This window comes from Xyrauchen texanus, chromosome 25 (genome assembly GCF_025860055.1).
Source record: "Xyrauchen texanus isolate HMW12.3.18 chromosome 25, RBS_HiC_50CHRs, whole genome shotgun sequence".
Classification (NCBI taxonomy): Eukaryota; Metazoa; Chordata; class Actinopteri; order Cypriniformes; family Catostomidae; genus Xyrauchen; species Xyrauchen texanus.
Window position 1 is genome coordinate 31903460 of NC_068300.1, and position 120951 is coordinate 32024410.

At 37.9% G+C, this 120951-nt stretch overlaps 1 protein-coding gene across 2 annotated transcripts; it reads left to right on the forward strand.

The window, feature by feature from the left end:
• Positions 1-229: 229 nt before the first annotated feature.
• On the forward strand, positions 230-111330 carry LOC127618575 (sterile alpha motif domain-containing protein 10-like). 2 transcript variants are annotated; one of them, XM_052091119.1, is made up of 5 exons: positions 230-422; positions 57940-58118; positions 79143-79311; positions 95026-95166; positions 108539-111330. In XM_052091119.1, the coding sequence occupies exons 1-5, from the start codon at positions 410-412 to the stop codon at positions 108559-108561; spliced, it is 525 nt and encodes a 174-aa protein (XP_051947079.1). In that variant the 5' UTR covers positions 230-409; the 3' UTR covers positions 108562-111330. The 2 variants fall into 2 exon arrangements, with proteins under 2 accessions (XP_051947079.1, XP_051947078.1); XM_052091118.1 differs by lacking the exon at positions 230-422 and adding an exon at positions 41339-41445.
• Positions 111331-120951: the final 9621 nt, after the last annotated feature.

Consider the following 120951-nt stretch of genomic DNA (forward strand, 5'->3'; position numbering starts at 1 on the left):
TACGTGAATTGATCTAGATGTAGTTTCAATTTCACGCGCGTTTTACTGCACTGCGTTTAATATCATTTACCGCCAAATCAATGCTACATGTGTAAATCAGAGGCAGCGCGCGCGCTCGCTCGGGAGTAGCTACATTCAGCACTGAGGTGAGAAACCGAAGGGAGGAGTTTCAACTTGCCAACGGTGTTCAGAGCGCTCTCTATGATGAATGACATTTCTGTCTCGGGTTTGTATGTGAATGCATCTATCACTCAGTTTCGCACTGATTTGGCTCTTGCTCCAAATCTAATCGATCCGCTCGTGCAGGAGAACCGGCTCTCTCTTCAACTGGACAGGACAGGACAGACACCCGTAAGCATGGAAGACACTTACTGAGGCAATCACGGAGAGATACGCGTTTATACCGACTATGGCTGTAGACGGTAAGGTCACTGTGCCGTCCTGTTATTTACTGTGTTAAACAAACGAATCCAAATATGAATGGATTTATATAAGAGCCAAATGTTTATTTACAAACATGGGCTGCGCGTGACAGTAGGGAAGATGTCACATGGGGAAGTTGTCACAAGAGCTGTACCTGAGTAACTACAAGATTTTAAATAAAATTTCCAGTTCAAAACTGCCTTAAATTAGAATAGGTTTTGTAAATTCTACCCTCTGAATCGAAATAGTTGGGTAAACAATTGAAAACAATAAAACTACATTGGCACAAGTGTCAACTATATAGGTAAGAATACAGATTTTGTTGCTATTTTCCGTTAATGTCTGGTTGGGGCAAGTTGTCACATGCCTTTTAGCCTATATACATTTTTTTTTTTTTTTTACCATTTAATAATTATAACATTTGTTACATATTGTATCTATGTATGTTACCTTTCCTTGTTTTCATAACTGTTTTAGTGTTTACATTTAGCTGAAAAGCTATTAAATATCCCGTAATACATTTTAAATACAGATATGTTGTGGAAGACAACCTTTTTTAATTTGTATTTATATTTTTAGCAAATCAGTGTCAATAATGTGTAGGTTCCCAATGTGTCAACTTACCCCGTATGGTGAGGCAGTACGTTTGGTAAATGATCAGGGATAAAATGTTCAATAGCTTTTCATAGTCTGAACTTTTATGTGTCCATAAAGACATTGACTTTCAAAAATGAACCTAGTCTAAAAATATTCACTGTATTAAAATGTGTGACAACAAGCTTTGGTCTCCTAGGCAAACAACAGATGTCCTCTATCACAATATTACTGTACTATAACATACCACACCAAACCATACTATACTATACTATACTATACTATACTATACTATACTATACTATACCATACTATACTATACCATACTTTACTTAAAGACATTTTATCTGTATGTTGTGATGCTGTTTTTCTTTGCTGAATGTCATGTGCCGAGTTTCCTTTACAAAGTTGGTGATTGGTGTGGTGTGACTCATACATTGAGGGTTTTTAAAGATGTATTTGTTCCATTATTTTGACATTGTGCTCAACCCGCTCGGGGGAATGTCACTTCATCGGTCCACAGCTGGACATAAACATAAACACTACCTGACATACTACATGACCATGATGAATGAAAACATTCACACACACATGCTCAGGTTGTTCTCAAGGGCTTTCATGTAATCATGAGAAATATATATTTTAACTCTTAGCCTCAAGGCAATCATACGCAATCATAGTAACATGTACTGTGTGTGGTGCTCAGTGTGGTGTTAAAATGGACAGCAAGACCTAATCTGACTTTAAACCAGATCCCTTTTTTATTCAGGTGTTTTTCTTAAAGGGATATTGCACCCAAAAAGATGTTGTCATCATTTACTCACCAAACTCATGTTGGTCCAAACCAATTTGACTTTCTTCCATCAAATAAAAAAAGTAGATGTTAGCCTTAGTCAGGCTAAAATCTTAGCCTTATTTTGTGTGAACTATCCCTTTAAAACATTCCCAGTTCATAGGTGTGAGTGTGTCAATTCAGTGATTTATAAAAGTATGCACTACCCAGAATAAGATTGCTTTGTATAAATATAGTTTTGCCACTAGCAAAGTTGGCAAACAAATTACATAATCATAACATTTCCCCCAAGGAATGTTAGATAATTATGATTGTGCAAACATCTTGTTGTTTTTTAGCCAATTAGCAGGGCTTTTAATTAGTGCTGTATTCAAGGAGCAGCATATTATCAATATTTAAGCACATTTTGCTAAGCATCCTTAGAGAAAGTGAAGGTGTGAGTACACAATAATTCAGTCTTGCTTTGTAATCAGTTTGTGCATAGCAGTTTATTTAGAGAGAGCTCATATTTGAATGTAAGGCATTTAATTAGACAATTAAATTGCACTTACATAAAGAGAACTGCTTTGAGATCATTTCTTGCACATATATTGCCAATTGTTCTCCTGTTATAAAAGTAATTCCTTTGCAAGGTTTCATTTTGTACAGATTCACTTTTTAAAATAGCAGTAGTTTCCAAATGACATCTGATGCATATAAAGCATGGTTGTTTTAAAGCATGTTTGTGTTAGTGCTCATATAAAGCTTCGTCAGAAAGGAGAGGCACAGATGTTGAGTTAGCCCCCCTCTTGCCCTGTTTCACACTCCCAACAGCACTGAGCCAATCCCAGGAAGAGAGAGTGCGGGCAGTCTTCTTTCTACCTAAGGGACCACCAATGCATTAAGCGGATGGACACAAGCGTGTCATTCATTCATTCATGCATACAGACGGATTGCAGAGATGTAAAAATGCTAGACCCACAAGCAGAGATGTGCACTCACTGATTCTAAACACACACACTCTGCAGTCTGACAAAAATATAGAGGAAGTACAGAGTGGGAGAGAGAAAAAGAGAGTCATTTTTGATCTGTGTTGCTCAGATTGACATGCAGTGGGGTGGGGGTGTATATTTTGGCTCAATGTGTATTTGTATGTTATCAGCAGAAGTGATTCCATGGTTGAGCAGTTTTTTTTTTTTTTTTATCAGACTGGTAGACATTTGCCATTACTCAGTCTGTCATTTGAGAACACAAATAATTAAATGTATTAATTTAAACCGATTCATCAGCAGACATTTTACGCTATGTTTCAATGGAAATAAATGTCATCTGTCATATTTGTCTTTTCACTAAGCAACAAACAAAACTAATTTACACCAAGCTTAAAGAAATTGTTTACAAAAATGAAAATTCTCTCATTATTTACTCATCCCCATGCCATCCCAGATGTGTATGACTTTCTTTCTTCTGCAGAACACACACAAAAGATTTGTATGTAGGTCCATACAATGCAAGCGAATGGTGACCAAAACTTTGAAGCTCCAAAAGGTTTATAAAGGCAGCATAAAAGTAATCCATACAACTCCAGTGGTTTAATTATTGTCTACTGAAGCAATATAATCAGTTTTGGGTGTTCTCACCTAAAAATGATTGGATCACTTTAGAAAACATGGATACAACCACTGGATTAAAATGGATAAATTTTATGCTGCCCTTATGTGCTTTTTGGAGCTTCAAAGTTTTGGTCAACATTCACTTGCATTGTATGGACCTTACAAATCTTAATTTGTGTTCATCCGACGAAAGAAATTCATTCACATCTGGGATGGCATGAGGGTGAGTAAATAATGAGAGAACTTTCATTTTTGGGTGAACTATCCCTTTCATTTTTTACATTCCTTGCAATAATCAACTGAAGTACTGATCCTTAAGGAATGTTCAATGCAAGTTAAGCTCTATCAACAGCATCTGTGACATGCTATTGATTACCACAGAAAATAATTTTGACTTGTCCAAAAATATTGTGTATTATACTTACAATAGAAGTCTATGGTGCAAGTCATTCCAGATTGTTTAAAAGCAGAAATATGAAGCTTGTATTTTGATAAAGCACTTTTAAGAATATTGTATGATTTTTATGATTCTTCCATTCAAAAATGTTATTTCATGTTATTTGAGCTGTAAAGTTGTCTAAATCATCCATTTAGGTGGATGAACTTCGTGCATAATTCCTTTGTTTGGATTTTTCTCTGTGTAAAAAAGAAACTTTGCAAGGTTAGTGAGTTATTTTATCACACTATTTATAACTTAACAAGTATAATGTTTAAGTCTTGTGGCTGTACTCTCAAAACAGTTTGTATTTTAACGTTTATCTCGGTGTAGGGACTTGCCCCATAGAATTCTATTATAAATGAATTAGTGTAAACACAATATTTTGTATGTTTTTTCCAAATTGAGGAACATTTTCAAATGTATTTCTGTGGTAATTGACAGCATGCCACAGATGCTGTCCATAGAGCTTAAGTTGTTTTGGATGCAGAACATTCCTTTAACTATAAGAATACAGCAACAATGGCCCCAGATCTGTTCCACACTCTAAAACATGATCCACTAATTTAAGAGGTTTTGTCCTAAAGCCTCTTTATCATGTTTGTGCTCAGTGTATTGTAGGTCAGATTAAATTTATCTCACCACAACCGCACGAGCAAAGTTATTTAAATGACTGATTGTCACATTAATGAGCGAGTAAAAGAATAAAGGAAGGTGAAAAGAAAGCGAATAAAAGATTAAAGGAAGGTGAAAAGAAAGGAAGCTACTGTTTTTGTTAGACATGCAAACATGGGCTTTATTGGCCTTCTCACATGTTTGTTAAGCAAGGGCTCTTAGAACTATTTGGTGTCCTGCCCAAAAGTTGGCTTTGGATGGCTTTTGAAATGTGATCCTTGCTCAAATGGTGTTGAATTTGTGTGTGTGTGTGTGTGTGTGTGTGTGTGTGTGTGTGTGTGTGTGTGTGTGTGTGTGTGTGTGTGTGTGTGTGTGTGTGTGTGTGCGCGTAGGCCAGCATCCTTGTGTTCTCAAGGGCTTTGCCTTAAACCATTCACCCATCCCTTTATCCATCTATCATTTTGTATCATACATTTTAGGCAGACAAAGGATTTTTCTGGTGATCTAAAATGGATTTTGTGTGTTTTTGTATTTTTGTGGAATGTGGCCCATTTGATCCATTTGCTGTGTGTCTATGTATACGTATGAGTGGCATTGTTTTTTTTGTGTTGATGTATGTGTGTTTGGGTTATTGTCCCCTTTAATTCTCGCTCTGTTAGCCTATTGTTGGTCTCTCAATATCCTCTTATGGTGTCACCAGAGTTCACAAAGCAGAGAGAGAGAGAGCGAGAGAGAGAGATGGAGTGATAGAGAGAAAGTATAAAAGGGATGTCTTCTTTGTTTTTCCTGCAGTGATCCATTTACTGTATGTGATCAAAGATCTTTTGATGTAAATATGTTTCGCCTTTAATGTATGTGCGTATTCCTAAAATTTCTTTCAAATCATCATCAGCAAAGGTTAAAATATTGTTTTATGTCCATATCACATATTTGCACAGCTTGAATGGGTGAATAATATTGTCTGTACTGCTTTGAACTGGTCACACAATTCACAATATGGGTGATTCATACCCACCCTAGTCAAAAACTCCCAAAGGAATATGCACAAGATGGCTAATAGAATTTCAATTTTATATGAATTTCAGTAGAATCAATCCTTACAAATTCTAATGGGATAAAATATGAATCCTCTTTGGCTGCATTTACACTGCAAATTACATAGAACTACATAGATATTTTGACATATATATTAAGGATGTGCAGGGGTGAAAAGAGTACTGAAAAATAATAGTCAATTAAAAGTGCTGTTACTTAAAAAATGTTGTTTGAGTACAGTAAATGTACCTGTCCTAAAAACTACTCAAGTAAGAGTAAAAGAGTAGTTAATTTAAAAGTACTCATGAGTAGTGAGTATTGAGTACAGAGTTGCGAAATATATGCCCCTTTATAATAAAAACTTTATTTAAAATGCAATTTAAAAATGTAGCACACATACTGTAATTTACATTCCATTTTATGGCTGTTTGCCAGAAAGAATAAAAAATATAGGTATTTTATGTGTGTTTGTGACTGACAATTTAGAAAAGAAATCACTTATCTATGATAATGTAAACACTACATGAATCTGATTTAAAAAAATAAATAAAAGGATGACATGATTACAGAAATAAAAAGATGAAAAAGTTACTTTCTATACAATGATCCCCATAATATAATAATTATTTTTTAATTTGAATAAATTTTAACAAACATTATATCAGTTTATGTGTAGGGTCTAAATTTGACTTAATGCCAACAGAGAGTTATTGTTGCGCATAAAACATGTTCAAAACAATGCAAGGAATGTAAAAAAACATTAAAAAAGCAGGGTCACTTGGTGCATCATCATGTCTAGCACAATAGACGGCATTTGTTTGGAACAGGGGCCACATCGGGCTTTAAAGGAATAACTCACACAAAAATGTAAATTCTCTTATCATTTAGTCACCCTTATGCCATCTCAGATGTGTATGACTTTCTTTCTTCAGCAGAACACAAGTTAAGATTTTTTGAATATTTCAGCTCATTTTGTGACATTTTTGACAAATTTCATTAAGGCTTTCGGTCACTGCATAGTACTGAGACTGCACTGTTAAAAGTGACCAATGATATTTTAGTTTCCCTGGATTCTGGCAATGGGGCCATTTGAATCCTTTTAGACCTCTGTGCAGCAGTTGACATGATCGATCACTGCATTCTTTTAAATCATCTTGAGAGGGTGGTTGGCATCCAGGGAGTTGCATTAAGCTGGTTTTCCTCATATTTAATGGAAAGAACATTTTCTATCAGTATTGATAATCACTCCTCATCTTCAACACTGCTCACATTTGGCATCCCACAAGGCTCCATGTTGTGTCCTCTGCTTTTTTTCTCTGTATATGCTTCCTTTAGGCTCTATCTTTCAGAAGTACAGTGTCGCTTATCATTGAAATGCTGATGAAACACAATTTTACCTTCCTGTCAGGTCTTACGATTGTTGTTCCATCAGTAATCTCATCTCCTGTCTTGAGGAAGTTAAACTATGGATATCTGAAAACGTCTTCATGGTTAATGAGGATGAAACCGAGGTCATTGCTTTTGGCTCTTCATTATGTATCGCTGACCCTCTAAATCAGAAAGGTACTCTGTCTTTAAACTGGCACAATAGAGTTAAGAACTTGGGTGTCATCTTTGATTCTGACTTATTATTGAGAAGCAGATAAATGCCATTGTTAAAGGAAGCTTTTGTCAGGTCCATTGCTAAATTAAAACAGTTTCTCTCACAGAAGGACCTGGAAATAGTGATTCATGCTCTTACTACATCCCAGCTGGATTACTGCAATGCCTTATTTGTGGGTTTGATTCAGTCATCTTTTTCACGTCTGCAAGCAGTCCAAAATGCCACAGCTGTACTTCTAACGGGTACTAAGAAAAGAGAGCATATCACTCTGGTTCTTGCTTCCCTGCATTGGTTACCAGTTAGTTATCGAGTTAAATTTAAGGTTCTGCTGTATGTTTATAAGACCTTGCATGGTCTAGCCCCTCAGTATATTGCTGATCTAATTTAACTTTATTCTGCACCTAGGTCTCTTCGATCATCAAATCAGTTACTCCTCACTGTTCCTTGTTCATGTTTGAAAACCAAAGGTGATCGGGCATTTGTAGTTGTGGCCCCCAGGTTGTGGAATGCATTGTGCGTATGTGGATAAGTGTCATCGAGGAGTTAGATGAGAGAAGAAGAAGAAGAAGAAGATATAATGGTATCTGCTTCTTAATCAAAGCCAAGTTATATTACAAGACAATACTTGAAATATTTTGATTCTGAATTAATATTATTGGTTTGATTCTAATCATTCACTTGCCAATGGCTGCATGTGTGTATTCATGTCTAGGGATGTGCAGAATGACTAATTTAATTGCCGTTTAAACAATTCTTTTTTTGACTATAGTCTAAAAAGAAAGAAACCCTCAGCCAACAACATTGTGTATGTATGCAACCCATTTAAAATACTTCCAACAGCAAAATCCAATGCTAAATTCAGCTGAAAATGGGCATTTATCTGCGACATGCTTGACCTGCATAATAATCAATGTAGGCTACATTAAATAAAGAACATGACATGCATTTTAAGAATCTACGTTAGTGAATACAAGCATTATTATTGAAAACAATTGAATAAATTGTGCAGGATCAATAAAGCAACCATAATAGCATGTTCTAAATGGAAATCACCAAATAAAAGTAACTTAACATATTAAAACAGTCAGGACATTTTTTAAAATAATTGACATGTAATCCAAATCTACAATAGTGAAAAAATGTGCTGAAGATTTGCGTGTATTTCATGACTTGCATTAGCCTATGATCAAATATGACAGCTGTTCGGTAAAGAATGTTAACTATGGGCTGAAATATGTGCCACCAGAAACTGAATTTGAACCATTTATATTTGAATTTGAATGGCTAAATTTGAATAATTGCATTGAAAAACTGAATTTGAATCACATAATTTGAAATTGTATTGTTTAATTAAAATTGAATTTATTCAAAAACTGAATCTGAATTGTATCATTTGAAATTGAATTTATTCGTTTGGAACTGAAGTCCAATAAAATTTGATCCTCACTGAAAATTAAACTCTCTATATATCTTCACATTCACTTCTCACAATTCAGATTCAGTTCTCAAATTCAATTTCAAGTTACTGAGACAGAGTTGGAGGATGAAGGAAGAGCAATCGAGCGCAGATCGATAGATAGCGTTCATTGGCGCACAGGACTCCTCTTGGGCCAATCAGCACCAATGTTTTGGAGCACAGTACGTTACCCGCCATGAAACTATGGAATTACGATTGTGTCAATAATAATGAATGTAACTTTATAAAACTGAACGTAACTTTTTCAGAAATTATCAAAAATATTCCATTACAAAAGAAGAAAAACACAATTAAAATGAAAAAAATGAACTCAGTCGCATGAATTTAACAGGCTCTTCAAATATGCTTCATTTTTTGTTAATGTTTTTCAAAGATTCGTTTTCGCAAATCGTGGATTCTGAATACATTGCCACAGATTTCGCTTACGCTTGGCAGTTTTTCGTTTGCTGTTTTGAGACAAACCTCTCGTGGGGGTGGGCTTAACAGTGATCTACTCTGATTGGATAGTGAGCTTTTGATGGACAGGTGCTCTCTGACCCGGATGTACAGACGTCACTCAGTGGCGCGCATATTGGAAAGCTCTCGCGGTGATTTGTAGTTATGCAATACGTCGTGCTTTGTTGTATTACTTACTAACAATATGTAAATAATATTTGACCTATAATTATATAATTTAATATTATATGAGACCTTCGATCGTCTAATAATCGTCTTCGATCAGTCTGTAAAGATGAGCTCTCAGGAGAGACACGGAGCGGCATCATCTTCCTCCTCCTCTTGTCCTTCAAGGCAGCTTGAAGTAAGTTCGTGTTACTGAAGTAACCAATAACATCGATAAAAGTTTTATTCATGTAACGCTACAGTGTGCAACAGTTCTGGCTTTATTTTGCAAATTTATTGTTGTATTGTAAATGCATGCTAAATAAAATGTTGCTGTTTTGTCATTGTCATGACTGCAAAACTGAAACCTGGCCATATCTTGGTCCACTGTTTGACTCTGCCCCGACTGCTGAACGGACTGCTGCTGACCCTGCCTTGTGCTGGTATTCCCGAGCGACTGGTTAAGAATTTCAAGGTTGTTATGTACAGATGCAGATGCAGCATCTGCACCAAGATTTCTGCCTTGCTGTAGAATAAAGACCAGTTTGATATCTGCACTGTCTACATTGACACGTCCTTGAATATAATAACTGTGCAAAAGAGCAAACAATCAAACTACATAACATCATGACATGACATCAGTGCATTGCAAACTTGTGAATGACAATAAAAAATTATTAAAAAATATATAAAAATATGATATTTTATATGTGTTTATCAAAACATTGTGAATAAATATAATAAAATATATGCAATATTCCACCACTGTGTTGAAATTTAGAGTGTTTTCTGTAAAATTAGACAATTTCTATCCATTTACTCCAATGTATGTGGGCAGGACGCTCTTTTAAATTCAGATATGCCTAATTCTCTAAAAAATTCAAAATATCCTGCAGAGCTGAAGTGGTTAAACAATAAATTTGCAAAATAAAGCCAGAACTGTTGCACACTGTAACGTTACATGAATAAAACTTTTATCGATGTTATTGGTTACTTCAGTAACACTAACTTACTTCAAGCTGCCTTGAAGGACAAGAGGAGGAGGAGTGGAGCATTTGTTTAATAAGCAAGGTCTTTTATTCAGATATTCAGAATTTCTTTCTGAATACCAAATACCAGTAACCCCAAAAGAATTTGCTACAGTAATGGGTGCTATTCCTCTGGTTTATGTATGCTTTTAAAACCGTAATTACTTCACCCCAGTATCTACTGCATCCTTTCCTAAACCTTGTGATACTTCTGTTGGTCAAATCTGTTTTTCAGAGTCGAAAGCTAAAAACTATAAGATCTTTATTTCTTAAGGATTTGATTTCTGTTCCACCTGTTATTTCCTTTTGGAATAATTTGTTTGGTAACCTTAATTGGAAAAAATCTGGTCTTTACAGCAGAAATTCATTCTCACAAATAAAGTGAAAGAAATGTCCTTTAAGTTGATACACAGGTTCTATCCTGTTAAGAAATTTATACAAAGATTTAAATCTGACATTGAGCTAACATGCTCTTTTTGTGTGAATTCTGATGAAACAGTGGTTCATTTATTTTGGTCGTGTCATTACACTCAGAAGCTCTGGAATGATATTGATGTTTTTATCAAGTGTAAGATTTTGCCAGGCTTCTCAATACATATGAGAAACATTATATTTGGGTATTTTGATTCAGACCCCACAAACGAAAATGTCTGTTTTGTTATTAATTTAATTATTTTCTTAAGCAAATTCTATATTCACAAATGCAAACCTATCTTCTCTGTCTTCTTAAAAGAAATAGAAAATTATCTCAATTTGATTTCAGTATCTACTAATAAGAAAGCCATAAGGACTGTTAGAATCTGCATTGCATTTGATCTCTTCATGTGAACATTTTTGTGTGATGTAATGGCCCTACCTCTTCTTTTATTGTTATATACATTATTATTATTATTATTATCTTTTTTATTATTATTATTATTTTTTTTCTATTTATTTTTGTCTTCTTTATTGTTTTGGTTGATATTATGTGATGTACGTATGCTTTCTCTTTTGTATGTTCCTGTTCTTTGCATTAAAAAAAAAAAATAAAAAACAAGAGGAGGAGGAAGATGATGCCGCTCCGTGTCTCTCCTGAGAGCTCATCTTTACAGACTGATCGAAGACGATTATTAGACGATCGAAGGTCTCATATAATATTAAATTATATAATTATAGGTCAAATATTATTTACATATTGTTAGTAAGTAATACAACAAAGCACGACGTATTGCATAACTACAAATCACCGCAGAGCTTTCCAATATGCGCGCCACTGAGTGACGCCTGTACATCCGGGTCAGAGAGCACCTGTCCATCAAAAGCTCACTATCCAATCAGAGTAGATCACTGTTAAGCCCACCCCCACGAGAGGTTTGTCTCAAAACAGCAAACGAAAAACTGCGAAGCGTAAGCGAAATCTGTGGCAATGTATTCAGAATCCACGATTTGCGAAAACGAATCTTTGAAAAACATTAACAACAAATGAAGCATATTTGAACAGCCTGTTAAATTCATGCGACTGAGTTCATTTTTTTCATTTTAATTGTGTTTTTCTTCTTTTGTAATGGAATATTTTTGATAGTTTATAAAACTGAACGTAACTTTTTCAGAAAATTACGTTCAGTTTTATAAAGTTACATTCATTATTATTGACACAATCGTAATTCCATAGTTTCATGGCGGGTAACGTACTGTGCTCCAAAACATTGGTGCTGATTGGCCCAAGAGGAGTCCTGTGCGCCAATGAACGCTATCTATCGATCTGCGCTCGATTGCTCTTCCTTCATCCTCCAACTCTGTCTCAGTAACTTGAAATTGAATTTGAGAACTGAATCTGAATTGTGAGAAGTGAATGTGAAGATATATAGAGAGTTTAATTTTCAGTGAGGATCAAATTTTATTGGACTTCAGTTCCAAACGAATAAATTCAATTTCAAATGATACAATTCAGATTCAGATTTGAATAAATTCAATTTTAATTAAACAATACAATTTCAAATTATGTGATTCAAATTCAGTTTTTCAATGCAATTATTCAAATTTAGCCATTCAAATTCAAATATAAATGGTTCAAATTCAGTTTCTGGTGGCACATATTTCAGCCCATAGTTAACCAGTAACAGTTACGATGGCTAGGATTGAAAAACATAGTTCTGTAAGAAGTGTACAGTAAACCAACTGTATTGTTCTAAACATGACCTGTACACAGAATAAAAGGGTTTAAGCAGTTATGCAGTCGACACACCATTGAAAATAGCCTTCTTGATGAGCAGATTAAAATTTTTTGCATACCTAGCTGTAAATAGTCATTATCTAGGCTACTTACGCAAAAGCATATGTTTTGATGAACAAAATTAACATGTCAATAAGGTCTGGTAAGTATCCAGCTCTTGAAAAAGTCAGCTTAGCCGGAAAATGACTTGCAATCATGCACAGTTTCAAAGACTCAAATGTGAACTCAGCCTGATGTGAAATTAAACTTTGTATACATCTGCTCCAGATATCTTCTTTTTTATGTTTGTATTATTAATTATATTTTAAATGTGTAACAATTAACATGACAGTAGGGATGGGCGATTAATCAAATTTTATTTTCAGTTACATTTTTGGCTTCCAATGAATATGAAAACAAAATAATCAAGATAAAACGATGATTTTGCCGCATTCCGTTTTGCAATGATGCTCTTGTTTTGTCTTTTGTTATAAATCCAGCGCACCTCATTCCTTTACAGGAAAGAGAGCCTTTGGACATTTTTATATATTGAAGAAATGTTTAGTCATTTTCAGTTGGTTGTGGAAGTGCACTAGGGCTGGGCGATAGGATTGTTACAAAGAACCCGATTGGGGAACTCAATTGATCAACAATCATTGACAGTATCAGGAAATGGCAAAACCATGGATCTGGGAAGTCGGTAAATATATTAAACAGTAGCCCAGGGTGTGAAACTAGAACCCGCCACCTGTGACGAGGCTGAATCCAGTCTGCAAGCTCCTCGTCCAAATGTATTTCATGTGAGGGTAATTTTGCTCATCTACCCGAAACGGTCGGGTGACCTGTAAGATGTCACGGAATGACACTTGACAAGAAATGCTGTTAGTCACAAAAGACACACGCTTGAAGAAACACACTTTATTGTATTTTTAAGAACAGACAAAAGAAAAGCCTATAAGAATAATGTTGTCTGTGAGAATGCTGCAAATGATCTCTGATCATCTCCGGAGGTACTGTGTGTTTAGTTTACATTTACATTGTTGTGGGGGGCTGTGGGGTTTGAACAAGCGTCCTTCTGATTACCAGATTACATTTATGTGATTTAGACCACAACACCACCACCACTCCATATACACCACCACCACTCCATGTATTTATATACAGTATTTGTGTTAAAGAAACAAAGACGAAAGTGATTAAATCATAAAATTATAAAAGACACGTTCACCTTGAACATAAAATGTAGTTGTATTTAATTTAGGCAGCATTATTAACAAAACAAAGTGCAATTTGAATTTGGAAATTTCTTACGTTTATGTTTTTCGTGTTTCAATAAAATAATTACATTTTTCAAGCTAAATCAATAAAAGAAAGAAAAAACATTCACCGACCCTCGGCAGGGGGGTTTCCGATATAATGGATACAATATGTTTTGCTCTAAAGTGCACAACATAGTTTATCTTTATATTTTATTTATTATTTTTATATTATTTAAATGTATATAAATGTATTTTATTTATTTTCTTTCATTTGTTTTTCAGTTGAATTATATATTAAGTTAAAGGAAATCAACTGTTAAAAAACTAGTTTTTTTAAGTTCAATAAATACATAATGTTTCCAGTCAAAGAGTAATCATGTTAAATAGTCGTGATCTCAATATTGACCAAAATATTGGGATTATGTTTTTTTGCCATAATCAAGCAGCCCTACATGACAATGTTGAATTTGTTGACTTTGTAATAATAGAAAGCCAAACGTATGTGTAAAAATGCTGAACAATGTAATAATGGGGGGAAATACTGACTGACTAGTATTTCCAATGTTGACTAGCAGCATCAGAACAGTTTAGTCGACTAGTCCCGCACATCCCTATTCCAGTCATCGTTTAAATTGTTAAAGCTGAAGTGTAACATTTCTACACAACCAAATGAAGAGCATTTCAGAGTTTTCAGACTTCTTTCCTGAATACATCCCCGATCTGTCAGGTTTGGTTGAGGAAATGGCAGGACTCATATGCAGAGTACCGATTAGGGCTTTTATTTACAAAAAAAAAAAACATAAATTACCTCAAAGGGAAAAACAAACATGACACAATGATGGTCTGGGCTGGACCGGGGAACCAACAGAAATCTGACTGGACAGGAACATGACCGTCAGAGACCTAACGGGACATAAACACAAGCGAACTGGCACCAGTCAGAGCACAAAGGGAGTGAAATCAGGAGGAAAATGAGGAAGGCAGGTGAAACTAATAAACTAATAATCAAACAGGTAACAAGGCAAACAAGAGGGCGGGGTTATCACTGAAGACAAGACAGACACGAATGCACAAGGAAATGAGAAAATACAAAACCAAGTGTATTAACATAACACGAGACAAAACAAAAAAAAAAAGTGTTTGGACTCAGACTGTGTCTACCACAGAGTTAATAAACCAAAACAACTGAAGTGGCTGAATCCAGATACAGGACATAAAACAGACATGGAACACATACATGTCAGGGCTCTGCCACAAAGGGGAAAAAAACATCCGTCTGTCATTGATCGAACAAAAATATAGTCCTTCCCTAAACGCTATTGGTTGAGGCAGTATTGCTGGGAGGCAAAGAGTATTTTTTATAGTGCCACAGAGACACAGTGTATACAGTTTTTGAGGTAATCAACTTACGAATGATTACTTATAGTTGTCTTTGCATATTAAGCTGGTATAGGATAAAATAATCATTCCCAAAAATCTGATCACATAAGTGTTTGTTGTATATACAGGGGGAAATCTGAAGGTACAGTTTACACATTGCTGATCTCCAATTAGCTTTGCTTTGCATATTCATCAATAAGATTAATTAATAAATAAAAATGTATAGACCATAGAATATCACATGCTTCAAATATATGTCATTTTATTATGGGTTAGTGCGGCTCATCTGAGACTCACTATGAATAATTGTGGGATTGAGGGTGGTGGGAAGGAAAATCTTGGGGGAGGTGTCCAATAAACATTCAGTCTTCAGTGCTATGGACTTTAAACAGATTGATCAAGCGTTGAAAGCCAGGAGGAATCAATTGAGCTTAAATCAACAAGCAGCATTGTGAAAATGGATAGGTTGTGCAGTGAAAGGGCCGAAGAATGGAAAAGAAGGGTCAATTTCTTTTGTTGGATGCACTGATGGCTAGGTGCAAAGCTTTATACTTTGAGCATCTCAACCATTGTCATCTTCATCCTCCCCACCCCCGATCTCACCTAATTTTTCCAGCACTGTGGTCATTCTCAATATTTTTTAAAGGGGGGGTTCCTGTCATCTCATCTAATTCTGGTGAATTTGCAAGTGCATCCACTATCTCTTCCGTTAATGAGTGCTCCATGAGAGAGAGAGAGAGAGACAATCGAAAGATCAGGAAAGATAAAAGAGAAGGATGATGGTTAAAGAAAGAGACAGAGAGAGAAAAAAGGTGAAGAATCAATTGAAACCACAGAGAGCGTGGTGCTAATTAGATATCATTTAACACAGTTGTTTTGAATTCGATGGAAATTGATGGCCTCAGATAGTTCATTCAAAAATACAAATGTTCACATCATTTGCTCATCCTTATGTTGTTTCAAACATGTACTGTACTGTATGTATATTGATTTTGGTGCAGAGTAGATGTATGTTTTCCATTGTGTTTATGGTGATGTCCGAAGGCAGAAGACGATACAATTTTCTCCTGAAAGCTCTGCTTTGCTTCACTTTCAACTTTATAAACTCAGTGTAAAACGTAATAATAATGTTTAGACTGAGGAAAGATGTCGTGAATAAATAGATGATATGGTTTGTATATATTTTCCTAGCGTTCTCTGGTATTTGTTGTCTTAATTGAACTATTATGCATCAGTACCTGTCATTTGCTTCAGGCTTCATATTCAACAAAAATCATGCTTTCCACCTCATTCTATGAATGGAATCCACATGAGATCAGTAAAAGAAGCTGTTACAACCAATTAATGATAATTGCAAGTAAGATTGCCAATCAAAGCCACTTAGATTTGTCCTCCGTCCTATCAGTAAAGACAACTGATCCTAATGTGCAAGCTATAACCCATCTTGATGCCCAGATACTTGCTTTATGTTCTAACACTGTTCATGTGGCACACGAAAAATTCATAGTGAAAAAACCTCACCTGACACTTGAAAAGAATCTGTAGAACAAGAGCGAAAATAACTTTGGATCCATTGCATATTGCACCGCTCGCTTTGAACATAGATGTTAAATACACTGAAAATGAGCAACAAGACAAAACTAAAATGATCCCGTTCTAGTCAAGGCAAAGACGCGGTGTAAATAATTGATTTATTATGCTGATTAGACAGCTTTGCTTTTAATGAGAGCATTCGCGAGAGTGCAGAACATTGTGCGGAGCGTCATTGAGCTCGCGTTGAAATGCAGATCTCAAACAGTGTAATCCTGCAGTGAGTGACAGCTGTCATTGTAATAGGAGAGTTTGTCACATTGCTCGATTTATGTGTACAATTTATTAAAAATATAATAACACTTTTGTTTTGTCATGTTAATAAGTAGGCCAATGTGAATTTGATTTGTACAAAATAGTAATAAAGTAATTCAGCTTAACTGTTCTAAGTGTGTTTTGGAGGTGTAGCCAACATAAAGAATATGGCATGAATAGCATAATTCAGGAATCACAATCATTTTTATTGCGTCTGCTCTTGTAAGACCCATTTGCCACGCAGATTGGTAGATTTCACATTTTCACGAATCGCACAAACTCCGATAGCAAATTACGTTTTTTAATTTCCAAAGGGCAACCACCGGGCCAAAAATGATCTAACGATCTTACATGAACAAGATCACCACTGAAGATCTAAGGGGATTAATGGTCCCCTGTCTCTCCATGAAAGGTCTTACTGAACGCAGTAACTCGGTCGATTTAAATCAGCTATAAATAAGTTTGAATATTGAATATGCCTTATTATTTACTGTACATGGACTAATAATTTAAGCGGTAATTTAGCAGTAATTCAATTTATTCTATATCATAGATATCATTGAAAATTTGTATTATTTGCCTTACCTTAACAAACATTATTACAATATAAAATACAATACAATATAATATAATATAATATAATGCTTAAAAGATGCTTAAAAGAAACTGGAGCACAGCTCATATCCACCATTGAAATCTGCTAAGATACTGCAAAATAGAAGGGAGAACAATCATGAAAGTCATGCTGTAAGATTGCTTCAAACAGAATTTCCAATAAAATCACTTGAAAGATAAGTTCCAAATAAACTTTATTTTTGAGCCCCACACCTTTCAACCCTCCAAAGCTCTCACAGCGGATGGTAAAGTCAGCAAAGTGAATAGAATAGGGCATAGGAATAATCACTTCTGAATGAAATGCACACATTTGCTGTTGCTGTTGCTCTTCCACATGCCTTGGACGTTGTATGTACATTACTGTACACACGACTGTTGCTTGTTTATTTAAATAAAGATACATTTTTGTCCTGTTGATATAGCTTCAAATGTATTACTGCCACAACATTCCTACATATACATAACTCATTCAAGGTCAAGGATATCTTTATAGTCCCCGAGGGGCAATTTGTTTTTCAGTGAGCAGTAAACACACAACCATCTGACAAATATTAATAAATGGACAATAGATACAACATAAACAAAAACAAAAAAACACATTGAATTATTTAAAAAGCCAAAGGCAGCTGGAACAAATTAGTTCTTAAGTCTATTTGTCCTACATGTTGGCAGATTATATCTGTGGCCAGACTGAATCAACTTAAACTCCTTGGACAGGGGGTGGCTAGAATCAGACAAAATTGACAGGGCCATCTTTAAAACCCTGACATTGTACAGATGAGCTAAGTCATTCAAGGTATAAAAAAAAAAAATTGTATTTGGTACACAGCCCTGGCTCTATAAATGGGACAAAAACGAAGTGGATCAGACCTATCCACACAACACTACACCAGCCAATCAGCAACAAGGGGTGGTTCTTATGCGTGCACAGGGTGGGGGGTTGTGGTAGAACAAGAGGGAAATTCATTAGAAGAGCGACGGAAAATCTGGCTGATGCGAACTTTCTAAACTCCAAAGAGGACAGATGGCTGAGAAACAGACCAAGAGAAAAAGGTCAGACGAATATAAACAAAAAAGAAGGAATATGATAAGTCGAGGGCTAGGAGCCGTGTTAATATCGGCGAGGCTTGTCTGTGGTGGAGAGACATCCGAGAGTTAAAAAGCTTGAAGATAGATGCAGAAGTTGCTCTTTTTTTTCTCGATAGGTGGGTAACATAAATTTTGCTATGTTTCACAGAAGCCATATATGCTGTTGTTGTGATATTCGATTTAGCAGCAGGAGAGTTGTGAGTGTCTGGAGCTGGTGTGCGTAAACCGTCTTGCATGCTTGAATTGGGGGGGCGGACCTTTCAATGGAGCACTGAAGGGAGGGGTGTGTTTGTTTTGGCAGTTGAGTTTGAATATCAACAGCATTTTTCAGGAATCGCTGAGTGCACCTTGAAGTGACCCGTACCAGATGACAAAAGAAACGTAAGGACAGATTCAATAAAACCAGAATGAAACATTTTCATAAAAGTATTATCAACATTAAAACTTCAAAGCTTACGATAAAAGTACATACATTGATGGCCGTGGATTGCATAATTGTACAAAATAATTCCTAGACATTACTTTTCCAATCCCCTAAATCTAAACTGTTTACCACTTTCTAATGTGTGATGGAGGTTTCTGATTAGTCAATGGCCTCTCACCACGCAGAGCAGATGTATTACCTGATGGCAAAAAGCAATTATGCTGTGATTTTCACATCTGTATTATCAACTTCACCCAGCTGGACTCAAGCTAATGGATGCATTACGAACACGAGATCATGAGAGAGGCGCTCATCAGTCCGTTTCATCCTTATTCTCATAATTGTTTCTGAAAATGATGAACAGTTCTCCACACTCTCACCCTGTCTCTCAAAATATCACCCGTGGGCCAAATCTCTGTCTGTATCTTTGTTTCTGTCCCTTTCTTTCACATCCACTCCCTTTTGTCTCTAGCTCTGTCTGGTCATCCACACAAACATAGATTAGACTTCAACTGGAAGGGCCATAGATGTGGATATTGTTTAGCGTAAATTAGAGTAATCAGGGATATTTTTTGCACCTTTGAAATTTACTGTGACTTCTCCCAACACTTTATCATCAACAAATGAGGCCTCAGTCACATGAAAAAACAGCTAGAATATTGTAGTTAAAGGGAATTTACAATGCAACCGGAAAGTATTCACAGCGCTTCAAATGTTACAGCCTTATTCCAAAATGGATTAAATTCATTATTTTCCTCAAAATTCTACAAACAATAACCCATAATGACAACATGAAAGAAGTTTGTTTGAAATCGTTGCAAATTGATTAAAAACAAAAACAAAACAAAAATCACATGTACATAGGTATTCACAGCCTTTGCTCAATACTTTGTTGAAGCACCTTTGGCTCCAATTACAGCCTCAAGTGTTTTTGTGTATGATGCTACAAGCTTGGCACTCCTATTTTTAGGCAGTTTCTCCCATTCCACTTTGCAGGACCTCTAAGCTCCATGAGGTTGGATGGGGAGCGTCGGTGCACAGCCATTTTCAGATCTCTCCAGAGATGTTCAATCGGGTTCAAGTCTGGGCTCTGGCTGGGCCACTCAAGGACATTCACATAGTTGTCCCGTAGCCACTGCTTTGTTATCTTGGCTGTGTGCTTGGTGTCGTTGTCCTGTTGGAAGATGAACCTGCACCCCAGTCTGAGGTCCAGAGTGCTCTGGAGCAGGTTTTCATCAAGGATGTCTCTATACAATGCTGCATTCATCTTTCCCTCTATCCTGACTAGTCTCCCAGTTCCTGCTGCTGAAGGACATCCCCACAGCATGATGCTTCCACCTCCATGCTTCACTGTAGGGATGGTATTGGCCAGGTGATGAGTGGTGTCTGGTTTTCTCCAGACATGACCCTTGCCATTCAGGCCAAAGAGTTCAATATTTGTTTCATCAGACCAGAGAATTTTGGTTCTCATGGTCTGAGAGTCCTTCAGGTGCCTTTTGGCAAACTGCAGGTGGGCTGTCATGTGCCTTTTACTGAGGAGTGGCTTCTGTCTGGCCACTCTACCATACAGGCCTGATTGGTGGAGTGCTGCAGAGATGGTTGTTCTTCTGGAAGGTTCTCCTCTCTCCACAGAGAAACGCTGGAGCTCTGTCAGAGTGACTATCGGTGTCTTGGTCACCTCCCTGACTAAGGCCCTTCTCCCCCGATCGCTCAGTTTGGTTGGGCGGCCAGCCCTAGGAAGAGTCCTGGTGGTTCCAAACTTCTTCCATTTACAGATGATGGAGGCCACTGTGCTCATTGGGACCTTCAATGGTGCAGAACTTTTTTTGTACTCTTTCCCCAGATCTGTGCCTCGATACAATCCTGTCCCGGAGGTCTACAGACAATTCCTTGAACTTCATGGCTTGTTTTGTGCTCTGACATGCACTGTTAACTGTGGGACTAGTGTTGTCACGGTACCAAAATTTCAGTAGTTGGTACCAATACCATTGAAATTTCACAGTACTCGATACCATTTTTGGTACCGAAGCAAAACACAAAAACAGGTTACTAAACAACACTCTTTTATTAACAAAGTCTACAAAACATTAGCAGCAGAACTAAGAACAGAAATATGCAATTGAGCAACACTTTAATATAAATATATTATTTTTGAATTATAACAAAACTGTACAATGTATGCTTAAAGTATTTTTGAACACTTGTATAAGATTTGCTTCAACTTTTGCAACTTTTACTTTAAGTTTGACCAAGTACTAAAAAAACTAAATAAACAAGCTTACAATAGAATGAATAAAAAACAATTTCCAAACTAATGTGCAAAGTGCTCTCGTATTAATAAAGCTGCATTTTTACATTTTTCTTCATGATAAGAAATGCAAAGTGACAAATATTATGATTAAATAAGTTGCGAGCCATCGCATTCTAATCTAGCTGCATTAAGCGTCTGCGCTCGAGGGATGAGCGTCCCCGAGGCAGAGTCTCTCCCAGCCGGGTGCAGTTTCAATCTCTCCCCCTGAGATCGGGACATTCGCACAACTCATAGAAGAGGCAACGACCACACAGAGAAATGCCAGTTTCTGAGTTTATAGTTATTAACATGATCTGGTTCTGTATTATTTGAACTTTAATAAAGCTATAACACATTAAATATAACTGCATTTGTAACGCCGGGATGTTTCCTTTAAGAGCTCCAGCTCCGCTTATTCCACAACGAGAATGCTTCTGAATTTACTTTTTTTTTATTTCTTTTTTTTATAATTCCCTAATACTTTGGGATCTTACGGAGCCCCGAGTGACCTGTGCAAAAAAAAATCTAAGAGACTTTCGCGTCGCGACGAGAAACTTTCGGCGTGCGCTAGCAGCTGCGCAGCGATGCGTCGCGAGATACTTTCAGCGTCGCGCGCGATAGTATCTCGCGCGACGCGATAGTATCTCGTGCGACGCGATAGTTTCTCGCGCGACGCGAAGCGTTCTCGACTGAACGCTTTATGCGTGCGCACGAGAACGTTTCGAGCGCGCATAAAACGTTTCTCGTGCGACGCGATAGTATCTCGTGCGCACGCGAAAGTATCTCGTGCGCGACGCGAAAGTTTCTCGTGCGCGCGCGATAGTTTCTCGTGCGCACGCGAAGTATCTCGTACGCGCGCGAAAGTTTCTCGTGCGCACGCGAAAGTCTCTTAGATTTTTTTTTGCACAGGTCACTCGGGGCTCCGTAAGATCTACATGAGATGAAGCTGTGAAAGTTTAAGAGTGCATCTGGACTGTGATCTGTGTAATTCTTTCTCTCCTCGGTCAGGCGTAAACTGCAGCGCTGCTCTCGCGCGTCATTACAGTTTAATATGATTTTATTTTACGTTAAATGAGATCAAATGACAATTCGACAACGAAGATTTTTTATTTTCGACGTGCTTTTAAACTAACCTGCTTTATTTGCTTGAATAAATCTGGGTGTCTGTCTTTCAGGTGATTTATTAAGTTTGATGTGTTTCCTCCTTTCGTCAGAAAATTGCGAAAGCAGCGTTTACAAATAGGTTTCTGCTGATCTATGATGTTTCCCTTTTCATCAGCCTCAAATCCAAAGAATTTCCAAACCTGGCTTTTTCCACTTTTCTTTTCGACAAGATTCAGTTGAGACTCTGCAGCAGCTTTGCTCGTCGTCATCTTTTGCTTGTTGTGAGCGTTCGAAAGTTCCCGACTCTGCATGGGTACCGGGTAGACCCGGTACTCGGTACTCCGGTACCTTCAGAAATTCTGGTATCGTAAAAAAATGTTTTGTTTGTGTACCGACTTGGTACCGGAGTACCGGTATTTTTGACAACACTAGTATAGACAGGTGTGTGCCTTTCCAAATCATGTCCAATCAACTGAATTTACCACAGGTGGACTCCAATCAAGTTGTAGAAACATCTCAAGGATGATCAGTGCAAACAGGATGTACCTAAACTCAATTTTGAGTGTCATGGCAAAGGCTGTGAATACTTATGTACATGTGATTACTTTCACATTTTATTTTTAATACATTAGCAAATATTTCAAACAAACTTCTTTCACCTTGTCATTATGGGGTATTGTTTGTAGAATTTTGAGGAAAATAATGAATTTAATACATTTTGGAATAAGGCTGTAACAAAGAAATGTGGAAAAAGTGAAGCGCTGTGAATACTTTCCGGATGCACTGTAAGTCATGTTAGCCACTTAATTAGACATACCCCTCTTTCCAAAATCCTGCCTTACAAAGGTACTGTTGACCATTCAGACCGGTGTAAATACACAGTAAAAAGTGGTTACCTGCTATTGTTACCTTAACCTTTTCAGTGAAAAATGTCATTAATTTTACAAATTTTACGTAACACTGTAAACCCCAAAACAGCCATAAATGATGAATTTAAACAACTTAAACGCTCAAATAATACCCACATTTTAACAGAAGAATATTTTTTTTTTTTTTTTAAAGAGGGACGAGTCAAAATAATTTTTTGTGTTAATCAACATTATGCCATAAATGATATTGATTAGTGTTGTCTTGATACCAAAATTTCAGTAGTCGGTACTGATACCAATAAAAGTTTATGATTCTCGATACCAATTTCGTTACCACAGAAACAAATTGGTTATTGAACACACTCCTTTGGCCTTTTAAAATGTACAATTTTAATGTAAATTGAAACAATTTCCTTCGAGTGTTTCTCAATCAAGTAAACATTGCTTCAAGTTTAATTTTTTCTAAATTGTCTTAATTTTTTTTCCAAATTCCACCTTTTCTATTTTCCCATTGAATTCCATGTTTTAAAATTTAATTAAATTTCATCATAAAATTTTGTCTAATGAAATGAATCCAAACTTAAATCAAATGAAAATGTAACAGTTACTTTTCAAAAAAACAATTAATAATAATAAAAATATAATAATAATAATAATACAATAAATTATATTAAACCCAAGTAATATATTTCTGTCGCAATTTCATAAATTTTATTTTGAATCAAACTTTTATTTTGACGTGAAGTTGGTAGATTCACACTTCAGGATAAGATGTTGGTTGTATGATCCAGTGTGATTTAAAAAAGCGCAAAATGGTGTGATTTAATTTAATGATATAAATATGTAGTCTGCAGGTGCTGCACGCTTCACAATGAATGTGTGCTCTCTTCTGTCATCTATAATAAGCACAATGCGTGATGCTTATAATATGTGTTTTGACCAGTGTGCTTTCAGCATATGAGCAGTTTTACACATTCACTTTGCAGTGTGCATCACATGCAGACTATATTTATTTAATTAAGTCACATCCATTTGTGGTTTAATAATCACACTAGGACATGTAAAAGGTTTTTATGTGATTAATTGTCCATTTCTGTGTAACAGGAGTATCAAAACACACGCTCAAATGAGTGTAAAAGCAGCTGGATAGCAGTCATACTGCGCACGGGGACCGAATCGAGTGCTTTTGAAGTGCCGGTACTGTTTTGACATAAGTCATAATCCGTCCCTGAAGATACTTGTGTGCCAAATAATGGTATTGCCATGTTACATGTCCAACAAATAAACATGGCACTTTTCTTGTGTGTGTGTGTGTGTGTATACATAGTGGGACACTACACAGCAGTAAAGTGCAGTAAAACCTGTTCATATTGCGTCCAGAGTAAAATAGGGCTCTCCTGAAGGACGGGAACTAATGTACTACACAGAGATCTAGCATTAGTATACTGAAGTATGCATGGATGTGTTGTGTGAGCATAGAGAGATTTTGAGAGTTTTGAGTGCTCTGAAATGGCAGTGATCAAACAGAAGATTTCCATTTCTACATATACTGTAGAGGTGGCATATGCCAAAAGCACATTGCTAGAGTTGAATGTGAATATACTTTTGCATGTAATCAGTTAAATACTCTCCTGTCTGACTTTTGTTTTCTCTCTGTTTCTCTCTGATTCTGTTTTGTGTGTTTAAAACAGATGGACTGCCTCTCATTTCATCTTCACCTTACTTACACTCCCATAATAGCCAGCCATCAGTTATATTCACTGGAGGTCATGCATTATCTGCCTGAGTCTAATCTGTATGTATACAGTGACACAAGAGGTCTATCTCTGTGTGAGGTACTAGTGTATCACTGACCTTTTAACATGTCTTTTCTCATAATCCACTCTGAAAGAGTCCAAACCACCTTATCTTAGATTAGAATAGATTTGATGTGTACCGGAAAGTGTGTGTTTTTGTGTGTTTGCATGTGAGAAAGAGAGAGACAGACAGTGGGCAGAAAAGAGAAAAAATACAGTCTGGCAAGCTAGCACAGTGTAAACAGTTCGGTTTCTGAACACTCGATGATGCTTTAAAGTCACCCTCAGGATTTGCCCTTGCTGTCTAAACTCTGCATTGAATTACATAATTCCCCTTCCCCAAAATAAAGACTGTTAAATATGAAACATATTCAAGACAGACCAGCTAATGTCCTTTCTAAATTAGCAGACATTTATTGATTGAACTCTTATGAACCGTTACATCTTGAATTTCAAGTCTGGGTGTCAGTCAGAATCAATCTGTCACACATCATACACATCTTTTATGTGTGTCTCTGCGTTCTATTGAAATGTGAACTATAGAGAACATCTAAGAACTTCTGTGGCATCCTTTGGAAATGTAAAAACAATGTCATGAAAAACGTGTTGTTAATATAAAACTTTGATAAATGTTTGATATTGTGAGATGCATCTCTTTATATAATATAATTTGATGGCCCCATGACATTTATCTTCAGAATTAGATGGTGTATGACTAAGTGTTGGTCTATAGAGCTTTAAAGGTATGAATATAAACTTTAGCATATAAATGAGTTACAGTTTAAAACTTCCACGATTATCACTTTAAAAAGTGAATGAAATATTTTTGTTATAAAAAGTAACTCATTACAAATTACTAATTACTTTTCAAAAGTTGTAATATGATTATCTTATCATGATTATCTAATTACATTATTTTTAAAACAATTTTCACAGAAAAGGTTTTGTTTTTCCACTCAACAAATTCAAATTCATGTCTATTAATGTCCTCCTATATTTAGTTTTACATAAATAATTTTGGAGGGCGACCAGCGCTGAATCAGCTGATCAGTGGGAGAGCGAGATAAGGGGCAGCTGGAGACGCCAGTTCAAGAGAGAGAGAGAAGCACATGGCAACAGTAAAAGGTCAGGTAAGGACCAGGCGGGAACCAGCTGAACAATCAACAAACTTTTAATGCATAAATAAACTTAAAACAACATAAAATATAACAACACAGACACACATGCAATGCAGCCATGTGCATCTCTCTCTATCTCATACCGGCGTCTCCAGCTGCCCCTTATCTCGCTCTCCTGCTGATCAGCTGATTCAGTGCTGGCCGTGCTCCATCAAAGCCCGGCCAGGCCCTCCTCCTGATCACAAATTTCATTTTGGAAATATGTGTAACCCAGTAAAGTACTAACTGTTGTACTAACGTAAGTAATTAACTTTAATTAAAAGTTAGTAACTGTAATCTGATTACAAGAATTCAAAAGTAATGTGTTACAAAACATTTTTTTTTACTAAAAGTAAATAATCACTTTTCACATTTGTTGTATGAAAAAAATTGCAATGAAAGTAATAATGATTTAGGCTAACATTGTGTCTCCATCTGCAAGAATCTACAAGAAATCCTGTAAACTTGCATAAATTTACAACTGGAAATACCTGTCATTCAAAACGTTCTACATTATACATGCACCTTGTCTTGTTTGTTGAATATTTGGACTTATTTTATTGTGCTTTCAGCTACCAATAAAAATGTAGTCATTGCTGGGTAGATTACTTCTGAATTGTAATCGAGTACTGATTTCAAATTACATGACAAAAATTGCAATCATTCATATAACCTTACAGATTAAATTTTTGGGGTAATGTAATCCGATTACTTTTGGATTAATTCTAACCAAACTCTTTTATTTGTTGTCACTTGCATTTGAGTAGGATAATCTTTTACCATTTTAACATAAAAATGCAAAGAGGAAGGAAAATATATTCCATTCTTTATTGGTAAAAGTGCATTAAATATTATACTGGGACATAAAGTTAATTTTAAGTCCATGATATCAGCATGAAATGAACAAAAATTAATGACCATAAAATCAATAACTTGCATAGTTAACGGTCATGAGAATGCATGGTTGTGGCAGGGCGGAGGGCGGGGCCGGGTCGTGATCCTGCACACCCGGTCCCGTATTAGGCTAATAATGCCTCCATGAGGTTTAAAGGCTGACCGTTTAAGTTTACCATTAATCTATTATTTATATCGTCAAGCCGGTTCTCGCCTCCTCCTCCCCGGGTTTCGGCACCAGTGTAACACAGTTCAGAATGGGCAAGGAGGAGGCGAGAACCGGCTTGACGATATAAATAATAGTTTAATGGTAAACTTAAAAGACAACATAAACACACATGACGGACATGTCCGCTAACGATCTCTCTCCCTCGCACGGCCCTATGCAGTCAGCCTTTAAACCTCATGGAGGCATAATTAGCCTAATACGGGACCGGGTGTGCAGGATCACGACCCGGCCCCGCCCTCTGCCCTCCACCCTGCCACATTGGTCTAATCATTTTAGTGGTACCAAACGTATATCGTAGGTAGGCTGATTTAGAGTGAAAAATGCATTTTGAAGAAGAGAAAAATTACAGTGATCAATAAATTATGAACAATTTACTGCTGTTGCCTAATTTAACATGTAATCATGTAATCAATACAAAGTAACTGTAGTCCGATTACAAGTATTTACAATGTAATTTAATCCAATTACAAGTACTTGATTTTCGTAATCTGATTATGTATTCCATTTTTCATGTAATCCGTTACTACCCAGCACTGAATGTAGTAGGTCTGCTCTCAGCTCAGTGCATCACATTTTAGTCTACATCCATTCCTCAAAATTCCAGATATTTTTTTTTTCCAAAATCAGTGCAGAATATGTTAAAAAAATCTATAGATTCTATCTGTGCCGGATCATGAGGTCCTAAATAGGAAATTGTGTTGTTTTTCTGAGATTAAAGCCACATTTCAAGAACCAGATACATAAAATGAAGTATAGTCTCTCTAATCTTCAGAGAAGCTTAAGTAATCAGTTTGTTTTATCATAGCATCATGATGATTATTAACGTCACTGGAGTCTATGCAATGTCTCCTGCATGGTGGTTTGGTTCCATCTGCCATTCCCTCTGCAATGCCTGTCATAGGAGACCTCTTCATCCTATCAGATTGCCAAACTCTCTCGGCTGATCTGGCCTGAGAGTAGTAGAGAGGCAGAGTAGCTCATGAAATAAGGGAGCTAAGCAGGAGAAATCCAGGACGATCAGATGAGAAGTAGGCATTTTATTTTTGAGTGTATTTCCATCTAAAGTCGGACATAATGGGCTGAATTTCAGACAAGTGCCCCCATGTGGTCAATGCTCATGCCTTGAAAATTGCCCACGGTGTGCCTTTGACTTCACATCCCTATTGATCTCCGTAAGCAATATACTATATTTGCAAAGAAGTAGGTGAAAGAAAGTAGTTTTTCTCTCAGTAGGGTTAGGTTTAAGAGCATATTAATGTAATTCCTACTTAAATCTTCCGAAACATAACTCAGATTCGCTGTGCATTTCATGTCACATCCATTCAAAGAAGCGGAAGAACGTAGTTACTAAGGTGAGTATGCACCAGCTTTGGCCACTGTGGCGGTTCAAACAATCGAAAAAGTATAGATTGATTTTAGCAGACAGGACAATCGACCTCCATGTCACTCTAGGCTTGGGTTTCTTCGGTACAAATTAGAGTGAAAAGGCACAACACTATATTACAATGAAAAATGAAAACAAATGACTTTTTATTAATTATAAGACTGTTCCTGTATTCCTTTCTGGATATTGAATTTGATACACACACACACACACACACACACACACACACACACACACACACACACACACACACACACACACACACACACACACACAAGGCAAGCAAACAAATCAAGCCTTTTGGCATGGCCTGTCACATTCACACTCCCAGAGAGGTTTCTAAAACAACAACAACAACAACAGCAGGGCTTTCTAGTCATGCCCTGCAGGCATCACACACGCATACAGTACATCCAAAGACACTTGCTGGAGGACACTAATTGGATTGTGATGATGTGTAATTTTTCTGTGTGTGCTTGAGTCCATTCTGAGTAGAAAAGAAAAGGTCTGAACAAGCAGGAAACATTAATATGGAGCTCAGTTGTGTCTCCATGAGTGAAAATCATGGAAAAGGGTAAGTGGCCTCCTGACATTATAATGACTTAATCATAAAATTAAGACATTGATAACACAGGGGTGATTTAACTAAGAATGTTGCGCCCAGAAATAGCCCTGCTTTTTGTTTTTGATTTGATAAAGCAGTTAAGCAGATCAGGCAACAGCACAGATGTGGCCACAAAATCTACGCTGAACGGAATTTGCATGGCACAATTCCGATCTTGCGGTTCGATTCTGAGCACTATATAGTGGTGAATGCTCTAGAACTTCAGTACTGTGATCCAGACACCTGTATCGTGCCGAAAATGCACTTGACCACACAGCACATCTGGATATATGCCAGGTTATACACACTTTCCCACCATTTGACCATTATTTAATGAACTACTGCTGCCATGATTGATAGAAAATGTACACAAACATCTCTTTTAAATACATTTCAGTTTACCGACTGCTTTTCTCAGGCACAATGTTTTTTGCCCAGGGCAAATAGCTAGAGATCTGCGAATAAAGCGCAATCTAAAATGTGCCTAATTTACATAGAAAGCAGGCGTGCTCGCACTTAATTTTAAATATTCAAGATGCAGCACTATTTCAATGCTGATTAGGCCTGCTTATGCTAGTTTGCTGGTGGTTAGAGAATGTACAGAGTGGTTATCTGAGTTACCATATCTTTTCTCTCAGCTTGAATCAATCTGGCCATTTTCTGTTGACCTCTTTCATCCACAAGGCATTTCCATCCAAAGAACTGCCGCTCACTGGATGTTTTTTGTTTATGGCACCATTCGGAGCCATAAAAAAACTCTGAAGCTCCTGACCCGTATCTGCATTATTTTATGCATTACACTGCTGCCACTCAAAACTGCTGCCTAATAAAGTGCTCATTGAGTGTACTTTTGAGAGAGCACTCAGACTGGATTGTTTTATTAGACCTGTGGTGTATATTTTATTAATTTATACAGGTAACGTCAGGCTTTTTTGATGAAAGATTATGAGGACAAATATTTGTTTATTGTTTTGTAGCATAACATGCACTGATGAATTGTGTTGTGTAAGACCAGGAACGTGTTGTTCCTGGTCTTACAGAGCTGCTGTTGAACCAAAGCCCAAATTTAGGTATCGGTAGTGTGGAATTAATGTGTTAAAATGTAATGGACTGCACTGCATATTCCACGAAACCGTCAAGGCTTTGTATATAGCATTATTGCCAGAAGCAACATTAATTTCTCTCTTGAAAGAGTATAATGTCAGACAGATGGAGAGTAAGAGAGAAGTAACGTGAAGGGAAACTGGTTCATTGAGAGCTGCTGTGATGGAATAACGATAGACAGCTTTCATTATGTTCTGTTTCTAAACGGCCAGTCTGGTGCTGTTGGCTACCTAGAGCCTCACTTCCCAGACAGCCAACAATACAGAGGAGTAATTGGCATAGCTGTCAGACACACAGAGAGAGAAGGGGCTGGGGAGAGTCTGATAACATGGCAATTAAAGAAAGAGTATTGAGCAGTTGGAGAGCATAAAGCAACAATCAGACAGAGAGAGAGAGAGAGAGAGAGAGAGAGAGAGAGAGAGAGAGAGAGAGAGAGAGAGAGAGAGAGAGAGAGAGAGCGCAAGAATTCATGTGGGTCCTGTGAGGAAAATAGTGAGTTCATACCTGATGAACACTAGGGCTGCAACTAACGATTATTTTGATAGTCAATTAATCTAACGATTATTAGACTATTATTATAATGATTGTATCAAACATGCTTACTAACAATAACATTTTAAAAATACCTCTAAATGACATTTAGTTAATAATTAATTCAGTTTAATTCAGTAAAGAAATTCAGTGCAGAAAATCCTATTGTTATCAAGTGTTTGTCTTATTTTCCATTTAAAATTGTCTAAAAATCCTTAAAACAAGATACATTTACTTGAGAAGCAACTGGGTTGCTTGGTTATATTCTGCGAGTGCAGTAAAGACAAAATATACTTATATTCAAGATCTATTCTCTAAAAGCAAGTCTAAATATCTTATATGCTGCTTCTCAGGTGAATGCATCTTTTATAAAAGGATTTTTAGATATTTAAAAATATTTGTATTTTTAACATTATATTCAACATTCTCAGATAACAATTTTTTCTACTGCTGTATAGCTGCCAAAGTAAATGTATGTTGTTTTAAAGGAGTTTTAGATATTTATATTGGATAACAAGCCAAAACAATAACAACACTGTAAAAAATATCTACTTGGTTCTACTTAAAATCATAAGTTAAGCAGCTGCCTCAAGTAAAAACAAAATGGATTAATGAATTGTTTTAACTCATTATTTTGATTCTTGTTAAGCTATGAATTGCCTTCTGCAAGTCAACATGACTACACAATTATTGTTGTTTCAACTTTGCTATGCAAGTTCAAAATAAAGTGAACTCATTAATGAGCATTCTGTTCACTTATCCCCATTAGTGGGTTCAACTTAGTAATTTCAATTAAGTAATGTCTTTGAATTAGGGTATCAAGTTAAGATGATCTAAAAGAATGCCTTGTTTTAACTTATTTAATTATAAAAACACACAAATTTGAGTACAAAACATTTTTTTTTATTAAAACCAATGTTAAGCCAATACAAGTTATACATAAACACTTCGATCATGCAATCATCTCAAACTTGTAATCAATACTTTTTTAGGTACGAAACTTCAGTTGGGTGTGGGTCACATGAGGCTAAGATAAATAGAAGGGTTGTGTGTGAGCTTACACTATGAGGGGGTATCCCAAGCAGACTCCACAAGTATTTCTCAGTGCGTGTATAGAATGTGGATGATGGGAAGTGTTTCCTGCAGTTGTCTGCTCTGCCTGTTGTCAACCAAGAAGTTGGTCATGCTGAATGTAGGATAGATAAACCAATAGACACATACAGCAGTATAGATATCTATATTCAGCACCTCCAAAAAAAAAAAAAAAAAAAACAGCCTGTCATCTAAGTTGTTTATCATTGTTATTGGTGTGTGACCTAATGAGGTTAAGTTGACTGATGATCACTGCAGGAAACATCTCACCATCTATATGCGCGTGCACACCCCTCTGCTTGTCATATCCCCATTAGGTCACCCAAAGCTGTACTGAACACTATTCATATTCACCCAATAGAAAATACATTCCTTTAAAAGCATTAGCTTTTTTCCTTACACAACACTGAAATATTGAACAGGTTTTAAATGTAAACATTTAAAAAACCTTTTAAAGTATTAGTTCACTTTAAAAAAAACTTTTGCTGATAATTTACTCACCCCCATGTCATCCAAGATGTCCATGTCTTTCTTTTTTCAGCCGAAAAGAAATTAAGGTTTTTGATGAAAACATTCCAGGATTTTTCTCCATATAATGGACTTCAATGGGACCCAAACGGTTCAAGGTCCAAATGACAGTTTCAGTGCAGCTTCAAAGGGCTTTAAACGATACCAGACGATGAATAAGGGTCTTATCTAGCTAAACGATCGGTCATTTCAAAAATAAATAAAGGCGAGCATTTGTTCTTATAAAACTTAAACTTTTTTTATTTATTTTTGAAATGACCGATCGTTTTACAATTCTCAGCTCGTCTACTCACGTCTTTCTTCGGACAGTCCAAAATGGCTTTCAGTGCAGGCTTCTTTGCCGACTTGGTCGCAGCTTCGTACACTTCCAGCAGTCTTGGTGCCAGGTCATCAAGTCCGTCGAGGAACGACTCGAGAAGGTCTGTGCTTACGACTCTTTTGAACTCTGCCCGAACCTGAGGAGACAAAAAAGACAAAAAGGTTAAGAAATTAGAGAAAAGATTTTCAAAGCATGGAGTCACAATTTAGTAAGCCAAGGTTGTCTGTTGTCAAAGGCTTTCATCCACTCAGTAATACTAAACACAATCCTCTCACTTATCTGTATGCACATTCACGCCACCATTCGGACTAAAAAAAAAAAACATTTCTGAACGGACCACAGTACAGTATCAGACATCTCTCTAGTACTTCCTGGAGGGAAGCTCATACATTGATATCCAGTCATTGGATTAAGTGATTAATCTTAAGGTGCGTACACACTGCCAGCGACATCGCGCGCGACAGCGACTCAATAACATTCATTTTCAATGCGAGCACAGCGATTTCCGGCGACACGAGCTGTCGCGACCGTTGGCGCTAGATGTGGGCGTGTCCAGTGACGCGACAAAGTTGAGAAAAGTTCAACTTTGGAGCGACTAACGGAAGCGACAGCCAATAGGAGAGACGACGGGAGAGCTCACGTGATCCTTCTCTCTCTCTCTCAGTTCCTGCAGTAACGGAAAGATGGATGAAAGGCTAATTCTTGCTGTTAGAAATTTTCCAGTGCTCTATGATATGTCTCTTCCCACGTACAAGGACATTTTTAAGAAAAATACTGCGTGGAAAGGTGTATCTGAGATCACGGGGATTTTATGGACCCAGACAGACCGGCATTTGCATTTTCGCCGCAGATAAACAGCCGCTCTGGCAAACAACACGCCTTGTTTCTCATTCATCTTTGATATAAAGCATTTTATGTACTGATTCCATTTATATTTAGTCTTTTCCCTCCAAAATGTTTGTTTTTAGTGGCAAGAAAAGAGATTCGCTGTCAACAGCAATGGAATGACATCCGTGAATGTCATTTATAAACGTTACTAGGCAACCAGTAGTGGGAACACCCACTAGCGACTTCACCACCAGCCACTGGCGACCTGCAGCGATAAAGTCGCTGGCAGTGTGTACGCACCTTTAGGCTGAGTGTTGTCTATTGTTATACCTGTCTCTCACAGAACATGGCCGGCCATCTAGCTATGACATCCCCAATGAAAGGTTGATCCCCTACGATCTCCTTTCTGCACTTGGAGAACGTGGCAGACATCAGCTCATCTATCTGTTGGCAGTCTGGGTCTTTTTTCAGCACTTCCACCTGAATTGGATTGCACAAGCACAAAGGACACATACTAAGACAAAATATTAGGCTTCACAGACACAAAAGCAAAGTGTAGGTAGTTAGTATTATATAGGCAGGTATGTATGCAGTAATAGACAGGTATGATGTGTATGTGTGATGTGCATGTGTGTGTATGATGTACCTCCATCATCCTCCGCTTTTCTTCCATGTCTTCATCACTCAGTCCTTCAGGGGGATCTGGACAGTAGTGGACCGGAGTAATGATGCTGAAAATTCAGCTTTGATCACAGGAATAAATTACAGTTTAAAATATATTAAAATAGAAAACAGCTGTTTTAAATAGGAATAATATTTCACAATATTACTGTTTTTGTTTGTATTTTTAATCAAATAAATGCAGCCTTGGTGAGCAGGAGATACTTTTAAAAACATAAAAAATCTGACTGACCCCAAACTTTTGAACGGTAACGTTAGTGTATTTGGCCTTGACATAGCCTACGGTCAATCAGAAATGGTGTTTTCTACAACGTTTTACAAAGTTTACAATGAAAACTGGTAGCGTCTCAGATAAAGATTTATCAACCGTCTCTGACTGAACTAAAAGACTAAACTGCTAGCAAACGTGTTCTAACTAACGTTAACGGTCGCTGAAATGTGCCTCGCTTAAATGACATCACAGTTGTTGCACATATCAAAAGGTAACGATAGCTAACGTTAATCACGTTATTGGCTTCATCAACTCACATTCTTAATATCTACAAAACACGAACACTTACCAATAGCGAACTTGTTCACGCCAACCCGATTCGTCTTGTCTGACAGAAAAATGAGGCACCCGGGCGATTGAAGTTTGATTGCTTGACTGTTGCTTGATGGTGCGTAAACTAGTTCATCTTGTGGCTTCGTCGGTAGTCCCCCGCACATGCGCAAAGAGCTGTCCTCCACTCAATCTGCAAAACGCCAAAGACTTGTACCCCACTCAATTTAAAATGGCAAGTTCATTCAGGCACCTGGAATTTGTGATTCATTGAAGTAACTTATGAACCTAAATTGGAAGATTGAAAACTCAAACAATTGAGTTGAAATTTCATAACACATTATTTTATGTCTGAGTTAATGACATATATAAGTTATCATAACTTTTTCATCAGATCATTTTTTACAGTGAAATCAAAAACATGTTTTGTTGCAGTGAGGTGAAGATTACCCTCTCTCACCTTTCTGTTCACTTCAATCCATCTTTAACTCGCAAAATTCGATATATTTTTTAATAAAGCTGCGTATTGCCAATTTTCTTCAAGATGCATATATTATTATTTAATAAGTCGTGAGCCATCACGTTATAATCTAGCTGCAGCAAGCGCATGTGAGGGGGGCGTGCGTCCCCACGACAAAGTGTGCATCAGCCAGGTGCAGTTTCAATCTCTCCCCCTTAGATCGGGACATTCGCGCAACTCATAGAAGAGGTGCTGACCGCACAGAAAAATTCCTGTTTCAGAGTTTGTAGTTATTTACATGATCTGCTTCCATATTATTTGAACTTTAATAAAGCTACAATTTTAATATTTTCGACATTGTCGAAAACGTTGACTAATCTTGTCAGCCCTAATGAACTCATACAATTTCCACTCTCTGTGAGACTGTGTGTGTGAATGAGACAGGAGAGATACAGTACATTGTGTCACACTCTCAATACCATGGTAAAGACTTGCAGCATATTATTAGTTTCTTTCTTTCTTTCTTATGTTTCTAAAACCATATGCTTCATTTGTCTTTAGGATAAATGCCTAGTGCTTTGCACCTGTGCTTTGACACATTGTATGGAGGTGTTTATGTCCGGGTACTTAAGTCATTTCCAGTCCCCTCTAATGTTCCTGTTACCTCTCCACTGTCCTATCCCATTAAAGGCAAAAGGCCCACAAAAGTGTAGGAGAGAATGTTGAGTTAAGATGGAAATGAGAGATAAAGTTGAATGAGAGCTGAATGTAATCTCTCCAGTGCACGTTGTCTGTAATGGATTTGGGGGAGATAAACTATGTTAATTTGGGCCGTGGGAACTAATGGAAGCTTAACATTGAGTAGACACTACACCAGCACCTGAGACTGACCCGATGTTACAGCACTAATTAAACACAGACTGACTAAGAACTGAAAATATGGTGGAACAAGTTTCTCTCTCTGTTCTTTCTTTTTGTTTTATAGAGCACAGTAATGTGTTTGTGTTGGCCCTTGGAGTTAAATTGATAATATGCACATCAGGGGTGTAAATCAGAAGTTTCATCGTGATATGATCTTATATTGATTCTCTTAGCCAGCGATCAGATGTTTGCCGATGCCTGCCGCTGATGCCATTTTGATTTTATTAGATTCAGGGCCCTGCGATCGATATTACGATATTATGTGCTGTAATTTACACAGTTACATTTATTATCTCACAAATGCAACCAAAATATCAATATTAAATCAAAAATGTTATTGAACTTTCTGAAAAGTGCAAATCCAGTCTCTAGATTGGGACATCCACAACAAAATAAGGTACTTCAGTTGTTGAAAAAAATTATATAAAAAATGTAATAATGCAAAAAATAAAGTGCATACATGTGATCATAAATCTTTTGATAACAGCTTATTGTCTTGTGGAATGAGGTAAACACTACTATGACAATTTATCATCTTTACAATAATCTAGATCCAAATACTTGCCCACGACAGGAGAGTATGTGCTATCCATGTATTTTGCACAGTTGTATTGAAAACTTCTGTTACGGTTTACTGTTAAATGTTAGTAAGTGTGTTTATGTGTAGATGTGTAGAAAGTCTTGTAACTGATGTTGGTGCAGGGCAGGTGTTTTCTCTTTGCCTCATTAGCGCTGTTCAGAATATTGCAGCTTTTTTGCAATTTGAATTGGTTGAATTGCTCAATAGTGCTTTAAAATAGAAAATTCTCATGTAGAATTCAAATGTGTTGCATGCGCCACAATATCGAGGGAAGTCCTATTTAACTGCGCATATGATCATCTCTGCGCTATCCTGTAACAGGAGCTCACAGCCCTGTTGACAGGCGAGCACAGATAGAGCACAGTGCAACTTCAGGCTTCAGTAACTCCATGCACATCCGTGTGGCAAGATGAGAAGCATATTTAGTGCTTATAAAGCAAGATGACTATCATAAAGTTGCTGCATTGCCTGACAGAAATGCATACGGATTTGGCTGGCAAGAGAATTTCAAAATAAAGATGCATCTTATAAAAGTATACATCGATGTTTATGCATTGAAATTATGACATTGTATCGTTGGCGAATTGATCGATGCATCGATCTATAATCTATGGATCGCTACGCCCCTAATACACATACAATTTATTTTGTATATATATATATGTTCGAAAGTGTGTCATGGCCCTGTTGGCAGCTGGATTTTTTCCATGCTGCACGATTAATTTGGGCATTGCAGTTTTGTAGTTTTTTTTTTTAAAGTAAATTTCTCTCTTTTACACCTCACAAACATGGCCAGTAAAGGCTAGAGTAGGGACATTATACAACAGCTAGTTCCTGTCCTCGAATCTGATTGGACGAGAGGTGATAAAAGTGCTCATACCTCAAAACATCAGCACTGACACACTTCACTGTTTGTATCACTCTGCTTGTGTTTATGGCATTCGAAACTAACGTGTAAGAGCAGTGCAGATGTATAACGGCAGCTAGATATGTGAATTTTTATTTGTCCCTGTGACATAATAGCTTTGAGCGAGCAAAATCTTTCGAACTACCAACAGCAGATCCTGTGACGTAACAAAGTAGTTCCAAACTAAAGAGCACTTTTTGGGGAAGTCCATCGTTTTTCCTGAATTATTTATTTACTTGTTCATTGAACTGTTGTATAAAAGCAATATCACATTCACAATCATGCTGTATTGTCTATCTATCAGCACGGCGGTGATTATCTTGTGCCTACGGCCAAATCATAGCCGTGCTGATAGCTGGACAAACAGCACTCTTGCTCATGTGATATTGCTTTAATAACATTGGGAATAGTTGGATCATTGGTTGTGTACTTTATATTTTATTTTGAATATTTTTGATTTATTTGTTATTTATTTTTGTATTTTATGGGACGATAATACATTAAATAAGTAATTTGTATTGTGGACCTAATGGAGCGCAACAGTGCCATTCACATTTTCAGCCATCTTGGTTTCGCAAGTATGTTTTCCATTTATTTTTTCCATAAAGATTTAATAAAATCCTCTATAAAAGAGTTCCATGAACAAACCAGCTCCTAAGTGAATCACAACATTACGAACTTTGATTTGAAGCAAAAAAGTATTTGAAAATCAGACAAAAAGGCAAAGGTATGAAGCTTTGTAATCTAATTAAAACCAATGGAAACATTTAAAACTATTGATTTAAAGTTGATTATGATTGCAGAATCAACATATTTAAATTATATTGCAAGTAGTTTGAGAGTGTAGGGAGACCCACTCGGGTGGTCGCTGCAGAGCTCTTTTGGCGCACTTGGTTGGTGGTGATTGGTAGATCTTTTCCTGGAGGAACATGGTATTGTAATTCTTTACAAGAAATTCTTCATTAAAAAATTCTGATAATATAATGTGGACAAATGGCTTCAAAAGAAGCATATATTGTACCATCGCTTAACAACCTCTAGGTCTGTTTTTATAGGTATATACGTTATATTAAAAATAGATTTGTACTTCCAGAACCTGGCTGTTATGCAGCTGTATAGAAAGCTTTATAAAATGAGAAAATATTGTCTCATGAAGCATAAGGAAATGGACACTATTCCTGCTAAAAGTTCCCTATTTCACCAAGGTTATTTCACTTGGAGATTGCTGGCCTAGTTTCCATCCACTTTTCGTGCTATTTTGTTGAAAATGCATAAAAAAAAAGTTTGGGAAATTTGCCATCTTCTGCCTGTTTCCGTTCAAATGGCCTTTTATTGATAAAAATGGTGTGCGAGATGATGTCATGTTTAAAAAAACACTTTGTTGCATACGTTTTGGTGTATCGCAAAATAAATCTGCCCTTATGCCATTTCCATTCAGAAATGTGTGTTTATTGCTAATTTTGTTCTTTTCACCTCCCAGATGTCCCAAATTTTTTTTCCTGCGAAATTTCGGTAAAATGGGGAGAGTATTGAGACAATTAATTGAAATTAGCCAGCTGACTGTCATTTTAACTTCACTAATAAAAGCAATCAGAAGAGGAGGAATTGCAATCAAAAGGGAGCAGTTGCCCTTCTGATAGGACTGTAATATTGGTCCTGATGTTGTGTCTATCGCAGGTTGCCACCGGTTCCGATCTGAAAGCAAATCGTCATGACCCTGTTCAAGCTGGCAACCTGCACCAAGTAGTGGGGAAAACTTTTGGTCTTAGAATAAGGAACATCCATCAATGTGTATATGTGGTCTGCACAGCTATTAAAGATAAATTGATGTGGTGTAATATCAGGGTTTACAGATATGATACATTCCTATAGATATTCAGTAAGCTATTTTGAACAATCATCTAATCGAAAGCATTGCCATCACATTGCATTATGTCCCGCATATTTCACCAGGAACTTTTAAGGACCAACTGAACTTGATTGTCATCTAAAATTAATTTTAGTGTCATAATGCAATTGACATTTTCTGAAGAAGCAGTAAATGCGATCCGAGGTTAAGCGGGTTAGATTTAAAATATTTAAACATTTCAAAATGTTCAAAAGCTCGTTTTCTGAAAGTGAATTTGGCATTGGACAAATAGTTTTATCTAGTCTTGAAAAAAGTGCAGAACATTCTGAGAATGTCATTCAGCCGACTTTTTTCATCTACAGAACAGGGTATGGCTAATTTACGTTTGTGTAAAGAAAAGGCATATATAGGTCTAAAAATATTTTTTGTTTCATTTGGTAATTCATTGTTTTATTTAATGCTTTTTTCATGTGGTAATTTATTTAATTTAATACATGGAATTTTTATGGCATTTTTTCAAAAGTAAGTTAAACAATAATTTCATAGAATTGAGCTATATGTTAGTGTTCCAAAAAATCACACTGAAGCTTTTCTCCTAGTATTGTGTATTTATTTTTAATTTAAAACATCTTTGTGCAAAGATATTATATGTTTGTTTGTTTTTTGTATTGTGGTCTAATTCCGTGACTGCCGTCTGTTATTTTGAATGGGTGGATAAGCAACTTTAATAAATAAATGGATGGCTACCGTGATTAAATTAATCGCAAACAGTGGCCATTCATTTGTTCTCCGTGCACTTTTCGACGTGCATGATACGAGATATTTTTGTTGGCACTACTGGAAATGTCATGTTTGCAGCATCAAATCTATATGCCGTTAAAATCATTCCATAATCATGTACAATAAATTGGCTTTCAAGGATGTAGACCTTGTCATCATGATTAACACAGGCTAACGATTGGAGCATGTGACACTTCAAATTTTCTCGACAAAAAGTGTTTCCAAACCAGTTTTTCCACGACATTTAATGTATCGACATATGAGTTTATGCGCTAGAGTTAAATGGAAAAATAGTATGTTGACATATGTGAAATTTTAGCGATAATTTGCATTTCCATCAGCTTTATTTTGATGCACTAAAACTTTTTTCGCAAAAAATCCTTGGATGGAAATTTAGTTACTTACAAAGCATATACTGTACAGTACATATAAATGGATGAGTTGCCCTATTCTTGATATCCCTCCCCTTTATTGTGTAAAAGCTGTTTTACTGTTCTGCCCCGGTTCAATCACTTGTTTATTTAAAAGATTCAAAACTAAGTTTAAGGTTTGTGCTGTCACATTACATTCGGTATTTATGGAGTTTTTTTAGGACACGGACTCATCCACTCACAGACACAATTTCCCTAAATACAGTCGATACAATATCGAATAGGGGAAGTTGACACCAGAGGTTGGCTCTATTGATATGCTAGCAGCGTGTGATGGGCTTACATGTTTGTGTTTATATACAGGTCAATGTTAGTTCAATGAAAACTCCTGTTCTTATTTCATCATTCTCGATATGCAGAGTAACAAGCTCTGTGCTCTGGATGTTGGATCTCTGTGTCTCTTCTGGTCTCACTGATGCCAGGGCAGGACTGGTTGATACCCGTGGCTGAGCAGGGGTGAGGCAGGCAGCAGCTGGTGGCAAAGGCTTATGAGGAGACAGAGGGTAAAAGTAGTTCAGTCCGGCACCGCTCCGACATGGAGGGCTGCTATACAGAGTTTAATTGAAGGTATCTTTTTTTGTTTCGTTTTTTGCTTCAAAAATATGGGTGGAAGTTTTTTTTTGCAAAGTTTTGAGGACAGTTTTGAGTGCTAATCTGAATATTTTTACCTTAGTCCCAGACTTTTGCTGTTGTTTATGCATTGACATAATAGTCCATTTTCCTATTCAGCCTTATATGTCATGATAATAAGTTTGCATCTTGTTGGACCTGTGCAGTTCATGGTAATATGAATACATTGTTTGATTTTAAATACATTTGCATGTTAAACACTTTTGACACTTTATTGGGTTGCCACATGATGTCCAGTGTAAAATCTGGGTCCTAAAGCAAAACCAAAGAGAACCACTGTCCTAGAGAAGACACATGAGATTACAAGGGTCTTTATCTCAGGAGAGAAATCTGAGAAGCAAGCAAAAGTCTCCATTTGATCTCTAATTCATCTTATTGCTGCCAGAAACAATTGAGATACTAAGATATTGAGGTCTCATATATGATATTTCTTTCTTTCCTACTGTATGGGGTGTTATGGTTTATGATGTATTCAGTACACTACACTCCTGGCACATTCGCAATGAAAGTAGAGGTCAGGAGATTATATATTATGTAAGTATAATGTGTAAATGAAAGGAGAGCTGGATCTTATAAGTGAATATACTGTATAATCGGCTAGTATTTGAAAATGATGAATGTGCTAATAGAAGTCTGTATAAAAATACCATTACAGAAGTTTTGCTGAAAGGTCATTCTAACTTAGTAGATGTTCAATTGTTTCTGAATTGATTTTTTTTTTTACTTTTGTAACTTAATGTATCAAAATAGTATGCTTAATAGCCTAATTAGACATAAAACTTGATTCAGTTATGTTTTATCAATCATTATTTCCAAATTATGCTAAAGACAAAAATATAAATGTTGGGATAAGTTGCACTATACAGGACAAAAGAAAACCTTAGGTGACATTCACCAGTTCAAAAATGTATTTGTGGATAAGAAATGCATTGTGTTGAACAGAAAAATGCAGATTCAAAATCTTTTCCAAACATTCGTTTTATTAATGGACTAGAGGGAGATTTGGTCTAAAATTAAAACAATATATATAATACTGTTGTTACAAATTATTGAGCCAGTATGAATAAAGGATTATAATGCCTGACTTTACGCAAACAAACACAAAAAGACAGTAAGTAGACTGCTGATTATGCCTCATAATTGATTATTATACTCTGTAATCAATACATCAAAGTTCCAGTATAATGTGGATGCATTTTTACACCCCTACATACTTTTATAAAGCTTTTCATTTGGGTGTGCAAGCTTTCATTTCGGCTGCCATTTGCACACCCTGGAACACTGCTCTGTTGGAGGGGCACCTCAACAAAAGGGCAGGGGCTCAAGCCCCTAGAGCCACCCCCTCTGCGCGTGCCTGGATGTGGTGCTGTTGTGCAAAATGTGTTGAATAATTATGCATTTATTTAAAGAAATAATGTATTTTCCGCATCTTAAACTTGATTTCTGTCTATTATTCAAGACTACTGTGGATATTATTTAAAAAACATTATGTAATTATTAAGGTTTGTTGTGTTCAAGCCACTTAATTGTTCTCATTTGCTATGTGTGGGGCTAGCCTGTTGGCCTCTATTTTAATCAACTGAGATCTGGACAATGTCATGCGCATGTGCAACGTTTGCCTTTGCTCCTTAGCCAAACAAAAGCTTTGATCATATGTATGTCAAGCTGACATGGTCCTCTGAAGTTTCCAGTCTGGAGTGCAGACCTGCGTATTAAACTTCATTGGGAAGTTTTAATAGCTAATTTGATTATAATGTGCTGCTGGTTGAACTATTTACAATGCTAATCATTTCAGTGCATTGGATGCCATTGTGTTGATGCATTGGTTTGTGTTAGATTACAATGAATGCAAATTTGAGTCGTTTGTTTTGATAAGTTTTGTTAGGCTGTTCATGCGAGTTAGCTAGATAATATGCACAACCTTTGATGATTTGCCTATATCTGGTTTGCTTTCACAGTTACTTGAACTCTTTGATGTGGATGTGTAAAAAACGATTATATGCGGTTTTTTTCACGCTTTCTTTTTATTATACAATTTTGCTCTTTATTTTATGCATTAACACACTGACGTAAGGATTGAAGTATGCAGTCATATAATCAGAGACCCTCTCCTCGAAATTTGAACATGATTGGTCAATTAAAGTTGTGGTCAATTAAAGGTGAACGTAACCCCTAACATGTTACATTAATTGATTATTTGTGCCCCACCAAAAAACTGAGCCTTTAACGCCACTGTTGTTATCTCCAAAATGGGCTTTGACAGATATTTCTTCTGTCATGTGTGGATGAAGGAGTAAGGACTTAAATGTAGAGTAAAACAAAGGCTTTTTTGTTGAGGAAAAACAAACTTAAAGATCCCCGAAGGGCAAAAACACAGTCTCAGAGTGGGTGGAGAACTAACTGGCTGGAGACAGGTGAAGGGTGAAAGGAGGACTTGGCTGGGCAGCTGAACCAGGGAACACAATGATGAGGCAGGTTGGCCAGGCCGGTGACATGTGGCAGACCAGCAGGCAAAGGGGGAGTCCAAGGAACCAACAGCCAGAGTAGGGATGGGAAGCCAGGAGACAGATCCACTCAGGCTGGCTTGAGCAGAAGCCATACCTGCCAACATCGGATTGTGAAATATAGGGAGATAAACGTGGTTCATATGTGCGAGGAACGGCAGCCAGTGGAGTTTCATAATAAATGCTTTTTGAGTTAATATTAATACAGTTTTTATATCTTTTCTTATATGCTGAGAACTGGCCCATGACTTATAACAAAAAATATATATATATATTTTTCGATTATTTATCTTATGTATGTATACGTCTGTGTTGGTTTATTTAAAAAAAAAATACTTTTGGTAATTTTTTCCCTCATCTGTACTTTTTGTCTTTATGTTTCAGTAATTGTATTCATACATTGTTGTTGTATATGTTTAATTCTGTACATCTTATTGAACATTTAATCTTCAGTTAAAACCTTCAGTATCCACTGTTTTAGCACAATGTGTGGACATTTCAGATGACCCTGTACTCACCGTATGAAAAAGTTCCAAATAATATCAATGTTAAATTAAAGATCTGGAACGATTTCACTGTGACGCCATATGACTAGCTTTACGATACAAATTGCACCGTATTGATTCGATATATGATGCATCATTTCAGATTTAAATACAGGTCGATCCCATATTTTAAGTAACGGGTGGTTCTAATACATTCTTATGAGCAAAGTTTGGATGCGGCAAATCGTGAGTTTAAAGGGAGAAATTGTAAATCAGGAGGGGTGGAAAAATGGGAGAAACCTGGCAAAATCTGGAGTGTTGGCAGGTATGGCAGAAGCCTAACAGAGAAAATGTGGTCTTGGCCGAGGAGGACAGGAAAAGGACAAGACCATTAGAAACCCAACAAACAAACCAAATAAGTGCAAAAAGAGAGCACTTTCCACATGTAGATAGAGGGAAAACCACAACTAAAAGATAAATTCCTTTAAAAAGATGATGAAGAGATGACCACTTAAGGAATGTTGACATCATTTGAACTTTACTAAAATAAAAAATAAAATAAATGTAAAGCAATAAATATCCACATTTTAAGATACCATACAACCCATGACATCTTTTGATGTATGTAATTTTTTTCTCTGTGTTGTTGTATTTCCTATTTGAACAGGAAGTTAGGTAGGGACCTACTTAGCCAGTAGCCTTTTGGTTTAAGAAACACTGTTAAACCATGATTAGCTACTTGCCATTCCTAGTTAAAATCTTCGGTGCGTCTCAATCAGCTCCCAATGTTATAAATCAGTATATCGTGAACATGAATTTGGGCACTGGCAGGGGTGTTCATCCACTGAACATTGGGACACTTATGACTCAATAACCTACGACACGATAATGAGCTTGCACACTCAAGCACAGCTGTTATTTATTTTTTAGATTTTCCCCTTTTTCTCCTCAATTTGAAATGCCTAATTCCCAATGTGCTCTAAGTCCTCGTGGTGGCATAATGACTTGCCTCAATCCGGGTGGCGGAGGACGAATCTCAGTTGCCATCAGACCGTGCATCTTATCATGTGGCTTGTTGAGCACGTTACCACGGAGACAGAGCATGTGGAGGCTCATCTTATTATCTGCGGCAACCTCGCACAACTCACCACACGCCCCACCGAGAGCGAGAACCACATTATAGTGACCACAAGGAGGTTACCCAATGTGACTCTACCCTCCCTAGCAACCAGGCCAATTTGGTTGCTTAGGAGACCTGGCTGGAGTCACTCAGCACACCCTGGATTAAAACTCATTACTCCAGGGGTGGTAGTCAGCATCTTTACTCACTGAGCTACCCAGGCCCCCGCACAGCTGTTATTAATCAACACCATTGCTGTATAAATAATACTATTTTTCATTTTCGTTGAAGATATTAAAACGTACAGTGTTAATATGACAGATAAATTACATTTAAATAAAGAAATAAATAAAAAAGAGTTTATTTTAAACCTTCTTTTAACAACTAATATTTAAAACATTATTTAATTATGATTGAAATACATTACAAACAAAACTAAACCCTGAAATGTAGTTTTATAATGTTGTGCAGCTGATTCACTTCATTCTCTTCCAGTTGAGTTTCAAATATGGCTGCATTTGAGACGTGGGGGATTAATGATCATACAGTGCTAAATTATGACTGTTTTTGTGCAAAATACTTTACTAACATTATCAGTGGACAACAGGGAAAATAACAAAATTATAAAAAAATAGCATTTCATGACTGATTTAAAAATCAGTGCAGCTACAGGGTTTGGGTACATTAGATGTCTCTACAGGCTTTGGTATATGTGTGACATGAAAATGTAGCTTTTAGATGATGCGTCAAACATTCAGTCAGTGTGCGTAAATAATTTAAACAGTATGTATCACATTAGAGCAGAAAGATCTGTCATGCCACTCGGTACACTTATGCAAGTCTAAGTTTATATAGCATTTGGCCGTTCACGTTGACCTCAACACGTGGCAAGAAATGACAGCCCTTGAATAAAAGCCTTGGATTTTACATTGACATTACACTGAATTTACTTTGCAAATGCTTTTATCTAAAGTACCTTCCAAACAAGAACATATTAGCTGTGCTGCAATTAAACTCTTTAAAAGTTGACCAGAAGAGTAAATCTAGAACTGCCCACTGTGAGTTCATAATGACTGCTTGAAAAGATTTTTGTCTCGGCATGTAAGATTTATTTCCATTACCTAATGTCATAGGACACATCGGTTTTGGTCAGTAAATCAATACTGTTTTGAATAGTTGTTTGTTTTCTGTTTAATGGTGTTTGTCTGTTGATAGAGACTCAGTCTCGGTCTTCAGTAGGAGACCTCCTGTTATTGCTCATTCTCCTCTGTCAGTCTGCCTTTGGCAGCTGTCAGAGGGATTTGATCTCCCGCAGTCTGCCTGTGTGCATTGTGAAGAGATTCACAGATCTAAATAGGCATCTGTGGCCTTTTTAGCAACACAGAGTAGCTACTGAATATGACATAACAAACTTAACACTTCTTAAGTGTTTGTGTGGTCATGTGTATGTAAGTTAATATCATGGAACCCAAAAAAATGTAATGGTTTGGGCTGCAAGATCATTTCAAATTCTTCCAGCATTTCACTAAACAGGAAGTGTTTGCATTACCCCAATGCTGAAATACTATTAGTTTTGCTTCTTTGCCACTTTTAAGAGATTCATTAAAAATCCCAAACTTTCTCCACAATAATTAGGATGTTTGCAGGAGAATCCCCATTTACAGTTTACATTAGTGCAGAAACTGAATTTGGAAAACCATCATACAAAGATAGATAAGCTGAACTCATGTTGGACCTGAATATGTCCCTGCTTGCTTTTGTGGGGTAGCAACAGTTTCTTTAGGAGGACATGAAGTGAGAAAAAAGAGAGAGATTGGACTATTCACCCTTCCATGCTAGTACCAAAGCTAGTTTTTGTGGATGGAGGCCGACAACACATTCTCTGAGAAAAACGTTATATTTCTACGGTATTTTTCTTGACATGATTGAACCGCACTAGAGCTGGGTCAAGCTGGAATAATTTCATGCTTCATTTCTGGGGTTTAAGATAGTGCCCAGAGGACTTACAATCTGTAAATACTCAATAGACACGGATTGGACACCCACTAGCTGGGAGACATGTTTTAAGAATCAAATTTTTTACATGATTTGCTTATCATTATGAATATTAATAATTCAGACAAAATGCAATATATTGTTTATTTTCAGATTATTGAACATAAGCATATCATTGTCCTGCAGTCCAGAACAATCCACTGTGCAACTGAATTTGTCAGTCTGCCAATCAAGACATATTAGAGCTTTTCTAAAGACGCATCTATGTATACAGCTGGAGTTTCGCTTCTACGCTGGAGAATCTACAATTACAGCTGTATTTATGGTATTTGTCATAGTATTTATGTCATACTTCAAGGTACTTAAAAGAATAACATGGCACTATCATGGTACGTATTCATATAGCATGCTATTACCATGGTAACATGAAATAAAAAACAGGGTAATAGTGTAGGACTTGTTTTTCTAGTGTACACATTCCATATATTTCATACTTAAAATATGTTTTTGTATATGACATGCACAAAACACTGTCTATATTTTTGAATTGTCATGTTTTAGTTTGCATTTTAGGTCTGTATTTGAAGTGGCAATTGAAAAGGCATGTGCCAATATTGTTTAGGGTAAATTCCTGTGAGAATGCAGACTGTTAAGGATGTTTTGCAGGTACTTGGATGCTGGTTGACAGGTGAAGGACACTTGGCCTCTCTGGGAAGGTGTTTTCAGAGTGTGGTGCCTTTTTTTTTTTTTTTTTTTTTTTTTAAGGAAGGAATGAGTTTTGTCCACAAGTGCTGTGGAAATCTGCTGAGGGCTTTGACTCAGAATGACCTTCCCACAAACCACACCAAACCGCACAACCTTCACAGAGTTTGAAGTTAGGCCATAAAATACATATAAAATAAATAAATTGTCCAAGCTGCTTAAAGGCACAGTTAACTTCTGACCCACTGGAATTATGATATAGTCAATTAAAAGAGAAACAATCTGTCTGTAAACAATTGTTGGACAAATTACTTGTGTAATATCCTATAAATAAGTAGATCTTAGTGGTGAGTGGTGAGAGTGAGTTTTAATGACTTTAACCTAAGTGTATGTAAACTTCTGACTTCAACTGTATATTTCAAACAAAATGTGGAAACGTTCATTATTTAATCTTTCTGGAAAGTTGATCTAAGCTGTTCAGTCAATCACACCGAGCAGGTTTTTTCAGTGTTGAAAGCATTTGCCATTGAATCCTAGTTTCCTCTTTCTCTGTCTGACTTCTGTTACATGTATCTAAGCAGTTTAGCTCCTTGCATCAGCACTCAAAGAGTTTTATAAATCTCCCTGCTAGAATATTTAATGAAATTATTCAGGAAAAATACATCTTTGATTTGACCTCTCCTGTCGGTCTCCTCCCCCTCTCTCCCCTACCCTCATTATGACATTGCTCGACTGTGCGCTTTCTTCACACTGAATGACTTAAGCACTTAATAGAAGATCAATTCTGGCCAAGGTCACACCCTGAAGACCAATGAGAAGTCTTAGAGCGGGTTAGAAATCATCTTGCTTCACAATATTACACCCATCATCTACACTATACTTATTTACTGCAATTATCGTGGTTTATGTTTATTCTTTATATTTCTCCCCTTTTCTCCCCAATTTTGAATGCCCAATTCCCAAGTCCTCATGGTGGTGTAGAACGAATGCCAGTTGCCTCCGCTTCTGAGACCGTCAACCCGCACATCTTATTACGTGGCTTGTTGAGCGCATTACCACGGAGGCATAGCACGTGTGGAGGCTTCACGCTATTCTCCGCGGCATCCACGCTCAACTCAACACGTGGCCCACTGAGAGCGAGAACCACATTATAGCTACCACGAGGAGGTTACCCCCTGTGACTCTACCCTTCCTAGCAACCAGGCCAATTTGGTTGCTTAGGAGACCTGGCTGGAGTCACTCATCACTACCTGGATTCGAACTCTTGACTCCAGGGATGAAAGTGAGCGTCTTTACTCGCTGAGCTACCCAGGCCCCCGGTTTATGTTTACTCTTAAAAACAAAGTGTCACAGTCAACAATTGTTCAGAGATTCCTTAATCTGATATTTCTTTTAAGATAACGATTTGCCAGAATCAACAAAGTGATCTTTATATGACATACACTGTATGTGCAAATCTGTAGTACATAGTACATCTACAGATATGCTCTAAATTTAGTAAAGTCTTTGTCTTCATAGCAGGTAAATAGGTATCGGTGCTGGTCCTAGTCATTTGGGGGTTCTAAGCAAAACTTTATGTGGTTCAAGTGAATTTTGTTCTATACTGTATACTATGCATATTGCTTACTAAAAAGTTGACTACATATTCAACAGCTTGCATGATACCACAGTGTTTTTTAAACAGTACGTTAATATTATGGTAGTAATATTCCCAGATAGTAGTGGTATTTGGCTGAAAATGGTTGTGAATCAGCATTTGTGTCTCATGTTCTGCATCACCGCGGTAACGGCATCTGTCTGAGGCCAGTCCTGCAGTAGGAGCTGTTCAAACATGACGTTAGATACAGCGCAACATACATTTATATTGCAATGTTCTTGACATTTTTGTACAGAAACAATACATACCGTGATATACACTTTTTACGGACAGTGATTGATAAATTCACAGTTTATTCACGGTGATTGACAGTGTTAGCAACAGTCACTAATAGTGAACGGGGCAGGTGAAGTGCTGCTCACACTGATATTTACATGGTATAAACTCTACCGGATGACACTTTATACCGTTGCCATGATATATTATATAGCCATACTGCCAAGCCCAACAGCCTGTTATTCAAACAACATGCATGGTAGCGTGATAGCCTACTAATCTTTGGGTATTGTGATTCTTTAGCTAGTATCGTTCAGTAAGACATTATTATGGTATCGCTACAGCCAAACTCCTGATGGTTCGAAGCAATATCTATCTACTGTGCAAAAGTATATTAATGTTTCATTATTACAGGGACATGTTAAAGGTTGTATTAGTCAACTGGTCAAGCTAAATTACAAAAAAATTCAGATATACATCCAGTTAAATGGGCAGCGTCAGGGTGGACAAAAGGTCATAGTATCATGACATAACAGGGTACACAATAAATCAAGGGACACACAAAAAACCTCCACTTAACATATCAGTGTTAAAATTACTCATTTACCACAAACTAATACATTTAATTCATGAATTAATTAATTCCTTACATTTATATAGTGCATTTCTAGGCACTCAAAGTGTTTTACATAGTATAGGGGGAATCTCCTCATGCACCACCAGTGTGCAGCATCCACCTGGATAATGCAACGGCAGCCTTAGTGCGCCAGTATGCTCACCACACACTAGCTGTTGGTGGAGAGGAGAGTAGAGTAGAGTGATGTAGCCAATTCAGAGATGGGGATTATTAGAAGGCCATGATAGATAAGGGGGGAATTTGGCCAGGACACAAAACAACGCGTTGAAAAAAGTAAGCATAAAGCATTTACATGCGAATGGCCCCGACTACACCACTGCTACAATGTATTTTATTACTAGACACTTATAAACCCCCACCCCGTTTCAGGGGCCCTACACACCTTAGACAACCTAGTTTGTGTATCGGGAGGAACAGCACTGATTTGTATTGTCAGGGCTGTAACGACTGTAGATATTTGAGAGCCCAATATGAAGGCTGTTCCAGAAGATATTTTAGAGAGCCCTAACAGATTTTATTGACAGTAAAACACCTGTGAATCTTCTTTTACTTTCTGTTCGACTGGAGCAAAATGCTCCTCTCTCACATGCTCCTCGATGCCTCTTTTCCATCTCCCCATCATTACACTATGAACTTGACCTTCCCTTTTGGATGGATTTTAAAAAGTGGAAACCTTTTTGTTTTAGCTGTCAGTGTCTCCTAGCCAGAGATTCCATTTCCCCACAGTCACTTTAATAGTAGTGGTGACAGAAGAACTCTTTTAAACTCTGGCTCTTCATGCAATGGGAGACTGAGGGATTCTATGCACAGAGCTTAGATGACAAACAAAACTTTTTCAAAGACATTGTAGGGCTACCTCGGCCCTTTGTGGGTTTAGTGAATAGTGATTAATGTATTATTTACAGTCTTTCTTCACTTTTGATCTCTCTCTTTCTCTCTTACTCTCTTACTCTCTCGCTTTCATTTTCGAATCTCTTATGTGCTGATATGTGCTGGTATCATCTTTTACCCTTCGTTAAATATTTTGTACTTGCCAAGTGCTCTCTGTAGTACTAATCACATTAGCTATGCTGGAAAAAGAGCTTACATAAGAAAGCTAACTGGGAGTGGGAGATACACTGAGATCCGAGAAAGGAAAAGAAAGTCTTTATAAGCACATCTGTAGTTTTTTTTAGTTTTTTTTACAGTTGGGTGTTTGTGTAAAGCTGCTTTGAACTGTGAACGGTGAAAAGGGTATCCATGTGAGTGTACTGTTGAAGAGAGAGGGAGTGTACTTATTATATTGCTTCTCTGTAGGCTGAATGCAAATATTTTTGTATGGGCGAATCACGCGAAAATATGCCTAGATCATATTTCACCCCTTGTGAAATTATAACAAATAAACACATTTCCCATAACATTTTCATTACCCTAATGCACCCAAACATTTTAGTTTTCTTTTTTTGGAATTCTCAATTATTCTCATACTTAATGGTGATTCTTATTAAATTCACATTAATATAATACATTCATTAAAAAAAAAAAAAGTAACATTTTAATATTTATGTAATTTACAAAAGCTAGCATGATATATAAACACTAACACTGTAATATATATTGCAATGCTGAGAATTATAGGGTACAACAAATATGTTTGGTCTTTTACTACTATATACTAACATTAAAATACATACATTGCATTGTGTACTTATTGTGTAACTATGTATTGTTCTGCAAAAATGTCATGGGTACGGGCAGGTTTAGGGTTTAGATTAGGGTTAGGGTTATTGGTAAGGTTAAACTACAGATGTAATTAAATGCAGGTACTTTAAATATAAGTACAATACCACAGCATGTATGTACATATTAAGTACATTGTATCAAATGCATGAGTGCTTAAATGCTTAAATATTAATATTATAAGTCACGTTTCCCCCAGGATATTCCCGTATTTAAATACTTTTTCTAGTGTCACAACTTATTCTGGTAAAATCGTGTTTTGTCCAGTATTTTCCCTCTCCTAAAATGTCTCTATCGCCTATGCAGCTTTCTCAGTCACGTGAGTATTCTAATCAGAAGGTAGCCAAGGATACGGCTTGTAAAACCAATAAAGTCACACCGTGTTATTTGAAGTGCATGATTGAATCAAACTATCCAATCACAATCCCCTATCAATAGATGTCCAGTTAGTAAACTGATTGAAGAATCAGTTTGAAAGAGCACACAGATGAAATTGCGGCTGGAAAAATGTCAAGGAAGCATGCACGTACTGTACATTAAATGAGAGTTTACATGTCTAAGATAGGAGTCACAGACAAAGCCTTGTAAAGTGAGGTGTGAGATTTGTGGAGCTCGCTTTTCCATCGCCCATGGAGGCCACACCGACATCACGCAGCATGTTCATACAGAAAAGCATGTGGATGCTTCTAAAAGTAAGTGTGCCACACCCAGTGTTAGAATCTGACAAGGTGCACGCAAGTGAATGACTTTTTGCTTATTCTGTTAAAAGTCTTGCAGGCCAGGCTGGAGGAATCATTCATACCCTTTGACATTAAAAAGCAGTTGGATGCCCTGGTTGAACTGGTGACAAGCGACTGATTATTTATTTTGTGTAGTCAGAAACTTTTGTTCAGCATCGTGGATTACCACCAAAATTGGAGCCACTCATTGGAGAATACAGAAAAACTTGAGTGGGCCCTAATGAGATTCATCCCCTCTCTCAGTTTGATTGACGAAACATGCTCTTTGACGAGTGGGCTTGCACAAAAAACATTGTCACTTGTCGCATCACTGAGTGGAACATGAACAAGACAGCCATGTCTTAGAGATGGACAGACGCCATGGAATTTGCTTTATGCCTGCCTTGGACATCTGCATCTGTGGAGCGTGTGTTCTCATTAATGAATGCAGCATGGACACCAGATAAATCTTGACTCAGTGTAACAGTCATGAAGGCAATGCTTTTCGTACATCTTAATTTTGAACTGGACTGCTCTGCATTTTATGATAAACTCTTGAAAGACAAGCGCACACTGAGAAAAATTGCTGTCAGCGAAAAGTTTAAGGTGACATCAGTTACAGATGCGCATGCACCCTCTACTTCGCATTAATCTACACATAGGTAAAGATTTTATTTTTGCTGGGAGGGTGCTGTCCCTTTTCCAGAAGCAGGAATCTGGTCTCCCTATATATATATATATATATATATATATATATATATATATATATATATATATATATATATATATATAAATTGTATAAATATATATAAATTGTATAAATATATATAAATTGGATAGATCTGGTGTAACAGAGTCAGGTTTGTAGGCCTCCTTGCTCTCACACGCTTTTTCAGTTCTGCCCACAAATGTTCTATCGGATTGAGGGATAGGCTGTGATGGCCACTCCAATACCTTGACTTTGTTATCCTGAAGCCATTTTGCCAAAACCTTGGAGGTATGCTTGGGGTCATTGTCCATTTGGAAGACCCATTTGCGACTGAGCTTTAACTTCGTGGCTGATGTCTTGAGATGTTGCTTCAATATATCCACATAATTTTCCTTCCTCATGATGCCATCTATTTTGTGAAGTGCATCAGTCCCTCCTGCATCAAAGCACCCCCAGAACATGATGCTGTCACCCCCATGCTTCACAGTTGGGATGGTGTTCTTCGGCTTGCAAGCCTCACCATTTATCCTCCAAACATAACAATGGTCTGGAGAGAGGGAAGCTCATCTCCGATGATGTGTCTGGCAGTTCACACCACCATTTTTAGGGCTTTGCGGTTGAGGGCAGTGCTGTTGCCGTACCAGGCAGTGGTGCAACCAGTCAGGATGCTCTCTACAGTGCTGGTGTAGAACCGTGTGAGGATGTGGTGGTTCATTCCAAACTTCTTCAGCCATCTCAGGAAGAAGCGCTGGTGAGTCTTCTTCACAATGGCCTCTGTGTAGAGGGACCATGTGAGTTCCTCAGTGATCTGGACACAAAGAAACTTGAAGCTGCTGACTCTCTCCACCTGCGCTCTATTGATGGTGATGGGGCTGTGTTCTCTGTCTTTTTTCCTGAAGTCCACCACAAGCTCCTTGGTCTTACTGACATTGAGGGGCAGGTCAGGAAGCCTCATAGTAGCATATACCATTCATTAAATCGGGTGTCTCATCCAATCATAATCCAGTATATTCTATAATCTATAAATCTGCAGCTGTCTATTGTTGCATCATGTGCATTGTTTTCACCCCCACCCCCCCCCTTCCACCCCTTTACCACCAGATTAGGTCCCATCCTGTGGAGGGGTAAGTTCCTCTCTCCTGCTGTTCGTCTTCCGGCAGGATCTGATGGTTCGAGCGAGAATCTGAGCACTGAACTGTAGAACAGGGCTTGTGTCAAAGGAAACTATTCTATACCAAAATTACGATTATTCTCATTATTCCGATTCTTTCTGGTAGAAGTCCTTTGTGAGAAATTCACAATCGCGTAGATTCCCATTGACTCTGCGTTTCCATTAGTGCAAGACAAATCCACTCAACGCCACTCCCCACACCGGAGATCTGCCGCTTTGTGTCGTGTAACAGTAAAAATGACTCTGTTCGCAATGACACATTTCCCATACTACTTTAACTGCTTCAGCCACATCATTCTATGGCAGAAATGGTAAGAGGAATATGTAATGTGCCATTTCAATATTCAATATAATCATCACAAATATGCACGATTACAGTCAGAATGAAACCAACTTTATTTACGAAAGGGCAAAGTATCTGTGTTGGTTAATGGTATTTTTTTTTATTCAGCCACAGTATTTTCACAATAAATGCATGCAGTCTTCATTTGTTAAGTCTGTTTGGAGTGTCTCTTTTGCTTACACAGCTATTGCCAAATTAACACATGCATTCATCATTTGAAGTCTGCCTGTGATTAAAGAACTGAATCCAGCAGAAATTGTAGCATTATCTTCGTATGTTAAAGTGTTTATGAGAGGCATCGCTGCTTTCAGCTCACAGTGATTGGCTCCCGGCCTGTGTTTTTCATTCCTCATTTGCATAAAGCCAAGGAATTTCAACTTTTTGGCATGGCGCTGTACTTTCATAGGAATGAAACTTATCGTGAAAAAATAGTCTTGGGAGATAAATGAAAACTTTGGAAGAGTGACAGAAATGTAAGAAGCACATTCATAATTCCTGATCAGTGAACGCAAGCAGAGCATTTCGTAAACAAAGTATGTCTTTTATTTGAAGACTAAGTGTAAATTTAGCCTTTGAATTAATTTTTTTCCAGTTTCAGTTTGCTTTTATTCATTCTCAGTTTATATTTTTATTAGTTTCTTGAAAAGATATGTTCAGAACAATTGCCACATATGTAATCCCATACATAATGAGGTCATGTAACATCAGTGTAGCAATCTGTTAAGATGTTTATTGTCATGTAATGTAAACTGTTTCACATTTTATTTTGAATAATTGTTAGCATTATACAGTGTATTTAAGATAGTATTCAACTCCGAACAATGCCTCGGTTAGTGCGTGAAACAAACTTAATGAAATTTCTTTGGGTTAGAAGTAATTTGACATCAGTGGACACTTGGCATGCATAGACGGTCCTGTGTATGATAATTATGTTGTTAGATCACATACAGACTCTAACACACACACACACACACACACACACACACACACACACATACACACTTTTAAATTTTCAAGCAAACACACACTCAAAAAAATATCTGCCTCACCAACCATCTCTGTGACCTGATACACCTTACCTGTCGTCTGTACTGCTGGTGGAGTTAAACATTGCCCTTGGCTCTCAGAGCCAAGTAGACAAGGAGATTGTATATTTCCCTAACATGTGACAGTTCTGGGTTTTAAATTACAGTTAGAAAGCAAATATCTCATTGAATATGACATTTTCAATTTCCACTTTCATATTTGATCAAATATTATCAGATTTTTCTATCAGTCTAACTTGGGACTCATGATAATTGCATGCTTGTTTTAGCCTTGGTATGAATAATACACTCATTTTTTTAAAGGAATATGAAGGTGCATTAACTTATTTATTATTTTTTGTGAATAAACCTATATATTGATGTATATTAGGTCTCAAGTGTTGTGACACTTGCTTTGAACAGTGACAATAGATGTTCAAATAATAAAGCATACTGTAATTTGAAGATTGGAAGTACAAAGTTCTTCTAATGCAATATATTAAAAACATATGAAATCATATTAAATGACATTATATGATATTTGTGAAATTTGTTGACAATGTTTTGATGAAGGGTGTTTACACATGAGGATCGGTTTAGAAACATTGTCTGTTTTGAGCAGATTTCATAAGAAGTCGAATAGCTCTCCTTTAAAACCAATATTCAGTAGGACATTTTGTAGACAGTAGATCTGTCATATACATGCACGCACAACACCGTGTTGTGCCATCAGTTCATTTTAGAATTACATTTCTGGACAAAATGTGACTGAGTTTGCTGATTTACTAGTAAAATGTTGCATGTGCATTTGTTTGTACTAATTACTGTAAGGTTGTGTGTGTGTGTGTGTGTGTGTGTGTTATAAATCAGAATTTCATTATGGATTATTAGTCCTACTGATAAAAAAAAAAATAATAAAGCTTAAATGTAACCTAAGATGTTTGCTGGTCTTAGCTGGCCTCCTATTTTGTTCAGGTCTGGTTTGTGGGTTTTGGGTACTTGTCAGCTCTTCAGGCTGGGAGAACAGCTTTCCAACCAGCTAAAGCAGGCAAAGACAACCTTGTCCAGCCTGGGAAACCAGCTAGTCCATCTTACCAACAGCTAAGATCATCAAACCATTGTTGTTTAATGGTTTAATGGTTTAAGCTGTTTTGTTGTTGATGTTGTTGTTGTTTAGCATGAATGAGCACTGATAATCTTTTCGACTATTAATGATAAAATAAATTGATAAAAAATGAATTCCCATGGTTGGGGATTGTTTGGCAACATGACAGGTTGACCCTCTGATTATACCAATGTAATGACACGTTTTAGAGTTCATGAATATTTTTGATGATTTTGATGTAATAATAACAGTGATACTTTGTAATTAATGATGTGATCTGTTACAGTCTTCAACATGTCCCTCTATTATCTGTATCGTCCACAGCTGCGTCCAGCTTCAGCTTCTGTCGAGCTGCACTGGATCACACTGTCTCAGCAGAAGAGTTAAACTACCAGCTGCCACGGAATGCTGGAGGCAACCTCAACTGGCATGAGGGTCGAGGACAGAGGGTGACAAGGAAGACGGTCAAACTGCTACAGCAGCCCGGCACAGAGGGAATACAAGTACATGACCAGAGCAACACTCATGAAACTCATGTTTTTAAATAAAAAAAACTAAAAGAGTTGATTCAGTCCAAAGCATCATAGTGCAATAATCTTTAAATTGTATTTGTTTGGTTTTTAATTGTTTGCATGCTAAAAAAAAAACCTTCTAAGATTATCGAAAGTGTGAATAATGTAAGCGGGTAAAAAAAAAATGGTTGGACACATTTTCTTAGTAAACGTTCCTGGTCTTTTTGTCAGTATGATCACACTGTAAATTAAGCAACAGGAGACCGAAAGTTCTACTGCTGAAATCGGACTGCTCTTATCGAAATTCAGTTTTTATGTAGAAGGTTGTTTAATTGTATTGCAAAAGTTAAGGAGTTCTTGTGGCAGCCAGACCAGCTGTCTGACTGGCTGTCCCACAAGCCCAGTATGAAATTAAATTATGACATAATAATGGAAATATTTGTTGGTCATCAATCCATCATGAGCAGAACATATTCTGACATTAAACTTCCGTTTCACATGCTTGTACTCGGATGTGGATATGGATAGAGTCCAGTTAGACTGACAAAATGATGTCCTTTGGAATATGTTATGGTATGTTGTTCCCAATCTAACATGGCTTATCTCACGGGGCCAGTCCTGGCATGAAAATGAGTTTTGCCAATGGGATTTGTGTGATAGAAAATATACATTTATTGCATTTGGATGGAGACTGGTGAGGGAATGAATAGGGATACATCTTTGCTAGCTAGATGAGCATGAGTGTCATTTGCTGTTGGCAAAATGTTCAAGGATAGAAATAATTAGGTAAACCATGAGCATGACTAATGAACTATGTACGAAAATGATCTCGCAAGCAGCTTATATAATTACCTACAAGATGTTCTCTTTAGTCATTTTGCATCTCATTAAGGTGTAAAACAAATTTTTTCAGAAGTTACTCAGGAATTTGAGGACTTTTAGAGCGGCTCTTGTTTTTTTCATCACAGCTGGTTAAAGTAATGTTGTTTGGATAAGAAGACTGAGGGGAAAATTAATTGAACAGTTTCGCAATTTTGGTATGTTGTATTTCAGCAGAAAACCCTCGCTTTTACACCCTGTCTACACTGGGAAAATTTGTTGGCGAAACGACACTGGGCTGTCTACACTGGACAAATTTGTTGGCGAAACGACACTGGGCTGTCTACACTGGGCAAATTCTTTGGCGAAACGACACTGGGCTGTGTACACTAGGCAAATTCGTTGGCGAAACGACACTCGGCTGTCTACACTAGGCAAATTCTTTGCCGAAACGACACTGGGCTGTCTACACTGGGCAAATTCGTTGGCGAAACGACACTGGGCTGTCTACGCTGGGCAAATTCGTTGGAGAAACGACACTGGGCTGTCTACGCTGGGCAAATTCGTTGGAGAAACGACACTGGGCTGTCTACTCTGGGCAAATTCGTTGGCGAAACGACACTGGGCTGTCTACGCTGGGCAAATTCGTTGGTGAAACGACACTGGGCTGTCTACACTGGGCAAATTCGTTGGCGTGTCACAAGGTGCCACAACAGGTTGATGCTTTCTACACTGGACGCGTTGCAGTAAACATTCAAATTGTCATGCAGAACGCACGGACCAATCAGCTGTAAGCTCGAATATACTTGAACAATTCTTGTTGTTATAATGTTATTGTTGCTAAAACTGTGTATATTGTATATGCGGTTAAAAAAAAAAAATCATTAGTAGACCGGAGACAAGAAACATTGTTAACTGGCTTTAAAGTAACAGTCCAGAGTTATTTAAATTTATAACTAATAAAGTTCATGGCGCAAGATTCACACGTATGATATTAGGAAAGTAAAATAATTTACATTTAAAAAAGACTTGTTTATAAAGTGGCATAGAGTTACTCTGTAGCATGTCAGAAATACGACGGGTCATCTGTCTACTGTTACCATGATGCATTGTAATGCATTCAGTGTAGACAGCATCAATGAATTTAATGGGATTATTTGTCTTTGACGCAATGCGCTGTTTGCGTCCGGTGTAGACAGGGTGTCATTCACATAAAAGTTGCTGTCCAACTATATAGAATTATATAACTCACATTATTCAACAATTAGTTATTCTCCTTGAATCTGATTGGACAATCTGTGTTCCAAGAGTGCTGATATACAGCCCAACGGCACTGGGATGCTTCACTACACTGTAAATGTTGTGAAGTAAACTCAAAAATACACTTCATACCTAGTTTTTATTCAAACAAATCAATTTCAATTTAATCTAATGAATGTACCTTCAAAATGTGTTTTACACCATCAAAAGTTATTTTTATGGATTAGAAATGGATCCTTGATGTAACAATTGCAGGGTGCCATTTTTTCAGTGTATTTGAAGGAAAAGAAATTCTTCTGGAGATTGCATCTTTACTCCAATAGGTGGCGATAGATTTTTCTGTTATGAGTGAGTCATTCAATCTTTGATTCAACAGATTTGTTAAAAAGCACAACCCAAAGTCATTTATGTCTGAAACTATTGAAGCGAATGAGAACGATTCATTCACGTCAAAGATATGTTCAAAAACACTGTTTTGTTTATGAGGCTTTGGCTTCTTTTGGAAATATATTCCAACAAAACATGTACTAACTGGCCAATTTTTTTGACTGAAATGTAAGTTACAGTATTTAATATTATTAACTCAACTCAACTCAACTCAATTTTATTTATAAAGCACTTTCAAAAACCACACTGGGTACCAAAGTGCTGTACATGGAGTAATAAAAAATAAATAAAATCACATTAATACAGCTTAAGAATGCAAAAAAACATTTAAAACCTATAAAACAAGAATAAGATAAAATCAACCTAGTACAAATTCTAATGCAATTAATTAAAAGCTAGGGAAAATAAATACGTTTTTAAGGCACCCTGGAAAGAGAATAGAGACGGAGATGATTTTATGACCAATGGAAGCTCATTCCAAAGTCTAGGGGCTGCCACCGCAAAAGCTCTATCACCTTTAGTTTTTAGGCGAGATCGAGGAACTGACAGACACAGCTGATCACTAGAGCGGAGAGACCTTGAAGGTTGATTCAAACTTATTAAGGCAGAGATGTACTCAGGTGCAAGACCATGAAGAGCATTAAACACATACATCAACACTTTGTACTTGATTCTGTATTGGATCGGTAACCAATGTAGTGAAATCAAAACTGGGGTGATATGGTTTCTTTTCCTGGTTCCAGTTAAAAGCCTAGCAGCTGAATTTTGGACCAGCTGCAGGTGAGAGAGAGAGGCCTGACTCACACCCAGATACAAAGCATTACAATAGTCCAATCGAGAGGACACAATGGCATGTACAACCTTCTCCAAATCATCAAAAGAAAGGATGGGCTTCAACCTTGCCATAGTTCTAAGATGGAAAAAACTATTTTTAACCACAGCATTTATTTGTCGATCAAACCTGAGCTCAGAGTCGAATATAACACCCAGGTTTTTTACATAGGGAAGTTTTTTCCTGGAAGCAGTGACAAATTTCTTTCTAAATTTAAGTCACATCCCTTTGACCAAAAACAATAAACTCTGACTTATCCTCATTTAATTGAAGAAAGTTGTTTGCCAGCCAACACTTCACATCGGCCATGCATTTATGCAGAGACTCAAAAGAGTGGTGATTCCCATGTTTAATAGGAAAGTAAATTTGAGAGTCATCAGCATACAGATGATAGTGTATGCCATGCCTCTCAAAGATCTTTCCTAACGGAAGCATGTAGAGGGAGAATGATTATTAATTATTAATTATTAACTTGCCTGCAATTGACTCTTGTTTGTGTGATATTGCTTATTTATAGAATGTGCCAGATTCACAAATGTCAGCTCCTGGCACATTTAACATTGTGCTTTTTCCACCCACAGAAAGATGGCTGTAAGCACATTTTATGGAATTATGTTTGGTACATTTTCTTGTTATCATGGCAGCAGTCATTCATCATATGTGTTGGAGAATCACATTATAACCAGCCACATATCCAGACACACAGTTTCACTGAATTGCATAATTCCTTTAGTGAATTGGGTGATAAAACAATGCAGACAGTGCATGCAAATACACCAATCAGCCACAACATTAAAACCACCTGCCTAATATTGTTTAGGTCTCCCTCATGTCACCAAAATAGTGCCAACCCACATCTCAGAATAACATTCTGATATTATATTCTTCTCACCACAATTGTACAGAGCAGTTATCTGAGTTAATGTAGACTTTGTCAGTTTGTCAGTCTGGCCATTCTCTGTTGACCTCTCTCATCAACAAGGCATTTCCATCCACAGAACTGACCCTCACTGGATGTTCTTTGTTTTTGGCACCATTCAGAGTAAATTGTAGAGACTGTTGTGTGTGAAAATCCCAGGAGATCAACAGTTACAGAAATACTCAAACCAGCCCGTCTGGCACCAATAATCATCCATGTGATTATCTAATAAGCCAATTGTGTGGCAACAGTGCAGGGCATAAAATCATGCAGATATGGGTCAGGAGCTTCAGTTAATGTTCACAATCACATCAGAATGGGGAAACATTTTAATCTCAGTGATTTGGACCATGGCTTGATTGTTGGCATGAGTCTGTGGTAACTCAGATAACCGCACTTTACAATTTTGGTGAGAAGAATATCATCTCAGAATTATATTCTGAGATACTTTTTGGCTCCGTTTTGGTGACTCGAGGTGGACCTACACAGTATTAGGCAGGTGGTTTTAATGTTGTGGCTGATCGGTGTATGCTATTGATGCTATATTCATATATGCAAACAATGCTATCAGTGGGCACAGATGAATTCCAAATTGAATTTCCCCGGCAGTCTTGACCTTGCAGTAAAGTTTATTTCTGAATGAATGGTGTCAGTGCAAAGTCTGATACTGATGATAGCATAGAGAGAAAAGAGATGTTAGAGAATTAGAAAAAGAGACTCAATACAGGAGAGTCTGTTGTATCCACAGGAACATTGACAGATGGTGCAAAGACAGATATTGTTTAGCATGCAGCGGGTTTAGTTCATTAAAGCAGAGCTGTGAAGGGAGTACCTGAGGTTGACAGCCAGAGGAGATTGGCCTCCAGATTTGTTTAGTTTCCTCATTACCGTGAAGGTTACCGACCCCATCAACAGCACAAAACAATTTACCAAAGCACACAGATTACTAAAAGTTGGCAAACTTGGCCAGCCCGTAATTAGGCAAAATGGCTTCATCGTTTTCAGATCAACATGCAAGTCTCAGTCAATATTACAGTAATGAACAAATTCCATATGTCCACAAAGATGATTTGGTGAGTTGGTTTTTGGCCGTGGATAACTGAACAGATGTTGTGGTCAGAGTTTGGAACCCCATAACGAATGCAGTCCAGCATTTGGAGTCTCATATCACTTAGTTCTCAGCAGGCTGAGCGGGATCATACAGTTCTAAGTCTTGTAAGCTTTCCTGGAGTTGAGCAGAGGATTGTGGCAGTGGAGCCAGTTAGAGAGATGGAGAGACAGCATCTCTCTGCTCTCTCTGACCAAAAAGTGGTGTACCTTTTTGGTGTATGAAAGATTATGTTTGAAGGGTGACATAACTAGATAGAGGAGGTAGAAGGACAATTAAAGAAAGAACAACACAGATTAAGAGGATGCGATAATGACTACAGATTATATTAAACAAATGTACTTGCGGTAATCTCACAGCATTTACCATTTGAACCGAACTAAATGTATCTAAACTAAACTGAATGTATTTCAACGGAACTGAAGTGGACTAAACTTAATTTTATTTAACTAGAGTTAACTGCACTGAACATGAAGGCAGACCGGTAAACATCAGGCTCAAATGAATGCAGTTATTGAACTGAACTCAATTGAATCAAACTGAATTGAACTAACTTGATCTGAACTAAATTGAATTAACTTTAACTAAACTCATCTGAACTAATATGAATTGAACTGAACTGAACTGATCTGAAATTAACTGAACTGGCCTGAATTAAATTCGAACTAAAATGAATTGAGACAGGTAAACATCAGATTGAAATGAGTGCACTTATTGAACTGAACTCAATTAATCTAACTACACTGAACTGAACTGATTGAAATTACATTTATTTGACTTAAACTGAACTGAACAAATGTGAACTGAACTGAACTAAATTGAACTGGACTGAATTTACAGTCAGGTCCATAAATATTGGGACATCGACACAGTTCTAATCATTTTGGCTCTATACACCACCACAATGGATTTGAAATGAAACAAACAAGATGTGCTTTAACTGCAGACTTTCAGCTTTAATTTGAGGGTATTTACATCCAAATCAGGTGAACGGTGTAGGAATTACAACAGTTTGTATATATCCCTCCCACTTTTTAAGGAACCAAAAGTAATGGGACAGATTAACAATCATAAATCAAATTTCACATTTTAATACTCAATTACAGCCTGAAGTCTGGAACGCATAGACATCACCAGACGCTGGGTTTCATCAGCAGATAATATTGCCCGAAACACTTCAGAATTCATCCTGCTGCTTTTGTCAGCAGTCACATCATCAATAAATACAAGAGAACCAGTTCCATTGGCAGCCATACATGCCCACGCCATGACACTACCACCACCATGCTTCACTGATGAGGTGGTATGCTTTGGATCATGAGCAGTTCCTTTCCTTCTCCATACTCTTCTCTTCCCATCACTCTGGTACAAGTTGATCTTTGTCTCATCTGTCCATAGGATGTTGTTCCAGAACTGTGAAGGCTTTTTTAGATGTTGTTTGGCAAACTCTAATCTGGCCTTCCTGTTTTTGAGGCTCACCAATGGTTTACATCTTGTGGTGAACCCTCTGTATTCACTCTGGTGAAGTCTTCTCTTGATTGTTGACTTTGACACACATACACCTACCTCCTGGAGAGTGTTCTTGATCTGGCCAACTGTTGTGAAGGGTGTTTTCTTCACCAGGGAAAGAATTCTTCGGTCATCCACCACAGTTGTTTTCCATGATCTTCCGGGTCTTTTGGTGTTGCTGAGCTCACCGGTGCGTTCTTTCTTTTTAAGAATGTTCCAAACAGTTGATTTGGCCACACCTAATGTTTTTGCTATCTCTCTGATGGGTTTGTTTTGATTTTTCAGCCTAATGATGGCTTGCTTCACTGATAGTGACAGCTCTTTGGATCTCATATTGAGAGTTGACAGCAACAGATTCCAAATGCAAATAGCACACTTGAAATGAACTCTGGACCTTTTATCTGCTCCTTGTAAATGGGATAATGAGGGAATAACACACACCTGGCCATGGAACAGCTGAGCAGCCAATTGTCCCATTACTTTTGGTCCCTTAAAAAGTGGGAGGCACGTATACAAACTGTTGTAATTCCTACACCGTTCACCTGATTTGGATGTAAATACCCTCAAATTAAAGCTGAAAGGCTGCAGTTAAAGGACATCTTGTTTGTTTAATTTCAAATCCATTGTTGTGGTGTATAGAGCCAAAAAGATTAGAATTGTGTCGATTTCCCAATATTTATGGACCTGACTATAACTCTACCGAGGCTAAACTGAATTAAACTGAACTTAACTGAGACATACATGTAAACATCAGGCTGAAATGCAGCTGTTAAACTGAACTCAGTTGAATAAAAATAAATTGAACTGAACTGATCTGAACTAAACTAAATAGATTTTTATTAAAATGAAATAAACTAAATTGAACTGAACTGAATCGAAACAGGCAGGTAAACATCAGGCTAAATGGAATTGAATTCTACAGAACTAAACTGAAGTGAACTCAACTGAATTGAGACAGGCAGATTCACACCAGGCAGAAATGAATGCATTTCTTGCAACGCAGAATACCGTGTTTGAAACAAGCAGCGAAACATGTTTATTTTGACATCACCCATATAGATGGAAACAGACTCGCTCTGCTTCAGACTCATTCTGATCTCTAATTGGTATCTGAGGTTGTAAGAGCAGAGCAGTATCTAAAACAAAGGCAGCAGACAGGAGACTGGCTGGAATTTAAAGAGATGTCACCCGTCTGTGGTGACCTTAAAGTTTAATTCCTGTTTCAGCTCAGATTGCTGAAACCAGACATGTAAAACTAGAACATGAGGAAGAGATGCCAGCTGAAGAATGAAGGGATGAAGAGGAGAAACCACTAGAAAGAAACAGACAGACATAAATGAGTGAACAGGGAGGTAGATTTGGAAATGAAAGATGGTGAAGAGAGTAAAAGAGTTGGTATCAGGGGAGAGAGGGATTTAGATGAATGATTGAAGGAGAGTTAGAAGACAAGGGCGGGGTGGCAGGATGGATATTCATAGACAAAGAGTAAAAATGTAAGAGTAGAATGAAGATACATAAAGATGAAACTAGGAACCAATTGTGAAATTGTGACGAAAAACTAAGATGTTATTGAGATGATGATACATAAATAATCTATAAATCTCACTGATTAAGAATTGATGGCAGAGGTTCAGAAGATGATTAAGAGCACTAGATAAAATATGGGCTGAAGACGTGTAATAATCCATCCAGTAGAACTTTATATAGACTCAGTAGAGCTCAGCTGTGTCTCATATGGACAAATTACACTTCATAAACTCCCTGACTTCCACCATAATGGTGCTGTTGCTGGTCAGTACCAATGCTCGACCAGTACTCAATCGGATGATCTGTGACCCTTTCTTAGAATCTGCTTGGGTTTCCACTGACTGGAATGCCAAATATTGACAGAACTAACTAATTTACTACGTAATCTGCCCACAAACAAACATGGTGCATCACAAACTTTAGCTGTGTCCCAAATGACGCACAATACACTATGCACTTACATTTACATTTACATTTATTCATTTGGCAGACGCTTTTATCCAAAGCGACTTACAAAAGAGGAAGAACATCAGCGAATCATCTTAGGGAGACAGTGGTACAAAAAGTGCCATATTACAAAGTTTCACTATCATCAGAATAGTATACAAAACAGATTTAAGTGCAACAAGAAATGTAAATTATTATTATTTTTTTTTTTTTTAGTGACCGGTTAAGTGCTTTTGGAAAAGATGTGTTTTTAGCCGTTTTTGAAGATAGAGAGTGAGTTAGCTTCCCGGATTGAGTTGGGAAGGTCATTCCACCACCGTGGTATGATGAAACTGAAAGTCCGGGAAAGTGTTTTGGTGCCTCTTTGTTTTGGTACGACAAGGCGACATTCCTTAGCCGACCGCAGGCTTCTGGTGGGAACGTAGCTCTGCATAAATGTTTTTAGGTATGCTGGAGCAGACCCAGTGACTGTTTTATATGCCAGCATCAGGGCCTTGAATTTAATACGTGCATGAACCGGCAGCCAGTGGAGAGAGACAAAGAGTGGTGTAACATGTGCTCTTTTAGGTTCATTAAAGACCAGACGTGCTGCTGCATTCTGGATCATTTGGAGAGGTCTAATAGCACATGCAGGAAGGCCTGCAATGAGAGCTTTACAGTAGTCCAGTCTAGTTATGACAAGGGACTGAACGAGCAGTTGTGTGGCATGTACAGAGAGGAAGGGTCTTATCTTCCTGATATTGTAGAGTGTAAATCTACATGATCTTGCAGTTTTTGAAATGTGGTCTGTGAAATTTAGCTCATCATCAATGGTTACCCCTAGATTTCTGACCGTTTTGAAAGGCGAAACTGTAGTTGGACCCAGCTGCACGGTGATGTTGTGTTCAACAGCCGGGTTGGCTGGAAAGACAAGGAGTTCGGTCTTGGCAGGGTTGAGTTGAAGGTGGTGTTCCTTCATCCAGGCTGAGATGTCTGCCAGACAGGCAGCGATTCGAGCGGTCACTGTGGTGTCGTTGGGCTGGAAAGACAAGTAGAGTTGCGTGTCATCAGCGTAGCAGTGGTAAGAGAAACCATGTGACTGGATGATGGGTCCCAGTGATGTTGTGTATATGGAGAAGAGAAGTGGCCCAAGCACTGATCCCTGAGGTACCCCAGTAACTGGTGTGGCTTGGATACTTCCCCTCTCCATGCTACCTCAAAGGACCTTTCTGTGATACCCAGTTTAGAGAGGGTGGAGAGAAGGATCTGATGGTTGACTTTGTCAAAGGCAGCAGAAAGGTCCAGCAGAATCAGAACGGATGATCTGGATTCAGCTTTCGCCTGTCTCAGCGACTCGATGACAGACAGCAGGGCAGTCTCAGTGGAGTGTCCACTTTTGAAGCCTGACTGATTGTCATCCAGATAGGCGAAGATCTGATTGAAAACTGCCCTTTCAAGTGTTTTTGCCATGACTGGGATGAGAGAGACTGGTCTGTAGTGTTCTATCTGTGTGGGTTAAGTGCAGGTTTTTTCAGCAGTGGGGTTACTCGAGCCTGCTTAAATGTAGTGGAAAAAGTGCCTGCAAGAAGGGATGTGTTAATTATGTGTGTAAGTGCCGGTAGGATGGACGGAGAGATGGCCTGGAGAAGGGCAGAGAAGTGTGTTAAATGTTATAAACAAGCTACAAGTGTCTGTGGTGCTGTTGATCTTGGTCTGGTAATATGAAGTTTTTGCAGTTTTAACGTTATTTGAAAAAGTTGCAAGCAGAAGCTGATATTTACCTAGATCAGCTGGATCTTTAGATTTCCGCCATCTCCTCTCAGCTGCCCTGAGATCAGTCAGATGTTCACGAAGGACGTCAGACAGCCAGGGGCTGGGTGGTGTAGTCCGTGCTGGTCTAGAGGAGAGAGGACAGATGTTGTCTAGACAGGTTGTTAAAGTAGAGCTAAGTGTGTCTGTGGCAGTGTTTACATCAAGCATGGAAAATACATTTATTGTGGGAAGAGAGGCAGAGACATCAGTGGAAAGGCGAGAGGGTGAGAGGGAACGGAGGTTACGGCAAAAGGAAACCAAAGGTGGGGTCGGTTTTACAATGGATGGGAGAATCATGTTGAATTGAACAAAGTAGTGATCAGAGACATGTAAAGGTGCAACAAGAATATTAGAGGTGGTAAAGTTACGTGTAAAAATGAGGTCCAGCTGGTTGCCCGACCTGTGAGTTGCTGTGGTGTGTAGTCTTTCCAAGTCAAATGAGGCCAGAAGAGTATTCAGTTCAATGGCCTGGGGTTTGTCTTGGTGTATGTTGAAATCACCAAGAACCACAAGTGGACTGCCATCCTCTGGCAAGGAGGACAGCAGAACATCCAATTCCTCAAGAAAGCTTGTCAGCTGACCTGGGGGGCGATAGATGACAACAACATGTAATTTTGTGGGTTGCATTGCAGTATTCAAAAGATGTATTGTTACATAGTGAAGCCTGTGGTGAAAAAGTCCAGTTAATAATACATTATGCATGCATTATGCACTCAGCTACGTAGTGTATGAATTTTCAAAGTGTAATATCATCCCAAATGGAACACTTTTTTACTACTCTAAAACATTCTGTGTTTAATAGCTGACATTTCAAATGCACGTGATATGTTGCCACTAGCTTTAATGTGTTAGCCAAACTTAGTTCAACACTTATATCTCAAATAATGAATTTTCACAATTGTGATTTTCACACAGTTTGCAGTGATTGTAAAGCATTCAACTCATTTATTTATAAATTGTTGTCTTCACTGAAGTTTTACTAGTTGCCACATTCTCTATTATTTAGAATTGTTTTGTCAGACCCGCGACAAAACCAGGTAACTCCGCCCCTTTCGCTACAAATGGCAAGCCGGGAGCTCTGAGTGCATCAAGTGTCCAATATTCCTCACTCTGTTTTGATGCGTGAAGAAGTGCATCATCCAGGTATTCATAGTACTCTTCTTTTTGTTGCATTTTCAGTGTTTACAAACTATTTGCACTACTATTTGCAAAAAGGCGAATAATAGTGCAGAATGCAGTTTTGGATGCACCTTTTGTTTACAAGTCTTGATTCTTATTTTTTAGAATATATTTTAACATCCACATTTTTTTAATTCAGTATCTTTCAGATTAACAATTTTTATTGATTCTCATAAATAAACACAGAAAAGCAAAACATATATACACAGAATCAATCTTAACCCCCACTATTACCCCTCCCCCTCCTATTCCCCAACCCCACCCTGGCCCCAACAACATCCCAGTTGTTGATGAATAAATAAATACAATAATTCATAAATAAAATATAAATAAATAAATAAAGAATATATTAAAAAGAATCACCCATCCATAAATTATATATACCTGCCCCATTTCTCCACAAACCCATTGAACTTCCCTATTCTACTAAATGACCGCTCCTCAAAGGCCGCCACCCTTCTGATCTCTGAGCACCACTCCTGAAAGGATCTCCAGCCCCTTAAAATGAACTGTCTAGCGATCAAGACCCAACTCTCTGTGTGTCTGTTTTCCATGTCAATTACCACCCCATCGGCGAAAACAGAGCATGTGAGAGTTGATTGGAGCGGTGATAATTCCACCTGAGCGGAGAGCGCCATTTTGAAGATTCCGCTCTGCTCGCTCAGGCTGCTCAGTACAGCTCACTCAACCCAGAATGCGTTTCGTGACATGCTGGTTTGGGAATCTGCGAAAAAAGCAATAGGCCTGAGTTTATGGAGCTCAAACATTGTTTTAGTGAAGTTGCAAACCTTATAGCCTAAAAAAATGTAAAGTATAAATCAAAGCTAATAATGAGAAAATCGAAAGGGAGTGTGGAGAGCCTGTTAAAATGAGCAAAGATTCCTTTTGGAATCGTACACGTCACATTGTCAGAGAGCATGAGGATGTGCAACATGATGTAGTGCAGCAAAAGGTGAGCTAGTAGGCTACACTTCTATTCGATAATAAATTAGGCTAATAGATAAGTAATGTATCTTGTTGTTTTGCCATCATGTCAGTGCAGCTGCCAGCTAGATGCAGGCCCGTTTCTGCAGGGTTGCGAATGTTAGAGCAACCTCAACAGATGTGTAAGCTTAATAATACTGTATATTGGCAAAGCATTTGTCCTTGAATCCTGGCAAACACACACAAAAAAACCCTGCATCAAAACCAATAAACATGTATGATCTTGCAGATCAGTGTGTCCACATTTCCAGGCGGAGCATTCTGCTTTCATTCCTCCATTGTACAATTGAGCATTTGATTAGTAAAGATTTCCACTCTCGCATAGAGAATTTCATAACGGAATTAAATTTCACTTAACCTGTTGCTTTCGATTTCTGCTTCGGGATAAAGTGCACATAACTGCTGGTCAATTTCCCAAATTCATATCCACACCTTAACGAGAAGTGAAACGTAAAAAACTGACTCTAGATTAGTGGTTGCGGAACACATCTTCCGACACAAGACATGATCGATTGACGCATATAAAGTCCAGATTCACTTTATAATGCTTTAAAAATATCAAAGAAAAACAAATGGGGCACATTGTATCTACTAATATAATAATTATTATATAAATAACAATAGACCTTTGCAGTCAGATTGCATATGATTCATACATGTAAAATTGTAGGGAATATTAATAAAGCAACAACACTGAAAAAGAGAAAAACATTCATTGCTTTTTTCTGGATAACATAATTCGCCCTTTAAATCTGAACACAAAATTAAGATGAGAAATTGCTCATTTTAATTTACAGACTGAGAGCATTAAATCAGAAACCTATTAATGTATCAAATCTATAGTATAATCATTCTGTGGAGACAACTGAAAAACAATTATGAATTACACTTTTACCTGTAGTCTTGACATTTTTAAGAATCCCAGCCCACTCTCCCTCCTCCAATTCCAGGTTTAAATCTTTCTCCCATAATCTCTTGAGTGGTCAAGGTTCCATCCCCAGACACTGAATTAACAGGGAGTAATACACTGATGCCTCCTGACCTTTTTCAAAAGCAGTAATCATCACTCTCATGGTGCTGCCGCTTTAGGGGGGTGAATGCTATTCCCAAAAATAGTTTAGAGCAAGTGGAGCAGCTGTAGATACCTAAAAAACTGTGATCTTGGGATCCCAAAATGTTGAACCAAATTACCTCAATACACTACTCTCATATAGGTCACCGAGTGTAGTAATCCCACACACAACCCACTCTGACCAGCAGAAATTGGACTTATTAATACGTAGTTTAGCGTTCAGCCATAAGCTCGAGGCAACATTTAGATAAATATCCAAATTAAATATTTTGGACACTTTTGTCCATACCGAGTGCAAATGCAAGATAACGGCGTGTAATTTAACTTCTCTGGTTAGTTTGATAGAAAGGCTTTGCAATGGCGTAATACAGGAGAAACTTCCTGTTCAATACAAAACCAGGGAGGGGCTCTTTCTGATGAACGAACGCATAATAATAAAACAAAATCTTGGGTAGGCCTTACGCACCTATGTCAATCGGCCTATGCAGTTGACTGAAATGTTATCTAGGATGCTTACCATTCCAAATGAAAGACTTTGCTATGATCTCAAATTACTTGAAATAAGAGAGAGGGACATCTACAGGGAGTGACTGTAGCAGGTATATGAATTTTGGAATACAATTCATTTTAATAACAATAACCTTCCCAATCATCGATAAATGTAAAGGAGCCCACCTGTTTATATCGCTCGAAAAACTTTTTATTAACTCTAATTTAATCAGACAAATTTGCTGGGAATAAAATACCCAAATACTAAATGCCTTGTTAGGGCCACTGGAAGGCACCCGGCTGGAAAGCAGTTACTGTGCAGTATACTGTCAGATCCAAAGCTTCGGATTTTTACCAATTAATTCTGTATCCTGAGAAATTAGAAAAGGAATGAATAATTCTGTGGAGGCCAGGCATAAATCTAGTAGGGTCAGAGATGAATAATAAAATATAATCTGCGTAAAGCAAAAGCTTATGCGCCATACATCCCGCCATCACCCCTGGAAAATCAACTTCCTTTCTTATTGCAGCTGCTAATGGTTCCAGGGCAAGACAGAACAATAGTGGGGAAAGAGGGCAACCTTGCCAGGTGCCCTATCCAGAGTAAAATAATCTGAAATTAATCCATTTGTTTGTACCACCGCTACCGGATGTCTATAAAGTACCTTAATCCATCCAATAAACGTACTCAAAACCCATACATTTCTAAAATCTTATAAAGATAATCCCATTCTACCATATCAAATGCCTTTTTGGCATCAAGTAAGATGGCAGCAACTGGAGTCTGATCATTTGCCACTGACCACATAATATTGATGAAACTCCTAATGTTATCAGAAGAGCTGCGGCCCAGAACAAACCCCACCTGATCTATATGTATGAGAGATGTCATAGCTTAATCGATTAGCCTAGATCTTTGACCATATTTTAACGTCTAACTGGATCAGGGAAATTTGTTTGGATTTTTGTCCTTTTTAAGGATCAGACTGATCTGGGCTTGTGTCATGGTTAGCGGAATCTTTCCATTCATTAATGGTTCCTAGTAAACTTCTAACAAAAGTGGAGCCAGTTCTGTAGCATAAGATCAGCGGCAAAGCCATCTGGCCCTGGAGCCTTGCCTGTAGGCAGGGCTTTAATTAACTTGTCAAGCTCCTCCAAAGTTATCTTAGAATCAAGATATTTTTTTTTGCTCAGTCATCAATTTAGGGAGTTCTACAAGTTCCACAAAGTTTCTAATATCTGTAGATGAAGACGGGGAACTATAATGATCAATATTGAGCTATTTAAAAGCATTATTAATATCAATGGCTGAGGTAAATATTTCACCACCAGCAGATTTCACTGAGCGAATAGTAGAAATGCCTTGACATTTGTGCTTTTTTCAGTTGCTTAAATACATAATAATGGCTAATGTCTGATAACACTGTATTCAGCACAAACTGGGCTACAATAATATGTGAGCAACATGTGTGTACATGTTTGTATTTTTAGAAAATAACGTTTATGCATGGTTTTTAAAAAAAACAAAAATGTTAAGTCATTGAAATAAGGCCATATAACACATACTAAACATTTGTCCACAAGACTTTTGAGAACTTGATCTTGTAGCCTAGAGTTTTTGCTACAAAATGCTGTGAAAACCATCCTGATCACTCATTCATACAAAACTATTTAGTCATTTAACTTTTGTAACACATTTTTAGTCATATGCGAGGAGGCGTGAACTATCATGAATATTGTAATTCATGTAATTCACACCTGAGGAGACAAAGAGCCCTCCCCTGGGCCTATCAATGAGGAATGTGACTGAAAGAGAATGAATGTGAGGAGACTTAATGATCAAAATCAAGTTTTAAGTTAAAATAATTAATCTGACTATACATTTTCTTTACATAAAGACTTTACTTAATTTAGACCTACACTGCCATTTAAAATAAGTCTCTTCTGCTCGCTTCTTTACAATTTAAAAGAACATTTTCTTTTTGAATATATTGTAAAATGCCATTTGTGATCAAAGCTGAATTTTCAGCATCATTACTGCAGTCTTCAGTGTCACATGATCCTTCAGAAATCATTATAAGATGCTTCTTTTCTAATATGGGCATATTTACATCATATTTGGCACATTTACACATTTACAAGCTTCGTTGATGATAATGAGGCAGCATAAACACTAGTTAAAATATAATCTAAACATTCATATTATTTTTATATAATGTTACATGTCATATTTATATCATACAGCATACAATTTAAATGCCTGCTTTAGCCAAAACAGCATTTAAATGTAACTAAAACTTGCCTATTAGGACATATTTCAAATTTCAATACTCTGAATCATGGCTGGCAAGTCTGGAAACAGTCCCACTAGTAAAATATGTACATGTTTATATAAAATAGCATGTCAACTAACATTGCTCCACAATGACTTACTCATCCGAAATTATATACTTGGCTGGATCAAGTCTCTCTTCAAAATGCAAACGTCCATTGGAGTACCGCTCTTCTTCTGAGGAAAATGTGGACTCTTCCTAATCTGTGTATCATGCCATCTTCCAAAAGTGCAGAAAAGTGAACAAACTTGATATTTTTAAGGCACAGTCAGGGTCGTTTACCATTTGCATTGATCGCCTCAGCACATTACCGAATGAATAGCACCCTCTGCCTGTGGGTGTGATCACATTAGGGATAATTAGCTGAGCCAGGAGAAATTGTACATTGCTTAGTTTCATACAGATTACATCGCAGGAGAATATTTGTTTTCAATTTTAATTGTTTTATTTAAAAGTAGACATTTTAAGCTTTCTTTAGACATATGTTTCATGTTTTTGTGATAAGTATTCACAGAATTTCAGTTAATATTTGTGACGTGTTTCAGAAATATGTGTGCACCTTTTTATTTTCTTTATTTTACAAAAGCACAAGGTTTTGTTGTTATTGTGAGTGTATACAAATAAAAGTAAACCCTTTATAGTCTCTAATGATGTCTTACACTTATCTGTATGCCCCAAAATGATGAGTATTTTGTATTGTTTCCGCTGTAATGACTAAAAAACCCAACAGGAAGTGCCGTTGATGTCATGGATTTTTTGATGTATGAGGCCTACTGTATGATCCGACCCCTAAGAACCGCCTTAAGAACCTTCTCCATATGTGGCAACACGTCTAAACTTACCAGGGTGTGATCTGAGACTAAGATGTTTCCAACTGAGCAATCAACACCTCATGAAATGAGGGACTTAGATATAAAAAATCTATTCTAGAAAAGATCTTATGGACTGATGAAAAAAATGTATAGTCCCTACCAGATGGTTTCAAAAGTTGCCAAATATCTGAAAGACCAAGATTTTTACACATTCTATAAAGCATCAGTGTTGCCCTAGGCGGCTTACACACTTTTGCTTCACTATGATCAAGGACTGAATCCATCAATAAATTAAAGTCCCCTCCCAGTATTATATCATGAGGGGTGCCAGCGGCTTTCAACATCCCTTCAAGATCTATAAAAAGCCCTGATCATCAGCGTTTGGTACGTAAATATTAGCCAAAATCAACCTTGGCCCCTGAATTTCTGCTAAAACAATAATGACTCTTCCTAATTTATCAACAAAATGTATTCAGACTCATCTCACAAAATGGCAGGCCAGACTGTTGTGCCCCTCTCCCCACAGATTCAGTCCTCTGTGTATTATTAATGACTGTCTGTTTCAGGCTGGACAGAATCAGGTCTCACGGGTTCAAGGGTGGATGTTTATTGCCCACAGGCTGGTTTGGAAGAGATAGAGAGTGATGGATGGCTGGGAAAAAGGGCGAGAGGGATGGAGGAGAGGTTGATAGTTATGGCGAGGGAAGCAAGCACCTCTCACCAGATCCTGTTTGTTCTCTGTCTCATATCTTACACCTCATTTTAATTTCCCATCTGAAATATGACTCCCATTACTTATAAAGCAATATAAACCACAGCTAAAATAACTTTATTTTTGTCTCTCGTTTATATTCCGTCCTTTGAATCCCTGCCTTGTTCTTCTCATGTTTTGTCACTTGCTCTGTTCCTAAATCCAGTAAACTGCCTACAAAGGCAGCATTTTAAACTCCTGAGACCACTCTGTGAATTCTGTGTGCATTTTTTATTTATAGCAAGTAGCACCAAACAAGAAATGTATGTCCTCATATGTGGACAGTGGGACTAAGTTGTGAAATATTTTTTTTAAATAAAATACCAAGCTATAGAAAATTATTTTCTAATTATTTTCATCCTAGCTAAAAATAGTTCAGCTTTCGGATTAATAAATTTATTCTCAATGTGAAAATTTTTAGTAAATAAATAGGAATGTATTTACTAATGTTAATGAATAGCACCTTATTGTACATTGTTAACAAACAAAAATATAACAACATTTAGATTAAAATGAAGTGAAATGTCCCATAGATTTGTTACTGTGAAAAGTTATTTAAAATAACTTACATGTTTATGGAACGTCTGTCAGAAAACCGCTCCACAGCACTCATCCGAGTACTTCATGTTTATCAGTGTGCCAAAGTATGAAAAATTAACAAAATATTTAAAGCAGCAAATCAAATGAAACTAGACATGCTTCTCTTTACAACCAAAGAGGTTTCAGTGAAGAAATTTGAAGATGTTTCTTACCAGAGGCACTTTTGTTGGTGCTGCGCCCATAGAAGCAGTTCACGGATATCAACGCCATGGTGTTTGGTCACGTGACTCTGTGCATCAGAAGTTTAACCCTTAGAGTGTCCTGAACAGTATACAGTGGGTTTATATGAATTTAAATTATGTGTTGCATATTGTCACGATGTGGGAACTCAGGAGAAGGCAGACAGAAGGTGGGATCCAAACGCGGCTTTATTGCAACAATAAATAAACACAAGCTCTGGAACAAATCAAAAGTCCACGATGGGAAAAGTGAATTCCAAAACACAACGTTACACACAGGTAAACACAAGTTGACGAACATCCATGAAGGGGAAAGGGAACCTCGGACGAACACGACATCAACATCAGCGGGCAAGAACAGCAAACATGAAACGATCCATTCACAAACAAACAACGACCGACAGAGACTGAACAAACAGACAGGGTTAAATACATGAACAAGGGAAAAAGGGGCCAATGAACAAACAGAACTCAAACAAGGTAACAAGGTGATGAACAGAAACCAATGGCAAATTAACGAGGGCAGGTGAAAACAATGAACGGAGAACACGAACGCTAACAAGAAAACTATGGAAGCACAAGGGTGACAAAAGTGAAGAAAAAAACGCGCTCAACAAGCCACGTTATAAGATGTACGGACCGTCTCAGACACGGAGGCAACTGAGATTCGTCCTCCGCCACCAGGATTGAGGCGAGTCATTAGAGCGCATTGGGAATTGGGCATTTCAAATTGGGGAGGAAAATAGTAAAAAAAAATAGAAAAAATTCAAAATTAATTGATTTTAAATAATATTTTGTGACTTGAATGAAACCAGTACATTTAGACGAACATATATACTTAACGTAGGTTCAGCATAAATAAAATGAAATATTTTCCCTAATATTTGTGTGTGTGCTATGTATTTTTGAAGCTTATTAGTGTATCGTGACATTAGCTTAGCAACATATTAACATCAAACTTTGTTGAAATCAGTTGTGTGTCATGTCCCCATGCAGAGATTTTTGTGTTGCTTCCGGAGATGCTGCCTGTGCCAAGCTTTCCAGATTGGTCATTTATGAGGTTTCATAAAGGTTGGAATGCTGCCTTAGAAGGTAGCTGCCTTTGTAAACAGTAGGTACCTAGGCAGCTCACTATAGGTTTTGGAACAGAGCTTGTATTCAGCACTGTATCTCTCTATTTGCCTACAGTAAGCTTCTCCCTCAGGTGTACTCTTGTATGTTGAGCCATCTACATTAATCCCATTTTATGATAGCTTTCACTCACTCGCTCACTCTTTTTGAAACATAAAACAAACAGAGCATAAAATACAATGAGTTTCATGTCAGACAGAATCACTGTCTCTCTTTCTGTCTGGTACCAAGCTGAGAGTCTGTCTCTTTCTCTCTGTTTCTTTGGTGAAAATGATTCTCCGTCAACATGAGTTGATTAATGGCGGTCAGATGCTGTAAATGTGATCTGCAGCTGTTCACCATGTATACTCCATCTGATACAAGCTAAGAGCAGCCCCAGGAGGTGTTATAGCTGAGATAATTTACTTGCGTAGTTTACATAAACTAGTGCTGCATTTCATCATGTTCTCTCGTTAGCGTAATATACCCTAGTAAAAGATTTTAATTGCTGTTCCTCCTTCGAAAATATTTGCAACAGAGAGCCATTAAAGTGTGTTATCAGGAATCTTTTTGCTCATTGTGGCAGTCAGAACAATATGTGCGTGTAATTAGAAGAGCATTGTTTACACCGCAGCATGCAGTGCTTGTTTTATTGTTTTAATTAGCAATGTTTGAAGACAGACCCTGAAGACAGAAATGCAAAAGTTATTCCCCATTCTATAATTCCTTTCCCTGCCTACAAATCTATCTGTGTTCTACTTTGATTTCAATTGTTTTTTGAGGAAGGGAAGTTTTGCGGTGAATGATCTTTGCTACATTTACAAAAAAGTTATTTTCATATATTTACATAATTGTTATACTGGTTTCAGTGGAGATGGTGATGAAAAATGTCTCCCTGTCTCCACAGATCCAGTCAGGTGAGGCCTTCACTGTGTACCACACCAGCCCAACGCTCTCCAGTTTATGCAAACCCGTGGTGCTGTGGACACAGCAGGATGTGTGCAAGTGGCTGAAGAAACACTGCCCACACAACTACTTGACCTACGTGGAGGCCTTCTCTCACCACGCCATCACAGGTACAAAACAACTCTAATGTAACAGTGTAAGGATGGGCAAGGATGAGGCGGAAACCTGCTGAACAGTCAACGCAAAGTTTAATCAGAAACTCAACATAAAACTAACATAAATATAAGGACGCACATGCAACGTAGCGGCGTGCGTCTCTCTCGCTCTGTCTCTCTCTCTTTCTCTCTCTGGCAACTCCGGCTCCCCTTTATCTCACTCTCCCAATGATTCAGTGCCTGTCGTGCAACATTATGGCTCGGCCACGCCCTCCTCCTTGTCACATTCTTCCCCCACCTGATTCAGGCTTGGGTGCCACCGGTCTGACTAACTAGCTCCCCACCTCTGGAGGGGAGACGCTGCCTTTCCGGCCATTCTGTCTGCTGGTGGTCCACCCCGCCTCCTGTGAACCTGGGGGAGGCGTGTGGAGAGGGAAAGGCCGAGCGGAGACACAAGAGAGCCAGAGGAGAGACAAGAACTTGCTCGCCGGCTTCCGGACACGCTGTCGCCTGGTCCTCAACCACTCCTCTGGCGGATGCCAGCTCGCTCCTCCCCCAGCGGACGGCAGCAAGTCCTCTGGCCCCTGGCTCCTTTCCTTCTTCGGCTGATGGCAGCGGTTCCTCCAGCACTTGCAGCCGGCATCGACCCCTCCGTCCCCAGGCAAACGGCCGCGGCTGCTCCCCTTGTGGACAACAGTGGCGAGGACTCCACGACGGCGCATCCCTCCTCCCTCCCAGGTTTCGGCACCACAGTAACAGTATAAGGATGGGCAAGGAGGCGGGAACGAGAGAGACACACGCCACACTGTTATTATGACATACAATGCAAAAATTGTAACCTAAAATTGGTGAACTGTAACATCAGTTAACCTAGTTTAGGTTAACACCAACAAAAATAATTTGAATTGTTAGATGAAGAAGAAATAGCTCCTTAAGGCTCCTTACAGTATTTATGACATGACTGATGAAGCTGCCAAATGTTTCGCTTTTATCGGAATCATCCCTTATTTGAGAAACCTAGCACCCAGAACCAGCCTGCAAGACCAGGAATTGCGCCTTGCATATTGCAAAATTTTTAGCCGTGTTAACTCTTTTACCTGATTTACATAATCCCTTTAGTGAATAGTGCTAAAACAACAAGGACAGCATGATATTAGTGGTGAAATTCCTTCTTAGTAAAGTCAAAGCAAATCTTTTATGAAGCTGCCTGAAAAAGTTCTAAAGAACCATAGATCCTCATGTCCTTACTCTGATCTCTCTGAGGAATAGTTTTGGCAGGCCACATCCTCTAATACATTCTCAGCCAACTTCCAGAACTGTGTGCACTGAATTCTCTCCCTAATGGAACATTATATATCATAATGTTGTGCCATTCCTCATGTCATTGCAATTTCTGCAGGGTCTCACCATCTAGGGGTCACCAAAACAGAGTTTCCAAGTAATAAAGTCATTTCTAATGCTGCCATTCATTTGTTTCTGGAGATTTGATCAGTGTTGAAAAGGGAACATTGAATAAATGGAAATACCAAAGGTGTAAATTGAAAGCTGTTGTTTGTAACATTTGTGATGTCTAAGCAGTGACTGGTGACAGCTAATCAACCACAGTGGCAAGAAATCCCATTTAAAAACTTTTATCTGAAATGCGTCAAATGACATGAGTTCTTTCGGTTTTATAACTTATTATAACTTATTTTTAATTGTTATTGTTGGGCAGAGCAAAATCAAATAACTTCACAAACAGTACATACAACTCACAAACAAAGGATAACGTACAGTATCATACAGATTCATTCATATTTTTAAACTAACAAGAATTATTTAAAAAGGAACATACAAAGAACATAAATGAAACATGAACAAAACACAGTTAGGGAGATGAAAATTACACTTAATATTATTTGTTTTTACAACATAAAAGAATGAGAGTAGTATATTCAGTCAGTTTTTCCCAATATTATATATTTAACTTTTAATATTAATTATTATAAATATATGATCGAGTCTGTAATAGTGGTCATTTCCGAAATGTCAAAAGATCAAGAAGAAATTTGCAATCAAATGAAACAACATTCCAGTGAGCATAATGATTGTCTACTTCTTTATTTTAATCTAAGTGAAATCATTGTGTTTAGTGTGACATTCATTCTTTTCTCTCAATTCATGACCATAAATGAACATATGACATAATAGATTGGATAACTTAGTCCTTACACTTAAAGGAATAGTTACCCCAGCAATGAAAATTCTCTCATCATTTACTTAAACTCATACTCAAATGAAGATTTTTAGAAGAATATCTCAGCTCTGTAGGTCCATACAATGCAAGTGAATAGTGATCAAGCCTTTGTAGCTAAAAAAAACACATGAAGGCAGCATAAAAGTAACCAGTAAGACTCCAGTGGTTTAATCCATGTCTTCAGAAGCAATATGATAGGTTTGGGTGAGAAAAAAAAATCTATATTTAAGTCCTTTATTCTATAAATCTCGACCTTCGACCAGTACGTGGTGATATACACGAAGAATACGAATCACCAAAAAAACAAAAGAAGATGAATTTGAAAGTAAAAGAGGAGATTTATGGTAAAAAAGGACTTAAATATTGATCTATTTCTTATCCACTCTTAAAGATATAGATTTAACTATACCTTTAGGTTTGCTGTCATATGTTGCATAGAGATTGAGCACCCCGCACACTGAACATTTTTAATCTAATCTAAAATGTGGTAAAATTTTAATTAACTGGTTTGATTCATGACAAAAATATTTAACATTACTGAATCAACCTGAATACTGTACAGAAGATTACACCAACAAAACGAATTCTACCGTAATTTCCGGACTATAAGCCGCAACTTTTTTCCCACGCTTTGAACCTCGCGGCTTATACAATAACACGGCTAATATATGGATTTTTCCCGCTTTCAAATTTTATAAAAAAAAAAATATAAAAATTCTGTGACGTGCTCATTTTTTTTGGCGGCGTGAAGCTTTCATTAGACCAATGAAATTGCCGAACGGGTTAAGGTCAAAACAACTTTTTTGTTTACTGTTTAGATTAAATCGAAGGCTCAAACTTCCCATCATTCTGATTACGGTAGTCATTTTGTCACCCTCACCATGGCAAAGACATGGAGAAACGCATATGATGCAGCTTTCAAGTTGAAGGCGATTGATCTGGCTGTTGGAAAAGTAAATAGAGCTGCTGCACGGGAGCTTGGTCTTAATGAGTCGATGATAAGACGCTGGAAACAGCAGCGTGAGGAATTGACTCAGTGCAAAAGACAACTAAATCTGAGGCTATTCAGCTCCGACACCGAAGGAGATGACTTCAGTGGTTTCAGTGCACAGGACGAGGAAGATAGTGACCAATGACTTTCTTGGTAGGCTGCTGTTTACTGCAAATGTTTTATTACAAGCCCTGTGTGGCAGCGGGGGCGTGGTCAAGCGCCTGTCCGGGAGAGAAAAGCTGTAAGGGCGCTTACACCTGCGCTAAATTATATCTAACACCGGTGTCTAATTTCAAGTGCCCTGCTTCTCGTGTCCTTCTTGGGAAAACTGTCACACGGGCACCAGTGTGACAGTTTTCAGCAGGGCACTTGACATTCCAGGTAAGGCTTTTAATGGCCACAGCAATGTTTACAATCAATTTTATAAAGTTTCTCAATTCTTCTATGCGCCAACACTAGACTGACGTGTGTCACTCTCTCAGCTCTGTGGCTGCTGCCTTTTATGCCGCTCTCCCCATGCTTACTGAAATTAGACACCGGTGTTAGACATAATTTAGCTCAGGTGTAAGCTCCTTACCGCATTTCTCTCCCGGACGGCGCTTGACCACGCCCCCGCTGCCACACCGTGTTTCGTTAAAGCCTGAGTAAAGTTCATTTGTTTCAATGTACCGGTAGGCACCTGCGGCTTATAGACAGGTGCGGCTTATTTATGTTCAAAATAAGTAATTAAATAATATTTTATTTAAAAATCAGTGGGTGTGGCTTATATTCAGGTGCGCTCAATAGTCCGGAAATTACGGTATGTGTCAGATCAGGCAGAAATATCCCCATACAGTAACAATTCCAGGTGAGCACTTTTTACTGTGGATTTTATATTTCCTCACCTTAACACTGTCATTGTTTCTCAGGATAGACTTTCGCCTGTGGATAGACATTCGGTTCAGACATCTGCCTTTTTACTTAGCCTTTTACATGTTGGAAATAATAGTAGGTGCTAAAATATATTTAATTATACACTATATCTGAAATGTTCTTTAAAACGAGCCAACAGAGGATGGCTGCATGCTTTATTTTCAGCCAATGGAGTTAAAAGTGGTGGGGCCATTTCCCCCACCCCCAGTTCCAGTGATCTTGATCATGTGCCACCTGTCTAGCCAATCAGCGCAGAGTTTGTGCCTCAGGAGAGATTTGATGGCCACATGGCTTGTACTCATTTTTATGGTATTAGGATTGCACTGGATTTCATAACCACACAGGCGACTATATGCAAAGTCACCATATCCAGCATTCAAGGTTATTCACAGTATAATTGCTTAAAGCCACTCAAAGTAGAGCAGAGGAAGAGGGCTTGTGTAGACCATTGTGCTGCAAATGCTGTCAGCTAATAACGGTTTCCTTTGTCAGAGGTTTTCAAATAGGGTTCCAGGGAATCTGTATGTAAAATCTCTTTCCCATCAAGATCATAAATGGCTTTTGTAAGCTTCAGGGTCTCTCATCTTTCACACACACTCTGCAATGTACAGCAAATGTTATTATAGTCCTAGAGGCCTTATTCTATTATCTGCTTTATTATTTATTGCTTCATTTATCAAGACACTTTCTAGATGGTGTGTGTCTCTAAAGTGAGTGTTTGTGTGTGTGATTTTCCCTGGGTCATTGGCTCTGTAGCTTGAAGGATTGTTACACACACTGGGAACAGATGACACTGATTCACTCACCATATCAGACATGATCGTCACTTTGCTTTGGGCGCAGGCCTGTAAAATCTGCTCTCACACTGTAATTGGCCTTTTGAGTCAGCTGTTTTACAACTGCAAGTGTGAAATGCTTTGAACTACTTTCAAATGATTTACTAGCGTGTACTGCACCCTTTACAGTGTCTCTTAAAAACCCCATAATATCAAAACTAGAGTTGCATCCATGTCTGTTAGCTTTGAGGCTATCTGAATGTGAATATACTACTACAATTTGAAAAAGAAAAAAAATATATTTTGCAGATATATGAATCTAAAGCGTTTGTCTTTATTTTCCAAGAAAATGCACCAACAATATTAATTACTTAAGGGACATATTTCAATTATTGTCCATTAAAATGCTCTCTAGAATGACAATGTCAATGTAAATACCACCTGCAACCATCTAGTATTAAGTAGTAAGTCTACTTGCCCACCGGGGAAGACAATCTGCTAGCGTTCTCATTCATTTCAAAGGCAGTTGCATGCATCCGTGAAAGTATGCGACCTGCATACTGCCATTTTTGTTCATAGGCAATTAGTCCTGGATACTGGATCTTTTCAAATGTAATCCTGAGCATAAATGAAATGACATCATGACAATGCTGATTGGCTGATGACATCACAAAAAGCCCTTAAGGAAATGGTCACTATTAAAACATTTACTATAATGTACACTCACCGGCCACTTTATTAGGTACACCTGTACATCTACATATTCATGTGTTTATCTAATCAACCAATCGTGTGGCAGCAGTGTAATGCATAAAATAATGCAGATATGGTCACATAAACCATCAGAATGGGGATAAAGTTTGATCTCAGTGATTTGAAGCGTGGCATATTTGTTGGTGCCAGACGGGCTGGATTGAGTATTTCTGTAACTGCTGATCTCCTGGGATTTTCCCACACAACTGTCTCTAGAGTGTAAAGAGAATGGTGTGAAAAACAAAAAACATCCAGCGAAACAGACGAGGAAGAGAATGGCCAGACTAGTCCAAGCTGACAGGAAGGTGACAGTAACACGTGTAGTAACCCAAATAAACACATGTTACAAGAGTGCTATGCAGAAAAACATTTCTCACCATACAACACGTCGAACATTGAGGCAGATGTGTTACAGCAGCAGAAGACCCCTCTGGGTACCACTACTGTCAGCTTAGAAAAGGAAACAGAGGGTGCAGTGGCTCACCAAAACTGTAGACCATTGGAAAATAATCTTCTGGTGGGACAAATTTGGATTTCTGATGAGGTACACAAATGGTAGGTCCACTGCAGCCTCAGTTTTCTGTTCTTGCCTGACAGAAGCGGAACCCAACGTGGTCTTCTGCAGTTGTAGCCCATGCGCCTCAAGGTTCGACATGTTGTGCATTCTGAGACACTATTCTGCTCACTACAATTTAACAGAGTGGTTATCTGAGTTACCACAGACTTTCTGTCAGCTCGAACGAATCTGGCCATTCTCCTCTGACCTCTGTCATTAACATGCCGTTTTTGCCCTCAGAACTGCCGCTCACTGGATGTTTTTTGTTTATCGCACCATTCTCTTTAAACTCTAGAGGCTGTTGTATGTGAAAATCCCAGGAGATCAGCAATTACAGAAATACTCAAATCAGCCTGTCTGGCACCAACAATCATACCATGGTCTAAATCACTAAAAACGTACAATTTATATTGCTTGTAAAAAATACATGTTACTCGTGCGATACCAGTACATGCATGGACGTATATTGGAATGGTGGTGGCGTAGTGGCGTAGTGGCTATAGCACAGGGCTGTTAATCAGAAGGTCGTTGGTTCGAACCCCATGGCCACCACCCTTGTGCCCTTGAGCAAGGCTTAACTCCAGGTTGCTCCGGGGGGATTGTCCCTGTAATAATTGGACTGTAAGTCGCTTTGGATAAAAGCGTCTGCCAAATGCATAAATGTAAATGTAAATATTGGCTTCACTATACGTAACGCACAAGTTAAATTAATTTAAACTGACTGATCTCCGTTCAGGAGACTATGCTGTCAGTAAAGGGTTAAACGCTACAAGTCATGTTACAACATAACATGGCCGATCACAGCAAGTTTGCCTTTGGGAGAAACGTCAACAATACTAAATCTGGTACGAAACGTATTTTATTTAGAGTCTCTAGTTTTGTCCAATATGCCATTTCCAAAATTTTTACAATTTATTGTAAAATGCCAGACTGCTAAACACAATGTACACTAAAGTGTATTAGATATACTACATTCACTGTGCAGTTTCACATTGTGAATTTTATTTAGTTTTTTTTTTTAATAACTGCAACATTTGGTAATGCTTTAAAAAAAAGAAGAAGATATTTATTTCACAGTTACTAAATGTTAGTTCTTTCAGTCTACTTCTCTTGGTTTAATAATTGTTTAGCCCCTTTGTGTTTATAAGTTTCAATAAATTAAAGATACATTTAAAGAATAAAGCATAGTTTTTAAGGCCAGTCATTTCTTTTTAAATTACTTTCCCTCTTTTTCTACCTTACTGTATCATTTTTGACAGCATCACTATTAATATCAACAGGGCATTAATTGAGAGCACGTTAATCTAGTCTACAGACAATTTATTTCTGTTTATTTCACCTGTGCTATCTGCCACTACCTAAAAGTGTTTCTGTGGAGCTGAATTCAGAAGATCTAAATGTGTGTGTGTGTGTGAGCGTGTATTTATCACTTTGTGGGGACCAAATGTCCCCATAAGGATAGTAAAACCCGAAATTTTTGACCTTGTGGGGACATTTTGTCGGTCCCCATGAGGAAAACAGCTTATAAATCATACTAAATTATGTTTTTTGAAAATGTAAAAATGCAGAAAGTTTTCTGTGAGGGTTAGGTTTAGGGGTAGGGTTAGGTTTAGGGGATAGAATATAAAGTTTGTACAGTATAAAAACCATTATGTCTATGGAAAGTCCCCATAAAACATGGAAACACAACATGTGTGTGTGTGTGTGTGTGTGTGTGTGTGTGTGTGTGTGTGTGTGTGTGTGTGTGTGTGTGTGTGTGTGTGTGTGTGTGATATACTACAGAAAGTAGGGTGGGGTGGTATCTAAAAAATTGTGCACTATTGAAGTGTCATCTCAACATGAAAAATGCACAAAGGATCTTAAGGGGAAAAACTAAATATAATTAAAATATGCTCTTCCAGCAGCACCTTGGGCTAGATACATGACCATTATCCTGGTTAACATTGTTATTTGTCACGATCATCGCTCTAATGGCTCTTTCCATATTATTGTGAGTGACTGGGAAGCAAATGTAGTCCCCACAGAAAAGTCTGAATTATCTGAGCTGGAAACTGGGTCATGGTTGGCCATTGAATGTCCACTGAAGCCGCTGGGGCAACTGCTCCATTGCAGAGCTCTGGGTCAGCGGGGCATCTTTGTCAAATAATCCTCCATAAGCCCCTTGTAGTTAAATACACCAGCAATTGGAACCTGTTTTTGCTCATTGACCCCACCCATGGGCCTGACTGCTTAAATGAGTTCACATTTACTATATAGTGTGCTGTTCAAAATTGTTCATAATGTTGACAAATTATTCAGATAATTAGACATTATTAGTGTTTTTTTGACTAGACTATATAGTAAATGTGAACTCATTTAAGCAAAGTGACATCAGTTCTGGTGGGGGGGCATGCACATCAACAGGTTGTAGAAGTTCCAATGATAAGGAAGGAAGCATGAAGCGGGTGGCAGTCCAACTAAATATACAGTTCGGCTTAACTTGTCCCTCATTCTCTATGTCTCTCCGGCATTCTCGGTAGCCTTTTCAAGCCCGTTTCCGTCGTCAATGTAATGAGACACAGGTGTGTAGTGTTATCAATCATGAGGTGATGGTCCTTACCGCTTCCTCTCTCCCCAGTGACAGACACATGACCACATCCCGCTCCACACATGTTAACAGCCTATACTGTACATCAGGCTTAATATGATATACTGCTGTGATGTGGCTGATACGTTTTAGCTTGAGGAGAAATGTATGGAGAAAGAGGTTTGGGAGGATTGTTACGGAATGTCGAGGCTCAAAGAAAATCTAGAGTTTACCCATTGGTAATTACTACTTTGTGGTGGCATTCATAAATACTGGATCACATCATAATTATGTAGCCTACTGTATAAAGTATAATGTAGTTATAGCCTATATATACACAGATCTGCCACAAAATTAAAAACAACCTGCCTAATATTGTATAGGTCCTTCTCGTGTCACCAAATCAGCCGCTACGTGTCAGCGTAGGTCCAAGAGGACACAAACACAAAAGTTACTGAGTGCACCTTTAAGTTTAGTAATAATGTATCACAAGCTAACATGTTAACATTAACAAGCAAATGCAAACAATATGCAAAAAGCTTGTGGTCTTTTTGTGACCTTCGCTCATGCATGTCAGTGAAGTCCGCAAGACTGTAGAGGTGTCCCATTTGTCATTTTCTGATTCAGGAGGATGCTCATGAAAGCCATTTGCTGTCGCTTTGCACCTCTGAGGTGCCCTTTTGCTGATCTCGCACTGGTGCGGACTTCACAATGGACTATTCCCCAAAAGTCCATGTGATAAATTGTACACTATGAGGAGGACTGAAAGGGCTAAAGAATTGGGAATGGACCAATGGATGTTTCACAGGAGACATTTATACTGTATGCTATAAATGTCTACACTCTCTATTTAGAATTAACCTTGCAGTTCAGTTAATGGCTTCACACATGTGTCTACTCAAACCGGCCTCTCCTTTACCTTTGTAAGCACACATATTTCATCAATAGCTCTAAAGTTTCCTAGCAGATATCCACTCTATAGCCAACCCCATTAAAACTTAAAATCAAATATGGAGTTTTGTAAACTCTATTTTAGAGTCTTTTTCTTCTGAAAAAAACTGTTTATCACTCATCAATGTCAGTATGACATTCCCTAAATTATAAACACCAACTTGCCAGTGGCAACATATTTGCTAAATTATTGTACATGGTTTATTACACATATAGCAGAATTTCTGAAGTGAAATGTCCAGTGTGTGGCACTAAAAGCAAGTCAGATTTTCTCCCGAACAGATGATGGGCCCTATTTTAAGAGCACTAGCACTAAGCGCTGCACTATGCGATGAGTCATAATGTGCAGAGTCAGTGGACATGGCCATGAAGTTTTGGTATTTTCATGCAAGCATGTCCTAAGTCTAGGCACAAGTGGGTTTGGGGAAAGTGCACACAAAGCACTAATGGGCTGGGTTAAGTGCAATTTAATTCTGAGGTTCTTCTCCGGCACTGTCTGCATCTTATTATGTAGTCCATTCCCTGTCAAGCACCAGCGATATAAACAAAGACAGCACATTCATAAGACATTGGTAGTCTAAATGGACTGTATGCAGTGAATTAGAAGAATAGAAATATGAATTTACTGCATCCTTGTGAAATGTCAGGCATATTTCTATGACAGTGAGACACTCCTTTTAAGCGCATAGAAAACGTGTTTCACGTCAAGAGTTGGATTTACGCTCTGTTAAATTATCGAGAATGTAAATATTATTAATCATATTGATCAAGGGGCATAATTTAATGTTCCACAGCATTTTCTGAGTTTGGACAAGAACTTTATTACCACCTGCTGGTGGACTCTCCAAACTGCAAACGCAGGAAATGAGTTTAGACTTTGTGCTGAAAAAAGACGTGTTTTAAAACATCTTAGCGCAATGACCTGTTTCACAGGAAATTAGAAAAGTGTGTTTGTGCCGCTTCAATAACATAAAATCCCACATTTAGCTAGCAGACACACACAGATAGCGCAAACACTCCCACACCCACTTGCGCTGGCACGAAAATCTCACGAGAATGAGATAAATTTGTGCACAGTTGTTACACGTTGCACAGTGCCTAGCGCGGCCTAGAGCCTGTTGTTTTTAAAAGTTAATGCTCTATGGAGTTTTAAATAAACACATTCTACCTCTCTACTCTAAGCCTTAAACCTAACTAATAGTTTCAGAAAAAGCAAATGTGAGATGAAAAACACAATTGCTGAAGCAACCAGGTCATTTTGTGATGCATCTATGACACTTTCGGCTCACGTGTTGGTTCTGCAGGACTCGTACCCGGTTGAGTTATCGTGCAATTTGATTGCACTTGAATAAGCTTGTAAATGTAGTTGGTTACTGTATGTATTTCAATGCAAGTTCAACTTCAATTGGGAACTGGCGGCCCGCTGTATCGTTGAATATAGCCCATTGGACAAGACTGAGGATTGATTTTCTTTCTTTGAAAAAGGGATTATGTAAAGATTACATTCAGTTTATGATGTAATTACAACTATTGACCAGAAGAGATCACTTTTTCTTAGCAGACCTGCTGATCGTTGTAGGATTCTAGCATGCAACATCTTACAATTGTTCATCATTTATAAGGTAAATTGAGCTAAATGTTTCCTCAGCTTGTCATCGAGCTAGTGTACACTATTGTTAATGTACGCAGGGGGAACACATGTCTTTTGTTTGCCTGGATACGACATCTGTCATTGAAGAATTCAATTTGATTTGCAAAAAGTGATCAAAGAGACATACATTATGAGAGATACATACACCAGAGTAAATAAAATACAAGTGTAAAATGCATCAAAACATTTTTAAAAGAAATCCGTGACAGCGTGAGAATCACAAAGACATCTAATGCTGTTTCGCTCATGCTTGTGAAAAACGGAAAAGTTGTTATCAGAGGGAGAAACTTTAAAGAAATGCACAATTGTTGGAAAGTCTTGGGAATATTGAGAATGTTCTCTGATGCAGGGGACTGTTCGGTCTGAATGTTTGTGTTCTGGTGCTGAAAGGTTTTGTATTAATTCACTGAAATATTAAGTTCTTGTATCTAGTATTGTTATTGATGATAATATTTGGATTTTGGTGATAATATCTAGACTTTAACTAATACCTATAAGCTGTTTTATGAGGTGGGGTTGAAAATGTCTCTTCTTTTGTGTGTTTGTGTGTTGCAAATGTAGACAATGCAACTAAGATACATTTTCAAGAAAATAAAGTCTGAAATATATTGCTTGTCAATTGAACATGAATTTATACATGTGAACTGCATGTTTTAGTTAAAATGCAAGTTACAAAATAATTATATTATTTTTTATAAATATTTTTAAATACAAATTTTAATATAGGTAACAATGCATTATTTGTGCATAGATTATCCTCAATAATGAGGAAATTGAATAATGGGGTGAACATTGTTAGAGTGCGGATTTGTAATCCAGCCCCTTGGTAGATAGGAGAATTGGATTGAATTGGATTGAGATCTGGAGAATTGGCCAAGTCAACACCTTGAACTCTTTGTCATGTTCCTGATAAATTCCTGATAAATTTTTGCAGTGTGACAGGGCACACTGTCCTGCTGAAAGAGGCCACTGCCGTCAGGTAATACCGTTACCATGATGGGCTACATGGTCTGCAACAATATTTAGGTAGGTGGTACGTGTCAAAGTAACATTCACATGAATGCCAGGACCCAAGGTTTCCTAGCAGAACATTGCCCAGAGCATCACACTGCTTCCGCCGGCCTGCCTTCTTCCCATAGTGCATCCTTCTGCCATCTCATCCCCAGGTAAACGACGCAACACACCCGACCATCCAAATGATCTAACAGAAAATGTGATTCATCAGACCAGGCCACCTTCTTTCATAGCTCCATGGTCCAGTTCTGACACTCAAATGCCCATTGTATCACTTTCGGTGGTGGACAGGGGTCAACATGGGCACTCTGACCGGTCTGCGGCTACGCAGCCCCATTCGCAGCAAGCTGCGATGCACTGTGTGTTCTGACCCCTTTCTATCGTGGCCAGTATTATGTTTTTCAGCAATATGTGCTACAGTTGCTTTTTGAACCAGATGGGCTTGCCTTCGCTCCCCACGTGCATCAATGAGCCTTGGGCTCCCAAGACCCTGTCGCCGGATCACTGGTTGTCCTTTCTTGCACCACTTTTAGGTACTAAACACTGCATACCAGGAACACCCCACAAGACCATTTTGGAGATACTCTGATCCAGTCGTTTAGCCATCACAATTTGGTCCTTGTCAGAGTTGCTCAGATCCTTGTGCTTGCCCATTTTCCTGCTTCCAACACATGAAATTCAAGAACTGACTTGAACTCACTTGCTGCCTAATATACCCAACTCCTTGACAGGTGCCATTATAACGAGATAATTTATGTTATTCACTTCACCTGTCAGTGGTTTTAATGTTGTGACTGATCAGTGTAAGTCATGCATTATTGTAAAGTGTTCAGATGTCTTAAAATAGCATTTTGTGAGGAACAGGGAGAAAAGTGTTTATGAATTGATAATCTGTGAAAGTGAATAAAAGTTGTTGTTGTAGCACCTCTAATGATTATTTCACCAAGAAACTGTCCGATATGTACTACGAGGCATTTAAAAGCATTTTGAAAAAATGTAGGGATAGTAATGTGATTCTATGAGAACAGGGCTGTGTTTCCCAAAAGCATTGTGAGCCTAAGTAGAATGAAGAAACCATTGGCGCAACGGGTCTCTACGATCAACTTAAGCTTGCGATCATGAAGTTTAGCAACATCCCTGTTGTATGCATAAAAACATTATTGAATTTTTTTCCAAACAAGGGTTTTGTCATATTATCTTCTGACAATTTTGTCCTCATACTATAGCTGAGTAAACACTCACACAAACTCTCACGTCCCTCCAATTCCGATTTTACACCAGTGAAACGGCCACAGCCAGCTGTCATTAAGGTCATTATGTTTCATTTGCCGAGGGGAAAAGCTGTCCAGTGCCAGTGTTTCTGGGTACAGACCACACAAATCACTAAGCTCATCCAAGGTCACACAAAGGCCTTACATAACACAACTTCATCAGTAATCATTACACAAAGCAATATGTGTGGAAATGGAACACATTTATTAACGTGTCCTAAAATAGACAATTATTACATAACTGTATGCGTGGTGTTCTTGTGAGGGAGTGTCCATGTATTTGCCAGGTGAGAATGACAAAATGAATGATTATATAGTATGTGAGAATGAAATGATTTATGCACCTAATTAGATCGGGTGCACTCGGGGCGAACAACGATAAATTCTTTGAAGGACAAGCTTCTGATGTTACCTAGACAGCAACTTAGTGTGCTGCCTTGCTGTCTACAACCTACATAAGCAGCTATCTCCTAAGGCAGTATATTAATGTAAATGCAACTCTATAATTGACTGAAGGAAATTGACATAGCACAAAATAGCACTCTTGATGTAAGTGACCGTTCACACGTTTTTGTGCTAAAAAAAAAAAAATAGATGCTGTGCAAGGAATGTAACATTGCAGGTGTCTCGAGACACATTTTAAAAATTAAAGCTCTTTTAACTTAACACAACATCTAAAAAATGCTGCGCCTCTGCACGTGATGCTGAAAATACCACGACGCAACATTCAAAAACACCTTCTTAGGGCATGTTTACATAGAATATAAAAAAAAAACAAACAGTGCAGACAGATACAAAAGTGTGTTCGGTTTGAACGGCCCCTAAGACGCAGACAGTATTTTGAGAGATACTACTCACAGTTGATTTCATAGAGTTTGATGTTAGCATGTTGCTAAGCTAATGGCAAGATACTCTTATAAAGAATGTAAAAGCATACAAAATTCATATAACACACAAAAAATTTTGGTAAAATAGTCATTTATATTCATAATTCTCAATCAGTTTTTAATTATCCTTCTAAAATCTATATGTCTTACAAACATGCTGCGAATTTCCCACTGTTTTTACTGAGCAAATGTTTGCCAGATGTTTGCAGCTCTTCACCGTTAGTGGTGAACCTGCAGCAAACCCTTGGTGAAAATAAAGATTTTGTGCAAAGCTCATATGCATGTGAAAATAATGAGTGGCGAATTTGCGGCAAGTTTGCCAGAACTCTCGATTTTTGTAATAGTAAATATCTTTATTTATATTTAACATGTTATTCTACGCAGTCCAAATCTTGGACGGATTTCTTTTACAGAGCTGGTTGTATTGCACAAAGAATCTGTATTTTACATATAATCTGTAAACGTAATCTTTATATTACATTTATTTACATGAGTATATGATGTCATCATATTCACAACTCCAAACCTGTCCGACTCAAGCATTGGCTGTGTTTGATGACGTTGCAGTGCATTCTAAATTTGTATCCCCTGCTTAGTCTGTGGAAAGCAGTGAGCACTGCGTAGGGACCATGCAGATAAAAATGCAGTAAATAAATGTAATGCTGCCTTAAAATTTTGCCAAACCGAAATATCTTGAGGTGGCATAATATTGCTGCCTACCTTTGGAACAGCTTTGTTGAGAGCATGCCTATGATACCTTGAAAAACTGTCAAGTGAGGCCACTCACTAGGTTTCGGAACAGAGCTAAACAGTCACAAGAGTAAAGTCTTATTAAATGTGTCATTGAGTTTCATGTCCTTAACGCTAAAAGAAATGTAACAGGAAATCTGAAAGACATTTTCTTGGGCAGGCCTGTTCTGTTGGCAAGACTTGTGACATTAATTTGATGGCCACTGGGAGGATTTTAACTAACTTATTTTAAACTAATTTCATACTATTGATCAAATTTCCTCCGGATATAATCCCTTTTCTATTCCCTTTCTATTTTAGAATGCCGGCATTGCCTTTATAACCCTCATTCAAACCCATTCACCCTCTCTGTCTCTCTTTCTCTCTCTCTCTCTCTCTCTCTCTCTCTCTCTCTCTCTCTCTCTCTCTCTTTCAGGTCGTGCTCTGTTGCGGTTGAATGGGGAGAAGCTGGAGAGGATGGGTATCGTACAGGAGACTCTGAGACAGGAAGTGTTGCAGCAGGTCCTACAGTTGCAGGTCAGAGAGGAAGTACGCAACCTACAGCTCCTTAGCAGAGGTGAGAGATCAACATTTAACATGCACAGTCATGCACACTTTCAGATATTTTGCATGCAGTTAATGCATTCATTCTTTAAAAGGACAGTAAAAACTCATTTACATACCCTCATGTAATTTCAAACCCATACAGTATGACTTTCTATCTTCCATGGAATGTTTATGCTGCTTTTTTACTTAGAATGAAATTATATAGTGACCAAAAAGGACAAAATCACACCATGAAAGCAGTCCATAGGACTCGAAAGCTATATTCCAAGTCTGGAACCATACAATAGCTTGTAATTTTAGTGGTTATTCATTGAAAATCTTCCCATTCGCCATAACTTTCATTTTTCATTTAAGTTTTTGTATATTCAAATATGGAGCATCAAGTTGCATGATGCCATGTTTGATGTCAATGATGCTACAGTTTTCCTTGTTGGTTGCACTAAATCAGATACCAACAGCTGAATCAGATTCTAAAACATTCAGAAAATTGTGTTTGTAGCCAAGACTATGTCTGATGCAAAGACTTCAAGTTTCTTTTCATTTAAAGCTTACTTAAACACAACTTTTCAAAGGAGTTTCAAAGGACTTGAAGACACAAAGTATGACTGCCTTCTCAGATCAGATGTGTCCCTCAGAACTCCCACCTCAGTAAGTGTCAAACCCCAGGGTAACCGCACATTAACAAGGAAAGGGAATTAGAGACCACTTAAGCACTGTGTCAGGGAATTCTACTAATAGCTTAGGGGGCAAATTTAATTTAACAGTTCACCAAGTCCTGGCATCCATGCTAAGATAAGGGGAAACTAATTGAGCCACCCAGTGGAAAAATTGCCACCTTTGGTTCACAGAGGGCAGATAGGTGATGGTTTAGAGTTGGGATTGGTCAAGTAAAAGTGCCGTCGATGCTGATTAGTTTGTTTCTAATAGTTACCGTCACCTGTCAGACTGAGTTAAGCCTGGCCCAAGGGGACTCTTTGGTTGGTAGGGATGGAGGACACTGCTTATCTGCAGTTTATTCTTAGATGTGCCAGTCTGTGTCTCTCAGTCGGCAGGGTTTCCAATGGACATCTAAAGAGAGGCAGTGGATAGCAGCCTGTCATATTTGATTCAGTTGGCATGAATGAAAATATGAAATATTGACTGGGTAAAAATGAGACAACCACTCTGATATTATAAGGGTCTTCATCTGAGTTTTGGATAATGGATGATCTTAACATAATGAAGCTGGGGTGGGCAGGTGTGTTTGCTTCTGGACATATTGATTAAGATGTTTTTTGGGCTTTTGTTTACCTTTGTTTAACTGACCTTAAAGAAATATTTTACTCAAAAATGAATATTCAGTCAATACTCATTCTCACATTGTTCAAAACCTGTATGACTTTCTGTCTTCCGTGGAACACAAAAGGTGATGTTTTACAGAATGTTCCAACTGCTCGTTTCCGCACAGTAAAAGTGAATGGTTATTTGGGCTGTCAATCTCCCAAAAAGTGCAATAAAAGCACCATAAAAAGCAGCCCATGTGACTCGACTGCTATATTTCATGTCTTCTATAGCCATACGATTAATTTAAGTCATTATTCACTGCACATCTTCCCCTTTTGCACCTAGCATTCAAATCTCATTTACACTTATGCATATTTTAACTTTTAAGAAGTTTGGAGATGCACAAATGTGAATGAGAGTCTCAGTTTTTTTATGTGTCCCATTAGACATGCACGACAAGACAATTTTGTTGGTTGAATGGTTTCTATTTTTGTTGAATCCACACATGTTAGCTCCGCCCATTGGTCCAAAATCTTGCTTCACATAGTTCTATATTGAACATTAAAAAAGTTATTACTGGCTTTTGTTATTTAGTGCATAATTTTCACTTTCAGTGAGGACAGAAATCTTCACTTATATCTTCCTCTACTTTCTGTCCAACTTCACTAATAATGAGTTCCCTCTAGAACCTGAATCTGTGAAACGTGTGTTTATGTAATGCTCACTCTTGGAACTTCTGTTTGAAATGTGATGGAAAGCAAATCTGACACTGCATGTCATGTTTTTCTTTGTTTATTTCGTTAGAGAGACAGGACCAGAACAGCCCAGATTGTTTCTAGGAGACATCTGCTGTGTGCCTTATGATAGAATATGTTTAAGTGTTATTTGGTAGAAATGCAGTACTTGCTTTTTTCAGACACGTTACTATAATATTGCCACATTTTTGGAAATGTTCCATGGCAATGCCATTGTATGCTTAAAGTACCAAGTCAATACCATGGTTTAGGAATATGAGTGTCCCAAAAGTGTTCAGTGGGGTTTAGATCTGGAAAAGTACGCCCAATGCTAAAACATTTTGTCTTTATAGATTGCATGAATGTATGCTTCATTAAATCCGCCTGCTAGTAATGGATGTAGCTGAAATAATCAAACCTGTTCATTAGAAGGGGTTTTCCACATACATTTGTCCATGTAGTATACTATGCTGTTACCATTTGATACCATTGCGGCACCAAAAGTACGACCACAGTACTTTTTGCAAGGGTAATGCTAGTCTTTGGGTAGGATGATACAATTCAGACTGAAAATCACGTTGTCGCTTCAGAAAAAAAAAACATCCTAAGCTTAAACCAACCTAAGGTGGCTTGCTGGTCTTTCTTAGTCAGAAGTTGGTTGAGCTGGTTTTACATTCTCCTGCTGAAATCTGTCGATGCAGCGTTAAAAGCGAGTTCTATTTTTATTTGTAAAATGATGTAATACAGTCAACAGGAATGCATATTTTATTAACCATACTTCCTAAACCAAACCTCAACCCTAAACCTAACCATCAGTAAAATGTTATTATAAAATTATAAAAAATGTATTAAGCAACTACAGAATCAAGCTCACCTTTGGATGAATGCAAATACTTCCTGGTTTTCATGGAACCACAACCTGAATTGATGCAGAAATGTCTAATGGGAAATGGTACTTGTCAGTAATTTGGCAGAATGGCGTCGAATTTAGGGTACATGTTCAACATTCTCAAGCATGTTCAACAGAAGCATAAACCAACTGGAGACCAGCTAAGACCAGAGAAACACCGTAGGCTCGATTTTTGCTCCCCACCAAACTCTCTCTCTCCAGAAGATTCAGCCACAGATGGTATGCTGATAATCTGGGTTAGAGCTACCTTTGTGTTCCCTTTCCAATAATTTGTCTATTAACCACACAACAGAGATAAACATTGTTCAGGTGGACTTATCATGGTCTTTTACCTGCCTCTGTTAAAGCTCATGACACTCACAGGAGTGATTTGGATGTGTAGATTGATCTTTACTCCAATCGCCTTTTTATCTGCAGAAACTTTGTCTTTGTTCTCTTCTAAATTGATTGGTTCTTTTGATACTTATAATGCAAAATAATTCTACCCTCTTCATCCCTCCAAGAACACCCCACCCCTGAATTGACACAGAAAAAGCAATTTAACTGCGAGCAAGGCAGATCATCCCAACGCTATAATTGCTATTCTTATTGAGCACCAAACCTTATTACAATTACCACCTAATCGCACAACTGTAGTAGCCCTTGAACATTGGAACAAACCAGATCAGAAAAAGAGCCTTTGATCTACCTCTTTATCTTAGCAACAATGCAAGATTTTTTTGTTTCAGTTACAACCCTGCATAAAACAGCCTTAGCTTGTCTCCTGGCCTAGTTTGACTTGTCTGTTGGCTGGTTTTAGAGGGATTTTGGGCACTTTTCAGCTGATCATGCTGGGAGACCAGCTTAAACTAGCTAGGACCAGTTGGATTTATTTTAGTAGGAAAAGCAAGTTGAATGGAAAAGATCTGTTGATTTTATTTAATGTGCATTCTGCAAGTCCCACCCCATCATGTTTGGGGGTGTTTCCATCCCCGTCTGGATTCCTCGTGTGAATTTCATCACTGCTCTTGCATAGAGGGTTTTCCTGAAAATGATTCATACAAATTAATGCATGATGTTTCCATGAATTTTTAACACTACATTTTCCTCATGTGCCATTTAGAAGCGTTGTAAAATTGAAAAGCTTTAATGTTTTATTTTGTACCACTGGTGTATTTAGTAAGTCAGAACACTAATTTGAATGTAGTGTGTATCAAGCCGAAAATCAAATGTGATATTATTGATAGTTAAACGAAACACATTAAATAATACTCAGTACAAAATCGAGTCCTTGAAAAAACAATCAAAGCGTTGATGTCGCTGATGCTGTGAACACAATGGGAAGTCTAATAGTAGAGATGCCCAGCTTCATTTTGAGGAGAGAGACTTAAACAGACTCCCTGATTCATCCACAATCATAATCAGCTTGTCTCCTCCATATGCTTGTTTCCATCAGGAGAGCATCCTGAGGCCCTTCTGAACATCTGCTACAAAAAGCTTCTCAATCCCTATTTTTGGCATGTCTTTCTTTCTCTTTTTTTGTTGTTGCTGTAAATGGGATTTCTTAACACAAAATGCTAATTCTGTCATGATTTACTCTCCCTCATGTTGTTAAAAACATGTAGAATTGGGGGCCTAGGTAGCTCAGCAAGCAAAGACGCTGACTACCACACCTGCAGTCACAAGTTCGAATCCAGAGCGTGCTGAGTGAATCCAGTCTGGCTTCCTTAGCAACCAATTGGCCCGATTGCTAGGGTGGGTAGGGTCATATTGGTTTTAACCTCCTCTTCTCGCATCAACTGATTTCAATACAGTTGATGCGAGAGGAAAGACGCAATACTCTAATAAGCGTAAATATACATTGTAAACACACATTGGGTAAAATAGTCAGTTCTCTTTTGGTCGACTCGTTCGACATCTCACTATGGGACACACCTCTTGCGTGGTAATCCATGAAGCCCTATGCAATCACGCCTAACAGGCTGCTGGCCAGTGCACATGGGATGCCCCACCCCTTCCCTATATAATCAGTATCACTGACCCCAAATGGCATCCTACTTCTCTTCATTAGCGGCATCCAAGCTATGAGCCCTTTTTCAGTGCACCTTGTGTTGAAAATGTTGGCTAGATTTAACTGTCCATAGACGAGCTACAAATTGTTGTTAGAGGTCAAGCCAAGTTAAACCAGAGTTGCACTGAATAAATCGGAAAACGCTTTACCATTTTTACATTTAAATAAGATCTTAGCTTACCAGTTGAATATGGTTTCTCCCAAGAAAGCAAGACCATGAGGCCAGAGATACACACGTTATGTGTTAGAACTGTTGGAAAAAAAAATTCTGCGATGCATCGCGATTCATGCTCAAACGATTCTGAATCGATTCTCAAAAGAATCAGAATCAATTCTGAGTTCAGTTTAAATCACGACAGAGCAGTGGTGCGTGCCAAAGACAGATGTGGAAACAAAGACGCGAGTTAAGTGCATACACTAAAGTCAAGTGCACAAACACGACTGTTTGCAGACCAGCTGTATCAAACACATGAACATTTGTGCCGAATGAAACTACGATCCCAAAATCCTTTCACAAACCACGCACAGAGCAACGGGAGAGTTTAATCATGATAAGAAGCCAACAAACAACATGAAAGATGAGCTTGCACCCATAATTGCACTGATTTGACACAACGATGAGGCAGTGTTTCGGGAGATGTTAATGATGTTTTCCTTTTTATTGCGGCCCACATTTTAATTTTTAAAATGTGCTCTGTGTTTTATGATGAACCAGAAGAAGAGCTCATTAACCACGGCTCAATCGATTGTGTTCATGGGGTTCAATCTAAACTCTGTAACTTATCAGGCATCCCTGTCCGAACAGAGAAGAGTAAGTCTGTGGAACTGTTTGGATCACTTTTATCTGGAAAAAATTGTCTTTTTTCACCTGTGTCTGAGACTGTAAGGTCGTATTGCATCTGTTATAGTAGTATTGCCATTGGGACTGTTGTTCATGAGGGATTTTCAGAGATGGGTGACATCTCTGAAATTGATTCCCTTCAGACATCTACACTGGTGGCCAAAAGTTTGGAATAATCAGTTTCGGAAGGAAATTGATACTTTAATTCACGAAGTGGCATTAACTGATCACAAAGTATAATCAGGACATTACTGATGTAAAAACAGCATCATCACTATTTGAAAAAGTAATTTTTGATCAAATCTAGACAGACCCCATTTCCAGCAGCCATCACTCCAACACCTTATCCTTGAGTAATCATGCCAAATTGTTAATTTTGTACTAGAAAATCACTTGCCATTATATCAAACACAGTTGAAAGCTATTTAGTTCATTAAATTAAGCTTAACGTTGTCTTTGTGTTTGTTTTTGAGTTGCCACAGTATGCAATAGATTGGCACATCTTAAGGTCAATATTAGTTCAAAAATAGCAAAAAAGAAACAGCTTCTCTAGAAACTCATCAGTCAATAATTGTTTTGAGGAATGAAGGCTATACAATGCTTGAAATAATATTTATTATAATTGTGCACACTACAGTCTTCAAAGACAAAGGACAACTGGCTCTAACAAGGACAGAAAGAGATGCAGAAGGCCAGATGTACTAAACTAAACAAGAGGATAAGTACATCAGAGTCTCTAGTTTGAGAAATAGATGCCTCACATGTCCTCAGCTGACAGCTTCATTGAATTCTACCCGCTCCAAAACACCAGTTTCATGTACAACAGTAAAGAGAAGTCTCAGGGGTGCAGGTCTTATGGGAAGAATTGCAAAGAAAAAGCCACTTTTGAAACAGAAAAACAAAAAGAAAAGGTTCGATTGGGCAAAGAAACACAGACATTGGACAACAGATAATTGGTAAAGAGTGTTATGGATCTTAACCCGATTGAGCCTTTGTGGGATCAGTTAGACTGTAAGGTGTAAGAAGTGCCTGACAAGACATCCACATCTATGGCACGTGCTACAGGAAGTGTGGGGTGAAATGTCGCCTGAATATCTGGACAAACTGACAGCTAGAATGCCAAGAATCTGCAAAGCGGTCATTGCTGCAAATGGAGGATTGAAGTAGTTTAAGAAGTTCTGAAATTTTTTTTCAAATTGTAATAGCAATTTTTCCACATGATTAATGTGCTGACTATACATTGTTATCAGTTGAATGCCACTTTGGTGAATAAAAATACCGGCCGCTAGTGTATGCACAAGGGTGCGTGTATCAGCCCAGTGTCTCCTACTGTCTGGCGAGTCAAGAACCTTCTGATGGAGGGGGTGACAATGGGTGTGATAACAGATTGCAAAGTTGTTTCCACAAACATATCCTCACATGGCTGTTGAACAGTGATGGAGGGACGTCCTGTTAATGGAATATGGGGGAGGCCGGTAAGACTGATGCATATAAACTGTCTGGAGATCCTTGTGGTGTCCTTGGCCCTCAGATATTTCCTCCCACAAATACGAGGCTGTCATGTGTTGATCAGATTAGACAACACGACAGTAGTTACATCTACATGCCCTGGTGAGAAATTTGTTGTTATGGAGCAAGAAACACCTGCTATCTCTCATGTTCCAGGCCTTTTGAATATCTGTGCAGATCTGTTGTTAAGGAGAAACCCTCACCCAGGAGAATGGAGGCTCCGGTTGTCAAAGATCTGTTCCCCTCAAGAGAAAATTTGTATTGTCCACTGTTCTTCCTATTGAAGGAACAGGATGCTCCTTTAGGGGTAGATGCATTGGCGCATCCTTGGCCAGAGACTCTGCTGTATGCTTTTCCACCTGTCTTATGGGGGATGGTTAATCGCTCCATTAACAGAAAATCCAAGGACAGTGGAAATAATTCAGCTGCAGTATTCGGACACGGTGCCTTCCTCAGTGCAGAGACCTCTCTCTAGGGAGAGGGTTGATCTTCTAACCACATCCACCAAGGCGGAATCTCTGGGTTTGGCCCATGAGAGGTCTATCCTAAATGCTCTTGGACTGCCCAAGAACCTGATATTTACTATTCAGAGTGCTAGACCGGGATTCATTAGGTCTCTGAGATTCGAGGTATGATGTCAGGAGAAAGTGTGTTTTCCGGTTTATTCTGTTTGTTTTGTCATGCTACTAATTAGCGTGCTAGCAACAACTGTTCTATTCGTATTCACTCCCTACTTAATCCCTGTGTGTTCTCACTGTCTTTGCTAGATTATTGTGTGATGTCAAGCAACTAGCCTTGCTCTATTTGTCTTTTTGGTCTGTCTCGTGTATCTATTTGGTTGCTTGTCTCTGCCAGCGTGTCGGGGGTGTGGTTATCTTCCAGCTTGCTGTACGCCTGTTCTCGCCACTCACGAATCGCCAGTGGAGGATTCCTCATCTTTGCCCACATGTCGGGAATATGACTGTCTCCTAATTGTCTGGGCTTTGTTCTCTGCACCTCACTACACTTCAACTGACATTTCCTACGGATCTGCTCCTGACTTCCACAATGCATACACCCGTCTACGAACACACTCTTCCTATCTGCCCTCTGCATGGCCACAGCATGCACAGACTTATGCCCCCTCTACTGCAGCCAGTGCTGGGATTCTTATACTTCACCAGCACAGTTTATGTTGACATTTATTGTGAATTAATCCTTTGAAATTTTCCTCTGCTTTTGGGTCTCTTTTTCTCGCTCTCACTCTGACAGTGCTACTGATTACATAGGGAAGGGGCGTGGCTTCCCTGGTGCACTGGCCAGCAGCATGTTAGGCATGATTGCAAAGGGCTTCATGGATAACCACACAAGAGTCATGTCCCATAGTGAGATGTCTCACTCATCTCCCACAGAGAACAGGGGTTACAACTGTAAACTAATGTTTTCTAGCATATTAAAGGGGTATTCAGGTTCAATACAAGTTAAGCTCAATTGACAGCATTTGTGGCATAATATTGATTACCATAAAGATTTGTTCCGACTTGTCCCTCCTTTTCTTTAAAATCTATAATCTATATTACAGTGAGACACTTACAATGGAAGTGAATGGGTTCAATGAAAGTGCTGTAAAGTTGTTTAAATGGTGATTTTTACAGTTGTTTAATGGTAACTGCCAACAGAGTTATTGGCAGTAACTTTACACAGAAAAGGTTAGTAAGTGATTTTTTTCACACTAAAATAATTTTTACTCACATATCCTTTATGTCTTGTGGCTATACTTTTGAAACTGTGAGTATTTTAACATTTAAAATATTGGTCCCATTCACTTTCATTGTAAGTGCCTCACTGAAACCAAGATTTTTGCCTTTTTTAAAGAAAAGGAGGGACGATTGAAATACATTTTTGTGGTAATCAATGGTATGCCACAAATGTTTTCGATTGAGTTCAACTTGTATTGAACCTGGAACATTCCTTTAAACAATTTTTTATCGATACATTTCAGTATTAAATGGATTATAAGTATATTTATAATCACACTTTCTCTCGTTTCGCACGCCATCTTGGATATATTTTTCCACCGAGGAGTTAATTACGGTGCATTCTAGGATAACCTATCCGTGAAAGAATACATACGATGCTACCTTAGAATTTGTCCAAAACAAGATATAGAACAAGGCAGCATAATTAAGGTACCTACCTTTTGAAACAGCCTTTGTGTCTGGAGTGCACCAGTGATGTCTTAAAATGCCACTTCCGTAGGAAGCTCACTAAGTTTTGGAACAGACCCGAGAGTGCAATGCATACTTGTGTTGTGTTATGAATTGCATTCTGATACATTTTGGAATGCAATGATGCATGAAATTGAGCTTGTGTAACTAGTAGCGTTTGTATTCACGTACTTGTATAGAGTGTGTTTCATGTATAGTAAAACAAAAGGTTAAATTCACCCTACACATCCTCATGTTGTTCCAATTCCATATGACTTTCTTTTTTATCATTGAACAGAATAGTAAATGTTAGGAAAAATGTTAGCGACTGACAGCCTCAGTCACCATTCACTTTCACTGCACCTTTTTTACATACAATGAGGTGAGGTGATATCATTATTATCAGCAATGATGGTAGCATTTTCATTTTTGGGTGAACTATCGCTTTAAATCTTTCCCTGCCTAGCTTTCTATAACCTCTCTCTCTCTCTCTCTCTCTCTCTCTCTCTCTCTCTCTCTCTCTCTCTCTCTCTCTCTCTCTCTGTTCATCCTAAAAATATTTTCTTCTTCTTTACTTTCATCAGCAATCAGATATCTTTGACAGAGACAGTGCTGCAGATCACCAACCATTCTGACTGTTTAACCAGATTTGGCACCGTGTCATTTGATGTCACAGTGGCTCAAACAATGCCACCTGTTCATTCTCTCAAAGGCTTTGCCTCTAATTGTCCATTGTTCATCGACTTTCCCTCATATTCATATCTTTTTACTTTTATTTTTCCTCAAATTGAACAAGACTATCATTGATTGCTCAGACCCAAAGAAGCACATCCCTAAATTACCATCAGCATTTTTTCAACTAACTGATCGTACACAAAAAATCATGCAGTGTTCCAGTAGCCAGCAGGAATTTTTTGTATTCAGATAGGATCTCATTTTGTCTGGTCTGTTTTTTTTCTGCCCTTGATGAAAAGATCATTCCTGCATTTTTCACCAATAACTCTCTTTGATGACAGCAGATAAGAAATACAGCACATCGTGATTAAGTTAATTGCTACCCCAAGACAACCTCCACTCAGACTCTGAAATAACATCTGTGCGGTCTGCGCAACTCTTCAAGTATGAACAATGGTTTGCTTTGCATCTGAATTTTAATAATTTCTTTTTTCTGAGAGATTATAAGTTATTAAGTATAAAAGTTGCACTAGTTTTGACTTAGCTTCTGAAAAATCCAGCTTAAAACAGCCTACGGTGGTTTTCTGGTCTTAGCTGTTTTAAGCTGGTTTAGCTGGTCTCCCGGCCTGGCTAAACTGGTGTTTGGTTAGTTTAACAGGTCAGCCAGCTGGTCTCCCAGTCTGACCAGCTGACAAGTGCCCAAAACCCTTGGACCAGCCTGACCAGTGGAAACCAACTAGGTGGTCAGCAAAACCAGAAAACCACCTTGCTGTTTTACTGGCTACATGGGCAGCTAACTAGGCTGTGTCCTACCTGAAACTGATCCCCACAAGCAGGGCTGGACTGTCAATCTGGCATACCGGGCATTTTCCCAGTGGGCTGACTTGCTTTGCGGCTGATCATGTGCAGACATGACCAGCGGGAGAACTGAGCGGGACGGTGGTGCGTCTGCAAAACATGCCGAATAGACCACGATAAGCAAAAATGAGCCGCCACGCTTTAAAACCCTTAATAATGTTAATCGTATTTGAATTGGCATGTTGTTAAAAAGCCTGTAAATCTGCATATTCCAGCCTTTGAGCCCTTTAAATATCACTGTTTCACAACTTCAGATAACGCTGGCTGTTGTGTTTGGAATGATGCATGTTTTTCTCAAGCATTTTATGCAGTCATGTGTTTATTTACCCATGAAAAATAGAAAGAAACTAGCGTGTTTTATTTTGGTTTGGAAAATGAAAAAGGTGCACATGCATATCATTTTTTATGATTTTAGCAGGGTGAGTGCAGTAAATTGTGGTGAGCCCTGCGTTTTAGAACATATATTCTGGAGGGGGGAATTAAATTACATAATGCTAAGAGATTTTCCATATTTTTAATTCAAGAGTGTAATATAAGATTACAGGCTTGTTAATGTCACCAGTTCTGTTTTATTTAGCCAGATATTCCAATGTGTTTTTATAATCACAGATACATTACATGTTTAATATTTCCTGCATAATTAATCAGCACAGTGTGCATTTTCGAATAGGTCAGTTACACATAACAGCAGTGTGTAAATGCTGTAGACGCACACATCTTTGTGATTTTTACAGACATCGCTTATCCAGTGCGAAACGAAGGTAAAAATGACAGATGTCTGCAGTAATAATTACTTCACGGACATATGTTCAGAAAACTAATCCCATCCCAGCTTTGAATTTAGGCCAAAAGAAGGTATCCAGCCTGATCCCATAAAAATTATGTGACTTTGGCGACATTTTTGCAAAATGATATTACATGGCTTATTACACATATCACGGCTGTTCTGAGGTGAAATGTCCACTGTGTGGCGCTAAAAGCGAGGTACATTTTCTTCCAAACAAATGAGATTTTTAAGGTGCACTCAGTACGTTTTTGTTCACGTTGTCTTGGACTTACACTGACACCTAGCAACTTGGATGCTGAATCATTCATATCGAATAGGTTTCAGTTACAGATGCCATTGTAGAAATGAGTGAAAGTGTACAATAACAGGATGGTTACTGAGATTAAGTGAGTAGTATTCGGCTGGTCATGGTAGCCCCCATGAGGGGACCCTCTTCATGTAGAATAAAACAGCTTTTATAATGTTACTGATAAGACTTCATGATGAGTCTTCATCTCATGTGAGTGCTCATGATTTTAGTCTTTGATTTCAAAATGTCAATGTATTTAGAAGTAAAACGTTTTAAATGAGAAAAAAATTATTATTAAAAGTATTTTAAATCAACACCTCACCTACCCTAAACCTTAACCATAAATCTAATCAATAGTGTCAGAAATAGCCTATGTTAGATGAAAAACATGGTTGCTGTAGCAACAGAGTCATTTTGTGGTGCTTCTAAGACACTTCTGGCTCACATGTTAACTTGTGCTCTTCAGGACCCATACCCCAGTCCTTCACAACACAAGTGCATCACATTGTCAGTTGAGCTACTGCACAATTTGATTCTGTTTGAGCAACTACAAGTAAATGTAGTGGTTTATGCAGTGTAAATGTTCAAATGTATCACCTTACAAGTCATGCGCTTTAGTAAATGTATTTTGGTGTCATAAGATAGCACTGTGTGAGGAACAGAGTTAAAAGTAAATGTTTACAAAATGATCATCTGAGGTTTTACTTGTTATTTAAGTAAGTTAATAAAAGTATTTGTTGTTGTAGCACCTCTAGTGTTCATTTCAGCAAGAAACTGCTGTGTTACATACAACAAGCAATGTAAAAATAATTTACAAAAACATTTATGTTATATAATGTGATTCTTTGAGACCATGTTGAAGATATCTTACTGTATGTCGCTGCCAATCTTTATGAACAGCCGTTGCATCAGAATCACTCATAAGATGCCTTCAATGTAGCCTAGATAGGCAGCTCACAAGGTTTGGAACAGAGCTATTGTGTATCTGTTTTCCAAATTCCCAGTGGAGGCCTCAGACTGCAAGTACTGAATTTAGTCCGGTTTTGAGTGTTTCTAAAGCCCTAAAACATCTGAATTTCTGCCTCATAAGACAAGCATCAGAGGATTGAACAGGGGTGTAGAGGGATTTCAAATAGATGAGTAACTAAAGCCAGGTTCAGTGAGTGAATGTCGAACAAGACAGCAACTATGATGCCTGTATCCACACAATATGTATTTCCTACATTCACATGAATAATGTATGCTCCATTTCATTCTCCTGTCTCTTTCCTTCTCTCCAGCTTCCTTTGGAAACCTGTCTTAGCTCGTCTATCCATTTGGCAGCTCTCTCCTCTTCCTGATGGATACAGGAGGCCCTGTTCCAAACTGAAAGAGACAGAGAGAGAATCTGCCTGGCTGGAAATGTGAAGATACTATTAACTCTATACCAATTTAACAGACAGGACTGGCTTTTTATGCACAAATGGATGGGGTTCAAAGACTCAAAAGGAGACAATGCCGGACTCTGAAACTGTAATATAGTGATACGATTCAAGTTTCCATTCAACTCTAAAAAAATAAAACCTAGAGCACCAACCAGAGCTTTGTAAGAAAACAAGGATGCGTTGACTTGATATGGATTGGATCTTGGATTGGCTGGTGGCTCTGGATGGACTCTTGAGTAGATGTTGAGTTTAAGTTAATCTTGGATCTTCAAATGTGATCTCAAATCATCTTAAAGGAGCAACTCATCTCAGCTGCCTTGATTCCCTGAGGTTTATGGTGTTTGGATGTCTGACAGCCCTGCTGTTTTACCAAGCATCATTAGTTGAACATGGACGTAGAATAAATCCCGCCTGTAAATGTCTGTGATCGCAGACAGATCTTGCTTCTACATCTCACAATAGATTGTATTATTCCATTAGCAGATATACAATAAAGAGAATTAGACATAGAATAGGACATGCCCAGAGGTTTGAATACCCAATTTTTTCCCATCCCTGACTTCTACGTTACAGCACCAACTTGGCCCATAAAATTCTTTCTGACTCTGATTCTAATGGGGTGTTCACACTGTCATCAATGTTTTGCAATAACCTCACCAGGAGTCATTGGTTTTCAATGAGAGTGCAATTTGAGGAGAATTAAGCAATGTAGCAACCACAAAGGAGAGTGCAGACATAGAAGGTCAAGTGATCCTCTGCATGATACAGTTACAGTTGGATCATCTACTACCAACAGCGACCTCCAGTGATTTAATTGCTGTCAACGTGAACGCCCCTAATGGGTTTTTTAGTAGAGTTAAAGGGACAGCTCACCCAAAAATGAATGACTAAATGATGACAGAATTTTCTTTTTTCATTTTAGGGTAAACTATCCCTTTAAGGACAACACTGAATGTTAAACCCACACACCCAACCATCAACAATATTTTTTCTTCTCATGAGATGTAGGTTTGTCTCCTTGTACCGGCTCTTTGTTATGTCTTTTGATTTCGGTGTCATTTTGAAATAATGTCCTGCTATGTAATATATGTTGCTGTTCAGGTTTTCTCCTAATATACAAATAATGTGTCTATATACAGGTAACTATGAACATGAAATGAATCACAAATTATGGTACTTTCAGTAGGACCAATGTGTTTAGATTGTCATTATTTATAGAAGTCCCAGTTGTCTCTGTTCACAAAGCAATAACATAGAGTGCCGCCACATGTCTGCATGGGTAGACCCGATAGAGACAGTTTTTTAGCTAACTTACAATCCCAAACTTCAGAGCATGTTCACCTAAAATATGAAGTATGAAATTTCACCACCATACAAAATTGCAAAAATAAATGTTATTTCTGAACATGCCACTGGTAAAAAAGAGATAGTCCCGTCCCAACCTCACACCATTGGTTTAGTATGGTTGTTGGGATAGGTCTAAGCGGGTCACTCTAAACAAACTTGAGTGCTTACAGTTTTCGAGAAAATTATCCTATGAATGGCTTACTTATATTAAGCTTATATAGCTTTAAGGCCAAAACTCTACGCAAGTACATGAACGCAATGCTTCTAGATACGCAAGTTCAATTTCATGCATTGTTGTGTAACAGTCAGAATGCAATTCATAATGTAGTGCAGGTATATCAAACTGCCTTTTTTTATGGTCATTTGTCTTTCAGGTTAACTGCTTTCATGGTGGAGCAACAGTTTTAAGAGAGAATCTTGCTGTATAAGTTAGGCAAAATTACTTAAACTGTCGACATTTTGAATGGCCCATACATTTGAAGGTATCTCTATCGCCCCCTTGAGTATGGAGGTTTGTTATGGCCACAGTAACACAAGCATACATTTAAATATGTACAATGAATTCACGCTTGCTATGCATTTTTCAAGCATTATGCTTGCGTTTGCATACGGTACTTGCTTGTTTCTGGCCTCAGAGTCCTGATCTGTGACTTTAATCAGGATACATGTCAACAGAGAGTTTTTTTCCACTAGTATGATAAGGGATCTCCACAAAATAATAACCTCACACTGAATTCCTCATTCATACTGCCCCTACAAAAGGGAATGTAGTTCCTTTTCCAGACTTGTCTTAATTTGCCCTGAACACTGTGATGCCAGTTGCATGTTTATATGGGAGGCTAGAATATATGTCTATAATGACAATGATGTTTAAAGAACAAGGGCCTGCTTTACTGTAAAATCTCATTTTGAGCCAGAGTTTGATAGTTATTGTTTGAAGTTCAAGATATGTACCAGTTCAACTGGCTTTTCGAAAAGTTTCTACATGTAGCCCCATGACATAAACCAATTGAGTAAATGCAGATGATGGTTAAAAGTGTGTATATGTGACTGATGGGACAGAATTCTCTCATTTCATGTGACATTATGAGAGATGGTTTTCTGGAGCATTTTGCTGATTGCTGGAAAAAGGGAACACCTACATCCTGACACATCACCATTCTTTCTCTCTAGACAGGTGAAGGGTTTACTTTAAATCTTGTTATGCAAAAAAAAAAGTGAGGAAGATTGGATATTGGTTATGTAATTACCTGCTAGCAACATGAATATAAAGTACATGGTGTGGCTAATACTGCTGTATGCGTGTGTTTTGAAATAAAGTTTTAAAAATATAGATTTCTCTTATGTAATTTTTCTTTACTTTTGTTTTGTGATTGATTAAAACAATTATAGTTTGGGTCATTGAATGCAAAATAAAGCATGAACATAGGACTCACTTTTGTCAGATTTAACAAACATTTCAAATATATATATATTTTTACACACATATATGTGTGTGTGTGTGTGTGTGTGTGTGTGTGTGTGTGTGTGTGTGTGTGTGTGTGTGTGTGTGTGTGTGTGTGTGTGAGCGTGTATTTATCACTTTGTGGGGACCAAATGTCCCCATAAGGATAGTAAAACCCGAAATTTTTGACCTTGTGGGGACATTTTGTTGGTCCCCATGAGGAAAACAGCTTATAAATCATACTAAATTATGTTTTTTGAAAATGTAAAAATGCAGAAAGTTTTCTGTGAGGGTTAGGTTTAGGGGTAGGGTTAGGTTTAGGGGATAGAATATAAAGTTTGTACAGTATAAAAACCATTATGTCTATGGAAAGTCCCCATAAAACATGGAAACACAACGTGTGTGTGTGTGTGTGTGTGTGTGTGTGTGTGTGTGTGTGTGTGTGTGTGTGTGTGTGTGTGTGTGTGTGTGTGTGTGTGTGTGTGTGTGTGTGTGTGTGAGTGAGAGAGAGAGTCTTTCTGTAACTGCTGATGTCCTGGGATTTTCACACACAACCGTCTCTAGAATTTACTCCGAATGGTGCCAAAAACAAAATACATCCAGTGAGCGGCATTTTTTATATGTATTTTTTAAATATAACTATCTTAGTAATCTTAGACAAATCTAAATATACAGTAACAATTTTCATGCTTTATTTGACATGTTTTAAACATGTATGTATTTGAAACAAGTTTGAATGTTTAAAGATAATGTTAAATGGATACATTTTACAATATCTTTTACATTTACACATCTTATTTTATAGCACTATTGTCTGCTATGATGAAGCATTCAGTTTACTGCAACCTATACTCATGCTATATACTATACACAGAGCTAAGAACGTCAGTCTAGTTCCTTCCACCTTCTGTGATAGCATCTGTCTGCGGAGCACCTGTACTCTCTCTCTCTCTCTCTCTCTCTCTCTCTCGCTCTCTCTCACACATACACACACGTGTTCTGCCCCCCTGCTCAGCAGAACGTCCCGGCACAGGTGTTGTGCAGGTTGATATGGAGTTACTCATCATGATATTATATTTATGAGGGTCCTCTGTGAGCCGCATTTCTGAAAACTTTAAGCCTCCCCACTGGTCGTGCTAGAGTGAGCAAAGTTTCACTTCAGCAGGCCCACAGTCAAAAGCTCACCATCACCTTCAGATAAACTGAGCCTACCGTGTTGAAAATATTGCTTATTTAGATTAACTGTGTCCTTCTTAACCACAAAGTTTTGTGCATTTTCCCCTAACACAAAAATATATTTTTTATTTTCCATATTCTTTTAAATGAATTGTTGAAAATTCTGTGGGATAGTTCACTCAAAAAAAACATCCTGTCATTATTTACTCACCCTCATAATGTACCAAACGTGGATGATTTTCTTTCTTCTGCAGAATACAAAAGGCATTTTTAAAGGATGCCCTGTTTGCTGATGTAAATACAATGGCAGTTGATATTGGCTCACTTTACAGCTTAAAAAGGACCCAAAGGTGTCATAAAATTAATCCATATGACTCATACATCATATGCCAAGTCCACTGAAGGCATGTGATAACAACCTGAAATGTACGTTTTTTCACAGGGAAAATCATGACGGGCTATTTTTAATTTTATTTTATGTTTTTCTTTCTTCTGTTGATCAAAAAATAGGTTATTTTGAAAAATGTCCTGGCTGCTGTTTTCCTTAAAATGATAGAGGAAGGGGACAGATCAAACAAGCTCATACTTTAAAAAAAAAAATGGTGTGTCAAGTTGTATTAGACTTGATTTCAATAACAAAGGTTCATGAGCAGGAAACACATAACCACTGAACTATAATGCCAGTCATTCATAAAAGTTTACACACTACCCGCACTTTTGAACAATTTTGGAAAATGTTATCAAGCTGCATCTACAGAAATTAGTCTAATACTCTTAGTTCTGTTTAACAATTTTTTTTTTTTTTTTCATGTTTAAATCTAATTAGCAGATTTTGCCCAAAAAATAAAACGCAAATTACATAAAAGAACCAATGACAATTTAAGTCATTGACATCACACCTGGTGCAACATGTCTTGATGTGCCATATTTGAAAATGAGTCATCATTTTGAGTCATCAGTGAGATTTGAGGACTGCTGAAAGGAAGATTTATTAATTAATAACAATTTAAATTTTGATCTGTTTCTCAGGCAAAGCCTATTATCGCATGGCTTCAGGAGATTTGAAATATTGTGCAAAAGTCATAATTTGTAGGTGCTTTTTTGTCCTTTATGAGCTTGTCAGCCCTATCCCCATTTAAGCCATGAAAAACATGTGACTGCGTCAACAGTTTTGCTAAATTAAATTGCATAGTTCCCTAAACCTAACTGATAGTGGCATAACAAATTTGTACAATTTTGTGGTGCTTCTATGACACTTTCAACTCATGGACTTCTTCAGGACTCTTTTGCATCATGAGTGCATAAATGTAACTGGTTATGTAATGCAAACATTAAAATGTATTGTCTTACAAGTCAGTGGAAGCGCAGCGTAGTTCTAGCGGGAAGACTAACAGCTGTACATCATCAGATCATTTGCTGGGTAATTCCTAGCCAATCGCATGTAAGCCATTGCTTTATAAGTCCACTCACAATCTATCACATTGCTGTTTCAGTGAGCTAACACGGCATCCTCCACCACCCCACCACCACCAGTTGATTCCTGTCCCGCACGGGGGTAGGCTCCTCGCCCCTGCCTCCTATCTCCGGCAGGACATGACGGTTCCGGGTACAACTCCCTCGGACCGCCGGACGGGGCCTATGCCAAAGAGAGAGACATTACTTTCTGTTTTACATTTATCAAATAAATGTCATCTTAAACTTCACTCAAGCCTGCGTGTCTTCCTGATAGAATGCACTTTAGTAAAAGTGTTTTAATGTCATAAGATAGCATTATGTGAAAAAAAAAAGTGAAACAGAGTGTTTTATGAACTGATACAACAGCCTTTTTAACCCGTTCTCTTCCACCACGTGTTCTTTCGTCCCTCGAATTTCTAGAGAAGAGTGGAAGGACTAATTTCTGCCACAAATGCTGTGTGAGTATGCGGTTCTTTGAGTCTGTGAGTGTCACTCGTGGAAGCAGCTGTCACGCAAACAAATAATTAAAGAGCGGCCGGTTTCCACCGCCACCTTGAGAGGCAATTACGGTGCACCGCAGATTGTTACAGCTGCATAATTATGTGTGTGTGTTGAGAACACAGACACACACAAATGTACGTATTATAAGCAGCCAGTGACATTATGTGACAATATCTGACAGCGCTGGAGCTGAGAGGTTATGCCTCACTGGCTGCCACATGGCTTAACCAATCAAGTGATGGTGGCAGTAAAGAGGGCAGTTAGAGCAGCTAAAAACTGTCCAGAGGCTAGATTGTCTTATTCCCAGCACCTGAAAATATTCTGTTAGCCAACACCACTGTCTTTTTGGCACCGGTCTCCCTCAAAACTGCAGTAATAAAGTGAAATTCTGCCATGTGAAGTATCATGTCAAAATGATTTTATTTACCGAAATGAGATTAGATGAATGCCGTCACCAAAGTCTGGGACCTATTCCGGCCTATAGAACCAGGTAAAATTACATTTTGGTGCAACTAAATTTGCCCTTTGACATGACTCTATTTACCCCTTGTGGCAGGGCGGAGGGTGGGGCCGGGTCGTGATCCTACACACCCAGTATTAGGCTAATCAAGCCTCCCGAGAGGGATAAAGGTCGACTGCCGAGGATTGTGCGATAGAGAGAGATAGTTTACGGACATGTCCGTCATGTATGTGTGTTTGTCTTTTGTTTAAGTTTTATATTAAACTATTATTTATATTGACAAGCCGGTTCTCGCCTCCTCCTTACCACTGATCCATTTACACCCCTATACTAGGAGTGGACCATGTTTTTTTTTTTAATCATATTTAATTTTAACATCATATTTCTGAAGCTCCAAGTTTTAGACATGAAATGTAATTAGGTGTAGGTATTAGTTTTAACATTGTCCCATTTTCTGTTGTATAGAGAGCAACTTTACTCCACTGTTCCCTACAAGAACTTGTCCAGATTTCGTCCACATTCATACGAATAAATAAAACAAAATTGCTTTTTTATTATCAGAACGTTCTCCCTCAACACCATTTTTAATTGTTTTACAAAAGTTGCTTGTCCACACTGAAATATCTAAAAACACTTAAAATATCTCCATTTTCCCCATCCTCATTACAACTCGAAGATGCTGTTTTCAAATGGATCTACTTGGGTGAGTGTTTTCGAAAAGCTCAGTTTTCACTGGACAAAAACTTCATCTTAGTGTGGGCAGAACGCCAAAACTTTACATAGTTAATGCATTTACAAACTAAAACATATTAGTGTGGATGAGGCCTAAATAATTTGTAATTCAATTTGGTTTTGACAGTTGCAGGCCCAAGACAAGTCAAATAGCTCACCGTGAGCAGTCCCTGTGCTCCCTATGGCCAATCCATCCCTGGCCATCACAATGTCATAATCAGGAAACAGGATTTTCTTAGAGCCCAGTAGCTGGTTGCAAGGAAACCCCTTAGAGACAATAGCCTTACAAAACCCTAAGGGTTTTCTTAACTTAAGAGGTGTCTTACAACTGGGCACAGATTTTTGGAGTTAGTAACATGTCAATTAAAGAATAATGGAGGAAGCTTAATGATTTAATAAGTAATTGTAAATGTTGACTGTACAATTTCATTTGTATGTGACAAACAAAATTGCATGCATACATATTTGTGCACTTTTGATGACGAAAAGCGATAAAGCTTGCCTAAAAATACTTTTTATTTCAAGTAATAGTTCACCAAAAAATAAAAATTCTCATTATTTACTCACTCTCATGCCATCCCAGATGTGTATGACTTACTTTCTTCTGCTAAAGACAAACAAAGATTTTTAGAAGAATATCTCAGCTTTGTAAAATGGTAAATGGTCTGCACTTATATAGCACTTTTTTCTAACCTCAGAGGTTACCAAAGTGCTTTACACTGTGTCCCAATCACCCATTCACACACACACACATTCATACACCAATGGCGGCAGAGCTGCCATGCAAGGCACTAGCCTACCATTGGGAGCAACTTGGGGTTCAGTGTCTTGCCCAAGGACACTTCGGCATGTGGAGTCGTGTGGGCCAGGATTCAAACCACCAACCCTGCGATTAGCAGCCGACCCGCTCTACCAACTGAGCCACAGCCACCCCTTTGCAGGTCCATACAGTGCAAGTGAATGGTGGCCAGAACTTTGAAGGTCCAAAAAGCACATAAAGGCAGCATAAAAGTAATTCATAAGACTCCAGTTTAATCCATGTCTTCAGAAAAGATATGATGAAACAGATCAATATTTAAGTCCTTTTTTGCAATTAATCTCCACTTTTACATTCTTCATCTTTTGTTTTTGATGATTCACAGTCTTTGTGCATATCACCACCTACTGGGCAAGGAGGAGAATTTATTGTTAAAAATGACTTAAATATTGATCTGTTTCTCACCAATAGCTATAATGTAACTTCTGAAGACATGGATTTAACGCAGATGGATGGCTTCAGCGGAAGCATATCCAATCGATAAACAATCTCGGAGCTCGTGGTACGTCTGTCTTTAAAGGTTTACAAGTTAGAGTTGAAAATCAATTAGTCTATGGAAGAAATGAATGGGATTTTAACTTTCAAAACTAGACTACTGTGCTCTACTGTGTGTGACAGGATAAATACAGAACTAGTGAAGCGCAGCATGGAGGCATATGTATCCCTGTCAGTAAGCCTTTATTTGGGATCCCAGAACTGTTCTGTTAGTGTGATATATGACTGCACTTCCCTCATGGGGGAAGAAAAAAAAACATTCTGTACATGTTGTGATTTACAAAACATATGTTATACACTCCAACAGTTTGAGATGAAAATTCTCTATGATCGATCATCACTTTATCAAACACTATGTATCACACATGTCTCTATTTATCATCTAACTCTTCTCTCTTCTCTCATCTAGAACCACTATAGGACTCACAAGATGAATGCACACCTGATGGTAAGCTGAACAGTGAGTGTTGAGAAATCTACTTAACGCTGTTCATGATCTATTACACCATTCTGCTTTATCAGCAACTCACGCCTGTTCCATAAATCACCACCACTGGAAGTAGATTTACACTCTGTTGATCCATATTCAACAGTAACCATTCATTTAAACTGCTTTATGTGAATATAAAAAATGTCCATATATTTCACGGTAAAAGACAGTAAAAATAATGTAACTGTCTAATGGGTAGTTAACGTAAAATACACATTAAAAATAAATTTAACAAGACAAAATATCTATTTTTATGGTAAAATGTGATAAAAATAATTTTTTTTTTAGATATAAATGTATAATTTGACCCTATATTTAACAGAAAAAATGTATATTATGTTTAACAAAAGAATACATGTACTTTTTACAGTAGATTATTGTTAAAATTACAGTAAAAAAACATAATCGTGCGTTCCCATAATTTCCTGACCCATCATATTCCATTATATTTTATGGGAATAGTTATGTTTCTTCTTATTTTTAATATCAGTTACGTACATTGGGGTGTTCTTTGTTATATCTGGTGTAGTTTAGTTCATGTTTACTGTATTATTATAATTTCATATGTGTTTCACTGATGGTGTTTAGTGTGTGTGTGTGTGTCTCTATATGTTTATTGTCATTGCTCCTGGAAAGGCCACTATTGATAAACTTTATGGCATTATGTTCATTTTTGCAATTACTACAGCAATTAACAGTACATTATAAAGTGAAAAGGTGATTTTTAGAGTTCCAAAATGTTAGTAGATCAAGTTTATATTATATTATACCGTAAAATATACAGGCATAAAAATTACATGGTAAATTACATGGTAAATGTTTGGCAACCACAGCTGGCAGTAATTTACTGTAAATATTACAGAATTTATTTTACAGTGTGATAGGATAAGGGTGAAGAGGGAAAGAGAGGATTCATAGGATCATTCTATTTTCATTTAGAACAAACCATTTAGATTAAATAAAGATTAACTGGTAAAATATTATTAACTAATACAAATAGTAATGTCTTTATTATTCCGCAATAATACTATTAATAAATCAAATGTAATGATCCATCAAAAATATTTTTTATATTTATACATTTTTAACCTTACAATAAATATGATAAGTATTAGTATTATATACAAGTATAATAACATATATACAGCTCTGGAAATAATTAAGAGACCACTGCAAAATGATCAGTTTCTCTGGATTTACTATTTATAGGTACGTGTTTGAGTAAAATGAACATTTTTGTTTTATTCTATAAAGTACTGACAACATTTCTCCCAAATTCCAAATAAAAATATTGTCATTTAGACCATTTATTTGCTCTAAATGACAATATTTGTTTAATTGTTGCCAGCTGAAACATATTAATCACTGCTATAATGATTGGATGATTATTGCAGTGTTGTTTCAGCTGGCAACAATTATTTTAACCCTAACTGATGCAGTGTGTAGCTTCTCATTTCTTAAACAACTATGTCGGAAGACGTATCCCGTGGTCGTGGATTTTTTTTGAATGTGTTTCAGAAGGGGCAAATTATTGGCCTGCATCAAGCAAAGAAAACAATTAAGTAGATCACTAAAATCACTAGAATTGGGTTAATAACTGTCCAATGCATCCTGGAAGGATAGTGGTGAACCGTCAGCTTCGCTGAAGAAATGTGGTTGGAAAAAATCTTGAATGATTGAGATCAGAGATCATTAAAATGCTTGGTGAGTCAGTAGAATCGACAGTAGAATTCACACCTATGTTTAATAGTGAAAGTAAGAGCATTTGCACGCATAATGCGACGAGAACTTGCAGGATTGGTAATAAACAGTTGTGTGGCCACAAGAATCCCACTTGTTGCTGAGGCTAATCAGAAAAAAATTACTTCAGTTTGATAGGAAACATAAAGATTGGAATGTGGAGCAATGGAAAAGGGTTATGTGGTCTGATGAGTCCAGATTTACCCTATTCCAAAGCGGTGGGCGCGTCAGGGTAAGAAGGGAAGCGCATGAAGAGATGCACCCATCATGCATAGTGCCCACTGTACAAGCCTCTGGAGACAGGGTTATGATCTGGGGTTGCTTCAATTGGTCAGGTCTAGACTCAGCAACATTATGCAGCAATAAAATGAAGTCCGCTGACTACCTGAATGTACTGAATGACCAGGTTATCCCATCAATGGATTTTTCTTCCCTGATGGACATTTTCCAGGATGACAATGCCAAGATTCATTAGGCTCAAATTGTGAAAGATTGGTTCAGGGAGAATGAGGAATCATTTTCACACATGAATTGGCCTCCACATTCCTGTTCTTAACCCCACTGTAAGTTGTTTTGTCAACCTCATGCATAAACCTCATTAATTACTATTAATATTATTAATAACACTTATTATTACTTATTTTTTATTAAATTAAAATTAAGATCAGAATAAACTCTGAGAAAATGTCTGGTCTACCTAATATCTTAATAGTCTTAATGATGTGGCTTAACAAACTATGATGAAGAAAAGTGTATTGGTAGATAATTCACAGTCTATCCATGAAAGGTTTAGATGGAACTTCTATTCAAAGGAAATAATTCCACTTTTAAACTGACAGATATTGATGAAACAAAACAAAACACACTGCCAATCCCAGCGGCAAAAAGAACTCTCTCCATGTTTTCAGTTTTTCTTGGATTTCAGTGCAGAATAAATCTGAACTGAAGCAGTTTTTCACACAGCTTGCTTGAATTGCTGTGCTTCATTCTAGAGCATACAACCCAGCTGTACTGCAAACTCATTTCTAAGGGTTAGGGGGAATGTGTCCAAATGAAATGGACTGCCCGTTATGTAACCAGAGTACTTTGTAACTGTCCATTTCAGTGTAGGCTGGCCATCACCAGTCCCTGACACAGAGGTTAATGTACTGTTTTTGGCCTTGTACGTACTGTTTTGGCTAAATATTTGTATATTTATTTTCTAAACTGTTGCATTTAGCTATAGCTGGTGAATTGAGCTGGGACTATCTGATTTATTAGTTTACAAAACTTTATCATCCTCTAGAAATGGCTTTAAAGATTTAGATTGATATATTGGCATCATTAAACTGCTGTGATTGATGGTTTGAGGGACAGTCATGAATAACACTGAGACGTTTTAAGTGGTCATCACCTGTATCACCTGTCATAAACCCATCCCGCAGTCCAATAATACTACACACTACTGGTCTCTAGTGGAGAGAAACACATATGAGAAAAGGGAGATGGCAAAAACAAAGACCTTTTACATGAATAATTTAGTAAATAATATAAATATTAGAATGTATTAACTAATGCTCTCAAACCAAGATAGGACACGTATGAGCAGAGGCGAAAAAACATATGGAAGGCA

Excerpts from the sequence above, each read along its gene's own strand:
- LOC127618575 (XM_052091118.1), top strand. The coding sequence starts at position 41,367 with ATGAGGAGACAGAGGGTAAAAGTAGTTCAGTCCGGCACCGCTCCGACA. Across the intron at positions 58,119-79,142 it reads CCGGCACAGAGGGAATACAA|ATCCAGTCAGGTGAGGCCTT; the intron begins GTACATGACCAG and ends CTGTCTCCACAG. Across the intron at positions 95,167-108,538 it reads CCTACAGCTCCTTAGCAGAG|CTTCCTTTGGAAACCTGTCT; the intron begins GTGAGAGATCAA and ends CCTTCTCTCCAG.